The sequence below is a fragment of the Haliotis cracherodii genome, unplaced genomic scaffold (assembly GCF_022045235.1).
Source record: "Haliotis cracherodii isolate W230 unplaced genomic scaffold, xgHalCrac1.p SCAF_12, whole genome shotgun sequence".
In the NCBI taxonomy this organism is placed as follows: Eukaryota; Metazoa; Mollusca; class Gastropoda; order Lepetellida; family Haliotidae; genus Haliotis; species Haliotis cracherodii.
In genome coordinates, this window is record NW_027266267.1 from 1,716,329 (window position 1) to 1,860,507 (window position 144,179).

The 144,179-nt window shown below is 38.7% G+C and overlaps 2 protein-coding genes, 2 long non-coding RNA genes and 1 pseudogene across 4 annotated transcripts; 3 read left to right on the forward strand and 2 right to left on the reverse strand.

The window, feature by feature from the left end:
- The window catches only part of LOC139458046 (uncharacterized), an 8,016-nt pseudogene extending 5,398 nt beyond the window's left edge, over nt 1-2,618 (forward strand).
- Nucleotides 2,619-44,157: 41,539 nt separating this feature from the next.
- On the reverse strand, nt 44,158-52,153 carry LOC139458103 (serine-aspartate repeat-containing protein F-like). The gene is made up of 13 exons (XM_071239417.1): nt 51,954-52,153; nt 51,476-51,698; nt 50,743-51,348; nt 49,935-50,154; nt 49,293-49,598; nt 48,915-49,057; nt 48,173-48,203; nt 47,411-47,508; nt 47,069-47,129; nt 46,689-46,831; nt 45,911-45,932; nt 45,570-45,667; nt 44,158-45,238 (listed from the first exon to the last, which is right to left on the reverse strand). Exons 1-13 carry the CDS (start codon nt 52,151-52,153, stop codon nt 45,146-45,148), a joined length of 2,244 nt encoding a protein of 747 aa, XP_071095518.1. The 3' UTR covers nt 44,158-45,145.
- Nucleotides 52,154-54,310: 2,157 nt separating this feature from the next.
- LOC139458047 (uncharacterized) lies at nt 54,311-67,044 on the forward strand. The gene is made up of 8 exons (XM_071239361.1): nt 54,311-54,349; nt 56,732-56,972; nt 57,078-57,523; nt 64,554-64,619; nt 65,424-65,627; nt 66,078-66,200; nt 66,324-66,471; nt 66,611-67,044. Exons 1-8 carry the CDS (start codon nt 54,311-54,313, stop codon nt 67,042-67,044), a joined length of 1,701 nt encoding a protein of 566 aa, XP_071095462.1.
- A 26,432-nt stretch (nt 67,045-93,476) lies between these two features.
- LOC139458110 (uncharacterized) lies at nt 93,477-95,397 on the reverse strand. Its single transcript, XR_011652654.1, has 3 exons — nt 95,200-95,397; nt 94,667-94,725; nt 93,477-93,519 (listed from the first exon to the last, which is right to left on the reverse strand). It is a non-coding gene; the product is annotated as an uncharacterized lncRNA (long non-coding RNA).
- A 344-nt stretch (nt 95,398-95,741) lies between these two features.
- Nucleotides 95,742-101,183, forward strand: LOC139458108 (uncharacterized). Its single transcript, XR_011652652.1, has 3 exons — nt 95,742-95,791; nt 96,046-96,127; nt 100,778-101,183. It is a non-coding gene; the product is annotated as an uncharacterized lncRNA (long non-coding RNA).
- The last annotated feature ends 42,996 nt before the right edge of the window (nt 101,184-144,179 follow it).

Consider the following 144,179-nt stretch of genomic DNA (forward strand, 5'->3'; position numbering starts at 1 on the left):
TCAAGTTGAGAAACAAGTAAAACTGCCATGTGTATTTTTAGCCACATGTACATGTTTATGTATTTTCCATTTTGAAATTGTGTGACTTAACTGAACATAGCAGAACTTTTCTGCTGCTACTGCTGCTACTGCAATATTGCCAAACCATTTAAATAGTTTAAATATTTCCAAAATACCACTAAGGAATGGCCATGGCATATGAATAGGTCATTTACAGTATCAAATCTTAAGTCGATGGTATAAATGCAACCATATCAAAAGCATGCCCCCCATGAATCACCATGACATTGTGATGAAACCAGGTATTCTTGAAAAGGTGAGCGTGCCTTGGTCTCCTTTATTTCCAGTTCAGGTGGGGAAATTAGTGGAAGAGAATAGGCTATTTGATTTTATCCGATCATAGATAAAAATCTCAAACTGTATGCACAGTATGTAGTGATTACTACACGACAGATTCTGTCAGATTCCATAATTCGTGCTACGATACTCTTGATACGAATATTCTTAAAAGCGTCATGTTTGCAATAATTAGACGAACAGATCTCTCAAAATAGGAGAAAACATTTCATAGTGTAAATCTGAAACTTGCTTTGTTCACATTTCAATAACAACATTTTTTTTTTCGAGCACGCTTTTCATTTCCAGACCAGATTTATTTCCCTTGATTACATCCAGATGATTTGTGGCAAAGACCATTTGTCACTTGATTATAAAATGTATGAGGAATTCAGGGATGCATGTATCGCAGCTGAGTTTTAAATGTACGTGATCTAATAAGGGTCTTATCATAAGTGGCCTACGTGAAACGTGATTTTGTAAGCTCCATCTTCGGCGCACGTGTTTGCATATTTTCCAAAATATTCTAAAGATTCTGGGTTCATTGATATCGTTTTTGAATTATCATTGGTGATTTGGTGTAAAACAGATTCCCGGGATCACAAGTAGGCTATTTTTGAAATTCAATCATTGGGTTAAATATCCGATATTTAGATTTCTGAACCCACAGCAAATAACGCCATGAATAATGACTTAGGAATGTATCAAAAGTCGCAAGATTTATGATGTACCCAATTTTCAGAGATCACTTTCAATCATTTTGATTTGCATAAAATGACGGTTGATGTTATCCCAGAAGAGGGAAGTTCCAACAGAATTCAAAACAATTAGTGTGCGTGAAGTATTTTGAATTTTAGTCAACGTCAAAGTGAGGGTTGAAGAGGAGAGAGATATATCGTGGGGTCGTGTTTTCGGACATCATATACTTTATCGGACGGCCATGTGTATCGCGAATTATTCTCAAGCGTCCGAAAACCCATAACACGGGGATATATATATATATATGTTGCTGTGACATCCATTGAGGGTAGGGGTACACTCTAAAAACATATCTTTCAACACAGACGTAGGTCGACATTTGACTGACGCACAAGCAACTTACGATCAGGAAAGTATTCCGTCACAATCTGACCCAGGGTCATCACCATGGAGTATCACGGACTTGGAATTTGATCTCACACACGGGCTTGGACTTTGATCTCACACACATGTTTGATACCAGTTATCTCAAATAGGTTTTTCACCCACGGGTGTGTAAGCACAGTCTTTTTTTTTGTAAATTGTAGAAGAACAACTGATATATGTATTAGTTCCCACAAGTATGAATATCAAGGACACTATTCAGGTTAATCACTTTTGAAATGACTTGTTGCTTTCATAAAACAGAATGCATGTATAAAAATGAGGCTTAATATCAGGTCAAGGTTTGTCCTATCGAAATGCGTATCCATATATGATTAGTGAGATATCCTCTTGGATGTTTTCTTTGACGATCTCTATAGTATAGTATAGTGACTTCAGTTGTGTTATTTTGCCTGTACTAACAACATGTTTTGTGTTTCAGCTCTGTCCTACCACCTGGTGCTGACTCACCTGGATGAGTGTGACCCGCAGTTCAAGGACCCAGAAAACATTCCCAACCTGTACAAATCACCTCGAGTACAGGAAGCAGTGAAGCTGATGTCAGAACAAACTGGCATTCCACCATACGCCATCAGTTATGTAAAGAATTATGTCACGGAAAAAAACACACACACCAACACAAAGATGCTTCACCTGGAAGCTCTGGACAGAATCCTCACTTCTACAGCTGAACAAGTGGAGAAGATGATTGATTTAAAACTCCAGAAGAACATGTATGAGGATGCACCAGTCAGCTGGAAGATCGCAGTCTTTATATCCGCTGCCGTGATGTGTGTGTGTGTGCTGTGGTATATATGTGTACCCAGTGAATGTACACCATGCTCTGTTATGGATATGAAGATCACCCTGATACTGAGGAGACACACCCTGCATCTGAGGAGAAAAAGCCTGCGTCAATCGACTGGGCCATCCCAATGAATATCTGCTGTTGGGATACTTTTGTTGGCTGTGGTATATATGTATGCTCAGCAAATGTAAAACCATGCTCTGCTATGTATATGAAAGCCATATGTTTTGACATTAGTGAGTGAGTGAGTTAAACTTTAAAGTCCCATCGGCAGTATTTCAGCCATATGGTGACTTTCAAAGGTTATCGCCCCTGATACTGAGGAGCCACAAGCTGAAGATAATTGTCAGCTGATACAGTAAATTAAATGTAGTTATGTTATTCACCAAAGACTCAAAACTAATCACCTATCTTCTGAAATTAAATAAATAATAAATGGTACATATAAATGAAGGATAATACCAAAGGCAAAATAAATAATTATATCAATTTCATTCTCTAAAAACTGGGAGACAGTTCTGAATAAACCATTTATTGCCATATCCGTACTTAATTATGTGAACTTTCAAACATCATGCACTATGTACCATGCCTTTGAATTAACATTTAGGCCTGTTGAGAGTTGTTCAGTGGTTTAAAATCACAGTAAAAACCTCCAACTGAAACTGACCATTTGTTTTAGCAAAGGTATCACTGAACTTATAGCTATGTGATGGAATTCACAGCCAGTACACAGATTTAAGTGATGATACTATATTTGCTGTGATTCTCAGCATATTCATTAGAGCATGTTTTGGAGCAAGAGAAATAAATACAACCCACAGAGTGAAATCCAAAAATAGGGACACTACTGAACTGCGACTTTCCTTTACATATGTGTCTGACTGGTATCACTGGTGGGGCAGGATACGCTCACCTTTTCACGAACACCTGGTATCATCACTTTTTCTTAATGATTCGTAAACACATGCTTATGATATAGTCGGACTGTACCTTATACACTATACTGTTAGCAGATATTTCTAATGAATATGAAAGAGTTTGTCCTGTAATGTTTAGAATGGCAATGGTCTGAGGCATCTTATGAGTAACATTATTATGGAGTGCAGGTATTTTGAGACTGTGATTCTTAACATTTTCATCAGGTAATGTTTTTTACCAAACAAATTCAACCAAGATTGTGTATTACAAATATTGGGGACACTACTTGCTTGCTTGGTTTTTGTTTTGTTTTACGCCGCACTCTAGCTATATGACAGCTATTTGTAAATAATCGGGTCTGGAACTGACAATCCAGTGATTGACATCATGAACATCGATCCATGCAACTGGGATACGATGACATGCATCAAGTCAGCGAGCATGAACACCCGTTTGTCACCTCTTGCGACAAGCATAATCACATTTTACGGCAAGCATGGGTTGCTGAAGATCTATTCTACCCCCGAATCTTCAGGGTCTAGGGACACAACTGTTCTGTGACTTGCCTTTGCGTGTGTGTCTGACTGGAACACCTGGTTTCATAGTGAGTTCGTACAATTATACTTATGATATCGTCGGACTCGTACAATAATTATAGCAAATATTTGTTATGACTATTGGAAGTGTTTTTATTGTAATATTTAGAACTGCATAGGTTCCACAGGAGCCAGGAGTTTCATTTAATGCGAATATGTACTAATAATAATAATATATTCTGATTGTCTTGTGACATAGCGGGACGTTATTGAAATATTATCGTTTCTTAAACACTTTCCATCAAAGCGGAAAACAAATGATAATAACAAAAATTGGTGGTGAGGTTAAACGCTCCAAACGCTGAAGACCTGGGTTCGATTCCCAACATAAGTACAATGTGTGAAGCCTTTTTCTTGTGTCCCCGCCGTGATATTTCTTATATTGTGAAAGACCCGAAGATAATTCTTTACATTTTGTATGCTATTTGAGCAGTAACTTTCCTATGGAACAATGGAATACATAATTTACCCTAAAGGTGTCAATAAAACATGAACACTAGTACTGCTCCTGTATTGTGGCTGCTGACGACTCTGTACTCTTGTGAAGGGGTTATATGTTGTAGCTGGAAGCTCTGGACGAACTGGTCTTTTATTACTTTTCATAAGTGACGCACGTTGTAGACAAATATGCAGGGCTTTTTTATCTGTAAAATCAGCCTTAGAGGTTTTAGTCAACACTTGATTCATTGTGATATATATCTTTTTAGTGTAAAGTGGTAAACATGTTTTTATTCACTTAGCTGAAATATCAATTAACACATAACTCACTTGGGGTCTTTACTGATCCTTAAATTTGTCCAGACGCAATAGGTAGAAATGACTTTATAAAAAAACACCTTTCCTTAAGAAATACCTATCAAACAATATGAAAAAAAACTGATACCATAATATTCTTCTCGAATTGTTCATACCGAGTGAGTGAGTGAGTTATATATTTAAAGTCACATCGGCCATATTTCAACCATATCGTGACTTGAACAAGTTAGCATCAATAGTATTTATATAAAAAACTGTCAACAAAGGACAGTACAACAACCAGCAATATATCACAGATTAAAATTGTAAAACTAGTTTAAGAACAATAACATGATAAGATTATAACAGACGACACATTATAAAAACGGGCTGTAGATCGCCAGCAACCAAAGTTAGGCCACCATACTAGGGACCATGGGGACTTACGGTACTTCTGCTACCTACATGGTACCCCAGCATGATTAACACCATCCCTCTGGCTACTGGCGATGGTCATAAATATTAGCCAAACAGTTAAAAGCAACAATAATACTTCGATTAAAATCACACAGAAATGAAAAAAATACTTTGAATGATACTGGACTTACGTACCTTCCCAGGGGGACAATTGTTTTCCGACACTTCAACCCCCTGTGAATGGACAGCCACTAACAATCTCAGTTATGAGTTCATTCTACCAAATTAAAACTCCATTGCTTTATACTATATATATTATAATAAAAATGTATCTAATAATTCTATTTCTTTTAAAAAGCTAATTATTAAATGAGACGAAACATCATCAAAAAGATCCATTATTGATGTTGCACTGAAATATTTATCCCTAGTGATAGTAAAATCAATACAGTCAAGCAATACATGCTTGACTGTGATTCTTTCATCACAAGGGATACAGAATGGAGGATCCTCACCTTTCATATATATTCATAAGTATATCTTGAATGGCCAATACGACATCGTCGCATAATGAACTCATCAAATCTGGACTGACAGCCCAAGTAGGTATAACTGATGGTTTAATTTCATGTAATTTGTTGATACCTACTTAAGTGTCCCACTTCTTTTGCATCAGATCTCGGATGTAACATCTGAGCACTGGCTTATAATCACTGTATGGAATTTGAAGTGGTGTCATATTTGCTGAGTGCTACTTTTGCAGCAGCATCGGCCATCTTTTTACCAGTTATGCCAACATGACTGGGTAACCAACAGAAAACGATGTCGTATTGGCCAGTAGCAAGATCATTATATAATTCGACAATTTCTAATAAAAGTGGATTATGACATGCATTATTTTGAATGGCCTGAAGACATGAAATCCGAAAATATGACAAATTGTTTATATTGGGATTGTTGATAAATGTATTCAAGAGGTGTTAAAACAGCTTTATATTCTGCTGTAAAAATGGAACAAGCATCTGGTAATCTTGACGAGATTGTTTTCGATCCGATGACAGTGGCGCTAGCCACTAAACCACCATCAGTAAATATAGATCGGCAAGTATTGTAGGTACGCTTAACTGATTATATTCCTGCAGATACATTAAAAGATTAGTTTCTGATTTATTTAGTTTTGTTAATTCAAGATCTACCTGTGGTTTAACCAGTTGCCACGGGGGAGACGACAGTAATTTGGTGGGAGATATGTTAGTAAGTTTAATGTTTGCAGCAGAAACGTCTGGCTTTATCCTTATGCCAAGAGGCGGAACAAGGGATTGTTTCTTAAGATAGAGATCCTCATACAGAGGATTAAATACGCAGTGATAGGCTGGATTATACGGATTGGAAAACAGTTTAGTAATGTATTGTAAGGATAGTTTCAGGCGACGGCGTTTGAGGGATGGTTCATCGATATCAGCCTCAACATACAAACTATTGATAGAAGCTCTGAAGGCACCATGACATAGTCTCATACCTTGATGGTGGATGGTATTCAATATTTTTAAGTTACTTTTACAGGCTCCACCATAGACGATGAAGCCATAATTTAGTTTAGAGCAAACGAGTGTTCTGTTCAGTTGGAGGAGGGTTTCTTATCCTCTCCCCACTTGGAATTTAAAACGACTTTCAGCAAATAAAGGGCCTTCATACGTTTATTTTGAAATATTTTATGTGCGGTATAAACGTCAGATGATCATCAAAAATAATGCCCGAGAACTTGGCCTCTTTCACAACTTTAAGAGGAGTGTTATCTAAAACCAGTTTGGGATCGTTATGGGGTTTGTATTTTCTACAAAAATGTATACAATTTGTTTTTGATTTAGACAATTTAAAACCGTTTTCCATCGACCATTTATTTATCTTATTAAGACACAGTTGTTATTGTCTTTCGATAGTAGTTTTTACCACGACATGTTAAATTCATCCACAAAAAGTGATCCCTCAATTGAATCATTTAAAACTTTGGAAAGACTATTTATTCTTATGCTGAACAATGTAACGGATAAAATACTGCCCTGTGGGACACCCTGATAATGATCAGACAGGGCTGAACCCACACGAACTTGAAATTGTCTGTCTGATAAAAATGTGGATATAAATTGAGGCAAACGGCCCAAAGCCAAAATCATGTAAATCTTTTAAAATACCATGTTTCCATGTAGTGTCATATGCTTTTGCTAAATCGATAAAAATAGACACTGCATGTTGATTGTTAATAATGACATTCTTATCGAATGACTCTAATCTAACCAAATGGTCAACAGTACTTCGATTTTTCCGAAATACACGCTGACTATTAATGATTAAATTATTAGATTCCAAGTGAAATGTTAATTTATTGTTGACAATGCGTTCCATGATTTTGCCAACGCACCTGGTCAATGAAATAGGTCTATAATTTGAGGGATCAGCATGATCCCGTCCTGGTTTTGGTATAGGAACAACTATGGCATCATGCCATTAAGACGGAAAGTTGTCAGATGTCCATATGTCATAAAATATTAATAGAAGGGTTTCTTAGCATTTTTCTGGTAAGTGTTTCAAGAGTTGATAATTTATGTTATCAGCTCCTGTGGCAGTATCATGAGCCTGCACAAGGCCAGTATGAAGTTCATGAATAGAAAATATTTCATTATAACCTTCCCAATTATCTGACTTAAAATTGATAGTTTTCTTTTCTTGCTGTTTATCATATTTTTGAAATTGAGGTACATAGTTAGATGATGAAGAATGTTTAGCCAAAGTTTCACCAAGTTTATTTGCAATATCTGTAGTATTTGTCAAAAATTCATTCCCATTTTTGAGATGGCGAATGTTAGATTTAGAACCCTTACCGTTGATTCGTTTGATCATGTTCCATACTTTTGACATTAGCGTAGGTGAGTTTATATTTTAAACAAAATTTCGCCAAGACCGGCGTTAATTTTGTTTAAACGTTTGCCGAGATTTAGCATTCAAACTTTTACATTGATTCAAATTATGTACCAGAGGATGGCGACGGAAATAATGCTCTGCCTTTTGCCGAGCCTTCCGAGCTTGTTTGCAGGTAGAATTAAACCATGGTTTACGTTGTGTGGAATCGCAGAGGACTTAGGGATAGATGTGCCAGCTATTTTGTTTAGTTCATCAGAGAACAGTTGTACAGGATCAGGGACATAAGTAAACAGGTCAGGTTTTATTTTGTTAGATGAAAGCGTTTCAAAGAAAGTCAAGTTGGCTTTGGGGAAGTTCCATCTTGACGATGGAGGAACATCAGATAGAATAACAGTTTTGAGAATGGTTGGAAAATGGTCACTTCCACACAGGTCGTTATGGACTGACCATTCGAACTCAATGTCTGTCTGTGAGGCGGATTTGGAGATATCTGGCAGAGAAGGAACAGACTGTGTGTGATCATCAAGGATAAACTGTTCATCTACCTAAGTTATCGATGTTTGACACGATGTCGATGTCATGGTAGGCCTGGCAACAGGACCTGGAGAGGAAACTGCAGCTAAATAAATATGTGAAAGTTGAATTTGTAGGAAGAGGTACCAACTTTTTAGCTTCGAAGTACGAAATATTGGTTGTGTGTTTGATTTTTTAAATTTTTGTTTCACGAACGTATAAAGGACAGGACTTGGATGAGGCCAACTGTTCACCGATGCAGTTAGCAAGCACACTTGATGCTGTTGGAGAACTCAGAGCCCTCATAAGCTCCACCACAACGGGAACATACCGACCTGTTACGGCAAAGCTTGGCCCCATGACCAAACTTTTGACATTTGAAGCATCGGAGTTGATTTGGTACGTATACCTCCACTCCGATGTTGAAGTATCCAGCGTTAATATTCTTTTGAACTGAAGAAAGTGAAAATGCAAACAGATAAGTGTTTAGTAATGGTGCCATCATCTTTACTTTTTGTAAATCGCTTTACAGCAATTATTTCTTGATTCCAATGAGCCCTGTCTCTGACTATGCCTCTGCAGGAGTTCAGTGTCTGGTGCACTGAGACAACAACTGGTGTATTCACAAACTGTTTTAATTTCAAGAGATTGTCAGATTGTTGTCTCCGTGTATATTCCACTAACAGTAAAGCGCTTCTGAGGTGTATTACATTTTTTTACCTCTCTAGGGCGCTCAAGCCAGAAACAGTGTTCCTTTTCCCAACACACCACTTTGACCCTAACTTACCCTGATGGGTGGTAGATCGGGCCCGATTTTATTAATCGGCTGGACACGCCATGCCCGGTGCATGGATAACTGTCACATTAGATATACCATTTAAAACAATTTTTGATGATGAAATAGGATAAAGTCACTTATACAAATCTAAATATTGCCTAGAGTCCTATGCCGGAAGACGGTGGCTCATGGGCCAATTTGATGATTTTGACCTCCGAATAATACACATGTTTCCAATTTCTTGTCATGGGTGGAACCAGTCTGGCTTCGGTTGGTTGTTGGTTGGTTTGTTGTTTAACGCCGCACTCAGCAATATTCCAGCTATATGACGGCGGTCAGTAAATAATCGAGTCTGGACAAGACAATCCAGTGATTAACATCATGAGCATCGATCCACGCAATTGGGATCGATGACAGCATCAAGTCAGCGAGCCTGACCACCCGATCCCGTTAGTCGCCTTTTATGACAAGCATAGTCGCCTTCTACGGCAAGCATGGGTTGCTGAAGACCCATTCTACCCCGGAATCTTCACAGGGGTGGCATTGAGTTGGTTAGCAAATAAAGCTGTTTGTGTCATCCTCCCTGGAGTATACCATCCCTGTATCCCTGGTGTTTGCATCCTGGATATCCGGTGCAATATAACACTGTCCTTGTTGACACTCGATGGCGTTTGGGGAGCAGGGGTGCTGAATCATTTTCTTTTCATCATGGTTCAACAACAATCTGGTTCATCTCGAAATGAAAAAAAAGACTTTTCTGGAAATCTTTCTCAAAATATTGATTCCTGGGCTGGATTCTTGGTGATTGAGGCTACAGACAACTCTCCCATCAAATTAAATCCTTTTGCTATTTCTAAGGCTGTGTCTGGGATTTGCGGTGAGGTGAAGAACGTCACCCGTCTCCATAGTTGTTCGCTTCTGGTAGAGCGTGCACGGAGACAGCAATCTCTCAATCTTTTATCTATCTCTACATTTGCCAATATTGAGGTTGCTGTGTCTGTGCATAGAATATTAAATTCTTGTCGAGGAATTGTTAATGACAGGGCACGTTGTCTGTCCAACAAGTCTGTAGAAGCACGATAAAGAAATATGGTGTCATTTCAAACACAAATACGTATCTCATGACTTTAGCCCATACACCCCTTCCCCAGTCAATTAAAGCAGGTTATTTCCACATCGGAGTGGATGTGTATGTCCCCAATCTGCCCCGATGCTACAAGTGACAACATTTCGGTCATGGTTCCAAATCTTGTTGTAAGTCTGTGGTATGTCATCGTTATGGTGACAGCCATGAGAGCACTGACTGTGATCATGATTTGAAGTGTGCTAACTGTTCTGGCCCACATGTTGCTTCGTCTAAATCTTGCCCCGTGTGGCGAATGGAATCTAAAATCATGACACTAAAATGTGAAAGAAACATATCCTATCTAGATGCCAAAAAACTATTCAAAGATCAAACAACGACTCCTTCTACTATTTCCTACTCCGCTGCAGTATCCCGCTCAGTAGCAACATCATCTATTTTATGTCAGACTGAGTCAATTCAGAAAAACCTGCTGCTACTATTCAACTCAATCGACCTATTCCTGCCACTCAATCTAGTTCAGGATCTCAGACTGATATTTGGAGTGGATGTGATTCAGTCTGAGAAACAATCTCAAACGTCTGTGAAAGAACCAGTAAATCTGTCCAAAAAAAAGAGAAAAAGAAATGTATGGAAAACAACCACCAATTGTCCCTTCACCTTCCGAGGTTCCTTTACAGAACTCCTTTGGGCTTCTGGACATGGAAGTTACTCTGTCCTCACAGGACAGGCGGAGGAGTAATTCCTCCTCACATTAACGCGAGCGATCTCCAATTGAGCCACCATGACTCAATTGTCCAACATAATACAGTGGAATTGCAGAGGACTTAGGCATACTTTTAATGAGATACAATAATTAATACAGGATTTTCAACCGTCAGCATTGTGCCGTCAGGAAACATACCTGAAAACTACAGATCAGTTGACCTTACGACAGTACAATGACTATCATTCCTTTTCTCAAATTGGTCATTATATGAGATACTATGTATTGACATCATAAAACATGATCTTTTCAGGAATATTCCAGATCCGATAGAGCTGTTTTCGGACTAACTCAATAACATTGCTGACCAAACAATTCCTAAGTCCTCTGCGAATATTCGTAAACAACTGAATGCAAAATTGCCAGAAAGTGTAGGAAGAAAGCAAAAAATAATTTTGCAGACATCCTACAGTCCATAATTTAGATTAGGTTCAAATCACAAATGCCAAGGCTCGACGCGCTTTTAAAGAAAATCAGCGACCATCATAGAGGAACTATGTTTCTAAAATAAATTCCCGTACACCTATCTCCAAGGTGTGGAACATGGTTCAGAAAATAAAAGGCCAAGGTTCCAAATCTTCTATTCACCATCTAAAGGATGGTGTAAAATCATTAACTGATAAAATACACATCGCCAGTGAAACACTTGCCAAACATTCTTCATCATCTAATTATGTTACTGAGTTTAAAAAATATAAAAAACAACAGGAAAAATATTTTTTAAAAATTAAGTCTGACAATGGTGAAGACTAAAATGAAGTCTTTTCTGTACATGAACTAAAAACGCCCTTGGGCAAGCTCATGATACAGCGACAGGAACTGATAATATCCACTATGAGCTATTGAAGCATTTGCCTCAACCATGTCTCATTATACTTTTAGACATATTTGATCAAATATGGACATCGGGGTCTTTTCCACCTTCGTGGCATAATGCCATTGTAGTCCCGATACCAAAGCTTAGTCGGAATCATACAGATTCCTCTACTTACCGCCCAATATCTTTAACCAGTTGTGTCTGTAAAACCATGGAAACGAATGGTAAATAACAGATAAGTATGGTATTTGGAAACCAACAACCTTACCACAAATACTCAATGTGGTTTTCGGAAAAATAGAAGTAATATTTATCTCTTAGTACGTTTATAATCCTTTGTTAAAAATGCTGTTGTAAATAAACAACATGTGGTATCAATATTCTTTGATCTCGAGGATTTACATGATTTTGGTTTGAGAGGACGTTTGCCTCATTCTATATCACAGTTTTTAACGGACAGGCAATTTCAAGTCCGAGTGTGTACAACCCTGTCTGACCTTACAATAAGGATCAGGGTGTCCCACAAGATAGTATTTTGTCTGTCACACTATTCAGTATCAAGATCAATAGTCTTTCAAAAGTGTCTAGCGATTCAGTAGATGGCTTGCTGTTTGTTGATGATTTTAATATTTCTTGTCGGGGAAAATATGCATGCTATTGAGAGACAACTACAATTGTGTCTGAATAAGATACATAAATGGTCGCTTGCCAATGGGTTTACACCAAATGAGGAGGGGATCAGAAAACCTTCCTCCATTTGTACCGATCACTTATTCACTCAAAACTGGATTATGGTTCCATCATATATGGTGGAGCCTGTAAAAGTAATTTACAGAAATTGGATTCCATACATCATCAGGGCTTGAGGCTTTTGCAGCTTTCCGGACATCTCCCGTTCATAGTTTATACGAGGAGGCCGATGAACGTTCCCTAAAAACAACGCTGCCTTAAACTTGCATTACAATATATTACTGAATTATACTCAAATCCATCATATCCAATATATAATTGCGTTTTTCATCCCACTGATGAAGAATTGTTTCTGTCTAAATCTACACTTGCTCCTGATGTCGTATTGGCCATTCAAGATATACTAATGAATGTATATGAAAGGTGAGGATCCTCCATTCTGTATCCCTTTTGACGAAAGAATCACAGTCAAGCATGTACTGCTTGACTGTGTTGATTTTTCTATCACAAAGGATAAACATTTCAGTGCAACATCAATAACGGATCTTTTTAATCAGATACATGCTCCTTTAATCATCGTTTAAATAGAATTAATTAATAAATTTTGATGTACAAAGATATATATTTTATAAATTGGTAGTATATGATTATTAACTGAGATTGTTAGTGGCTATATCCTCAAAGGGGGTATGAAGTAGCATTACATTATTGTCCCCCTGAGAGGATATGTAAGCCCACATAAATCAAAGTAATTTTCCTAGTGTTTAAATCATTGAATATTTGTTTGTTTTAAATCGCCGGCTAAACCCTGTCAATGGTCGCCAGTGACTAAAGAGAAGGTGTAAACCCTGCTGGGGTCCATGGTCCTCAGTATGGTGACCTCACTTTGCTGGTGATATATAACCCATATTTATCTATTGTAATGTTATGAATTGTCATATTGTATGTTTATGTACTAGTTTTAAACATATATCTGTGATAATTGTTTTACTGTCCTTGGTCAACAGAATTTTAGACAGTTTACATATATATACTGAACCAAATTAAAAAATTCACAATCCTAAACTTTTAAAACATTTTGACCACTTATCATTGTGGGCCCTTATTGTGTATTTTAACAGTAATGGCCACGTTTTGTCTTCAGATAACACCCGTTTTTGTGCAGGTGAATCGATCAAAATCATGTGCACAGCACTATAGTGGCAAAAGTGGTTTTTCACGTGGAACTGGTCACGTGGCCATAATACCGCACGTGTTTTCAGCCATACTTGTTTGCAGTCATTAACAAAAAAAGAAAAACACAAGAAAACAAAAGTCTTTATGGCCATTTGTTATGCCACGCCTTTCAAATGTGCAACGTGAACATGCCAGACGGGAACGTCCGTAGCTGAAGTCGCAAGGACAATTGGTTGTAGTCGACGGACTGTTTATGATTTACAGACGCGTACCACCGCTGATCGCCCTCGGCCAGGTCGACCACGTGTGACGTCACATGCAGAGGATCGTCAGATTGTCTTACGTCACCTCCGTAACCGATTTTTGACGGCTACATCAACAAGAAGTGAACTGTTCAGGGGTAAACTGAGTGCGCAAACTGTTCGAAACCGTCTGAGAACTGCTCACCTTCAAGCACGACGGCCATACTGCGGGCCGATTCTGACTCAATTACACAGACGTCAACGTCAATTGTGGGCACAGCGACACTTACGATGGAATCAAGTCTTCTTCAGTGATGAATCCCGATTTAATCTTCGGTTTGCTGATGGTAGGGCGAGGATGTGGAGGCGCCGCCATGAACGTTACGCCCAGTGTTGTGTACAGGAAGTTGACAGATTTCGTGGCGGAAGTGTCATGGTGTGGGGTGCTTTCTGTGGCAATGCACGTTCCAGGCTTCTTGTCATCCATGGCAACCTCAACGCTGCTGCTTAAAGCGACCAGGTACTGGCACCAGAACTTCTGCCTTTTATGGCAGCACATGGACCTGGTTTGATCTTCCAACACGACAGTGCCAGACCCCACACAATTTTGACAAGGAATTTCCTTCAGAGTCAACGTCATAGACTGGCCGTCAATGCCTCCCGACCTCAATCCCATCGAACACATCTGGTATGCTCTTTGCAGAAGTCTGCGCACTCTCCAAAACCAACCACAGAATTTGCAAGATCTTGGCACTATTTTGCAGCAACAATGGCGCCGTCTTCCCAATCATGTGTTCACAAGCATCACAAGGTCCATGCGGAGGCGTTGTGTGGCAGTTGTCAACGCACATGATGGCCATACACGCTACTGAACTTGTGTGCCATATTATGCCATATGTACTGTAAAAAGGGAGGCGATATTTGAAAATAACAGATGGTTACAGACATACAAAGATGTACTTAGTGATAGTAATACAGTAAACTACAGAGTAGAGTTGCCTTTGTCCCCTTGTCTCTTTACATCACCACACGTTGAGTTGCCTTCATCATCTTGTGTGCATTGCTTATTTGACCTTTCCACATATGACTGAAAGGTAGTATGCAAACTACGGTTATAACGAACTCGGAGTGACCACTAATTTTAGTTTCGTAATAACCTTGGTTCGTTATAAGCATATTTACAACATTAATACAACAAATGGTGGGGACTAAAAAATAAGTTTGTTATATCGGTCAGTTCGTTATAAGCGTGTTCGTTGTAAACGTAGTTTACTGTATTTTGAGAAGAACAAGAAAGGGCTTGGTGTTACATGACGATCAACAGAGCCGTTTGGTGGTGTAGTGTAGGGGTGCAAACAATAACAGTAGGCGAGAGGGCTGTGTGTAAGAAAAAATGAACGGTTGAGATGAATGAAGGGTCTTGCCCCAGCAATCTGTGAATCATTCGTTTATACTTCAAGGAATGGTCCAAATCACTCTACCAGTGACATGAATGGGTCTTGTTCACTAATCTTCCAGTGTCTGGCCCAGTTCAGATATATCACTGCACTGAAGCTCGATGTGTGAATAAAGCCCAAAATAATGCAGGTCTTAATGTTTATCACTCATGTGAAACACACAACCATTGGTATGGTCCATGGTCATAGTATTCTCCGAGACGTAATGCTACACAGCAAACTCCAACACCCCAGATGACTGGTGAACATGGTAAACAACAGATAAACATGCAGATAAACATTTAGCAAAAGTTGAACAGTTCTAGGCGTAAAGAAGATCATAATAGTTTGAATGCGATTTGAACACCTTTCTCGTGTTTGAATAGCAGACTATCAATGATAACAACATTCCTGAAAGCCTAACAACTGCACCAGACACCATATACTTATTCTTTTATGATCGAAGTGAAAAGTTCAATGCACAGCTGTGGACAATTCACGTCCCTTTTGTTATCAACAATGAATCTATTTTACCAATGTTGACTGGAAAGTGTAACGTGTATTTATAGCGTATTTCAAGAGTCTGCTTGTTGCATATTATATTGTGTCTACACACAGAGGGACACTCAAGTTGGTGGATTCAACCACGTGTTTCTCACGTCCTCGTAGGTCTGAGGGTACCAAAATATGTCTGAGCTAGACTATCCATTGTCGGGCTTTCATTTTCGAAGAAGGTGGCTGTGTGTCACAGCCACCTTCTACAAGGTAGAAGGTAGAATTCATTAGGCCAGAACAGTACCAATTTACATTTAAGTCTGAGGGTACCAACATATGTCTGATCTAGACTATCCATTGTCAGGCTTTCATTTTTGTAGAAGGTGTCTGTGTGGATTACATCGCTGACTCTGTGTGTTGGCAATTAGGTGCCTCACTCTGAGATGGGACTCAGCCAAAACAAAGGAAAATAATTTGGAAACTACTAAGCAAATGTCATCCCAAACAACTTTGCACGAAGACCTTGCATAATATAACACTGATCAAACAACTTCTGTCAAAAAATATGAAATGTAGACACCAAAGGTTTGGACTGCTGTAGGCTCGACATAAAGGGGAAGTTGACTATTGTTTCCTCTCTTGTAATGCTGTCGTGTGGAGGGATTTTCTGGGAAATATAACTATGGAAGAAACCATTAATGCTCCCCTCGCCCTATCACGCACGCACGCACATACATACAAACATCCCAGATTGAATGGCGGTGTATTTCTGTCATCGCCCAAGTAGGCCCCCGGTTGTTACCTCTCTGTTACTGCAGAGATTCTCCAAACATAGTTGCATTAATGAACTTAGGTTAAACTGACCAATGTTCAGAGTTAGAGTAGACTGCTTTATGGAATTTATTGGGTGACCAGTAGATTTGGTTCTGATCGAATTGTTTTGCCCTGTGTATAAGATCTGTCTTTTTAAACACTGATTATGATGCCTTGTATCTATAACCTGAAGAACCTTCAGCCCATATCCAGAGTTTGCAATTGGAAACAGGACAGTATGTCCCTAAGTGACGCAGATTGTACGATTACAGTCACTTTGACAGATCTTTCTTAGTAAAGTACAGATTCTCGTACTTTTGGGGAGGGTTGAATCCCGTCTGGAATTAGGTGACTCACTCTGGCAGTGGAGGTTCGAATCCCGGAGGGGACTCAACCCACCAAAAAGTTACATTTGACCACTTTCTAAATGGCATTGTGAATTCATAGCTTTTTGCCATGGGAGCCATGCCACTTTACACTTGTCAAAGGGGTACACAAAGTATGTGATCTAGACGACCAGTTGTCGGACGTACATTTGTGTTTATGCGTCGGTGGCTGAGTGGAAGCTGTCCCTCGTGACTGGGACAAGGCCAGGCTTGCACAGAGGAGCTGATTTGACAAACTCCAGTGCGGAGGGCTAGTTAAACTTGGTTAAATGGTACATTCATTGCTGAAACAAGTTACAGTGTGAAGTATGTATCTACCATACAATGCACAGAGGAGCTGATGTGACAAACTCCAGTGCGGAGGGCTGGTTAACCTTGGTTAAATGGTACATTCATTGCTGAAGCAAGTTACAGCGTGAAGTATGTATTTACCATACAATACACAGATCGTTGCGAATATATAGAGTTATGTATCAATGTCTATCCTTCGTCATAACACCATACGAAAACATGTCCTGAGCTTGGGAATAGTACTGGCGTGTAGATAAATTAACATGTTTTCAGATATTTAAATAGTGTTGCTGTATTTGAAGCTCACAGAATCATGGTCCAATTACCCATGTTCCTGACAGGTGCGTCAGAGGAGAATTAGAACCCCAGTTTACAGGTGAAAATCATTATGTTTGTTTGGGCAATCTCAAGGTTACTTTGCACTTTGCAAAAACACATGTTTATCATTAATCTATGATGTTTAATTTAAGATCACCTCAATTAGTTTTCAACATATCCGAAATTCTCCTGAAGATAACTGGTTACAATTCCAAGCAGACACGTTAGAGAAATTGCCTAACTATGTCCTCGTGTTTGTGAGCAATTCAAACTCAACCAGCACAAATATGCGATAGCTCGGCAGTCTATTGTTGTGAAAATCAATTGGTGGAGCTTCTTGGAAAAAGATGTTGTACGAGGAATGTCAGAACGCAGTATCACGTGTGGTATTTTGTATTCAAGTGTGTCATTCTTCAATGTGATCTACAGGCCGTGTTATGATATCACCAAGGAGACAATCTTTTGATGCCGTTAATACCTGACAAACGACTGGATCCCACGATTTCTCCACTGAAAGTAGGTTGCCTAACTGTTACCCCTGTATTACAAGGACAGTGTGTCCTTCAGTGAGTTAAAAGCATACAATGTGTTGTTTGTTGGTTGGTTTGATTGTTGTGTAACGCCGCACTCAGCTATATTCCAGGTATATGACGGCGGTTTGTAAATAATCGAGTCTGGACCAGACAATCAAGTGACTGACACCATGAGCATCGATCAACGCAATTAGGATACGATGACATGCACCAACCAAGTCAGTGAGCTTGACCACCCGATCCCGTCACGGAAAGCATGGGTTGCTGAAGACCTATTTCAACCCGGATGTTCAAGGGTCCCTCACAACATGTAATACGTCCAACAAACTCTAAACGCCATATCTGTAAGGTTTGGTTAGGAATTCATATGCAGATTCATTATTACATAGCTTTGTAGTATCATTGACGGTAAATGCTAAATCACAATCCCGCATTAAGACACTAATTGTTTAGGGTACATTTCCGGACGCTGGGAATAATATTGGCATTTAAGATAAATGCACATATTGAAATTTTCCAAATCGCTTTTGGGGAAATGCAGTGAAATACACATATTTGAATCCGCTACCTGCTATCCTGGCAGGAATGTTATGTCATATATGCCGGAATAATAGAATCGAAAACAATTAGTAAGTGTTCTATGGTATAGGTAATGATGCAAATTTTACAATGTTCAGTTCTTAACGGAACTAACATATTATGATGTGAACTAAAAGATGTTATGTTTCATGTGGTTATTTCAATCCTTATGTCAGGTGTTCAGGTTGATTCTTACATACATTTATTTACTGCGTCAAACTTAAAACTTGAGAATCATTAATACAAAAATGTTTAACGAACTTTGACATTAACAAACACAGATTAAAACGATACTCGTCACGACAACTTCTAAAGTCAAACCTGTCAGATGTGCAACATGAACGTGCCGTCGGCATGTTGCAATTAGGAACGTACAAAGGCGATGGGTTGCATGGGCGCACAGTTAATGATCAGTGAAAGGTATCGCCCCATACCAGGGAGACTACGTGTGACGTCACAGGCACATGACTGTCACTGGTTTGTGACATATACATCGACAAGGAATGAATTTTTCAGAGGTCTGGTGTCTGCGCAAAGGATCCTGAACAGGCATCGAACCGCTCACCTTAATGCACGCCTGTCATAACTTGGATCCATTCTGAGGGTTTCAAGGATGCCGATGGACGTCACGCTCTGTGATGAGTACAGGAAGTAGCTGTTTCGGACGCACAAGTGACATATTTTGGGAAGCTTTCTGTTGGAATGGCCTTTCTTGACTGTTCATCTGTTCATGTTCCAGGCCAGATCTTTCTACACGACAATGCCACCCAATACCGCCTTCTGGGGAACGAGGGCATCAACTTCATGGTATGGCCCTCATGGTTGTTCGACCAGAATCCAATCGAGCAGCTTTGGGTTACGCCGGGATGACATCTGCATACTGTCAGGAGCTTCTCACAGACGTTGGAGGAGCGTGGTGCCGCATTGTTTTACCCATGATTATTATGTGAAATAATGGCACTGAATCTTCAAATGCAGTGTTTACACGCATCAGGCATTGCCTTTGATGGGGCACAAAAAGGCACATACCCTTATAAACATGTGATGTCATCAGACAACACTGCTTGTGGTAGCCATTTTAACTGGTGCATGTTTTCGGCGGTTTCATGGACGCCACATTTATTCCAGTTATAACGTTTGACGTCAACAAGGACACTAAGTATTCATCACCACTTTTTTTCTGTCATATTTGCAAAGTGGCTAACGGTGGAACGGTTGTGAACTTTCAGGTTTGCTTCAATATAATGAAGTATCTACATTTTCAAATAGTTATACATATGTAGCCTACATCTGTTCATTTGTTGAATCTACAATCAGATTGAATAATGCTTCATTATAAATGAGGTAAATAAAAAAGAGGTATCAATATATCGATTTGATACCTATAAATTAAACATTTTCTCACAAACAGCGCGTATAAATGCGTAGATAGCCCAAATCTCAATCCATATTTCATGGCTGTCGTCAGCCCCTCACAATTATATCGGTTCGATATCAGAATTTTATGTGACTTTCTGTGGCGACGATATTGAAGTCTTAGCCCTCAACACTAACTGGCTTGATGGTGAAATGTCAACACCTGACAAAGGCAAATTGTTTGCATATTCACTCTGACGGCCACTGACAGCAGTAAGTAGTGCCAGTGATGTAAGCAACTTGAAATGTTTGGGGTTGAGGGGCATTCTGCTTGAAGTCGTATTACTCTTACCTCAACTTATACAGAATGAGTGAGTGAGTGAGTATGGTTTAACGTGGCTTTCAGCAATATTCCAGCAATATCCCGCAGGGTTTCACACGAAATGGGCTTCACACATACCCATGTCAGGAATCGAACCCGGACGCTTTAACAAATAGGCTAACCGACGGGCCCCATTTTATACAGAAGTATTTCTTACCCACTGATACAGAAGTACAAGTGCAAAATAACTTAACTACTTTTACTAAGTAAAACATTATTGAATGAACAGTTTATTGTTTAAGATTGTGTGAAGCCAACAATCACTGTGGTGTTTAGTGTATAGGAATTTGTCAGCCAGTATTCAGCGGAAGAAGCCACCATGCTTAAAATGTCTGAGCTGGTCGAACCGGCCAAAAATTACAAATTTGATATTAAATCGCGTATGTCTAAGGAAGAAATTTTGGATGATGATCCTTTGACCTTGAAAAATGTAAAAGAGAAAAAATTAACTATGTAAAGTCGCTTAAGAGAATTAAAAACAGAGAGAGACATAGAAGAGAGATATTCCGCAAATAGAAATGGAGGGAGAAAAAGAGAGGGAATTTCGGATTAAGCAATTAGAAAATGAAGCTGTAGAAGAAAAAAAAGATAATTATATGTTAACCAAGAAATCTGTATGTAAAATAATTTATTGTGAAACCAACAAACAACCGACAAAGGGTATACCATCAACAAATATAGAACAAAATTAACTGGGTTTACAAGTCAATACAAATTATTGCACATCAATTACAAGGGCAGTACTCAATGGAGTGGTAGTACAATATTCAATGGCAGTATAAAATGTGAGAGCAGTAGGACTGACAATGATAAGAACAATAATCCCCTCGCCGAAACAGTGGTCAAGCTTCCGAGAACACCAGGGTGAAAAGAGATGTAATGTCAGTTCAAATGTGAGATTAGACGGGCAAGCGCCAACTCGACGTATATAGTCTAACTAGCTTCCATCGCTTTCCACACAATGCTAGACTAGTCCACTGTCACGAGAACATCACAGGATACACCAAATGTTTCTATAAAATTCATTCCTGCCATTCGGGTCGTTTAGAAATAATTCGAGCATCTAAATATAATAAATTACTCACCACTACTTGCATTCAATACTACTACATTCCTGAAACTAATAATTGCCCAAATACAATACGTGTCTCCTCTCTGCTGAGACGATGTGACTATACAACAGGTTGGTAATATTGCTATGTGTCGCTTCCCTAATTGAAACAATATGTTAAGCAAGAAATCTGTATGTAAAAAAATATAGTGTGGAACCAACAAACAGCCGACAATTGTATACAATCAACAAGTGTATTACAAAATTAACTGGGTTTACAAATCAATACAAATGCACATCAATTACAATGTAGATGTAGAACAATCTAATGGCAGTATAAACTGTGAGAGCAGTTGAATTGACAATGATAAGAAGAATTATCGACTCGACGAAACAGTGGTCAAGCTTCCGAGAACACCAGGGTGAAAATTGATGTTATGTCAGTTGAAATGTGAAATTATACAGGCAAAGTGCCCGCTCTACTTATATAGTCTTCCAACACTTTCCATACAGTGCTAGACCAGTCCAGTGTCACGAGAACATCACAGGATACACCGCATGTTTCTATAACGCTTAACATCCATCCATGTCATTCGAGCATCTAAATATAATAACTTCCTCACCTCTGCTTACATGCAATAGTACAACATTCCTGACAACTAATCATTGTCCAAATGCAATGCGATGAACTTCTACTGAATATCAACAGAAACAGATGTAAAACAGTTATCTCTAAATAGCCTAATGAATCTAATCAGGCATGTCTCATGATAACCCGCTTAACATTCAAAACATGGTATCATAAAAAAATGTGGTTCGACTTCATCCAAAAGTCCAACACCGAGTCGACCAAACAAGCTGGAATGAGAGAAGTGTTCAGAGAGCTTGGCACTGCCACGTCATATGTATACAATGTGACAAATTTAGTCTGCCTCAGTAAACCTTTCAAACAGTTTTATGGCAGACCAAAACAATAATGCATCATTAATATAACTGATTTCCAATGCAATTCATCTTTTTACTTGTAACGCATGTTCCCATGTTTCTTCAGGTGAACAATTGATTTGCCTTTTCATGTACTTGTGCCACTTGTGTAGACCTTTCAGAAGTATTCTTTTCTTTTCGTAGCTGTAAGCCCAGTACATATTATGTGTGAACAAAAGCTATTGTAGGTGTCATTTTATTGTTGGTGTGCACTCCATGGCAACAGGTAATCGATCATGCCTCTCGCCGGTGAGTGAGTGAGTGAGTGAGTATGGTCTTACGCTGCTTTTAAATAATGTTCACACCGTGTTGCCTTCCACGCCAAATGGAACCTGTTCCAGTGTAAAATCGAGACTGATTATTCTTTGGTGTTGCCATTCTATATGTTCAGCAACGTGAGACAGCGATATTTTGATATTTGTTAGATTAGAAAGACACATCGATCTAGACTCAAATCTATATATGTTTCGAACGTACAGGCAACATGATAATTACCAATTACAATGATAGAGATTCAAGCAATTTCAGGGGTATAGTTTATTTAGGACAACAGATTATTTGACATTTTTTATTAGGAACATCTGGATTCATACACTCGTCAGAAACAGCTGGTACTGTCTGCAAAATGTTGACTAAACGCCTCGCGTGCCCACGACGCATATCGACGTGAGCCAGAGTCTTTGGCAACCCGGTGTTATCAGAACTGACCTGGATGGCACAGGGTTGACGTCAAATGTAGTGCAGTGTATTTTCACGCTTCACGTAGCTCTCTTGTTTCGCACATTGATGGCATAGTATTTCAGTGTCTCAGCTTTAGCGTCATATGCGGGTGTCGTCACATTTTCCCACCCAGAGTGGCGTCCGAAAGCAAGACTCGAGCATGTTGCGGACAGGAAAGGAGCACAGATTTGATGAGAGTGCTTCAATTATACTGGGCGCAGACAATGTGAAGTATCCACACATATTCCATATCAAAACGTTGCCAAATGCATGACCTACTAGGTGACACGTGGTTAAACGTCCACGTCCATTTCGCGATTTGTTATTGACTGTCCTATATGATAATTTCAGACTAACAAGTTACACTTTCAAAGGCACCAGATAACAGACAACATTCTGAGATATAACATGTCAGAATGTGGTAAACACAAGACGTGAAACACCTCATCCCAAGCATGCGTCTCTTCCGGAAGTTTTCCTTGATGCGCGTCTCATTATAATTCGTCTTAGCCACTTATCTTAATGGCCCTCAAACATATACGTGACATGCTACTGTTATGCCTACAGATTGGGCGATCTGCCTCGAAATTGGGATATATACCCAAATTACAAAACTATACTGAGACTATTAATGAACGCATGTCTTTAAAGTGTCAAAATGGGCCAACTTAAGATTGACCTACAATGAACATGTCTGAACACAAGTGTGCCACTTTATCTTTCCCTAATCCTAACCCTAACCCTAACACTAACCTTAACACTAACACTAACCTTATATATTCTTCTAGCCAGGGGTTATGATTTCTTTGTAAATTCGAGACAGGGAATTTGGCAAATTGAGTAAATTGACATGGGTTTGTTATCAAGGATACTCACATAACATTATGTTTTACGCACTGTACAACATGGGCTAGTGGAGTTCCCCATGTAATTGCTGTGTTTGGGCGTCAGAATGTTATACTGGTCCCTGCAGCTACGCTCATGTATAGGAGTGGGCTGTCGATAGTTACATATGCACTATAATATACTACAATAGAAATAAGAGGTTAGCTGTGTCGAGTGAATCAAGTGTTTCACATTCTTTCCCGAGGGACAGATAATAATCAGTATCGAATGCGATTTGTTTCTGTCATATGTCACTTGTTTGTTTAAAGTAAATATGCAAAGAGACATGAACCCAGTCATTATATTGTTGCAACGTCGCCACGTACATCGCGTCATGAAGAATGGATGACTCCGTTTCCAAAAATCTGTGACTATGAGTTTGTATGAATACATCATTATGTCTATAGCCCGCTCGGAAAACATTGAAAACAACTGAACAATGTGTGTCAGTCAGCATGCTCCAACAAATACAATGCTCAATGACAATAACTAAAAAAATAATTTCTGACACATCAGTACCCTTGTTGGGTATATATGTACATGTAGGCATCCCTGAACGCTAACTGTGAGTTCGTTGATTTGCTTCCCCTGTGAATTCAAATTGCAGGGTCGACAGTTAAACTGAAACAACAGACCATGACATCATGAGATATGCTGGTTTCAATGGCTCTGTGCACAAGGGAATGTTTGCTTTGTGATATCCAGGTCGCTTATCTGCAGGCTGTACACATGCAGGCATGTCAAATACAGGTACAGACGTTTGTCTCTGTTTGAAACAGAATCCTGAGGACAATGTAGATTTGCTTCATGACAGATGTTATCATAACGATGAAATAACTATGTGTATACAATTTACAACAAACTGATAATATATCCCCAAAAGGAGATGGCATTCGCTTAAATGCAGAGATATCATATGACGATGCAGGATAATTAAAGCTTGTTTGATTTCAATGTATGAATGTATCTTAAGCGTTGAGCGTAACATGAATATTTACACACTTTTATATCTCACACCTTCATGTGCATGTTGATAAGTAGAGCAGGATATGCATAAGTATATTTGCCTCTTTTTCACAGCAAAAGCCCTGTGGTGCTTCTGGGTAAAGGTAGCTCCCTTGTGCTTTTCGTAATAGGCGACTTAATGGATCGGGTGGTCATGCTCAGTAATTTGGCTGCTCACGTTCCTCATACCAATAATTTGTTTGTCTCACACAGAATACATTTCTGGCCGGCGTCTTAAAGTTGCGACCATACACAAACAAATAAAACACATTAATAAATGCGACAAAACCCTTTCTATATTCATAAGTCACTTGAACGATTCCCACGACATCACGAGCATGTGTCTGTGAATCACTATGGAATAGTGATGATACCAGCTCTTCGCGTCAAGATGAGCGTATCCTCCCCCACCGATGACATCCATCACAAACACAAGCAATCGTCAACCCGAAAATACACGTGAACATATAATACAAATAAGCAGGGAACCGCACGGGAAACAACACCTGCCACCCGGATATGTTTCTGTAAAAGTTATCACAACTAGTAAATCAATAATAGACTGTGTAATGAGTATATGACTAGTATGTGGCAGTATGTATTGTGTGACACAGTGATGTACGTGTAATGAGTATATAACTGGTATGTGACAATATGTGTTATGTGACACCGTAATGTATGTGTAATGAGTATATAACTGGTATGTGACAATATGTGTTATGTGACACTGTGATGTATGTGTAATGAGTATATAACTGGTATGTGACAATATCCGTTATGTGACACCGTGATGTATGTGTAATGAGTGTATAACTGGTATGTGACAATATCCGTTATATGACACAGTGATCTATGTGTAATGAGTATATAACTGGTATGTGAAAATATCTGTTATGTGACACTGTGATGTATGTGTAATGAGTATATAACTGGTATGTGACAATATCCGTTATGTGACACACTGATGTATGTGTAATGAGTATATAAATGGTATATGACACTATGTGTTATGTGACACCGTGATCTATGTGTAATAAGTATATAACTGGTATGTGACAATATCCGTCATGTGACACTGTGATGTACGTGTAATGAGTATATAACTCATATGTGACAATATCCGTTATGTGTCACCGTGATCTATGTTTAATGAGTATATAACTGGTATGTGACAATATCCGTTATGTGTCACCGTGATCTATGTTTAATGAGTATATAACTGGTATGTGACAATATCCGTTATGTGTCACCGTGATCTATGTGTAATGAGTATATCACTGGTATGTGACAATATGTGTTACGTGACACTGTGATGTATGTGTAATGAGTATATCACTGGTATGTGACAATATCCGTTATGTGACACTATGATGTATGTGTAATGAGCATACAACTAGTATGTGATAATATGTGTTACGTGACACCGTGATGTATGTGTAATGAGTATATAACTTGTATGTGACAATATGTGTTACGTTACACTGTGGTGTATGTGTAATGAGTATATCACTGGTATGTGACAATATGTGTTACATGACACTGTGATGTATGTGTAATGAGTATATAACTGGTATGTGACAATATGTGTTACGTGACAACGTGATGTATGTGTAATGAGTATATAACTGGTATGTGACAATATGTGTTATGTGACACTGTGATGTATGTGTAATGAGTATATAACTGGTATGTGACAATATCCGTTATGTGACACTGTGATGTATGTGTAATGAGTATATAACTAGTATGTGATAATATGTGTTACGTGACACTGTGATGTACGTGTAAGGAGTATATCACTGGTATGTGACACTATGTGTTACGTGACACTGTGATGTATGTGTAATGAGTATATTACTGGTATGTGACAATATGTCTTACATGACACTGTGATGTATGTGTAATGAGTATATAACTGGTATGTGACAATATGTGTTACGTGACAACGTGATGTATGTGTAATGAGTATATAACTGGTATGTGACAATATGTGTTACGTGACACTGTGATGTATGTGTAATGAGTATATCACTGGTATGTGACAATATGTGTTACGTGACACTGTGATGTATGTGTAATGAGCATATCACTGGTATGTGATAATATGTGTTACGTGACACTGTGATGTATGTGTAATGAGTATATAACTCATATGTGACAATATCCGTTATGTGACACAGTGATCTATGTTTAATGAGTATATAACTGGTATGTGATAATATCCGTTATGTGTCACCGTGATCTATGTGTAATGAGTATATCACTGGTATGTGACAATATGTGTTACGTGACACTGTGATGTATGTGTAATGAGTATATAACTCATATGTGACAATATCCGTTATGTGACACAGTGATCTATGTTTAATGAGTATATAACTGGTATGTGACAATATCCGTTATGTGTCACCGTGATCTATGTGTAATGAGTATATCACTGGTATGTGACAATATCCATTATGTGACACAGTGATGTATGTGTAATGAGTATATAACTAGTATGTGATAATATGTGTTACGTGACACTGTGATGTGTGTGTAATGAGTATATCACTGGTATGTGACAATATCCGTTATGTGACACAGTAATGTATGTGTAATGAGCATATCACTGGTATGTGACAATATGTGTTACGTGACACTGTGATGTATGTGTAATGAGTATATAACTGGTATGTGACAATATGTGTTATGTGACACTGTGATGTATGTGTAATGAGTATATCACTGGTATGTGACAATATGTGTTACGTGACACAGTGATGTATGTGTAATGAGCATATCACTGGTATGTGACAATATGTGTTATGTGACACAGTGATGTATGTGTAATGAGCATATCACTGGTATGTGACAATATGTGTTATGTGACACAGTGATGTATGTGTAATGAGCATATCACTGGTATGTGACAATATCCGTTACGTGACACTGTGATGTATGTGTAATGAGTATATAACTGGTGTGTGACAATATGTGTTATGTGACACAGTGATGTATGTGTAATGAGTATATAACTAGTATGTGATAATATGTGTTACGTGACACTGTGATGTATGTGTAATGATTTATCACTGGTATGTGACAATATCCGTTATGTGACACAGTGATGTATGTGTAATGAGCGTATCACTGGTATGTGAAAATATCTCTTATGTGACACAGTGATGTATGTGTAATGAGTATATCACTGGTATGTGACAATATGTGTTACGTGACATTGTGATGTATGTGTAATGAGTATATCACTGGTATGTGACAATATGTGTTACGTGACACTGTGATGTACGTGTAATAAGTATATAACTGGTATGTGACAATATGTGTTACGTTACACTGTGATGTATGTGTAATGAGTATATCACTGGTATGTGACAATATGTGTTATGTGACACTGTGATGTATGTGTAATGAGTATATCACTGGTATGTGACAATATGTGTTACGTGACACTGTGATGTACGTGTAATAAGTATATAACTAGTATGTGACAATATCCGTTATGTGACACAGTGATGCATGTGTAATGACCATACAACTGGTATGTGACACTATGTGTTATGTGACACAGTGATGTATGTGTAATGACAATACAACTGGTATGTGATAATATGTGTTACGTGACACCGTGATGTACGTGTAATGAGTATATCACTGGTATGTGATAATATGTGTTACGTGACACTGTGATGTATGTGTAATGAGTATATCACTGGTATGTGACAATATGTGTTACGTGACACTGTGATGTACGTGTAATGAGTATATCACTGGTATGTGATAATATGTGTTACGTGACACTGTGATGTATGTGTAATGAGTATATCACTGGTATGTGACAATATCCGTTATGTGACACAGTGATGTATGTGTAATGAGTATATAACTGGTATGTGACAATATGTGTTACGTGACACAGTGATGTATGTGTAATGAGTATATCACTGGTATGTGACAATATGTGTTACGTGACACTGTGATGTATGTGTAATGAGTATATCACTGGTATGTGACAATATGTGTTACGTGACACTGTGATGTACGTGTAATGAGTATATAACTCATATGTGACAATATCCGTTATGTGACACAGTGATGTATGTGTAATGAGTATATCACTGGTATGTGATAATATGTGTTATGTGACACAGTGATGTATGTGTAATGAGTATATAACTGGTATGTGACAATATCCCTTATGTGTCACCGTGATGTATGTGTAATGAGTATATCACTGGTTTGTGACAATATGTGTTACGTGACACTGTGATGTATGTGTAATGAGTATATAACTGGTATGTGACAATATGTGTTATGTGACACTGTGATGTATGTGTAATGAGTATATCACTGGTATGTGACAATATCCGTTATGTGACACTGTGATGTATGTGTAATGAGTATATAACTGGTATGTGACAATATGTGTTATGTGACACAGTGATGTATGTGTAATGAGTATATCACTGGTATGTGACAATATGTGTTATGTGACACAGTGATGTATGTGTAATGAGTATATAACTGGTATGTGACAATATGTGTTATGTGACACAGCGATGTATGTGTAATGAGTATATAACTGGTATGTGACAATATGTGTTATGTGACAAAGTGATGTATGTGTAATGAGTATATCACTGGTATGTGACAATATGTGTTATGTGACACAGTGATGTATGTGTAATGAGTATATCACTGGTATGTGACAATATGTGTTATGTGACACAGTGATGTATGTGTAATGAGTGTATAACTGGTATGTGATAATATGTGTTACGTGACACTGTGATGTATGTGACAGTATGTATTGTGTGTCACTGTAATGTATGTTAATGTAATCTAAACTCACTCACTCACTTGTTAACTCCTGACAGAATCTTAAGATCTGGGAAGGACAGGTCTGGCTTTCTGTAACCGAAAGATTTGATTGTTTCGGATTGCGATCTGAGTTTTAGACTTCACAGGGGATGGAGGTAACTCCGAAGTTGGAACGGCGATTCGATGGGTCGGTGTGCCTCGCTGCGGTGAAGTTACCACATTGTAGGCATTTGGGGGTCAAGTGAGCATAATGTACACCTGACATTGCAAAATTCAACAATAATTTGCAGTTATATCTAACCATGCTAACATGTCTAGACCACGTGGGGTAGCCTGAAATGGTGTTACATGTTTTCGTCAGTTTTACCTGAGAAGCACTTCTGTTCACTGTGGGTAAAATTATTATTAATAGAGGTAATTACATTCCAGGTAAAGTTTCAGTTTCTTGCATATTTAATACGATGTTTGAATATCTAGAATCAGTGGAAACATTTTATTTGTTTTAGCTTGAACCGAAGACTTGAAGGAATACAATGTACAAAACAATGCGATGTAAACAAAAGGGAGAAGTAAAATCGAGTACAAGAAACAATGCCTTTTTGTTATGCCTACACTTTCATTCAGGCAACTGAGTTAGAGTATTGTACCCTCTTCATTCACAAACTAAACTTAAATCACAAAACGCCTACACTTCGGAATGACCAGGAGGTCGAGTATTAAACCGTAACAACTGCAAATGAATTATCTTTAGGAAAGAATAAAGTGAGATGGGACATTACATTCAAAAGCTACAATACAAATACAAACACTCATACTTGTTATGAACTCAAAGAAGAATTACATTTGAAAACATCATACACAACAGCAAATGTACAGCAAACGCACGGATGTAAAAACAGTTCGTTATATCCGTGAATTGGTTATAAGCGTGTTCGTTATAAACAAAGTTTACTGTACTTATCAATGTCGCGGAGCTCACATGGATTCACTTACTGTTGAGTTAGTTTCAAAGTATGCCAATGCAGTAGCGCGAATCTTTGTTTGAAGCGACCTTTGTTACTATCACGATCGTACACAGGCAGAACACACAGACAGTCTCGCTGACTTAGTCACTGAACTGATTAATCATCAGCCTACAAGACTGCACACATACTATGGAACTCAATCATATCAAATACCACCCTACCAACGCAGAGTGCAGTATAAACATGTACTTGAATAGACAACTGCGTGACATTGTACAATCTATATTATTATCATCCCAATCCGTTGGTCGCGTAGAGCTGACATGAATAATTATACTTATCCTAGTCTGATGTTTACTCAAATGTTCCGAGGGGATACGTCGTTGTGTCAAATATAGACGGGTGCATTGCTGTTGTTGAGAAGGTCTCGCACAGTGCAGTGATAAGTATCTTCCAGGCGAACTACTCAAGCATAGCCATAGCTCGGTGTGTCACGTCAGGCAGTTACAGTTCCCCTTTTTTTTCGAACCTCCGCTTCGGTACGACACGACCCTTAACAATTCAGTATTGCAGCAGATAGCAAAGTAAAACAGAATGTAGTTTCTCTACCCTGCCCTGCCCTGCCCTGCCCTGCCCTGCCCTGCCCTGCCCTGCCCTGCCCTGCCCTGCCCTACCCTACCCTACCCTACCCGACTCTTGTGTATTATTATACCCTACCCTACCCTACCCTACCCTACCCTACCCTACCCTACCCTACCCTACCCTACCCTACCCTACCCTACCCTACCCTACCCTACCCTACCCTACCCTACCCTACCCTAGTCGACTCGACTCTTGTGTATTATTATACACTACCCTACCCTACCCTACCCTACCCTACCCTACCCTACCCTACCCTACTCTTGTATATTATTATACCCTACCCTACCCTACCCTACCCTACCCTACCCTACCCTACCCTATCCTACCCTACCCTACCCTACCCTACTCTTGTGTATTATTATACACTACACTACACTACACTACACTACACTACACTACACTACACTACACTACACTACACTACACTACACTACACTACACTACACTTTAGCTTTAGCAATATCCTCTGTCATCTACAGACAGAAAACAACTTAAAAATGATACTCCCAACACTAATAACCAAGTTCACCATCACAACATACACAGTGATAATACCGTTGACGCATCCTGATTTCGATTCAGGAATTTAAATCTGAAGGATATCATATACACATAATCATTGCAAACTGATTGTTTAACAATTTTGGGATATCAACTACACTGGCAAAATATGAGAGTCGAATCCATATTCCATGAGTTTTACATGGAATACTGCACCAACATTTGAAGGACAAATGAAGGTCTCCCGCACATATATACGACATGCACACATTGAGTTTAACATAAATTGAAACAACATTATCCTCGCAGGTTAACGAGCAACCTGATATACAGTTGCTTTGTTGGGGGCTTAATAGATTCACGATATTTTTTGTCTTTCTTATGGGTATTTTGTGTCACCTGAAAGTTGACGTCAGCAAAATAACTATTTTAGTCACTTCGACCTAACTCGCGCCACTCTGGTTCCTTAGCAACAACCATAACACTGGTATCTGTGGTATGTGCTACATGGCATGAAGACCCACCTAATGCTGTATTGTATTTCCACAAATAATAAAGTTCAGTGAATGAGCTGTATATATAGTCCGCAGTGGTCCAAAACTGTTGAAACTTGATTCAAACAACGATGAGTATATTTTATTTAGGTTTGTCACTTGTGTTCGTTCAGATAGTTCGATCAGGGTAGTCAGGGGTAGTAAAATCAGGAATGTTTCACTCACTCAAACAAACACACTCCGACTTATGATAACAAATCATATAAACAAAAACAAAAACTGCCAATAAGCTGATTTCCCTTTGCTTGAAATATCAAATTATCAAAAACGACCAACATGCAATTATAAGGAGCAAATGTTTTCATCATCAAAACTATATTTCAACGGAAAAAAATCAGCTCTGTAAACAGTCATAGGCACTTGGGTGTTATACTTGAAGCCAGTGGCAAATAGTCTTGTCATATAGATACCATTATTAAAATAACTTCCAAGATGATTTACTCAATGAGAAAACTCAAACATCTACTTCACAGAAATACTATTAACAATATATATACAATGTTCATAAGACCACACTTTGAATACGCATGTGAGGTTTGGGATGGTTGCACCGAAGGACAAAGTGAGAAATTAGAATAACTACAATTAGAAGCTGAATGCACTGTAACTGGTTTACTTAAATATGCCCCAGGCATTCACTATATTACAAAACCGGTTGGGAACCCTTAGTTGAGCGTAGAAAGAAACGTAAACTTTGTCTTTTCTTCAAAATTAATCATAACATGGCCCCTTCCTATCTAACAGATATTCTACCCAAAACCGTTGCTGCAAAAAATTCATACAGTCTCAGAAACTCTGAAAACATCAGTGTTCCTCTCACAAGACTAAGACATTCGTGTGAATCATTTTACCCATCATCTATCCGATTGTGGAACTCTATTCCGTTATCAAATCGAAATTCTACGATTTCTTGTTTAAAAAAATCATTACAAAAGCACCAACCCACGTCACCTGCGTACTTTGCTTATGGAAAAATAAAAATATAATATCTTACACACAAAACTGAGATACATGTGTAGTCAATTGAATTATGATTTATATAGAATTGGTATAAAAGATCACCCGAACTGTACAAGTTCGAATACATGTGAAAATGCATATCATTATCTCATGGAATGTACATTGTTTAGTCATCAGCGTGAAATTATGTTAAACAGCCTTAAAAAAATTGTTCATAACATACCTGTTGATGTACACTTACTGTTATACGGCAATGCAGATCACGTTGGTACAGAAATTTAAGCTATATGTAAGGCAGTACAACATTATATATGTTCAACTAAAAGATTTGTGTTAAGAACTGTTCATTCAACAATGTCTCTCTCTCTCTCTCTCTCTCTCTCTCTCTCTCTCTCTCTCTCTCTCTCTCTCTCTCTCTCTCTCTCTCTCTCTCTGTCTCACTCTCTCTCTGTCTCTCTCCCTCTCTCTCTCTCTCTCTCATCAATAGTGTTGTATGCATATATATTGAATTTGAAATTGTGAAATTTTTGTAAATACCAGGGAGAGGGCATTCTAAGTTGGAAGAAATTGTCCCCCAATCCCGTTCACTCCTTGTGAATAAATATGTTTCAATCAAAATCAGGTGGAATTATCGTTTTAGTAAGAAACTCTCTGACTGATTTTTGTTATTAATATTGTTACTTTTAAACATAGTATATGTATTATTTTCTCGAAAGAAATGCTAAATGTTACTGATAATATTATGCATGTCTTTTCATGTGTACATCCTGAACGTTCCAGCTGGTATGAAAATAAGGAAAATAAGAATGGTATTGAATGACTTCAAAATGATATTTGGGAATTGTTTCGTCAATATCCAAATTTTCCAATTGTATGTTGGGAGATCTTAATGCAACAACAGGCGAAAAGGTAGATTATTTAGAAGATGCTATTATTTCCCATTCTTTTATAATAATGGGTGTTACTCATATTATTTTCCAAGGCTCTGTCAACTACGATGTTCCTGCGATAAAGTAGTTAAAATGTATGGAACAAGCCTGCTTGAGTTGTGTATATTATTAGACATTCACATAGTGAATGGTAGACTAGGTGCGGATTACCAAATAGGAGAGCACACTTATGTCAGCTCCAATGGTTGTAGTACCATAGTTAAAGTTGTATGCTCATCTGTTTTATTTTATCATATATGTGATTTTGAGGTTGTGCCTCAAAGTGACTCACTACATCAACCTGAAACTATGACGATGCCTGTTGTAAAATGTTCTGCAGAAAAGCAGTCAACAGACCGTCGTGTTCGATACACCTGGGTGGATAACAAGCAGGAACAGTTCATACATAATATGGAATCGCCCGCAATTGCAACGAATCTAGATAAAGCAAGTTTAGAAGCTCTAACTTACATATCAACATTAATGGAAGCTATACTTTCAGTGACATGTATATTCAAAAGAATTTTAACAATCATCAACATATTTGTAAAACAAGAAAATCATGACATGATGATGATTCTTTATGAAACACGAACACTGTCGTGACTTTACAAATTTAGAAAAAAAAAAAGAAAATGAAGATTTGCTGAATTATCATCAAATCACAAATGAATATAAGACTATTTGTAAAAGACACAAGGTGATTACATGAACAGCAAACGTACCACACTGGAACAAACTACGGATTCAAAGACATTCTAGAAGAATATTAAGGAAAGAATGGATGGAATACTTTGAACATTTATTTAATCAATCTACAATTGAAGAAGACAGTGATCTCTTAAACGACGAAGCTGAACAACCAATAATAAAAAGTAATGAAATCTCCCGCGATATCTTGGATAGACCAATCACTGAAGATGAAACAATTGACAGTAATAATTCTCTTAAAAACTGTAAATCACCTAATATGGACAATATCCTCCCAGAATACCTTTAATTTGCACTACCTAACATTGTCCCTATTTAATTTTCAATTGTATCCTTGAAGGGGCGGTCGGGTAGCCTAGTGGTTAAAGCGTTCGCTCGTCACGCCGAAGACCCGGGTTCGATTCCCGACATGGGTACAATGTGTGAAGCCCATTCCTGGTGTCACTTCCATGATATTGCTGGAATATTGCCAAAAGCTGCGTAAAACCATACTCTCTTGTATTGTTGAAAGTGGTGTTTTTCAATAGATCGAGACACAGGTGTTATTATCCCATGACATGAAAAAGGCTCAAGATAATTCAAAGATAACTATAGAGCTATTAGTTTATTGAGTATTTTGTCTAAAGTGTTCAAAAGCATATTACGTACTGGATTATATTTTTAGCAGAATGTCAATCTGACTTCAGACGAGGACACTCGACAATTGACAATCTATTCATTTTAAATGCTGTTATTCAACGATGTGTAGGTATGTCTGGTCGTAAGTTATACGTTGCCTTTATAGACTTTTCAAAGGTGTTTGACTCTGTTCGTCGCTTTATTTGTGGAAAGTATTTGAAAAGCACGCTGTCAGCTCTAAGATGTCCAAAATGTAAAAGACAATTTATGGTAATGTTCAATCCTGTGTCAGTAGTAACAACCTGCTGTCAAACCAGTTTCAATGTAATTTAGGTGTAAGACAAGGTTGCGTTTTAAGCCCCTACTTTTTTCAATTCTTTATAAATGAACTTGTACACACAACTGAACAGAAGCAGTTATCTGGAGTACAGATAACATCCTGATATTATGCAAGTCTTATTTTATTGCACTTTGCAGATGGTTTACTTTTAATTTCAGAATTTATTAGGGGACTACAGAAGGAATTATCTATCTTAGATAAGTATTGTGTGGAGTATGTCAGTTAATATTGATAAAACTAAAATTGGAGTTTTTCAGAAATGTGGGCGGCTGAATAAAAGTGAAAAAATGGTATCAGGACACGCATATTGCAAGGGGGACTACTCCTTCAGTCACACCAACATCATCACAGCAGTAAGGGAAAGAGGCTCACTGTCAGGACACGCATATTGCAAGGGAGACTACTCCTTCAGTTACACCAACATCATCACAGCAGTAAGGGGAAGATGCTCACAGTCAGGACACGCACAGTGCAAGGGAGACTACTCCTTCAGTCACACCGTGATATTGCTGGAATATTGCTAAAAGCGGCATAAAGCCATACTCAGTCAGTCAGTCAGTTCAGTCACACCAACATCATCACAGCAGTAAGGAGAAGAGGCTAAATGTCAGGACACGCATATTGCAAGGGAGACTACTCCTTCAGTTACACCAACATCATCACAGCAGTAAGGGGAAGCGGCTCACTGTCAGGACACGCACAGTGCAAGGGAGACTACTCCTTCAGTCACACCGTGATATTGCTGGAATATTGCTAAAAGCGGCATAAAGCCATACTCAGTCAGTCAGTCAGTTCAGTCACACCAACATCATCACAGCAGTAAGGAGAAGAGGCTAAATGTCAGGACAGGCATAGTGCAAGGGAGACTACTCCTTCAGTCACACCAACATCATCACAGCAGTGAGGTGGAAGAGGCTCACTGTCAGGATACGCACAGTGCAAGGGAGACTTATCCTTCAGTCACACTTCTTTGGGCGGTACTGTGTCATGCACAGCTACTTTCACAAGTGTTACTTTTGTTTGTTTGCTGTTGATTGCAATATTCCCAGTGAATAGGAATGTATCAGATACATTATTTTGTATATTGGCCTGAAGTCATTTGATTTTTGTTCATATATTTGTGTAAACACTTGATTTTAGAATTACAGGTATATCATATCTTATTTGAACCAAAAACCTTCGTCAGCGTAACCTTATTTTGTAAGCATCACCGAATAATTGTTTTACCAAAGAACTTTGCATGCATCAACCACATCAGCGAGCCTTACCACCCGATCCCATAAGTTGCCTCTATACTAAGAAGCATCGAAACATAATGCTACGAGCCTCTACGGAATCTCAATAATGTTATACAGCAACAAAACTGTTTAAACATAAGTTACACAGCCTTATAACAAGGTATGTTGACGATCGGATAGTGTTCAATAACAGTCCAATAGCCCAATTCTTTCCACTGATTTATCATAACAGAAATATCAGAAACCAGTGAGAGCACCTTAATATTTTGATTTTAGATCCATGAATAAAGAGTGACACAAAATAATCCAGAAGACTTTTTGGCAAGAAGAATGACTTGACACTTTGCATCAACATTTGATACATATCATCAAGGGTATTTGTTTGCAAGAGATCTAGACGAGCGGAGGACAGTTAACAAGTTGTATTTGTTATCCCTACATATTTGACACATTTGACACATTTGATCTAAAACCTTACTCTGACGCCGTCTGTGCTTAAATCTGAAACTGTCCGCTCTCTTCCAGCAGAATCGTGTAGCCCGCAATTAGTATGTGGATTAACCTCTCAATTCCCATCCCAGATAATGTGTAATACATAATCATAATGAATGCTTACTTTTCGTTTACAATTTCATTAAAGTAAGAAATCAGTTCTGGAAAACCTCATCTTTTCTTATTATCCGCAGGGATAAAATAGGGAAAGGAAGAAGGATTCATAACATTTTGAAAGCTGGAGGATTAAATTGCAAATACCAAAATGTACCTCTAATTTCCTCTTGCTCGTCGAAGATTCTGATTGCAGAACACACCCTCATTTTACAATATGATATAACGCATTTACAAGGCCAGCTGTGTGTGGATAATTCAGAAGGATGTTTGGGAGATGTATTTGTGTACTGAATATATTTAATGTTCAATTCAGAACACAATTGGGGGCCCAGTCGTCTAAGGCGCCGCGATTCGCTGTGCAGAGTTGTGTCCCATGGGCACGCCAAAAACTATGATTGTTCGCCACGATTATGTTTCTAGGTTTGTCAGCACCATACCTGTGCTCGTGGGTTTCACCGAAATAGTGAACGTCTGAGACCTGCATCACTTCGGGCTTTCCTCCCTCATTAAGCTTACACGCCAAGATATAACTGGAATACTGTTTAAAGCAGCGTTTAACCCAACTCACTCACTCAGAATACAGTTGTAGGATGGTTGGTATCAAACATTTTCTTATCATTAATTCTGAACACTACGTTGAGGAGAGTATTCAACCATATTGAGAACACATACTTCAGTTTTGTCTAGAAATAGAGATATCCATTCGCAAGATCACCGTTTAAGTGACAGGGTTATTTTATGACCTCGCTAGCTACCAAAGTTCAGCATCATCACGTTGAATGCACAACTGTGGAAGTTCAGCATCAACACACTGACTGCACAGTTGTTTGTTAGATGATGCATCATACATTAAACTCATCAAGTAACCTAATTGTCATGAGACTAAGGACCGACACTAATGCTCAATACGTTTACAGGTTCGTGGCATCAACACAAACAACAGTGCATCACAAATATCACAACACGGCATGGTTTTATCAGCGAGATTTTGGAAACATGAAAAACACAAATACTTTTGCGTTCTTCATAAAACAACAAAGTAAAACCTGCATTCATAGACATATTTTACGTAATGATTTACAAATTTCATCATTAGCTTATTTTGATATATATTAAGTTGATCCATGCCATGATAGTGAACTATGTGGTTGTGCATAAAAGGAGGAAGCATTAGCTCGTTCATTGCGAGAGGTTCTAATATCGGATCCAAAAGGAAGAACGCACAACATGTATCCGGATATATCTCTCTTTGAAGCTGATTAAGAAAGTTTTTTTCAACAACAAAACACACCCTAAACTGGGTGAATACAAGGACCTTATCCGTCATAATAAGTTCCCACTAATACAAGTAAGCAGCCCACTCCATAGAGGCTGCCCACCAATACAAGTAAGCAACCCACTCCACAGAGGCTCCCTACTAATAAAAGTAAGCAACCCACTCCACAGAGGCTCCCCTCTAATACAAGTAAGCAGCCCACTCCAAAGATGCTCCCCACTAATAAAAGTAAGCAACCCACTCCACAGAGGCTCCCCACTAATACAAGTAAGCAACCCACTCCAAAGAGGCTCCCCACTAATACAAGTAAGCAACCCACTCCACAGAGGCTCCCCACTAATACAAGTAAGCAGCCCACTCCAAGGAGGCTCCCCACTAATACAAGTAAGCAGCCCACTCCACAGAGGCTCCCCACTAATACAAGTAACAAGCCCACTCCAAGGAGGCTCCCCACTAATGCAAGTTAGAAGCCCACTCTAAAGAGGCTCCCCACTAATACAAGTAAGCAACCCACTCCAAAGAGGCTCCCCACTAATACAAGTAAGCAACCCACCCCAAAGAGGCTCCCCACTAATACAAGTAAGCAGCCCACTCCAAGGAGGCTCCCCACTAGTACAAGTAAGCAGCCCACTCCAAAGAGGCTCCCCAATAATACAAGTAAGAAGCCCACTCCAAGGAGGCTCCCAAATAATACAAGTAAGAAGCCCACTCCAAAGAGGCTTCGCACTAATACAAGTAAGCAACCCACTCCAAAGAGGCTCCCCACTAATACAAGTAAGCAACCCACTCCAAAGAGGCTCCCCACTAATACAAGTAAGCAACCCACTCCAAAGAGGCTCCCAAATAATACAAGTAAGAAGCCCACTCCAAAGAGGCTTCGCACTAATACAAGTAAGCAACCCACTCCAAAGAGGCTCCCCACTAATACAAGTAAGCAACCCACTCCAAAGAGGCTCCCAAAAATGCAAGTAAGCAGCCCACTCCAAAGAGGCTCCCCACTAATACAAGTAAGCAACCCACTCCAAAGAGGTTCCCCACTATTGCAAGTAAGCAACCCACTCCAAAGAGGTTCCCCACTAATACAAGTAAACAGCCCACTCCAAAGAGGCTCCCCACTAATACAAGTAAGCAACCCACTCGAAAGAGGCTCCCCACTAATACAAGCAAGCAGCCCACTCCAAGGAGGCTCCCCAATGATTCAAGTAAGCAGCCCACTCCAAAGAGGCTCCCCACTAATACAAGTAAGCAACCCACTCCAAAGAGGCTCCCCACTAATACAAGCAAGCAGCCCACTCCAAAGAGGCTCCCCACTAATACAAGTAAGCAACCCACTCCACAGAGGCTCCCCACTAATACAAGTAAGCAGCCCACTCCAAGGAGGCTCCCCACTAATACAAGTAAGCAGCCCACTCCACAGAGGCTCCCCACTAATACAAGTAACAAGCCCACTCCAAGGAGGCTCCCCACTAATGCAAGTTAGAAGCCCACTCTAAAGAGGCTCCCCACTAATACAAGTAAGCAACCCACTCCAAAGAGGCTCCCCACTAATACAAGTAAGCAACCCTCCCCAAAGAGGCTCCCCACTAATACAAGTAAGCAGCCCACTCCAAGGAGGCTCCCCACTAGTACAAGTAAGCAGCCCACTCCAAAGAGGCTCCCCAATAATACAAGTAAGAAGCCCACTCCAAGGAGGCTCCCAAATAATACAAGTAAGAAGCCCACTCCAAAGAGGCTTCGCACAAATACAAGTAAGCAACCCACTCCAAAGAGGCTCCCCACTAATACAAGTAAGCAACCCACTCCAAAGAGGCTCCCCACTAATACAAGTAAGCAACCCACTCCAAAGAGGCTCCCAAATAATACAAGTAAGAAGCCCACTCCAAAGAGGCTTCGCACTAATACAAGTAAGCAACCCACTCCAAAGAGGCTCCCCACTAATACAAGTAAGCAACCCACTCCAAAGAGGCTCCCAAATATGCAAGTAAGCAGCCCACTCCAAAGAGGCTCCCCACTAATACAAGTAAGCAACCCACTCCAAAGAGGTTCCCCACTATTGCAAGTAAGCAACCCACTCCAAAGAGGTTCCCCACTAATACAAGTAAACAGCCCACTCCAAAGAGGCTCCCCACTAATACAAGTAAGCAACCCACTCGAAAGAGGCTCCCCACTAATACAAGCAAGCAGCCCACTCCAAAGAGGCTCCCCAATGATTCAAGTAAGCAGCCCACTCCAAAGAGGCTCCCCACTAATACAAGTAAGCAACCCACTCCAAAGAGGCTCCCCACTAATACAAGCAAGCAGCCCACTCCAAAGAGGCTCCCCACTAATACAAGTAAGCAACCCACTCCAAAGAGGCTCCCCACTAATGCAAGTAAGCAGCCCACTCCAAAGAGGCTCCCCACTGATTGAAGTAAGCAGCCCACTCGAAAGAGGTTCCCCACTAATACAAGTAAGCAACCAACTCGAAAGAGGCTCCCCACTAATGCAAGTAAGCAACCCACTCCACAGAGGCTCCCCACTAATACAATGACGTAACCCAACAGCAGAATCAGTTTTGCCTTGTTGTATACCCGTGTCAGTCTCATTTAATAAAGACGAGAGTAAACAAGCAACACAAACGCCTCGTTAACCTTAGGTTTTCAAATTATAGAAATATTTAATTGGAAATTGGCAGAACATTCGAGCATCTAAGGTTTCTATTGATCACGTTTACGCAGATAAACTTTGCAAAACGGTGTGCGAAAGTAAGAAGTTGGAAGTGGTGTTGGTATTTCAACCATTTCATCTTTTCAACTATGTGATCTGTGAAACAAAACCAGGAAACAAAATAAAAGCATGAACTACTGATTTTGATTGATTTTGAAAAAAAACCGTTTGATACTGTATCGAAAGGTGTGAGGATGTTCGTCCTTGACAAAGATTGTCTCGGCCCAGTTCTTAGAAAATGGATCAATATGTAACTCAAACCCACGACCCATGATCCACCTCTTTCAAAATTAAAGATGGCTGACCAGGCAGGTCGACCCTCTCCTTCATATCGCTTTCCTTTAGTGGCTGACATTTTAGGGAATATGGTTATAATAAAAAAAAATAAAAAGGGGGATACATATCAACAAAACTGAAAATAAACTTGGACAATATGCTGATGATACCGAACTATTCTTAGATTGTACAGAATCAAGCCTCAAAGCTGCTTTAGATACTCTTGACTTATTTAAAGAAATATCAGACCTTAAGAATAATGTAGCTAAAACAAAACAATATGATTGGCACAATTACAAATAGCCATGTTAGACTATCAGAATATAAGCAATTAGATTGTCATAAAGGCAACTTTGACGTTCTAGGGATTACCTTGAACCCACAACTAGAGGACCTTTGAGTCATGAACACCAGATAAAACAACAACATTGAATGTGTTAAAAAAACGCGACGTAGAGGAGAAGAAACTTTACATCATTTGGTAAAATTACGTTTATAAAGACACTTGCATTGTCAACAATAGGGCATGATTTTAAATCATTGCCGAATCCGCTGGGAAGTTAAAAAAAAACACAAAATTAAAATTTCTATAACTTCAACTGGAATGACAAACCTGATAACATGAAGAGAATCATTTTAATTATGAAGAAGATATCTTAAGATAATAGATCTCAGTGCTGTTACTGATTCTTTAAAATGGTCACTTGTGACACGAGCATTTGTGATAAGATGCAGCCAACATATTATATTTTCCATTTCCACATTTGTTTAAATGAAGGAACATGTATCAGATCATATCGATTATCTATTTTAGAGAGATGTTTTAAATACTTTGGCAAAGTTCTACAGTAAACATGTAATATCTTATGTTTGTTTTGTAAATAAAAATAATTAATGACCCTCTGTGGCATACTAGTCACTTTTAAGATTGCGACTTTGTCATAAGTAGTTGGATGAAAAAGAAGACATATTAAGTTTAAAACATAGGTACCGAAAAAGGTTTAATGAGTTTCAAGATGTTTAAGGACAACTGTACATGTGATACATATTGAGGGTATGTTTTTAGATTATAACAAATTGTTGATGAACATCCTCCAAAGACAACGGTAAAAGGATCTACTCCGAAACGTCGCCTTTACAGTAAATAAAGAACTTGTTATCCATAAAGTTTAGTTACTTTGTCATCCGTCAGCTTCTAAGTAGTGCTTGTCAAACAATTCAACATTCCTCCGTCATAGAAGACAATGTTGAAACATGCCCACAATTTGAACCTCTATAATGTTGGTGTTCCATGAACATTTCTGACTCTATCATCAACATCAAATCATAGTAAAGGAAGCAGATAATTTTATAATTCCTTAATGAAAACTAGTAAAGTAATCTATGTATGCTTTAAATGGCAAAAAAATAACAGAGTCATTGGTTTGGAAGGATATATTTAATCAATAAAGAAAATATACAAGAGACATTAAATCAAAAGAATTTCACTATAAATTCATACATGGCATAATCAATACAAAAGTGCAGCCTTACGTTCATTTATATGTGATAAAAGTATATCGTAAATATATAGTAAAATTTATGTGTATTTTCTGGTTGTTGAGATAAGAAGTTGTAATCACAAGAGCACGCTTCCTATCGAGATTGTTTACTGTCCGAAGGCATACATTCAATAACTGGCTACAACATCAGTTACTTACACTGGTACCGTACTATAATATTTTATCATGGACATGAGCTGTCAATTTGTGGTCAGGCTCACTGACTTGATTGATGCATGTCATCGTATTCCAAATAAATGGATCGATGCTAATGATGTCAATCACTGGATTGTCTGTTCCAGACTTAGTTATTTATAGACCACCGTCATATAGCTGGAATATTGGTGAGTGGGGCGTTGAACAACAAACAAACAAACTTTCCAATACTTTACTTCCTGCATAAATTAAATGGGCACTAGTAACAGTTACTTTTGCAATATATTTGCACATTGTGTCTTCAATTGGAACATTTTTGTACAATGTGCAGCAATCTAGATGTTGGAAAAAAATTCTAGTTCACTCTCGTCCAGAATACAGGATTCACACTTTGCACAAAATCGTAGACAGTTTGCTGTATAAAACAATAATAGTGTTCTTATTTGTAAACAAATTGATAATTAAGTTTTAGTTGTGCTAGAATCCGTTGTACGTGGAATCGCGGATAGTGGATCATTATCCATTGGTTGTCATTTCGACTTCCTGCTTTGGGGTTATGAGACCAGTCTAGTTGAATGATAATCAGAATAAAGTGTAATAAACCAAGTATACAGTTGCTTCTTCACCCAATGCGATTGTTATCCTCAACTCATCTTCATCTATTACGCCTTATGTTAGAATATCAAGCACAGTTTGGTTAAGCATTATTTCTATTTTTTCGATTAATTTTTTTTCTCAGATACAGGATACATGTTTAGCAAGACTAATAACTTACGTACATACAGATATATACATAGACAATAGCACTATGTTCTCTAAACTCTGAAAGTTTGCGCTTATAACACATATTAGTGTTAGGTAAATACTACAAACTAAAAAAGGTACATAGATCATACTGCTATGCCTTCTCCAGACTGACTGAAATTGACCATTGCCGATTTTTTTCACGTGATAATAGAGATTCTGCATGGGTGCATTTTTTTCGCCTTAACTGCTGCAACTGTCCTGGAAAGTTGCTGATTAAGACAGTTAAGTAGTTTGTGCCAATTGTCTCAAAGTCTCAACCAATGTTCATGGAGCTCCTCTGCTGACACCTGTTTGTTCATGTAGAGGCGTCATAAAACACTTCTTCACTACCACTTCCTCAGCTAGCTCTTCCCGAAGAATCTATTCATCACCCACTTTCCAGGTCTCTTCAGAGTGTCCTTGACTTTCTTAAAGAAGCCAGCTTCTTGGCTCACCTGAAAGGATCAACAGAACAGTTCACACATGACGACGTCAAGCATTTGAAGTGTGTTATACTGTAGCCTTTCTCCCACATAGTCACCATTGCTAAGCCACAAACATTCCTCGAAAGAAGACAAACAGCTACTATCATCAATTCAGATCAGTTACATCATTGATTTTGTTGTTGATTGCCTTGTTTCTTGGAAACACAATTTGGATACATTTACACTTGGCTTGACTCAGTGCCATGGGGAAACAAACATTGCAATCATTTATCGTTGTAAGAGAGGGATACAAAGAATTATCTTACATCGTTGTATATTACTGCTCTGACATGAATAGTACCTCTAGCAGAGATGATATGATCTTATTAACGGATCCTTTATCCAGTTTCAGTCGCTCCTCTATCTTGTTGGTCACATCGTCTCCAAGCAGAAGTGGAGCTGTTGAGAATTTAAATCATAGAGAATCGAAACAGTAGTTCAATTCATTCATTCACGATGCTCACAGTCAATATTTGAGCATCATAAAAAAGCGTTTTTAATCCATTGATAATACATTTAGAGGTGTGTGAAACCTTACAGTCTCAATAAATGTTCCGTTGAAGCCCCAACCATATGCTTACGCTACAATTACGTTACTTCTGTTTTTACTTCTCTGCTGAGGAACTTCCGTTTTGGACTTACGTCGTTCCCTTATCTCTGCAGCCTGAAAAACATGAAAATGTATCTTGCAAAACGTCTCTTGAAATACATGCAGGGTCGTCGTCACGCCGACGACCCGGATTCGATTCCCGACATGTGTGAAGCCCAGTTCTGGTGTCCCCCGCTGTGATATAGCTGGAATATTGCTAAAAGCGGTGTTGAACCATACTCACTCACTCACTCACATGGAGGGTAGTAGTATTTTTGTATAGTAATATAATTCCATTTCTCTGTCCAACACACAGTCCTGGTTTCCCTTCCCAAACTTTAACTAGTAATTATATATGCACTGTTATACATGATAGACTTATCTAAAACATACACAATCTTCCTAAAAAAAGACACAAAACGCATTTCAAGAAATGAGGGCATGATTTGCTTTGACATAAACATAAACATAAACATAAATATAATGCCTATATAGCTGGCTGAACATGCATAGAATCGGCCCAATTTTAAAACAAAAAAACAGTCGTTTTAAAATTTGAAATCAATAAGACCGTTGTTGTTAATATTGCAATGGTACATTGACATTGAAGCAGTTAACCAAGTAAATAAGAAAAACTGTACTAATGATTAAGTAAATAATATAATCTGTGGAATGAAGCAGTGAGCATGTCTACAGGGATATAGAATTGATAAGCAAGAGTTAAACCTACAATGTTTCAGTGGAAGAAATATATGAGTTTGACCAGCACAATCTGAAACATATGATTGATGACAAAAAATATTATACCCTAGATCATGAGATTTCTGTTACCTCTCGTTCCTGTTCCAGATGTATCAGGATCTTATCAAGTATTCTAGGTAGTATTCCTACTGGCAACTTTAACTTGGCCTCCACCCTCAGCTGCAAATCAGTTGTCTTTGTCTTCATGTCATCCTTAATCATCCTTAATCTGTCTGAAATATCCCAGTAAGAGAGTTTTGATTTAGTGACTTATCCCCCCCAGGAACTGTACCTTCAAGATACTTATTACTGAGAACATTCAAATGCATACAACATGGTACCACTTTGTACACTTGCTTAATCTGGAAATATGTTGCCCTGGACAAGAGTGTATTGGTAGGATTAATGCAGTTTTCACTGTACAAATAAACATACACAAAGTTAGGCCATTCTTGTTCCAACAAACCTACCTATGTCATCGACATTTTGGTCGCATCCAGTTCCCGAATGTACACATGGGTTATGTCTTGACTCCTAGAAAATTGAAAACAAGCAGTGTACACATGCAACATGCAACATGCAATATAATAACAGTACGGAGTATGTATCATTAGTTACGCACATTAAGAACAGCATACAATGAAACATTCAACTTACTGACGGAGCGACGGAACAGTGTCAGAACATCTCTATAAATCTTGGCGTCTACTAAGATGTCCTGATCTCATGTCCCTTTCTACATTTGACTGTATATTAAACACAATACAAAGTTATGCACCGACAGAAAATTAGCACCCTGACGTAAATGGTACCTCCAGCAGAGCTTGTATTATCTTATTAAGGGAGCCTTTTTCCAGCACCAGTCGATCCTCTATTGTGCTGGCCATATCGTCTCCGGACAGAGGTGGAGCTGTCGAGAATTTCGATCATTATGATATCATATTCTCACGCACAAATCAAATATTACAAGTTAGTGCCTAAACGACGTATTTTTATCAACACAGAAAGATGACATAAACAAATTACACTGATTGTTGCTGCTTAACAGTTGTCCAAGGCATTCATTCACGATGCTCGTATTCTTTACTTGAACTACAAAATAGGAGCATTTAACCCTTTCGTTTGACACACTGTTTTTAAAATATCAAGACCATTAAAGGTATTGGGAAAATATGTAACACATTATAGCCTTATATTTATAATCGTAACTTTCTACATAGACTGCATTTCTCCTTGATTTTGTGATTACTTCTGCGATCAAAAACGTCCGTTTGAAACTTACAAACTACCCACATCTTTACAAAATAGAAAGGTGACATAAATATCCAAAAAACTATTGATTTTGCTCGACAGTGGGTCAATTCATTCATTCACGATGCTCATAGTCGTTATGTGAGCATGAGGAAAAACGTTTTTAGTCCACTGATATTACATTAAGAGATGTATGAAAACTCTAATTATACTGATAATGGTAACGTGTGTTAAACTTACATTCCAAGTGTTACAGTCTCATTGAATGTTTTATTTTACTACATAACTTATGTGTTTACCACAAACTTCCGATTGGAACTTACATCTTCCCCTCATCTCCGAAGTATCTGCAGTCTGAAAAAGATGATAATTTGTATCGTAAAAGTCTCTTGAAATACATGCAGGGTAGTACTATATTTTGTATAACATGTAATATAAATCCATTATTCTCCCCGACAAACAGTCTTCTTTCCTGTTCCAAAGTATGACTAATAATTGTAATATGCTCTGCAACTTGCTTTGACATAAACATAAAATAAACATTAACTCTATATAGCCTGCTATACATACATGGAATCTGCCTGATATTGATTATACAAACATTTCAAATCTATTTGGAGTCAATTGTACCGTTTAATTTTCAAGTTAACATTGAAATATATATTGAAATACTAAAACGCTCTATTTGTTTCATGATTGAGTAAACAAGAACGTCTGTGGAATGAAGCACCAAGAAGGTTGGTGATCGCCAAGTAACATCTGTTCAATTTATTTCACAGTGTCCTGTAAATAATCGAATCTGATCCAGATAAACCAGTAACTGTAAGCATACCGCCATGATTACACACAGTCGAATTCACAGAGCCTGACCATCAAATCCCTATTTAACACAGTTAGGGGGACATGCATGTGGCATGACCCAGAATGTCCAAAGGGATGCATAATTATGTGCAGTGTTAAACCCGCAGTATTTCAGAGGAAGAAATATGTAAAGCCGACATGCTTTATCTAAAAGACATCGTAGATGTGAAAGAACAATATCCTACATCACGTGATTTGTGTTACCTCCTGCCTATGGTCCAGATGTTCCATCACGTCTTCAAGTATTCTCAGTAGTTTCCCTGGTTGTAACGCGAACCTTTTCTCCACCTTCCTTTTCAAATCAGTTGTTTCTCTCTCTATTTCTTGCCGTATCGTCTGCAATCTGTCTGAAATACAGAAAGGATTGATTTAGTGATAGTTATAGACTCAGAAACTTCAGAATAATTACAAGTGACAACACTTCTATGCATACAGCGTTACGCTCTTTGTACCCATGCTTCTTTAATCTGGAAATATTTTACTCCGGACAATATCAGTGATCACTACTGCGGGATAAATGGGGCATCACTGAGATAATATAACTCATACAAGGGTACACACATGTTGCTCATAAATACTTACTAATGTCACAGAAATTGCAAATGATTCCAGTTTCGGAATTTAGATCAGAGCTGCCGTTGTCCAATTGACCTGTGGCATCACTTACAGTGAAGTGCGCTTTGCCCGCTTGGCTGTTGGCATCTTTTCTGGAAGAATAGGCGTTGTCCACTTGGATTTTTGCATCACTTCTAATAGAGTGTTTTTTACCCACTTGGCTGCCAACATCTATTCCCGTAGAGTGGCCTCTCTCCCCTTGGCTGTCAGCATCACTTCCAGTAGATTTGCCTTTGTCCACTTGACCGTCAGCATCACTTCCAGCAGATTTGACTTTGTCCACTTGACTGTCAGCATCACTTCCAGCAGATTCGCCATTGTCCACTTGACTGTCAGCATCACTTCCAGCAGATTTGCCTTTGTCCACTTGACTGTCAGCATCACTTCCAGCAGATTCGCCATTGTCCACCTGTCTGTCAGCATCACTTCCAGCAGATTCACCATTGTCCACTTGACTGTCAGCATCACTTCCAGCAGATTTGACTTTGTCCACTTGACTGTCAGCATCACTTCCAGTAGATTTGCCTTTGTACCCTTGACTGTCAGCATCACTTCCAGCAGATTCGCCATTGTCCACCTGTCTGTCAGCATCACTTCCAGCAGATTCGCCATTGTCCACTTGACTGTCAGCATCACTTCCAGTAGATTTGACTTTGTCCACTTGACTGTCAGCATCACTTCCAGCAGATTTGCCTTTGTCCACTTGACTGTCAGTATCACTTCTTGTAGATTTGCCTTTGTGCCCTTGACTGTCAGCATTTCTTCCAGCAGATTTGCCATTGTCCACTTGACTGTCAGCATCACTTCCAGCAGATTCGCCATTGTCCACCTGTCTGTCAGCATCACTTCCAGCAGATTCGCCATTGTCCACTTGACTGTCAGCATCACTTCCAGTAGATTTGCCTTTGTGCCCTTGACTGTCAGCATTTCTTCCAGCAGATTTGCCATTGTCCACTTGACTGTCAGCATCACTTCCAGCAGATTCGCCATTGTCCACCTGTCTGTCAGCATCACTTCCAGCAGATTCGCCATTGTCCACTTGACTGTCAGCATCACTTCCAGTAGATTTGCCTTTGTGCCCTTGGCTGTCAGCATCACTTCCAGCAGATTTGACTTTGTCCACTTGACTGTCAGCATCACTTCCAGCAGATTTGCCTTTGTGCCCTTGACTGTCAGCATCACTTCCAGCAGATTTGACTTTGTCCACTTGACTGTCAGCATCACTTCCAGCAGATTTGCCTTTGTCCACTTGACTGTTAGCATCACTTCCAGCAGATTCGCCATTGTCCACTTGACTGCCAGCATCACTTCTAATAGAGTGTTTTTTACCCACTTGGCTGCCAACATCTATTCCCGTAGAGTGGCCTCTCTCCCCTTGGCTGTCAGCATCACTTCCAGCAGATTTGACTTTGTCCACTTGACTGTCAGCATCACTTCCAGCAGATTTGCCTTTGTGCCCTTGACTGTCAGCATCACTTCCAGCAGATTTGCCTTTGTCCACTTGACTGTTAGCATCACTTCCAGCAGATTCGCCATTGTCCACTTGACTGCCAGCATCACTTCCAGCAGATTTGACTTTGTCCACTTGACTGTCAGCATCACTTCCAGCAGATTTGACTTTGTCCACTTGACTGTCAGCATCACTTCCAGCAGATTCGCCATTGTCCACTTGACTGTCAGCATCACTTCCAGCAGATTCGCCATTGTCCACCTGTCTGTCAGCATCACTTCCAGCAGATTCGCCATTGTCCACTTGACTGTCAGCATCACTTCCAGTAGATTTGACTTTGTCCACTTGACTGTCAGCATCACTTCCAGCAGATTCGCCATTGTCCACCTGTCTGTCAGCATCACTTCCAGCAGATTCGCCATTGTCCACTTGACTGTCAGCATCACTTCCAGCAGATTTGACTTTGTCCACTTGACTGTCAGCATCACTTCCAGCAGATTTGCCTTTGTCCACTTGGCTGTTAGCATCACTTCCAGTAGAATGGACTAGTTTTGATTGGTCATCAGTAACCTGCTAATATATTAAACAAAATAATCGTATTCAAATCTATAAATTCCTGCTTTACATTTATCCTACAAATATGTAACTAAAGTGTCATCTCTTTTGATTATGTCTCAGTTGTTTTATAACGTGTACATACCTTAAATTCATATTCGTCCACAAGGATAGCCCCAAGTCTTTCAAATGTGGACTTGTTGACTTGTGTATCAAGATGTCCGGACGTTATAAAGAGTTTGTCCGTGTACTTAAAGCGTGATACACAATCGGGAGTGAAACCCCGGCCAAATCGCTGTGACGTGGCAAAGGCAGTGAAGAGAATAATGTTCTTACAGTTAGAATTACCTGAAATGAAAAGATCAATGCTTTTTATATCTTCAGTTTAATAGATGCTTAAATTATAATTATGTTCAGATTGATATGTTCTCCAAAACAGCATCTGTAAAACTACAATTTATTAAAATATCTTATGCTGAAAACTATAGTCATAAACCCCTCTTCATTATAAAGAAGGACAAGAAAACTTTTCTTAATGACAAAATGAAACATCAAATTCTTCAACATATAGATCAATTTGCACTCTTCAATATAGCAGTCTTCACTTACAACACATCTTATACTTTCCAAAGAAAGGTTGAACCACGCCATCAAATTCATCGTTCGGCCTGCCTTGAGGCCGGAATATCACAATGATCGGTGGTGAAACAGTCGGCGACAGCTCCCTGTGTATGTCAACATGGAGTGACAGTTGGTATATGAAAGACTTCTTGAGTTTGTCATCATAAGGTGAGCAAGGCAGAACATGAAGAGCCAGTGGCATATCTGAAAAACATCATAACAAGAAAGCCCCTGATAATCTTACAAGAAAAAATACGTCCATATTTACGTATTTAAATGGCTTCTCTCTTCTCTGATTTGATCATGAGAATCTTACAAAAAATGCATTTGATTAGGTTTGATTATTGTAATTGAAGTGTCAGTACCATTCAGATGATCCTTGGATCTATCCTAAGTTTGTGAACTAACGAAACAACGAAACTAAGAAATCCTTTCATTTCAATAAAAACAGTCAGCTGTGTATATAAACAGTACTTTGAGCAGAACAAACAACAACTGTTCAATTGATAGTAGAGAGAAGCGAACGTAAAAGATTCGTTCATTTGGTTGACGATTGATTAGAACATAATCACGATGCGATGAGGCATGGTGAAATGGCGTTTAAAAAAAGAACTCATGATTGGGATTTCGAATTCAGATGTGCCTGATTGAAATGTCAGCACCATACCAGGGATCTTTAGTTAAACGAAAGTGTGTTTCCTTGATTTTAATTTCACAAACATCTGACGAAAACATAATTACTTTTGATCTCATACCAGCAAAAAGTATTTTTTATGAAAAACAATTTACGAACCCAATAATTATTTTTATATTAATATAAATAAATTCTGAACAGAACGGAGGTTTTATTTTTACAATTTGTAAAAGTTTTGCTTTATTTGCTTCATGAATGATTAGAACATTACCATAATGAGTGTTGATTATAATAGATTTAGACGACAGTTTTCCTGCGATATCAAATCTGACAATACTTATTTACTTTGTGACTTGTTGTTACTGGTGTGTCCCTGTTGAACGCGAAGTAAATCTCCTCATTACATTAAAAAAAGCATGTAATAATTTTAAACAATGTTTGAGGAGAACTAAAACGTCATTCAAAATTTCGTATGAAATAAAAGCGAACGTAAAATGTTCGTTCATCTGCTTCAACTATGATGAGAGTTTATTTTGTTTAGATGATAGATGAACTGTATTAAAGAACACAACCATTACTTCAATCTTGTTGAAAAAGCAGTAATCAGGAATCAACTATGTATTTGAAGTAAGTAATGACATCAAAGCTTTACATGAAAAGCGATAGATGTCACGTTGTTTAGTTGAGAACATCGTGTAAGCAAACGTAGACGGATTCCAGGTCACATATAGTTAGGACAGAACTGTTCATCCACTACATGTTATCAATAGCTGGTACTTAAAACAATATGGAAATATCTAACTCACCTGTACCTACTGTTGGAGCCAGGCAACTTAACATAACCTGTACGTTCGCTTGGGCCTGTCACAGCTATGTGGTTGTCAGCCTGTCAGGCTTTGCACACCACCCAGCTGGAAGGACTCGTCTTGTTTATACCGCCGCCCCGGACATCCTGGTTCAGTGAATGTGTGCACACCAAGCTGGTAGGACGTGTTATTCCTCGCAGTCGCAACGCAACGTAAGTTGACATCACATGACGTTGATAGATGTGAGACTACCCTGATACGAATATATGTTTGCAGACTTTAGCTGTTGCTCGTCTTTTTGTTTTCGTTTGTATCTATGATTGAAGCTCAATCACAGTTTTGATTTGGAGAAACATGTCAATTCTGGATCGGATAACGAATAAGAAAATGTCATTTTGATTATGAGGCGAAATAAATAATGATTTCATATGGTTATGAGGTTATGTGATATATGTTCAAACCATTGTGAACATTTAAGCTGTATATATTCTTTAGACCAAGTATATACCAACATATTAGGACATGTCATGTTTCTATGTTTGCCCTTTTCAGCGCATCAATAAAGCATGAGCTGGTTTGGTAAGTATACATTTGTTTTTAAATGAAATCGTCCTAACCCTGGCTGATTTTATACACCTACATATTTATCAACTGTAACATTCAGTACAACTTATATCGCGATTCATTCTAATTCATCAGTTGTCTTGCCGTTTACATCTGAAACATAACCCTACGAGTTGAAATCATCTTACAGGATGTGTGTTAGCTGTAGTAATGTGACAGTAATGTGATTTTGAAACATTTTAAAAATATATCATGATAATTAACACTGGTTAGTTGATTGAGACGAATACTGCTTATACGCACCAAGTTTACAAACACTCTTACTACTAGCATTTGGTTATATTTTAAAACCAACATGTGTTCACTTCATCTTACAGATTGGACTGGAAAAGAGGTAAGGAATACTGACATTTCTCTTCACGCCAATATTCTTGCAGTCAGAATCTTTTGTAAAAACAGTATTTTTAGTAGGCACAAAGTATACACAGTGGTGTAACATGTCATAGCTATAATGTATAACATTGTAGTAGCGAATGCAGTGAAAGGGAAGTGGTTGCACAATTTGTTTTAATGTATTTCTCTTTACACACAAACTTTTGAGGATTAATTCTAGGGATCGAATCAGTTTTTGAATATGGACACTGCACGTTTATGTTTATAGGACGTTTGATTAATATAAACCAAAAGAAAAGAATAACACCCCTCAGATTAATTTAATTCTTAAACTTGTTATTGTATATGTGCATTGTGACAAATGTTTGCAGTTATTTCATGCTGCAGTCGCCATTGTTTAGCTATGTCACAAACCCTTGTCAAGAGAAACAGGACACTTAGGGCCTATCCTGACTTGAAATCTCTACAAGCTTTTCAGAAACCAAATCATCTAGTTAGGAAATTATGTAAGTCATCCGCATTATTTATGTGTTTTACACATAATTAAAAAAAACCAGAATACATAGCATTAAGCCATAAGCAAGAACCTCGCAAAATATATTGAACCGCAAAAGAAACGTCACCATGGATAGATATACGAGAAACCTTGTTTGTCCAAACACTGTTAACATACTTTGAGACATATTAAAAAGATGATACTTGGCAAAACTGATCATCAAGGTTGAAATTAAAGTGTCAAATGTTCTTAAAGTGAAACACAACACTAATCTCTGAGAAAATGGCATCACAAGTCCGTATCTCGTGTGTCCGCCATGTGCACTGAGGACTGCCGTGCAACGTCGATACATGGAATGGATGAGGCGGTTGATGAAGGCCATAGGCACTTGAACCAACGCTCTGAGGAACGCCTGACGCAGTACAGCTGCAGTTGTCGGCCTTGGTCGGACGTCATTCAGCTGACTTTGAATCTCGTCCCACAGATGCTCTATGGGATTTAAATCGGGACTCTGGGCAGGCCACTGCGTGGTTCTGATGCACTTCTGCTGGAGGAAGTATCTTGTTGCTCTCGCACTATGGGCATGGGCGTTATCAGGCTGAAACTCGTGGTTGTGGCGACGTGCCAAAGGAAGTATGGCGTGTGGTCTCAAGACTTGATCAATGTACCGAGCTGCTGTGACACCATTGCCTTGCAAGACCAATTCCACCCTACACCATGATGCTCGGACCACCCCACGAGTCTCTCTCAACAACACACGCATCCGATTAACGTTCCCCACGGCGTCGACAGACTCTGCCATCTGCTGTTGAGATACAGTAACGGTTGACGTCTGAAGACTCTTCTCCACTGTTGTGGCCTGTGACAGTGGAGGTGTCTGTTCGTCAATCGTTGACGCACGGTGTCCGCACTTATGTGTCGCTGGTGTGTCCTCATGGTCTGTCGAGCAGATTCCGCAGCAGTAACTAAGTGATCTTGAAGATCTCACGATCCTGACGTTGGATGATGACCCTTCATCATCGGTCATCTGTAGTGTTTGTGGTCTGGTACCGTTGCTGGAGCTTGTATGTGGTCCTTACGTGCACTTGAAATGCATTTGCCACTTGCAGGGCGGTTTGTCTAGCTTGCAGTAATTCAAGGGCTTGGTGTCGCTGATTTCTTATCAATCTTGGCATGTTTTAGCATAATTCAATAACGAATGAATGTTATCCGATCTGGGTGTTTTTTTATAGGGCACGAAATGGGGGAATGCATGTGCATTTAAATTTGCATGGAACTCACGTGCATCAGGTTACCATGGCCGTTGCCGTGATGCGATCGGTTTAATTATCACCTGCTTTGTTTTTTTATCATCAAATTTCATTTTTTCGGACAAGGTAATGTTAAATTTTAGAAACTTGGTAAAAAATTACCGAGATATTTAAATGACATCATTTCATGCAATGTTACGTGGGGTGACGTTTCTTTTGCGGTTCAGTATATAACAATGAATGATGATAATAAAGGAAAACAACAATACAATACGTGACGATTCCAGGGTAGAATAGGCATATGCAGCATATATCTGTGCAAACTAAACTGCTGATCATGCATTCCATGTGATTCAAGTAACATGTATCAGTTTGGTCATGAATTTTGAGCCAAAAGTAAAGTTGATCAAAATTTATGAAGATTCATGATTTGAGCAAAATTGTTAATTCAACAACACACAACTTCAGTAAAATGAAGAGTACTGGGGTTATAATAGGTCAAAATCAGGGCATGATTGAATGGCATAGAACATCCCTTAGGCAACGAGTGATGTAATTGAACTTTCAATATTAGATTAATCATATGCCACCATGCTAGCTAGAATAATGGTTACTCTGGTGTATAACATTAAAACAGAGAGCGCAGAAAGATGAGGCACTGAGAGCCGAAATCAGGCGAGCGGACGATGAAAGGGAACGTGCAGAAAGGGAAAGGAAAAATGCTGATGAAGCAAAGGAAAAAGCATATATAAGTGCATCAAGAGCTGAAGATGCCGAAGAACGAGCCCAAAAGGAGAGCCAAAGAGCGAATGAGGAGAAGGAAAAGGCAGAAAGGGAAAGGAAGGTTGCTGCTCAAGCAAAGGAAGAAGCAGCTACAAGCACAATAAGAGCTGAACAAGAAAGGAAGGTTGCTGCTCAAGCAAAGGAAGAAGCAGCTACAAGCACAATAAGAGCTGAACAAGAAAGGAAGGCTGCTGCTAAAGCAAAGGAAGAAGCAGCTACAAGCACAATAAGAGCTGAACAAGAAAGGAAGGCTGCTGCTAAAGCAAAGGAAGAAGCAGCTGCAAGCACAATAAGAGCTGAACAAGAAAGGAAGGCTGCTGCTAAAGCAAAGGAAGAAGCAGCTGCAAGCACAATAAGAGCTGAACAAGAAAGGAAGGCTGCTGCTCAAGCAAAGGAAGAAGCAGTTACAAACGCAAGAAGAGCTGAACAAGCTAAAGAACAAGCTCAAACGGAAAAACGAAGAGCACTTGAGGCACATGAAATTGCAAAGGAGGAGAGAGAGAGAGCAGAAGAGGCAAGAGCACATGCAGAAGATGAAGCCAAGAAATCAGAGGAGATGAGACAAAAGAAGGAATCTGCTGAACGAGAAAAGCAACGCCTTCTGGATGAGAAAGATGAAAAGCAGAGGAGGGATGAAAGTTTCATGGTAAGTGTGAAATAATAACTATTTGTATCCTCATATGCCAACCGATAGAAATAGGGTGTGAAACAGAACCAGCAGAAACATCACACAACGTTTTTAGTCATACAGTTTGCTTTCAGATAGTCGTAGGAATAGAATTGACATTCCGTCAGGAAATTAAGGCAACACCATATTCAGCATTACTTTAGTCATTCCCAAATAAACTAAAATCACCAGAAAGTAACTTAAGTACTATGCTACTGTGTATCATCTAGATTGTGTTTTTTTAATATATATTTACAAAGATAATCTTTACTCGGTAGAATAAATGTGTAATGGAAATAAAGCTGACATGTGTAAGCCAAACTGTACATGCTTTTCCCAGTAGCTGTTTACAGATAGTGATAAAGCAACTACAGTCCAAACATGTTTTGCTTAGGTGTGAGAGAGCGTTAACCTCTTGGATGCCAGATTATACATGTCCCTCCATTTCCACCCTCACGAATAAACTTCAAAATACATCACGCACACAGATACACTTCACTGTTTAGAATAATGTGGGGAATTCCCTCCCTTGCCCCCCACCCGCCATCAAATGTCAACAAGGATGAAGTTGCAGTTGAAGCCAGCCTGCAACATCAAGGTTACAAGGATGTTATACTCCAGAAATAGAGACATGAATAGCTGTTGTTAATAGAAGGAGAAATGTCAGGCTGGTTCGGCACATGGCATTTTCTTATAAAAACACAGAATTCAGAGGTCTGTATCACCAGATTGACCCATGAGCCACTGCCTTCTGGCACAGGACAAAAATTCAATGTACATAATCAAGGTCATCAGATATCCTGATCAAAAATGGTCTGAAATGACATTTTTAAATAATCAAGCATTCCATGCACAGGGCATGGGGTGACCAGACGATTGATAGAATCGGGCCCATTCTACCACTCGTCTAGGTGAAGTTAGGGTCGAAGTGGTGTGTTGGGCAAAAGAAATACCCGTTTCTGACTTCAGTGCCCTCAACCACCAGGATCCCGTCCTCAAACGACAGATGGGCGCAACCCACGGCAAACAGGTTGCCCAATTTAATCGCCTTTTGCGACCAGCAATGGGGTGCTGAGGACACATTCTAAACCGGGTCCACACGGGGTAAGAGCTATTAGCGTTACCCAGCATTCATCACGAGGAGGTTGCTCTTCACGAGTGCCACATTCACTGAGAATTTTCCGTGAGTTATATTTACTGATAATAAATCGCGATTGAATCATTCGTGTTGTTGACATCAAAACATAATTGACGGAATTGGTCGTGATTTGTTCATACGCAGACTGTTTCAAAGATAATGTCGCGATACGAATGACAGTTTGGAATGTATATCTTAGGAAATCCCGGTAACGTCCATGTAGGTTTCAGTGACCGTTCCCGTTTATTAGTGATAAAAACAACTTCAGGGTAATTGACATCGTACATTTTCAAAGGACAAAATATGAAAGATCGTATACAGCCCTAACAATACTCAAATTGACATCGCTCACATCATTATTATTTCTTAATAGGTAACAAGATTATACTAACGTAATAATACCATCCAAGAGTAAGTATACATGTTGTTTCAATCAAAATCATTTAAACGTTTTCATGGCAGCAAATCTATTCAACAAACCTATTTTCGATCACTCGCAACTCAGGCGCCATATGTCATTGCTTCGTTTTGCAATCACACAGACCACTTAGGGTGTCATGATGTGCTGTTAGTGGATTAAATCTTATATAAAGATTGAAACGAGACGTTATTGGACAATTCTAATAATTGAATTTGAAAGTTAAGGAAGAGCAGAGTAGGCTATATTTAATACAAGGAAGCGATAACTTGCAAAGTGCAGGTGAAAGAAGGCAATGTTATTGTTTTACGGTACAGTTATAAATAATATCTATATTAAGTGAAACAGAAATTACGAAAATATGAATTACTTCGATTAAAGTAGTATTTGTGTATATAGATTTCATGTGCTCAAAATTTTGAAGAAATTTGTTTCACTATGACCACGAGAAACCTTACATCCTCGTCTCAGCTTGTATTTCAAACTTGGCTGCCATACTCTTAGACCATTGATCAAAATATATATTAGTATGGCCAGTCGATTAAAAACAACTATTTCTTCAAAAATTGTTTCATAAATACGACTTTACACCTAGGTATGTATACATGTATATTTAAGGACATACGTGATGAACATCGACCCACGCAACTGGGACTGATGACATGCAGCAACCAAGTCAGTAAACCTGACCACCCGATCCCGTTCGAGGCCTATCACGACAAGCATAGTCGCCTTTTACCGCAAGCATGGGTTTTTGAAGACCCTTTCTACCCCGGATCTTCACGGGTCGTCATAAAAATAAAAACAATATTCTTGGTATTGAACTTCGAAAGTTTAACCAGCAAAATGTTAAATGTTTTTCAGTTATTATGCCTTTCGTTTTTTGCTAAACTACATCTTGGGAGGGAAATTGGTGAAAAAAGAACCACAAGAATGCTTTGATTTTGCTGTTAGACAAATATTCATTTTTTGAAAAATCTATTTCATACTAAGGATACAAAACAAAGTAATCACTACTATGTCACTGAGTGAAGTATTTGATAATTTAGATAAAGCAAAATGAAAAAAAAACCATAAATAAAACTACATAAAACATCAAAACAAAATCACATTTACACTGAAAACAGTTTGTCTTTCCGAAATTGATTATCTATATATAGTGTGTAGATCTAATTACTTGTACTGTTGATGTTATGAATTGAACCATTCGAGATTCTAATAGGTATGAAGCAACCATATTAAAAGTGTAGGTTGTTTAATATATGATACATGTCAACATACCAAAATTGGAAAACTACGCCAAATATTGTAATAGTGTTAGTCAAATGATAGACGGTCTCATTTACTCGTCGATCGCCGCATACATTTTCCAATCGTGATGTACTAGATATACTTTCTAGTTCAATCAAGGAGAATATTGTTATTTGAAAAATGAAACCAACTGTATCCATTATACTACAACAACATTAGATCAGCTGTTTCATGTGACTGTCTGTAAGCCTATTTGAATAAAATTGCAGATTGTAACGGAAAAAAAATACTCATTGCTTACATTTCAGATAACTTATCAAATACGAGTTGAAGACTTGCAATATATTATCATACGTTCATCAATAATTTGTAAATCTAATATTAATTAGATCCATGCAGAATGTTGGAAATACGAGCTGTCGGGTTTTGATAATATATATTCAATTTTCTGAGGAGATTAGTAACGTGTATTTGATGATATATATGCATACACAATGGGTTATCAATTATCTTGTACAATCACAGCATGTACCATGTACCATGTACATTAGACTCACAGAAAAATACTATTTCAGCAAACCAATCATAGCGCTATAATCACAGTTTCAATGAAAGGAAAACAAATCGAAATCGAACTTTACAGCACATCGTATCCATAAGCGGTTAACCAGAATGCAAAAAGCTATTGTTGTCATCATTGTAGAAGTTTTGTTGATGTTTTCAGTAGTTTTATTTGTTACGAGTGGAAGTGGAACGAAGGGATACACTCCAAATCCATTCGCACAATTAAAGGAGCAATTAAGACAAATATTTATTAACAATGCATGATAGATCACCAATATAGCTAAGTTTACTAAGTTTACTATGGGAGAATTAGGCTTGGGCTACCATGTACAAATAATATCACCATCAAAGGGCTACAGCAAATTGTATACTTATATAGTCACCCCGATTTCCATGTTTGATTGTTCACTCCACTCCTTGTTCCACGAAAACACATATATTCATAATTCCACATAAGCTCACAATGCAAGTTTTCCAAGGCACACATTTGCAAATATCAGCATGATTTCTAGTTCAGTTTCACAAGCCCCGACATGGCATACAATCTCTCACACAGTGTTCTGAATTTTATCATTAAAAATGAGGAGGTTAAAATACAGGTCTGGCCAACACCCAAGAAGCAGAAAAAACTAACTATTTTTGAATCACCCCAACCTTATACTATAATGCTGATTAGCTACAAGCTTCACTTCTGACATAATTAATTAACCCGCTCAGGCAGCCAGCTACCCAGGTGTACTATTCAAGCAAAATTACACAAACCCAAGCCTTCTTGTTTCAATTCAAGTCTAAATATGTCTGATTTACTAACAAACATATAAAAGCATACACCCATACACATAACATATTATGTTTGTATCCCGTTTACCATTGACAAAAATGGAGGCCAAGCTACCACACGTGAAACCAGCCTTGACACAATATTTGTTAACAATATGGCGTCGACTCACGTTAGATGTTTTGTCTACACTGTTTCGTCAAAACGTGAAGCAGCTAGGTCAAGTCATTCACACGGCCAGGTAGTTTGAGCAATCTCACATGACTGACTCTTGGTCATTTCATATGAACAAAGTAGCAGTTTTTTGTCTAAACGGGCCAGCATGTAGGGCAACCGGTAGACAAGAAATCGCGGCTCAGATATGATGCGAACGTGCGCTGTCGATCCCTTGGACCAATCAGATTCCTCCTCTCGTATCACTTGCGTTTGCTTCACACACAAAGGTGGCGACCAGTCAGGACGATCGGATCGATAAATAAGATCTATATTGTGAAAAAACGGATTTTACATCGCGAAATGCATCAAATCACGTGAGCACCTTGATTAAAAACATGAAAGGATTTGGAAAATATCTTTTGACAACCAATTGGCGATGCACGACAGTTAACGAATCGGATGCGCGATTTTGATTGGACTATGCATAGACTCGTTAGTCTAGACAAAACGTAACTCCATAATACCAGCCTTGTTCGGCAAGGGTGGAAACTGGACTTTTATAGTCAGTTAATTCTTTTGCCTCGGGAAGATGCGTTTGTGGCAACTGGCGACATAATGCTGTGGTTGGTTTGGGGTCAGAAGCATATATTTTAAATACCTGCTCCAGGTGTATTCAGTTTTGTTTTATTTAAAGAAACTGAATATTGGCAAAACCAGAGAAAGAAGATTCACACAATCAATAATTTTGATTAAAGTGTTGATTAAAGTGTATAAGGTTTCTAACTAACATATTTAAATCTTATGAGAATTGTGTCTTGAACTTTCTCTCTTGAACGGTTACATGTCTGAACGCTGTAGACATAGTGTTCATTACCATGTCTGCCATTTCGTTTGTTTCGTGCAGCCTAAAGAGAGAGAGTGTCAGACTATTTGCCATATGTATCTTGTTAACAGTTAGTTGGCCCTGGTTTATTTTCAAAACATTTTTAAAACATTACAACCAAATGTTTCTATAACTGTTCAAATTATCATGAATAAGACAAAGCAAAAATAAAACATTCTGGTTCTGGAGAGTGCGCAGACTATTGCCAAGAGCATCCCAGACGTGTTCGATTGGATTGAGGTCGGGAGACCTTGACGGCCAGTCCATGACGTTGACTTCCGCATTCTGAAGGAAATTGCTTGTCAAAATTGCTGTGTGGGGTCTGGCATTGTCGTGTTGGAAGATCAAACCGGGTCCATGTGCTGCCATAAAAGGAAGAAATGTCTGGTGCAAGAACCTGGTCGCGGTAAGCAGCAGCGTTCAGTTTGCCATGGATGACAAGAAGCCTGGAACGTGCATTGCCACAGAAAGCACCCCACACCATGATACTTCAGTCTCGAAATCTGTCAACTTCCTGTAAAAAACACTGGGCGTAACGTTCATGACGGCGCCTCCGCACCCTCGCCCTACCATCAGCAAATCTAAGATTAAATTGGTATTCATCACAGAAGATGACTTGATTCCAATTCCTCTGAGTCCTTCGTAAGTGTCGCTGTGCCCGCAATTGACGTTGACGTCTGTGTCAGAATCGCCCCGCAGTATGGCCGTCGTGCTTGAAGGTGAGAAGTTCCCAGACGGTTTCGAACAGTTTGCGCTCTCAGTCTACCCCTAAACAGTTCATTTCAGGTTGATGTAGCCGTCAAAAATCGGTTACAGAGGTGACGTAAGACAATCTGACGATTCTCTGCATGTGACGTCACACGTGGTCGACCTAGCCGAGGGCGATCAGCGGTGGTACCCGTTTGCTGTAGACGCGTCTGTAAATCAAAAACAGTCTGTCGACTGGAACCCATCGTCCTTGCGACTTCAGCTACGTACGTTCCCGTCTGCAACATGCCGATGGCACGTTCACTAGCACATTTGAAAAGCGTGGCATGATAAATGGCTGTAAAGACTTTTGTTTTCTTGTGTTTTTCTTTTTTTGGTAATGACTGCTAACAAGTATGGCTGAAAACACGTGCGGTATTATGGCCACTTGACCAGTTCCACGTGAAAAAACTCTTCGGCCACTATAGTGCTGTGCACATGATTTTGATCGATTCACCTGCACACAAACGGGTGTTATCCGAAGACAATACGTGGCCATTACTGTTCAAATACACAAAAAGTGCCCACAATGATAACTGGTCAAAATATTAAAATTTTAGGATTGTGAAGTTTTTAATTCTGTTCAGTATATAAAGAGTACAAAGTAAATGCCATGTGCAAGGTAAGGCAGGTTGCAACAGCTTAAAGATTAGTATTAATCCTGACTAAAAGAGTAGATCCTCCAGTCGCTTTATTACCTGGAAAAGAACATGAATGATGACAATTGTATCGCCTCAGGTCATATGTATCTGTTTGTTAAAGATACGTTTTTTGAAGACATAGTCTTATGGTTTAAAATCTAGAAACTGATAATTGCCTTTCATCAAGCGTCCTTCTAGGTCCTCTGCAATCAAATTAAGCGATTGAGTTATGAGGGCTTCTTGCGTGAATTGTGAGAGCGTCCTAATTGTGACAGCTATGACAGGGTTTAGAACAATGGCCAAACTTGTGACATGTATAACATCGGAGTGGAAAGGAGACACCTTTCTGGCGCCTTGTCAAATGTATTCCCATTCACTTTTTGAAGTGTGATCATGTTTATCTATGTGCACAATATTTAATCTTGATTTTCAGAAGTTTTCATGGGGACCAAAGAAGACAAATAGAGGGACATCAAAAGGAGAGGAGCAGGCATCAATGGTGTGTTCTTCTAAGCAACAAAAGATAGAAATAAAACTCTTGCCGACAGGTGTAGCTGACATACATTCTACTCAACAGTTGCTAAGGATCACAACTTTGTTAAAATAGCCAGAGACAATATTGCATGAAAGACATGTTGATAAACAAAAGTCTGTTGTTATTTGCCACACATCAAAATGAGAGTATCTGACGAAAACTAAAACATAAAAAAATCCTGAAAACAGACTCATTGTCCAGAACATAAGAATTGTCAGTAGCGCTATGTGATCCATGTAAATCAATCACAACCTAGTACTGTCCCAATATGGTTCTGAATAGTTGCCAAGGGAAGATTGTACCTCCCTTCATTTAGAACCTTGCCAAGGTTTTGTAGAGAACGAAAGGACCTCATGGTAGGAAGATCAGTAACTCATTCCACATATGTTTGATACAGTTCAGGCATGGTGACTGGGCGGGCCACTCCATCCGGATAATGATCTTGTGCTCTAAGTAGGCATCAAAGACGCTGGCTCTATGGTGGTTACTTCTGACTCGATCGCCAAATGGCGAGGGCGATGCCCTCTTTGTTTATAAACAGTGAAAGTAGTCCCTACTTGACCTTTGATATTTGCATCTCTATCCACATATGACCCCAACGGATATCGTTTTTAACCGTTGGCTTTATCCTGCCGAGAAACCTACCCATTATATGATAAATATCTTTATTTATTATGATATCACCAAAACTGTGTCATTAGCAAACGTTGAGTATTATATATTGAATAGCTGTATCTTTATTGCTTTCTATTATTAACTATTCTGCAGGAGGTAAAACGACTCTGCGAGAAATTTTATAAACTCAACAAAGACAAGGAAGGGAAGGTTTTATGTGGGAAGATCCTGATATTTGGCCCAAGTGGTGCTGGAAAGTCCTCCTTCTGCAATGGCCTGAGATCAGCACTTATGGATTATGACACACCTGCCAACTACTATGCTGTCGGTTTGCGCGATGGGACACTGACAAAAAATGTATGTTTTCTCTGGAACAAATCTTGAATTATTCTCCTCACTGTTATTTAGATTATTATCTTTTTGTTATGCTATTTCCTGATTAAAGAAAAACTCCCCTGTCGTCATTTGTATAATGGTCTCTTATGATTCGAGTATTTTCGTCACCTCTGATAGCTTTATACTCACCAGAGATCATAAGATTAGGTCATTGATACATTCTGGTAGCCTCGTTCATCTTTGGGAAGTCTTTACCTCAATAAGAACTTTTCTTAAAACGTGTCCCGAAGTAGAATCCATACACCACCTGAGATTACATTGATGATTCTTACTTAGCTCCGTGACCATTGTTATCATGAGATATTGGAGTTGCATGTGTAAAATTGACTATGTGTCAGTTGAATCCACTACATTTCTAAACATAACCTCTGGGTTGAGCTTAATCCTACAACACAAAGCTTCATTTTACAGTTTCAGGCTGCACGATATGGACATCACTGGGTTATTGACATGCCAGGAATATTTGAATCCAGTCTTTTGAAAACGGAGAATATTGAAGCCATTGCATCCGGCAGGGTTCGCTTTGATGCCGAGGTAAGCACGGCATAGTACCACCATATATGTATATATTAGATATGGCCTAAATTTACCTTGACGCAGGTAACATAATCAGCATGCAGATTATATTGAGATTTATATCCATTTGTTTGTTTCAAGATAACAGAAACCCTTGATGTGAAAGGCAACCTGCAAGAGGCACGAAGGGATGTGTCATGTGTTGTTCTGGTTCTCCATCATGGCATCACTCTGGGTGAAGAACTGAAGCGCCAGCTAGATGTTATCATACAATTAGGTGGACGTGGTGGTAAGTTTAGACTTATGATAGAACTTCCTATTGAGAAGGTCACGCAACTTCAGGGTGTTCATTACGATATACAAAAGAGCTTTGTAGTACCGCCTGTACTGATTACATGCCTGTGGTGATCAAATGTATCGTGTTTCAGCTCTGTCCTACCACCTGGTGCTGACTCACCTGGATGAGTGTGACTCGCAGTTCAAGGATCCAGATAATCTCCCCAACCTGTACACTTCCCCTCGAGTACAGGAAGCAGTGAAGAACATGTCAGAACAAACTGGCATTCCACCATACGCCATCAGTTACGTCAAGAATTATGTGACGGAAACAGAAACAGACACCAACACTAAGCTGCTTCACCTGAGAGCTCTTGACAGAATCCTCACCTCTACAGCTGACCAAGTGGAGAAGATGATTGATAACAAACTTCAGAAGAAGATGTATGAGGATGCCCCTGATACTGAGGAGACACAAGCTGTATCTGAAGAGAAAAAGCTTACATCAACCGACTGGACCATCCAAATGTCAATATTTGCTGTTGTAATACTTTTCGTGGCTGTGGCATATATGTTTATCCAGTGAATGTAAAGTCTTTCTCTGAGTATGTAGGCAAAATGTCCTCAATAATTTGTAAGTTAGTGTCATTCACCTTCACTCAAAACTAATAACCAATGTGTATTATAAATTTACAAATATATGAATTATTTTGAACGTATTGATATTTTCAATCATGGGAAACATTTGTAAAAGAAAAACTCGATGGGTGCTCAGATTATTCAGCTAACGAATGTAAACTTGAAATATGATGCCGAGCCGATACACAGGCTGTATCTGAAGAGAAAAAGCTTGCGTCAATCGACTGGACCATCCCAATGTTAATATCTGCTGTTGGGATACTTTTGTTGGCTGTGGAATATATGTATGCCCAGCAAATGTAAAACCATGCTCTGCTTTGCATATGAAAGCCATATGTTTTGACATTAGTGAGTGAGTGAGTGAGTTAAACTTGAAAGTCACATCGTTACTTTACAGCCAGTACACAGATTGAAGTGATGATATTAGTATTTGTTTGCTGTGATTCTCAGCATATTCATTAGAGCATGTTTTCGAGCAAGAGAAATAAATACAACCCACAGAGTGAAATCCAAAAATAGGGACACTACTGAGCTGTGACTTGCCTTTGCATGTGTGTCTGACCGGTGTCACTGGCGGGGCAGGATACGCTCACCTTTTCACGAACACCTAGTATCATCACTATTTCATAGTGAATAGTAAACATATGCTTATGCTATAGTCGGACTCTTTTCTATGTTTTAGCAGATCTCTTATGAATATGGAAAGAGTTTGTGTTGTAAGTTTTGGAATGGCATTTGTCTGAGGCACCATATAAATAACATTACTATGGAGTGCAGGTATTTGGAGACTGTGATTCTTAACATTTTCATCAGGTCATGTTTTTGACCAAATAAATTCAACCAAGATTGTGTATTCCAAATATTAGAGACACTACTTGCCTGTTTGCTTGCTCGTTTTTTGTTTTACGCCGCACTGTAGCTATATGACGGCCGTCTGTAATAATTCAGGTCTAGAACTAACAATCCAGTGATGACATCATGAACATCGATTCACGCAATTAGGTTACGATGACATGCATCGCAAGAGGCGACAAGCATAGTCACATTTTACGGCAAGCATGGGTTGCTGAAGATCTATTCTACCCCGAATCTTCAGGGTCTAGGGACACAACTGTTCTGTGACTTGCCTTTGCATGTGTTTCTGACTGGACCACCTGGTTTCATAGTGAGTTTTTACACATATGCTTATGATATCGTCGGACTCGTACAATCGACTATAATTTTCGCAAATATTTCTTATGACTATGGGAAGTGTTTTTATTGTAATATTTAGAATTGCATCGGTCTGAGGCATTATTTGAATACAATTATTAAGGAGTGCAGAAACATGAATTTTGTAAGCTATTTGAGCAGTTACTTTCCTATGAAACAATGGAATACATAATGTACCATAAAGGTGTCAATAAAACATGAATATTTATGTCTACTCTTGTGATGGGGTTATATGTTATATGTTTAGTGTGAAGTGTTATACATGTTTCTATTCACTCAGCTGTAATATCCCATAACACAGAACGCTTAGCCTAGTGGTTAAAGCATTGGCTCGTCACGCTGAAGACCCGGGTTCGATTCCTGACATGGGTACAATGTGTGAAGCCCATTTCTGGTGTCCTCCGCCATGATATTACTGGAATATTGCTAAAAGCGGCGTAAAACCATACTCACTCACTCACTCACTCTTTACTGATCCTTAAATTTGTCCAGACACAATAGGTAGAAATGACTTTATAAAAATACACCCTTCCTTAAGGAATGCCTATCAAACAATATGAAATAAACTGTTACCTTAAAATTCTTCTCGAATAGTTCATACCGAGTGAGTATTATATTTAAGGTCACATCGGCCATATTTCATCCATATCGTGACTTGAACCAGTTATGCCTTAATATTATATATCTAAAAAACTGTCAACGAAGGACAGTACAACAACCAGAAATATAATTGTAAAACTAGTTTTAGAACAATAACATCATTACATTATATCAGACGACACAGCATAAAAACGGGCTGTAGATCGCCAGCAACCAAAGTTAGGCCACCATACTAGGGACCATGGGGACTTACGGTACTTCTGCTACCTACATGGTACCCCAGCAGGATTTACACCATCCCTCTGGCTACTGGCGATGGTCAGAAAGATTAGCCAAACAGTTAAAATCAACAATGATACTACGATTTAAATCACAGAAAAATGAAAAAAATACTTTGAATGATACCGGACTTACGTACCTTCCCAGGGGGACAATTGTTATACGATACTTCAACCCCCTGTGAATGGACAGCCACTAACAATCTCGGTTCTGATTTAATTCTACCAAATTAAAAATCACTTACTTTAAACTATATATATATTATAATCAAAATCTAATTATTAATTCTATTTCTTTTAAAAAGCTAATTATTAAATTAGACGAAACATTATTAAAAAGATCCATTATTGATGTTGCACTAAAATATTTATCCCTGGGAAAGAAAAATCAATACAGTCAAGCAGTACATGCTTGACTGTGATTCTTTCATCACAAGGGATACAGAATGGAGGATCCTCACCTTTCATACATATTCATTGGTATATCTTGAATGGCCAATACGACATCGTCGCATAATGAACTCATCAAAACTTGACTGACAGCCCAAGTAGGTATAACCGATATTTTGTAAAATTTCATGTAATTTATTGATACCTACTTGGGTGTCCCACTTCTTTTGCATCAGATCTCGGATGTAACATCTGAGCACTGGTTTATAATCCCTGTATGTAATTTGAAGTGGTGTCACATATTTGTTGAGTGCTACTTTTGCAGCAGCATCGGCCATCATGTTGCCAGTTTTGCCAACATGACTGGGTAACCAACAGAAAACGATGTCGTATTGGCCAGTAGCAAGATCATTATATAATTCGACACTTTCTGATAAAAGAGGATTATGACATGCATTATTTTGAATGGCCTGACGACATGAAAGAGAATCAGAAAATATGACTAACTGTTTATATTGGGATTGATGATTAATGTATTCAAGAGGTGTTAAAATAGCTTTAGATTCTACTGTAAAAATGGAACAAGCATCTGGTAATCTTGATTGTTTTCGATCCAAAGGCAGTGGCGCCAGCCACTGAACCACCGTCCTTGGATCCATCAGTAAATATAGATCGATAAGTATTGTAGGTATGCCGTAACTGATTATGTTCCTGCTGATACATTAAAAGATTAGTTTCTGATTCTCAAGGGCAGTATGAAGTTCATGAATAGAAAATATTTCATTATAATCTTCCCCATTATCTGACTTAAAATTAATAGTTTTCTTTCTTGCTGTTTTTTCATATTTTTGAAATTGCGGTACATAGTTAGAATGTTTAGCAAAAGTTTCACCAAGTTTATTTGCAATAGTAGTATTTGTAAAAAAATCATTACCATTTTTGAGATGGCGAATGTTAGATTTAGATCCCTTACCTATGATTTGTTTGATCATGTTCCATACTTTTGACATTGGTGTACATGAGTTTATTTTTTAAACAGAATTTCGCAAAGACTGGCGATTGTTTTATTTAAACGTTCGCCGAGCTTAAGTATTCAATCTTTTACATTGATTCAAATTATGTATAATAGGATGGCGGCGGAAATAATTCTCTGCCTTTTTCCGAGTCTTCCGAGCTTGTTTGCAGGTGGAATTATACCATGGAGTACGTTGTGTGGAATCGTAGATGTATCAGCTATTTTGTTTCGTTATAGCGAACAGTTGTTCAGTATCAGGGACATCAGTAAACAGGTCAGGTTTAAACTGATTATATGAAAGTGTTTCAAACAAAGTCAAGTTGGCTTTGGTGAAGTTCCATCTTGACGAGGGAGGAACATCAGTTGGAATAACAGTTTTGAGTTTCATCAAGGATAAACCGTTCATCTACCTAAGATATCGATGTTTGACACGATGCCGATGTCATGGTTGGCCTGGCAACTGGAACTGGAGAGGAAACTGCAGCTGAATATGTTAAAGTTGAATTTGTAAGAAGAGGTACCAACATTTTAGCTTCGAAGTTTCACGATGGAATAAAGGACAGGACTTGGATGAGGCCAAGTGTTCTCCGTTGCAGTTAGCACACTTGATGCTGTTGGAGAACTCAGAGCCCTCATGAGCTCCACCACAACGGGAACATACTGTTTGGTGACCATGACCAAACTTTTGACATTTGAAGCATCGGAGTGGATTTGGTACGTATACCTCTACTCCGATGTTGAAGTATCCAGCTTGTATATTCTTTGGAACTGAAGAAAGTGAAAATGTAAACAGATAAGTGTTTAGGTTTGTAATTGTGCCATCATCTTTACTTTTTATTAATTGCTTTACAGCAATTATTACTTGATTTTTCAGCTCAGCTGCAATTTCCTCCTCGCTCATGTCTGAAAGACAACGAGCCCTGTCTCTGACTATACCACTGCAGGAGTTCAGTGTCTGGTGCACTGAGACAACATCTGGTGTATTCACAAACTGTTTTAATTTCAAGAGATTGTCAGATTGTTGTCTCCATGCACATTCCACTAACAGTGAACCACTTCGGAGGTGTGTTACATTTCTTTACCTCTCAACAGACGCCTTTAATGTCCAAGGAGATAGCAACGTGGTTTTGTTTCAAAGGATTGTCATCTGCAGATGAAATCACTATGAACTTTGGCCACGAGTCAACAATATCAGACGAGCCGTCATCAGATGATAAAGACTCAACGTGTCTATGCTTATTCTTTGATGAACCAGATGTAATAGGAAGAGCGATGGTGCAAGTAAAGGATTTGACATCTCTGCTCCCCACCCGCCATGGAGTGTCAACAAGGACGATGGTGCAGTGGAAGTCCGCCTGCACCACCAGGGCTACAGGGATGTTATACCCCAGCGAATAGAAACTTGAATAGCTATGGAGTCTGAAAGAGGAAATGCCAGGCTGGTTCGCCAATGACACTTTTCTGGAGAAACACAGCATTCAGAGGTTTATAATGCCAGATTGGCCCATGAGCCACCGCCTTCTGGCATAGGACTCTAGGCAAAATTTAAATTTACATGATCAAGTTTATGATATATCCTTATCAAAATAGTTTGATATATTTCGAAATTATTCTTTAAAGTATTCCATGTATAGGGCATGGCGTGACCAGCCGATTGATAGAAACGGGCCAATCCAGGTGAAGTAAGGGTCAATCTCCAATTGAACCTCCATGACTTACTCTGCTAATTTAATACAATATTGTAGAGGACTTCGACATAATTTTAATGACCATCAGCTTTGAATTCAAGATTATAAACCACCGGCATTCTGTTTATAAGAAACGTTCCTTAAAACTACTGATAAATTTGATTTAAGACAGTACGATTCTTACCATTGCTGTTCCTCTCAAGGGGATGACAGAACTGGTCGGCTGGGCACGACATGCCCTGTGCATGGATAACTGTCACTTTAGATATACTTTTTGAAACAATTTTTGATGATGAAATAGGATAAACCAACTTATGCAAATCTAAAAATTGCCTAGAGTCCTATGCCAGAAGGCGGTGGCTCATGGGCCAAACTGGTGATTTTGACCTCCAAATAATACACGTTTCCAATTTCTTGTCATGGGCGGAACAAGTCTGGCTATGGTTGGTTGTTGGTTGGTTTGTTGTTTAACGCCGCACTCATTTCAAGCTATATGACGGTGGTCTGAAAATATACGAGTCTCAATAAGACAATCCAGTGATTAATATCATGAGCATCGGTCTCAAAATAATGATTCCTGGGGTAGATTCCTGGTGATTGAATCCTTTTGCTATTTGTAAGGCTGTGTCCGGGATTTGCGGGGAGGTCAAGAACGTCACCCATCTCCATAGTGGTTCGCTTCTGGTGGAGTGTGCACGGAGACAGCAATCTCTCAATCTTTTGTCTATCTCTATATTTGCCATTTTTGAGGTTGCTGTGTCTGTGCACAGAACATTAAATTTTTGTCGTGGCATTGTTCATGACAGGGTACGTTGTCTGTCCAGCATGTCTGAAAAAGAAACTGCTACAGAGTTGAGAGACCAGTACGTAACTGCAGTTAAACGTTTCACGATAAAGAAAAATGGTGTCATCACAAACACAAATACTTATCTCATGACGTTTGCCCGTACAACTATTCCCCAGTTAATTAAAGCAGGTTATTTCCACATCAGAGTGGATGTGTATGTCTCCAATATGCCCCGATGCTACAAGTGCCAACATTTCGGTCATGGTTCCAAGTCTTGTTGTAAGTCTGTGGTATGTCATCGTTGTGGTGACAACCATGAGAGCTCTGACTGTGATCATGATTTGAAGTGTCCTAACTGTTCTGGCCCACATGTTGCTTCGTCTAAATCTTGCCCCGTGTGGCAAATGGAATCTAAAATCATGAAACCAAAATGTGAAAGGAATATATCCTATCTGGATGCCTAAAAACTATTCAAAGATCAGACAACGACTCCATCTACTATTTCCTACTCTGCTGCAGTCTCCCGCTCTGTAGCAACATCCTTTATTTCGTGCCAAACTGACTTGACATTGGTCACGTGAGACAAACCTGTTGCTACTATTCAAGTAAATCGACCTATTCCTGCCACTCAATCTAGTTCAGGATCTCAGACTGAGATTCGGAGTGGATGTGATTCAGTCTGAGAAACAATCTCAAACGTCTGTGAAAGAACCAGTAAATCTGTCAAAAAAAGAGAAAAAGAAATTGAATAGAAACCAACCACCGATCGTCCCTTCACCTTCCGAGGTTCCTTTACAGAACTCCTTTGGGCCTCTGGACAATGAAGTTACTCTGTCCTCACAGGACAGGCGGAGGAATAATTCCTCCTCACATTCACGCGAGCGATCTCCAATTGAGCCACCATGACTCAATTGTCCAACATAATGCAGTGGAATTGCAGAGGACTTTTGCATAATTTTAATGAGATACAATTATTAATACAGGATTTGCAACCGTCAGCATTGTGGTTTAAGGACACATATCTGAAAACTACAGATCAGTTGACCTTACGACAGTACAATGACAATCATTCCTTTTCTCATCATGGACATACAGCAACTCTACCATCTTGGTGTGACAGGGGCTCATACATAGTCCTGTCCCTCTTAATACCAATCTTCAAACTGTTGCTGTTCGTCTGACTCTGACATTGCTTTCACGTTGTGCTCTTTGTATATCCCTCCTTCTTCTGATCTTCGACAGTCTGATCTTCAAAATCTGTATAACCAGCTCCAAAAGCCCTGCATCATGATGGGTGATCTGAACGAACACAACCCGCTTTGGGGAAGTGCAAATACAAGTCATAGAGGAAACATCATTGAAGAGTTTATTTCTGACAACAACCTGTGTATTTAATGATGATTCTGACACATATTTACATCTAGCCACTGGGACGTATTCTACCCTCGATCTGTCACTCACAGACTCAAACTTGTACAATGAATTTGAATGGTTGGTCCATGATGACCTCTGCTGGAGTGATCACTTCCCAACCATTTTTAAAATGGTTTACCCCACCGATGATCCACCTTCATCGAGATGGAACTTTACCAAAGCAAATTGGTCATTATATGAGATACTATGTATTGACATCATAAAACATGACCTTTTCAGGAATATTCCAGATCCAATAGAGCTGTTTTCGGACTTGTTCAATGGCATTGCTGACCAAACAATTCCCAAGTCCTCTGCGCATCCTCATATTCGTAAACCATGGTTCACAACTGAATGCAAACAGGCCATAAAGTGTAGGAAGAAAGCAGAAAAATATTTTCGCAGACATCCTACAGTCCATAATTTAGATAAGGTTGAAATCACAAATGCCAAGGCATAATAAGCGACCATCATGGAGGAACTATGTTTCCAAAATAAATTCCCCTACACCTATCTCCAAGGTGTGGAACATGGTTCAGAAAATAAAAGGCAAAGGTTCCAAATCTTCTATTCACCATCTAAAGGATGGTGTAAAATTATTAACAGATAAAATAGACATCACCAATAAACTTGGTGAAACACTTGCCAAACATTCTTCATCATCTCATTATGTTCCTGAAGTTAAAAAATATCAAAAACAACAGAAAAAATATAAAATAAAGTTGAAGTCTGACAATGGAGAAGACTATAATGAAGTCTTTTCTGTACATGTAAACCTCCAGCAGCAGCTTGTCATTGTTTATCGAGTGTATTCTTTTCTCAAGATAACCTGCTCTCTGGGTTATTCTATAGACATTCCCAGGGACATTCTGTAGAACGTCCCTCATCCCAGGGATATTCTATAGAATGAACCAGGGATATTAGATATAATTTACCGGGCATAAAAGCAATATATAAAGTAAAAAAAAAACAAGTTTCAAAATTGTATTATTCACTTAAAACACCAATCGTTACATTTACGAGATTGTAACTTTGAACATGACATGTGCCTTGTCCTTGTTCACCGACTCGGTTGTCGCCGTCTTTTCCGTTACCACGCACACGGTTGTCCCTTCGGATGCATGTTGTCGCTGTCTCCGACTGAAGTCGCTCAGGTGCATTTGACAGGATGTCAGACATGTTAGCCTTCTGTACGTCCGATGTACGTTTGTAGCTTGGCACAGCTTTGCTCTTGTGACCTTCATTGAAAAAGGAATATTCTTAAATTACAGAATTTCACAGATCAACTATCCAATCCGGGTCATTACAATTTGAATTTCACTCATGGTCAGAATGTGGTCTGTAAAGTTAGGTGCAATTTACACTTTCGTTACACAATTTTATATTTTTAAGTAATACTCGTATCACTTATGTCAACGACAAATACACAAAAATGCAACTTGCCTGTAAGGTACAAAATTGAGTACATCCACTCGGAAGATCCAAATTGCAATCCATAGCCCTTTGTCTTTTCTCCTCTTGCCATTTTTGGAAAACCGTCGCCCAGTCGCTTTTGTACCTTGTTGATTTTGAATTCTTTATCAATGTCTATGCTGTCCAGAGGATCACCAAATCTAAACTGAAACTCACGGTCACTATCATCCTTTTCCTCAATTTCAATAATGCTCGACCGAGTCACAAATATATCATCGCCGTCTCCTCTCTCCATCCTTCTTGTCGTGCACCGTACTGCTGACAGAAATGAAAAGACGTCCCACGTGTACGACTTTAATCGCGAACTTCCAGCACGTGCAAATCATGGAACGTCTGATTCCTGCGCATGTGCTTGGGTGTATTCGTTTCTGAGTTTCCCTCCTCTCTGCATTACAATTATCCAAATACAAAATACCCAAATAAAATATGTCATGAAAAAGTAAATTTTTCGTATTTTCTGTCGATTTATATGACAGATAAAACACTTCCCCTCGGGTTTGGTTGAAAATGCAAACACTTTGCCTCAGATTCCTCAAATTACCGCCCAATATCTTTAACCAGTTGTGTCTGTTAAACTATGGAATGAATGGTAAATAACAGATTAGTATGGTGTTTGGAAACCAACAATCTTATCACAAATATTCAATGTGATTTTCGGAAAAAGAGAAGTAATATTGATCTCTTAGTACGTTTAGAATCCTTTGTTAAAAAAAGGTTGTCGTAAATAAACAACATGTGGTATCGATATTCTTTGATCTCGGGAAGCATATGATACTACCTGGAAGCTGGGATTTTACAGGCTTTACATGATTTTGGTTTGAGAGGACGTTTGCCTCATTTTATATCACAGTTTTTAATCGACAGGCAATTTCAAGCCCGACTGGGTACAACCCTGTCTGACCATTACAATCGGGATTAGGGTGTCCGACAAGGCAGTAATTTGTCTGTCACACTATTCAGTAACAAGATCAATAGTCTTTCAAAAGTGTTTAGTGATTTAGTAGATGGTTCGCTATTTGTAGATGATTTTAATATTTCTTGTTGGGTAAAAAACATACAGAAATTGGATTCCATACATCATCAGGGCTTGAGGCTCTGTCTTGAAGATTTCCAGACATCTCCCGTTGATAGTTTATGCGTGGAGGCTGATGAACCTTCCCTAAAAACAACGCCGCATTAAACTTGCATTACAATATATTACTGAATTATACTCAAATCCATTAAATGCAATATGTAATTGTGTCTTTCATCCCACTGATAAAGAATTGTTTCTGTCTAAAGCTACACTTGGGATCAGAATTAAGCCACATATGATATCAGCTAACATAGATCTGGATATTGTTGCGCCAAATAAGCTGCTGTCTACACCTCCTTGGCGACTTGTCAAACCAACGGTGAACCTAACACTTGCCAATTTTAGAAAATCCAAAACATCCAATTAAGATCAAAGTATTTTTCTTACCACTCTATTTTCACTGATGGGTCCAAGGATGGTGGCAAAACTGCTAGTGCCACTGTCGTTGGATCAACAATTATCTCTTCTAGAATACCAGATAATAGCTCCATATAATTACTGCTGAAGGCAAGGTTATACACACAGCATTGAGATATATTCAGCAACAAAGACAGTGCAATCAATTTATCATATTCTCCAATTCATTGTCATGCCTACAAACACTACACAATGTAAACGCTACTCATCTTCTAAATTCTTGATATTTTAGAAGTATATAATAATCTTGCAACTGGCCAATACAACATCGTCTTTTGTTGGTTACCCAGTTATGTTGGTATCATTGGTAACGCTATGGCTGATGATGCTGCAAAGGTAGCTCTCAACAAATTTGTGACACCACTTCTTCTTCCCTACAGTGACTATAAGCCTGTTATCAGTTCTTACATCAGAGATCTAATTCAGAAGAAGTGGGACACCCAAGCGTGTATAAATAAATTACATGCAATAAAACCAAATATCAGTTAAACCTATTTGGGTTGTCATTCCAGATTTGATTTCATTATGCGACGATGTCGGATTGGCTATTCAAGATATACTAATGAATATATATGAAAGGTGAGGATCCTGCATTCTGTATCCCTTGTGATGAAAGAATCACAGTCAAGCATTACATGTGAAGTATTAAGCACATAGTTGTTATATTATTTGAATACACATATATGAGCAGTGGTTACAACTCCAGTGTCAAATTAACTCTCAGTCTCTTTTGATAAAATAATTCACAGTAACTGAAGAAGAGCTCACTGTAGTACCATAAAACTAGGGTGAGGCAAATTTCAATGAAGTTCGCATTTTGGATATAAGAAGTACATGTACCATTACAAATATTCTTATTATCATCTCATTAGGACCAAAGGCCCAAGTGAGCACAGTGTCAATGACTTTTTCTTTTTCTCAGTACAAACTGGAAGTCTGGACAGAAAATTTAAGGATATCATTATACGAGAACTGATGTTTGTTCATTAAATGCCATTAACATCTGAAAAGAACAATATATGAAATTAAACAATTGTCTTCTCCAAAAATGTTTTAGGAGGATATTTACCAATCAAGTAACACAGAATATTACAACAGCTATCAGTTATGCACAGGCTAACATTATTTACCAGGAACAAGACATGAAGAACATATGCATCCGGATACCTTCCGGAAACTGTCCTGAAACCTTCCAGATGCCTTCAGCAATCTTTGTATTTTCAAGATATTTTTTTTATGTGTTTCACACTCAAGTGAACAAAATGCACCCCAAAATTTTGACATTTTTGGGGGAAGGTATCCGGAAGGTTTCCGGAAGACGGAAACCTACACTTTTTTTGCTGTGAAGAAGTACGATGTCGTATTGGCCATTCAATGAATATATATGACAGGTGAGGATCATCCATTCTGTATCCCTTGCGATGAAAGAATCACAGTCAAGCATGTACTGCTTCCCTGTATTGATTTTTCTATCACAAAGGATAATCATTTCAGTGCAACATCAATAACGGATCTTTTTAAATCTTAATAAATTTTGATGTACAAAGATATATATTTTATAAATTGGTAGTATATGACTATTAACTGAGATTTTTAGTGGCTATATCCTCGAAGGCGGTTGAAGTAGCATTACATTATTGTCCCCCTGAGAGGATATGTAAGCCCACATAAATCAAAGTAATTTTCACAGTGTTTAAATCGTAGAATATTTGTTTGTTTTAAATCGCCGGCTAAACCCTGTCAATGGTCGCCAGTGACTAAAGAGAAGGTGTAGATCCTGCTGGGGTCCATGGTCCTCAGTATGGTGACCTCACTTTGCTGGTGATATATAACCAATATTTATCTATTGTAATGTTATGAATTGTTATTGTATGGTTATGTACTAGTTTTAAACATATATCTGTGATAGTTGTTTTACTGTCCTTGGTCAACAGAATTTTAGACAGTTTACATATATATACTGAACCAAATTAAAAACCTCACAATCTTAAACTTTTAAAACATTTTGACCAGTTATCATTGTGGGCCCTTATTGCGTACTTAAACAGTAATGGCCACATATCGTCTTCAGATAACACCCGTTTTTGTGCAGGTGAGTCGTTCAAAATCATGTGCACAGCACTATAGTAGCAAAAATGTTTTTTCACGTGCTACTGGTCACCTGGCCATAATACCGCATGTGTGTTCAGCCATACTGGTTAGCAGTCATTACCAAAAAAAGAAAAACACAAGAAAACAAAAGTCTTTACAGCCATTTGTTATGCCACGCCTTTCAAATGTGCAACGTGAACGTGCCATCGGCATGTTGCAGACGGGAAGGTCCATAGCTGAAGTCGCAAGGACGATGGGTTGTGGTCGACGGACTGTTTATGATTTACAGACGCGTCTACAGCAAACGAGTACCACCGCTAAGGCCAAGTCGACCACGTGTGACGTCACATGCAGAGGATCGTCAGATTGTCTTACGTCACCTCCGTAACCGATTTTTGATGGCTACATCAACCAGAAATGAACTGTTTAGGGGTAGACTGAGTGCGTGAACTGTTTGAAACCGTCTGAGAACTGCTCACCTGCAAGCACGACGGCCATACTGCGGGCCATTTCTGACTCAATTACACAGACGTCAACGTCAATTGTGGGCGCAGCGACACTTACGATGGACTCAGAGGAATTGGAATCAAGCAATCTTCAGTGATAAATCCCGATTTAATCTTCGATTTGCTGATGGTAGGGCGAGGATGTGGAGGCGCCGTCATGAACGTTACGCCCAGGAAGTTGGCAGATTTCGAGGCGGTAGTGTCATTGTGTGGGGTGCTTTCTGTGGCAATGCACGTTCCAGTCTTCTTGTCATCCATTGCAACCTCAACACTGCTGCTTACTGCGACCAGGTACTGGCACCAGAACTTGGACCCGGTTTGATCTTCCAACACGACAATGCCAGACCCCACACAGCAATTTTGACAACGAATGGACTGGCCGTCAAGGCCTCCCGACCTCAATCACATCGAACACGTCTGGGATGCTTGGCAGAAGTCTGCACACTCTCCAGAACCAACCACAGAATTTGTAAGATCTTGGCACCATTTTGCAGCAACAATGGCGCCGTCTTCCCAATCATGTGTTCACAAGCGTCAGAAGGTCCATGAAGGCGTTGTTTGGAAGTTGTCAACGCACATGGTGGCCATACACGCTACTGAACTTGTGTGCCATATTATGCCACAAGTACTGTCAAAAGGGGGGCGATATTTGAAAATAACAGATGGTTAAAGACATACAAAGATGTACTTAGTGATAGTAATACAGTAAACTACAGAGTAGAGTTGCCTTTGTCCTCTTGTCTCTTTGCATCACCACACGTTGAGTTGCCTTTATGATCTTGTGTGCATTGCTTGTTTGACCTTTCCTCATATGACTGAAAGGTAGTATGCAAACTACAGTTAAAACTGACTCGGAGTGACCACTAATTTTAGTTCGTAATAATCTTGGTTCGTTATAAGCATATGTACAACATTAATACAATACAACAATATAAAATAAGTTTGTTATATCGGTCAGTTCGTTATAAGCGTGTTTGTTATAAACGTAGTTTACTGTATTTTGAGAAGAACAAGAAAGGGCTTGTTGTTACATGACGATCAACAGAGCCGTTTGGTGGTGTAGTGTAGGGGTGGAAACAATAACAGTAGGCGAGAGGGCTGTGTGTAAGAAAAATGAACGCTTGAGATGAATGAAGGGTCTTGCTCCAACAATCTGTGAATCATTCGTTTATACTTCAAGGCATGGTCCAAATCACTCTACCAGTGACATGAATGGGTCTTGTTCACTCCTCTTCCAGTGTCTGGCCCAGCTCAGTTATATCACTGCACTGAGGCTCGATGTGTGAATAAAGCCCCAAATGGTACAGGTCTTAATGTTTATCACTCATGTGTTACGCACAACCATTGGTATGGTCCATGGTCATAGTATTCTCCGAGACGTAATGCTACACAGCAAACTCCAACACCCCAGATGACTGGTGAACATGGTAAACGACAGATAAACATGCAGATAAACATTTAGCAAAAGTTGAACAGTTCTTGGCGTAAAGAAGATCATAATAGTTTGAGTGCGATTTGCACACCTTTCTCGTGTTTGAATAGCAGACTATCAATGATAACAACATTCCTGAAAGCCTAACAACTGCACCAGACACCATATACTTATTCTTTTATGATCGAAGTGAAAAGTTCAATGCACAGCTGTGGACAATTCACGTCCTTTTTGTTATCAACAATGACTTTATTTTACCAATGTTGAATGTAAAGGGTAACGTGTATTTATAGCGTATTTCAAGAGTCTGCTTGTGGCAAATTATATTGTGTCTACACACAGAGGGACCCTCACGTTGGTGGATTCAACCAGGTGTTTCTCACGTCCTCGTAGGTCTGAGGGTACCAAAATATGTCTGATCTAGACTATCCATTGTCGGGCTTTCATGTTCGTAGAAGGTGACTGTGTGTCACAGCCACCTTCTACAAGGTAGAAGGTAGAATTCATTAGGCCAGGACAGTGCCAATTTACATTTAAGTCTGAGGGTACCAAAATATGTCTGATCTAGACTATCCATTGTCGGGCTTCCATTTTTGTAGAAGGTGGCTGTGTGGATTACATCGCTGACTCTGTGTGTTGGCAATTAGGTGCCTCACTCTGAGATGGGAATCAACCAAAACATAGGAAAATAATTTGGAAACTACTAAGCAAATGTCATCCCAAACAACATTGCACGAAGGCCTTGCATAATGTAACACTGATCAAACAACTTCTGTCAAAAAATATGAAATGTAGACACCAAAGGTTTGGACTGCTGTAGGCTCGACATAAAGGGGAAGTTGACTATTGTTTCTTCTCTTGTAATGCAGTCGTGTGGAGGGATTGTCTGGGAAATATAACTATGGAAGAAACCATTAATGCTCCCCTCGCCCTATCACGCACGCACGCACATACATACAAACATCCCAGATTGAATGGCGGTGTATTTGTGTCATCGCCCAAGTAGGCCCCCGGTTGTTACCTCTCTGTTACTGCAGAGATTCTCAAAACATAGTTGCATTAATGAGCTTAGGTTAAACTGACCAATGTTCAGAGTTAGAGTAGACTGCTTTATGGAATTTATTGGGTGACCAGTAGATTTGGTTCTGATCGAATTGTTTTGCCCTTTGTATAAGATCTGTCTTTTTAAACACTGATTATGATGCCTTGTATCTATAACCTGAAGAACCTTCAGCCCATATCCAGACTTTGCAATTGGAAGCAGGACAGTATGTCCCTAAGTGATACAGATTGTACGATTACAGTCGCATTGACAGATCTTTCTTAGTAAAGTACAGATTCTCGTACTTTTTGGGAGGGTTGAATCCCGTCTGGAATTAGGTGACTCACTCTGGCAGTGGAGGTTCGAATCCCGAAGGGGACTCAACCCACCAAAAAGTTACATTTGACCACTTTCTAAATGGCATTGTGAATTCATAGCTTTTTGCCATGGGAGCCATGCCAATTTACACTTGTCAGAGGGGTACACAAAGTACGTGATCTAGACGACCAGTTGTCGGACGTACATTTGTGTTTACGCGTCGGTGGCTGAGTGGAAGCTGTCCCTCGTGACTGGGACAAGGCCAGGCTTGCACAGAGGAGCTGATTTGACAAACTCCAGTGCGGAGGGCTAGTTAAACTTGGTTAAATGGTACATTCATTGCTGAAACAAGTTACAGCATGAAGTATCTATCTACCATACAATGCACAGAGGAGCTGATGTGACAAACTCCAGTGCGGAGGGCTGGTTAACCTTGGTTAAATGGTACATTCATTGCTGAAGCAAGTTACAGTGTGAAGTATGTATCTACCATACAATACACAGATTGTTGCGATTATATAGAGTTATGTATCAATGTCTATCCTTCGTCATAACACCATACGAAAAACATGTCCTGAGCTTGGGAATAGTACTGGCGTGTAGATAAATTAACATGTTTTCAGATATTTAAACAGTGTTGCTGTATTTGAAGCTCACAGAATCATGGTCCAATTACCCATGTTCCTGACAGGTGCGTTAGAGGAGAATTAGAACCCCAGTTTACAGGTGAAAATCATTATGTTTGTTTGGGCAATCTCAAGGTTACTTTGCAAAAATACATGTTTATCATTAATCTATGATGTTTAATTTAAGATCACCTCAATTAGTTTTCCACATATCCGAAATTCTGCTGAAGATGACTGGTTACAATTCCAAGCAGACACGTTAGAGAAATTGCCTAACTGTGTCCTCGTGTTTGTGAGCAATTCAAACTCAACCAGCACAAATATGCCGTAGCTCGGCAGTCTATTGTTGTGAAAATCAATTGGCGGAGCTTCATGGAAAAGAATTTGTACGAGGAATGTCAGAACGCAGTATCACGTGTGGTATTTAGTATTCAAGGGTGTCATTCTTCAGTGTGACCTATAAGCTGTGTTATGATATCACCAAGGAGACAATCTTTTGATGCCGTTAATACCTCACAAACGACTGGAGCCCACGATTTCTCCACTGAAAGTAGGTTGCCTAACTGTTACCCCTGTATTACAAGGACTGTGTGTCCTTCAGTGAGTTAACAGCATACAATGTGTTGTTTGTTGGTTGGTTTGATTCTTGTGTAACGCCGCACTCAGCTATAATCCAGCTATATGACGGCGGTTTGTAAATAATCAAGTCTGAACCAGACAATCCAGGGACTGACACCATGAGCATCGATCAACGCAATTAGGATACGATGACATGCACCAACCAAGTCAGTGAGCCTGACCACCCGATCCCGTCGCGGAAAGCATGGGTTGCTGAAGATCTATTTCAACCCGGATGTTCAAGGGTCCCTCACAACACGTAATACGTCCAACAAACTCTAAACGCCATATCTGTAAGATTTGGTTAGGAATTCATATGCAGATTCATTATTACACAACTTTGTCGCATTATTGGCGGCAAATGCTAAATGACAATCCTGCATTTAGACACTTATTGTTTAGGGTACATTTCCTGACTCTTGGAATAATATTGGCATTAAGATAAATGCACAAATTGAAATTTTCCAAATCGCTTTTTGGGAAATGCAGTGAAATACACATATTTGAATCCGCTGCCTGCTATCCTGGCAGGAATGATATGTCATATATGCCGGAATAATAGAATCGAAAACAATTAGTAAGTGTTCTATGGTATAGGTAATGATGCAAAGTTTACAATTTTCAGTTCTTAACGGGACTAACATATTATGATGTGAACTAAAAGATGTTATGTTTCACGTGGTTATTTCAATCCTTATGTCAGGTGTTCAGGTTGATTCCTACATACATTTATTTACTGCGTCAAACTTAAAACTTGAGAATCATTAATGTGAAAAAGTTCACCGAGCTCTGACATTAACAAACACAGATTAAAACGATACTCGTCACGACAACTTCTAAAGTCAAACCTGTCAAATGTGCAACATGAACGTTCCGTCGGCATGTTGCAATTAGGAACGTGCAAAGACGATTGGTTGCATAGGCGCACAGTTAATGATCTGTGAAAGGGATCGCCCCATACCAGGGAGACTACGTGTGACGTCACAGGCACATGACTGTCACTGCTTTGTGAGAGATACATCGACAAGGAATGAATTTTTCATAGGTCTGGTGTCTGCGCAAAGGATCCTGAACGGGCTTCGAACCGCTCACCTTAATGCACGGTTGTCATAACTTGGATCCATTCTGAGGGTTTCAAGGCGGCCGATGGACGTCACGCTCTGTGGTGAGTACAGGAAGTAGCTGTTTCAGACGCACAAGTGACATATTTTGGGAAGCTTTCTGTTGGAGTGGCCGTTCTTGACTCTCATCTGTTCATGTTCCAGGCCAGATCTTTCTACACGACAATGCCACCCAATAGCGCCTTCTGGGGAACGAGGGCATCAACTTCATGGTGTGGTCATCAAGGTTGTTCGACCAGAATCCAATTGAGCACCTTTGGGTTACGCCGGGATGACATCTGCAAACTGTCAGGAGCTTCCCACAGACGTTGAAGGAGCATGGTGCCGCACTGTTTTACCCATAATTATTATGTGAAATAATGGCACTGTATCTCCAAATACAGTGATGCCACGCATCAGGCAGTCAATGGCGATGTGTTACATTGCCTTTGATGGGGCACAAAAAGGCACATGCCCTTATAAACATGTGATGTCATCAGACAACAGTGCTTGTGGTTAGCCATTTTGACTGGTACGTGTTTTGGCGATTTCATGGACGCCACGTTTATTCCAGTTATAACGTCTGACGTCAACAAGGACACTATTCCTTCATCACCACGTTTTTTCTGTCATATTTGCCTACATCTGTTCATTTGTTGATTCTACTATCAGATTGAATAATGCTTCGTTATAAATGAGGTAACATTTTCTCACAAACAGCACATATAAATACGTAGATCCAATCTCAATCCATATTTGATGGCTGTCGTCAGCCCAGCACAATTCTATCGGTTCGATGTCAGAAATTTATGTGACTTTCTGTAGCGACGATATTGACGTCTAAGCCTTCAACACTAACTGGCCTGATGGTGAAGCACCTGACAAAAGCATATTGTTTGCATCTTCACTCTGACGGCCACTGACAGCCGTGAGCAGTGCCAGGGGTGTAAGCAACTTGAAATGTGTGGGGTTGAGGGGCATTCAGCTTGAAGTCGTATTACTCTTACCTCCACTTATACATAATGAGTGAGTGAGTGATTTTGGTTTAACGCGGCTTTCAGCAATATTCCAGCAATATCACACAGGGTACACACGAAATGGGCTTCAAACATATCCATGTCAGGAATCGAACCCGGACACCCATTCATGCCATTCGGGTCGTTTAGAAATAATTTGATCATCTAACCATGTTTAGGATAGTTTTATTCTTTCAGGTCACAGAATATTTCCCCAATCTGCAAAGAAGTATTCTGATGTGTCAGTCACATCTGCATTTGCATCATGCTACCTTTCATCTTTTCCTTTTACAGGCCGTGATAACAAGCAAGTAAGTGAATCTTATGACATCATATCAGTTGTTACATCCATCATGAAATCAAAGTACATAAATGATCTATTAAAGCCAAAAATACACTTAAACTACTCCATGTAACATATCTATAATTGTAGGGGGGGTCGGGTAGTTCGATTCCCGACATAGGTGCAATGTGAGAAGCCCATTTCTGGTGCCCCCGCAGCAATATTGCCTGAATATTGTTAAAAGCAGCATAAAACAATACTCACTCACTCACTATTTATAATTGTACTGAAAAAAACGTTTTCTTCCTTCCGTTAACATACCGTTTGCATCTTTACTACAGGAAAGGGAGAACGAGACACAAGACGCAGAAGGTCAGTGGCACCGTTCTATATGTACATAGACAAGTTCCACCGGACACAGAGAATAGTGAACATAGAAAAATAACTTGTTAATGAGCATATTCAAATAAAAAAGGACTACATCATTGTAATGAAGAGATACTATATCTTTCAAATAAATACACATATACTTGATGTGTATCAACCTTTCATAGTCTATTTACATTTCAGATTCAGTTGCCGAGGACGAGGTTTGTAAAACTAGTTCATCTAGAAACATTTTACTGTGAAACTTATGGTCTTGATCTTAGTCCCATTCAACAAAACAGTGACAAATTAATTATTCCTCAATTAACAAAAAGTGCGTGATTTTAACATTCACGGTTTATTCATGGGACTGTTCTACCTTACGTGTATGTTTATCCTTCCAGCAATATCGATGGGGACCTGCAGGGGACCTTATCTGGACGCGTGAGGTTTGACATTATACTTAATCCATTGTTTTCTTGCCTTTGGTTTCTCTTCTTCAATTTGAATCAACGCTTAAAATGAACCAGTATTTTGGGGAAATACTAGATTTTCAAACCACAATAACACCTCTAACTTAAACATCTGATTTGATGGTATCATCGCCAAAGAAACTAATATTTAGTTAAAAATAGTGTTGTTGTTGTTGTTTATCATTAACTGTAGACGTTTTGAAATAATCTAATATGTTAATAAAACCAGTACATGTTTGAAAACACCAGTGTCTATTTGAAACAAAAAGTCTACGAGTGATGTGTGTTGGGACAGGAATACCAAAGATTGCAAAAGGATTTTTTGGAGCCGCGGTATAACAGTGCAGGCAAGCTATTGAAGCTGAAGATCCTGCTGTTTGGACCAACTGGCATGGGTAAATCATCTCTTGGTAATGGGTTTAGGACAGCAATCCTCAACATGGAGCATCCTTCAAATTACCATGCTGTGACATCTGGTCCTGAATCTCTCACCACTGGTGTAAGTTATAGTCTTTTCTTTATCCAGAAGGGCTTACTTGGCATTTAGTCTAATAGTACATATTTCAATGTTGCTTTTACAGATACCCCATGTATGTCACGGTGATGACGTCAACAATGATCTGCCACAATCTACCCGTTAGTCAATGTGGCCAGCCAAAGGCTGCCCCTATCAAGTCAAACGTTCTATATGTATACCTAGGTTCATGCATATCATCAATACATATTTTATAAAACAATCAATTCGCCCTCACGTTTCACAGAATGGTCATATGTTTTATCATTTGACATTTTCAAAGCACTGAGCTAAATTTGATAATAAGAACATGGTTTCATCTTACAGTTCCAAGGAGCTCTCTACAAGAATCACTGGATATATGACATGCCTGGTATATTCGAGTCACCCGACATTTTATCTTCGAATATCATCAGTATTTTGTCAGGGAAAGTTCCATTTCAAGCCAAGGTATGGCAAATAAAAATTAAAGTGAAACTTATTGATACATAACTTCACAATTCTACATATTTTAGTTTGTCCTCTAAACTAATGATGAGTGAGTGAGCAAGTGAGTGAGTTGGGTTTTACGTAGCCTCGAATAGCATTCCAGGTTTATCAGCGTGTCAGCTTAATGTGGGAGGAAAGTCCTAAGTGATGCAGGTCTCAGACGTTTACCACTTCGGTGAAACCAACGATGATAGTGCTGACAAGCCTAGAAACATAATCGGGGCGAAACGGGATTCGAACCCACAATGGCAGGTTTCTCGCGTACCCAAGGGACGCAACTCTGCACAACGAATCGCGGCGCCTTATAGACGATGAAGAACCATTGTAATGATAACTTCATATCTAATATTTTGTATGCATCTCTTTGAGCCATGAAAAACATTCTATATTAAAATCTACAAATGCTATCTCTGTTTAAAATCCAGATTGGGAAGGATCTTGGAATGATGAATCAAACCTTCAACACGCCCCACGACCACCACGTCTCCTGTGTGGTTGTAGTTCTGCGACATGAACATGGGGACTTTGGAAGGGAAATCCAGAGACAGCTAGAGTGCGTCCGAAAACTGTCGCCAAAGGAGGTATGTCTCTTCTGCCTACAAGGAATGAGCGCTAACATCCACGTGTAAATTACTGAAAACATATCTGTGCTGAAACAGTGATAACTCTGACATCATCAGGACAATCATGTAGTATAACGCAAACCCACCTGTCATCCGATACCAACACTGTTGCCCCCACTGGTGACCTCTGGACTAGGTGTCATTTGTAGGTCATGCGCTATGATCACTCATGACATCCTACATTCAGGAGAGACTCGTGAAGATCCGGGGTAGAATAGGTCTTCAGTAACCAATGCTTACTGTTACAGGCGACTATGCTTGTCGTAAGAGGCGACTGACGGGATCGGGTGGTCAGGCTCGCTGATTTGGTTAATGCATATCATCGATCCCGATTGCGTGGATTGATGCTCATGATATTAATTTCTGAATTGTCTTGTCATGGCACGATTATTTACAGACCGTCGTCATATATATGGACTATTGCTGAGTAAGGTGTTAAACAACACACACAAAACAAAACATTCAGGATAAGTGGTGTTGAGCCCACCCTCAAACAGGGGTTATCGTTTAGGGAATGAATAGTGTAAGAGGATAATTGTATTTCACATCATAATGTAGAAGCTAACAAAGTACAATATGGTAGTATGTTGATTACACATCTGCCAGGCAAAGAAGCCTATGTCTTCATAATGTGAGTCAAAGTCAAGATATGCACATAGTCCTGTCCCCAAGCCATTAAATCTTTTAAAGTAAATACTGACCCAACATGTCATCTCCAAATCCATCTATTATGACCAATCTCTAAAACTTAACATAACATTAACGTATATAAGCATTCATCCTTTTCGATTTAATCATTGACAAATATGGCAAACCTTCTTGTTCCTCCCCATCAAGAAACAGCTTTGCACAAGCTAAATTGATATTAGTTCTACGTAAACGAAACATTTCTAAGACTATTTTTGTTAAACAAAATCTGAAATTGATGATGAGAATACGGATGGCTGAAGACATATTATGTACCCGGATCTTCAGGAGTCCTTGTATATCAGTTCCATTATATCAGTTCCGTCAATCAGTTCCAATTGATCAGTTCAAATTTATCAGTTCCAATTGATCAGTTCAAATATGTCAGTTCCAATATATCAGTTCAAATATACCAGTTCCAATATATCAGTTCCCATAAATCGGTTCCAATATATCAGATCAAATATATCAGTTCCACTATATATCAGTTCTAATATGTATGTGTCAATATATCAGTCATATGTATTAGTTCTAATATATCAGTCCAATATATCAGTTCCAAAAAATCAGTTCCAATATATCAGTTCCAATCAATCAGTTCTAATATATCAGTTAAAAAAAACAGCTCCAATATATCAGTTCCAAAAAATCAGTTCCAATATATCAGTTCCAATAAATCAGTTCTAATATATCAGTTCCAAAAAAACAGCTCTAATATATCAGTTCCAATAAATCAGTTCTAATAAATCAGTTCCAATATATCAATTCCAATCAATCAGTTCCATTATATCAGTTCTAATATATCAGTTCCAATCAATCAGTTCCAATAGATCAGTTCCAATAAATTAGTTCCAATATATCAGTCAAATATATCAGTTCCAATATATCTGCACAATATATCAGTTGTAATATATCAGTTATAATATATAGGTTCCAATATATCAGTCCGATATAGCAGTTCCAATAAATCAGTTCCAATAAATCAGTTCTAATAAATCAGTTCCAATATATCAATTCCAATAAATCAGTTCCAATATATCAGTTCTAATATATCAGTTCTACACAGCAAAAAAAGTGTAGGTTTCCGTCTTCCGGAAACCTTCCGGAAACCTTCCGGATACCTTCCCATTTTGGATCCGGCCCGGATACCTTCCGGAAACCTTCCAAAAAACATGTCAAAATTTGGGGGGTGCATTTTGTTCACTTAAGTGTGAAACACATAAAAAAATTAACTTGAAAATACCAAGCAATTTGAAGGTTGTTGAAGGCATCTGGAAGGTTTCCGGAAGGTTTCCGGAAGGTTTCCGGAAGGTATCCGGATGCAAATTTTCTTCATGACTTGCTTCTGGTAAATAATGTTAGCCTGTGCATTACAGATACCTGTTGTAATATTCAGTGTTATTTTAATGGTAAATATCCTCCTAAAACATTTTTGGAGAAGAAAATTGTTCAATTTCATATTTTGTCCTTTTTGGATGTTAATAGTATTTAATGAACAAACATCAGTTCTTGTATAATGATATCCTTAAATTTCATGTCCAGACTTCCAGTTTGTACTGAGAAAAAGAAAAAGTCATTGACAATGTGCTCACTTGGGCCTTTGGTCCTAGTGAGATGATAATAAGACTATTTGTAACGGTACATGTACTTGTTACATCCAAAATACTAACTTCGTTGACATTTGCCTCACCCTAGTTTTATGGTACTACAGTAAGCTCTTCCTCAGTTACTGTGAATTATTTTATTAAAAGGGATTGACAGTTAATTTGACACTGGAGTTGTAACCACTGCACATATATGTGTATTCAAATAATATAACAACGATGTGCTTAATACTTCACAAATATCTCCAGAAATAGGCATTTTAGTTATAATTGCAGAAATACTTTATGAATGACCCCTTCACTGTTGCCTTGATCTTACACTTCAACCCCTCATGAGTTATCACTTTTGAGTGTGAATTTGACCTTCAATATCAGTGATAAATATTTCAAAAACATTTCAAAGAGCTTTCCAGCACATAAACCAAATATGCAGTCCTTTGGTAGAATTCAACATATCATTGACCAAAATATGGAAGTAATGTAACCAGTATATGTATAAGAGTTACTAAGACTTCTGTAGAAAAGGCAATTTAAGGGAAAATGTAGTATATATAGATCACACACGACCTTTTTCCAACTTCGACCCCTGCCCAAAGGAAGAGTTAGACCACAAACAAACTTTTTGTCTGGTTGTGACTTTAACCTTTGACATAACAGATCAATGTGTCATCAGACGTTTTCAGAGCAAAGGAAACATGTGTTATTTATCTTGAGATGCCCAAGCAATGCATGGTTTCATAAGATAAGTGTGGCTATTAACCTGAGGCAAAATCATGAAACATCCCCAATTACACAGCTGGTAAATGAAACATAAGCAACAATCAAATTATCAATTTCTTTTATTCATATGCCTATAGTATATCGCACATTGAACAGTGTTCACATGATGGTTCCTGATGCAGTATGCAATTTCATCCTATTCTTCAATACTCATAACACAGTGTGATAACTGTTCGCTTGACAGTACCTACGGATTATGTTCACCAGTTCAGATAACTTACTTTCCCTCAATCCTCCTTTTCTTTCTATATTGACATGGATGAACAGGAACCAGGATGAGGGGATACCAGTTAGACTCTATCTCTGCTGCATTGTGTTAGTAGAATTGTGAACTTTCCATTTGGTGTTTGGGTCCACATTTAAAGACAATAAGTCCCATTTATCATTCCTTTCAAGTGTTTACAAGAATTTCCTGAATGTCCTGGAAGAATTACACTCCAGCTTGGCATTGGTTGGTCTTCTCACATTAGCCAGACCAGCCTTTGTGTGTCTCAGTACCATTTGGCATACAATTTCTCGGTCGGCCTCCATTGAAATAACAGGACCCTCATCATCGCTGTCTGCAAATCACCTCTGATATCTGAAGGGGTGCAGTTTCTGTTTAGGACTCCCTTGTCTGGTCCTTCCAGACTGTCAACCTGGAGTACTCATCCAGGGATCTCAAGCAGGACTTCAGTTTCTGCAGCATTATGTAAAAAGATTTTAGCAATCAAAAAGAATTGTTGCCACATGTACTTACAGATAGAAGGCAACAAAATCACTTAAGTTGTCATATGTGAGTCTTGTTATATGCTAAACATTTAAGATAATCACATCTCAAATCTCAACCAGACAAACCAGTGACTAATGTTATGAACTCGGTCCAGACAAACCGATGATAACTATTATGGACAATATCCAACATCACTGTGGTATGATTACATGTGATCAATGAGCCTACTCAATCACAACCTTATCTATTAATGAGGCTTGGAATGCTGGGAATCTTTTAAAGAGATGTCATTTAGTGATTGTTTCAACTCATCAACATGGAAAAATATATATTCACAATCCTTGTCATATAGCCAAACTATTGCTGGATGCAGTGTTAAATAAATGATTTGGCTTTAACACTGCTTTGAACAGTATTCCAGATATATCACCGCATGTTAGTTTGATGTGGGAAGAAAGTCCTAAGTGATGTAGGTCTTTGATGAATCCCACGAGTATGTGTATAATGCTGACAAACCTAGCAACATAATCGGGGAGAACCAGGATTTGAACCCATGACTATAGGTTTCTGCTAAGCCCAAGAGATGCAACTCTGCACAGAAAATTGTAGTGCCTTAGATAATAGGACATCCGTGCCCACAGCGATAAGGAACAAACTGAAGACATATTTGCAAAATAACCATATGAACCAAACAGAATAATTTCAAAATATTAACCACTCACTGTTGCTCTTCTATGGTCTTTCTTTACATTGATGCTGCACGGATGACTGTCTCTTTTATTCATCCGGACATTCTACGAACATAAGTAGCATTCACATCACAGAAATGTCCAAACTGTACATGTTGTACATTTGATTCAAATGAAAAAACCCCGGTTGTGATTCCGACTTAGAACTACCCTAATCATAATAATTCATGTCAAACATTCAGAGATGACATTTATCCCCATATTTAACAAATGTTAAAACAATATTTTGACAACAAAGTCAGGGTCATTCAACACATACATTACATAGGAAATAACTTGTTCGACAATGCAGAGAGATCCTCACCGAGGTGAATATCATTCCATGAATTATTGCCACATTTTCTTGAAATGCAGATTAATGCAATGCAGTATTTACTTTTATTTCTAGGCTATTTGTTTGGCTTTTCCATGGCACTGTTTTGACAGAGATCTAACCTTGATATGACACTTTGTTCAGAAATGATATAAATAAGAGAATACATTATTATTCCAGAGAAAATTTGGGTTACATAGTAAAAGCACAGAGAAACAAGTATAAGATTCATGATTTAAGTTAAATACACTCGACCCGTGAAGATTCCGGGGTAGACTAGGTCTTCAGCAACCCATGCTTGCCGTAAAAGGCCATTATGCTTGTCGTAAAAGGCGACTAACGGGATCGGGTGGTCAGACTCTCTGACTTGGTTGATGCATGTCATTGATCTAAATTCCGTGGCTCGATGCTCATGATATGAATCACTGGGTTGTCTGGTCCAGACTCGATTATTTACAGACAGCCGTCATATAGCTGAGTGCGGCGTTAAACAACAAACCAACCTAAATACACTCATACATACACACACAAACACAACATCCAAACACCAGGGTTAGAAATTGGCACTAGTCATTTTGACATTTTAAAGGTTTTGCTATATGCTATCATTTTAGGACTAGTGGACTGAAAGTGTTAGTTTCTACCGCTGCAAACACTAATCAACTAATGAATTCAGTGGTCAGACTAGGTTGTCATCATACTCTGAGGGCATGGATCTTTGCTGAAAATAACAATCACTAGATTGCCTGGTCCATGTTCAATTATTTACAGGCTGCCATCACAGAGCTGGACTATTGTGAGTGTGATGTTTCACATTACATTGAAATATACCATGATGAATACATGTAGTTTGTATTTATCACAAACAAAAATACTCACTCAATACTTGGTATCCTCCCTGAGGATGTCTGTGAACCTGCCCACAAACCCTGAACATGCTGAAACAGAAAACAACTAACTTGTCTTTATCCTTTCAATGTTTCAGTGTGAATTTGTTAAAGATTGATAAGCTGTCATTATTCATTGTAATCCATATCTCACTTTCAGGTGGTTCAGGTGGCAACACATGATTGGAATTGAATGCCACGTTTTGTTTGACATGCACTTTGCCAGATTTATACCCTTGGTAACTAACCCTCATCATCAAATCCCAGCGTTATGCTGAGAATAAGGACACGACCCTTAAAAGTCCTGCACCTGTAGCTCTTATGCAATCCCAAATAGAAATACCATGTCACAACAAACACTTGATCATAATAATAACAAAGGGTTTCCGAAAACAACAAAACTAAAAGGGCCCTTGACGTTTACAGTAGTAACATGGAGATCAGGAAAATATCTAAATCAATCCATTCCATAAGATCTCTGTATAGAAATCATGGAACATTATGTCTCGAAGCCCTGCTACGTACCTGGCATCTGCAAGCTGCTCTTCCTTCCTTCGGCTGTCAATCGAGTTTTCGAAATACTTGACGTCCTCGTTGTGGATGGCTCAGGTGGATTTCGACCGGGATTTCCGAGTTAGAGGTGATTGAGAACAATGTATCGATACACGAGGTAAGCATATCGCAATCAAGCATCACGGTGTACATCGATTACACGAGGTTTGAGTGTTTGTTTACATTTGTGTTCCAAAATGGCGCCCTCGGCCATACAGGGAAGTATGGGTAGACTTGCTTGTCCCGGAATAACACGAGTTGGTCACGAATGACGAGCGGTCATTTCTGCAGCAGTTACGGAAAGAGACGAGGTTGGCCGATTACAGTTCATACAGGCCATATTGGGAGCCGCGGAATTTCGACAGTGTGTATTAGGCAGTATACCTATGTGGTGTATGGAATATGCGTTTGCCTACCATGCCAGGCAGTGTGACAAGGGATATCCCAGCGGATGTAATATTCCTACAGCAGAAATGTTTCACAACCTCGATTGCAGGGAGCTGAAGATGTGACATATTCAGACAGAGACCATGATACATAGACTGTTATATGGTCTCTGATTCAGGTAAGGAATATGTTAATAATATTGATCACGTATTAAAGTTATTTATCTTGTGTGAGCCACTTATTCTGTTTTATATATGTTAGTAAATGTGTGATTTAATTTTTTTAGGATAAGCAATCTACCTAACTTATGTTAATCCTTGCTAATGTATATGATGTAGAAATATGTTTGCTTATTTATATGCCTTTATCTAGATACTCTATAGTGACTCATTTTTTTAGTTCATACCGTACCGACTAAACTTACTTTTGCAGGTGTGAATAATCAAGAACAAATTAAATGACAGGAGTTTTGCAACAGTGAACATTGTGAAGTGGAAGATAAGACATTTGAAAGGTATGGATATTTTCACTTGAACTTGTTGAAGAATACCGTGATGACAACTTTATCATGTTGGGAATTGTGGCGGTGGGGTAGCCTAGTGGTTGAAGTGCTGAAGACCAAGGTTCGATTCTTGTCATGGGTACAATGTGTGAAGTCTATGTCAGGTGTCCCTTGCTGTGGTATTGCTAAAAACAGCGTAAAACCATACCCACTCATTTGGGGATTCCGGGTTGGAATGGGTCCCCATCAACCTATGCTAGTTGTAAGAGAGGGTTATACTATAAAGGGAAATAGTACCTCGCCTACTATTGCCTGGTGAGAACAGCACCTTGTTATTTTTTTTACCTTGGGTCTGAATATGCCCGAATACATGAAATTAAACTTGCATGGTCACTTGTAAACACAAATAACTGAGAAATGTTCAAAAAGGTTTACATTAAAAACTAGCATCTACTTGCCGACTCTGATTTGGAGATGCAACTAAACTTATTGTGAAAATATAATATGCTTTGATTTCTTTGAAGTAAAATAAATGCAATTAAACTTGCAAACACAAATAATTGTTAAATGTTAGTCACCTAAAAATAGTTTACATTAGAAATTAGCCTCTGCTCAAATTTACTCATGATTCTGATTGGGAGGTGCAACTAAACTTATCATTGAAAGATCACATGCTTTGAAGTTTTAAGTAGCTTTACTCAGATTAGCTCAATGTCAAGCTGAACCTGAGTCTGGCGAAAATGTCAAGAAACTGGACAACAGGTATACTATATATGTCATATTTATTTTAGTAAGTAGGAAATAAATAGTACTTTTATAGAAATTTCATTTATATATATTTCGGCCAGGAATCAACATGTCTCTCCAGATAACAGACAACAATTAGTAGCCTTTTTTGCCAAATCAAGGTGCTGTTTTCGTTGGAGAAATCAGTGACATTTTGCTGAGGTGCCGTTTTAGCCTCACCCATAAGAGATAACCTAATAGATCAGGTGATCAGGCTCAGTGACCTGGTTCATGGCATCTGACAGTGACCATCTAACAGTGTGGATTGATGTTCACAATATCAATCACTGGAGTGTCTAGAATTTTGGGCCTACCTTTAGAATACAGTACCTAACTTTTCAAACAGGTCACAGTATCCTGTGATGTAATTCGTAGTATTCTGTTGCCTGGCACACTGGCAAAACAATGCATTGTGATGTCAGGGGTCATTGGATGTGCATATATATGCTCTTTTCAGTGGTCTATCGTCTCCACACACTATGTTGTTGCATGAGTTATATTATTTGTTTACTAAATATTGTTTTAAACATTTATATGTGAATTGGATGGGTAAACAAGCAAAAACTTATTTGAATACCGCTCCAGAATTAGAATACAATATGATTTGACAAAAGTACAGTCAAGGAATACGATTATATACATGTTCTTATTATAGAAACTACGTTGTCGGCGCTGTCAGGTCGCATTTTTAGTAGTAATAGTGTACTGCAATATACGGCAAGGAATAGTATTATAAATTTAAGATGCTATGTACAATCACAAAACCAAAAATTGGATAGCTGAATGTAGTCTTCTACTGATTTCAGAATTTCTAAGTTTATTTTTGACGTCCTTTCAGGATTACCTAATAGAATTGAATTTAGATCATATCCCTTAACATAATAGTACATATTCTGTCTTAAATCATTGTAATTTGGACATATGAGAAAGAAGTGAAGTGCATCTTCAGTGTGATGGCCACAGCTACATGCAGGATTATCTTATAAATATTGCCTGCGGATGCACATTTTATAACAAGTGCTGGTTTATTTTCTATATACTTTTATTTCATTTTTTACTTATTACAGTGGTAAAAATGATTATAAATATAAATTGAAACTAATAATGTGCAATAAGCGGGTTATAGCTGAAACGACACCTTAGCAAAACAGCACTGACTGGCGAAATACTCGCCGAAAACGAAAACGGCGATTATTACTTGACGAAAATGACACCTTATTTTTTTTTTTACCTTGGTAAAATAAATGAAATTAAACTAGGATTGATAACTTGCAAAGACCAATAATTGTGAAATGTTAAAACAAGTTTACAATAGAAATTAGCCTCTACTCCAACTTATCCTATACCCGATTCAATTTATTGTGATAACATGCTTTGAAGTAAAATATATGGAATTAAACACACATCGTCTCATACAAACACAAATGCATGTAGTTGTTAAACGTTGAAACAAGTTTACCTTCGAAATTAGTCCCCTACTCCAATTTACTCACCGACTCTGATTGGCAGACACAGCTCACTTGTTGTGAATGTATTTTTCACTTTAAAGTTTAAAGTACTCAATGTCAAGCTGAAACTGTATTTAAGAATCCTAACATGGTGCAATTTTTCACAATGGCCTTTCGATGTGTCATTTGAACATGTTGAAAGGTTTTACAAGGGATATTTGTAACCCAATACTTTCCGTAACGGGCGACAATGCTCGTCTAAAGAGTTGACTAACGCCATCAGGTGGTGATCAGGCTCGGTGACTTGGTTGATGCATGTCATTGATCCCAATTGTGTGGGTCGATGCTCATGATGTCAATCACTGGACTGTCTGGTCCAGACTCGATTATTTACATATAGCCGGAATATTGCTTGAGTGCGGCTTAAAACAGCAAACCAAATCATAAGTGTGGGATGAATGATTTGAAATTAGCAAGTTTAATGTGACCTTCAATCACTACAACCTGATCTGAGTCTTGAAAAGATATGACTTTGATTCAGTGAAAATTTGCATCATGATAGTTTCAACTGTAGATACAGTTAATCTGTTTTTTGTACAGTTTCTGTTTATTCAATATATATGTTGTTCAAATAAGCTTTGCCTCTTCACCAACCCTATTCCTCTTTTGGAATAAATAGTGTCTAATAATTCAAACACCATCACCATCATCCTAGTGAACACAACAAAGAAATGCACATCAAAAACGTCATTATTATTATTTCTGATCTCTGATAAATTAGAAAAAAACTGTTATCCAGCAAATTACATTTCCTTGGTCCCAAGAAGCATGTTACATAGTAAACTGACTCGATAATTGAATAGCAGTTGTAAAGGCACAACTGACTAAGCCGTCACTACTCAATTAAGTAATTAACAGACAATTGCAAGTACTAATACCCACCCGACACTAATTGCCCTGTTAATCCCTAGTCCACAATGAGTTGACATTGAGTTCATTTTGCTAATTAGCTGTTTTTAGAGTAGCAAGGTAATAAACATCAAAGGTGGGGCAGGCTTTGATCATGTGTTCTGTAGAAGAGATGATGTCACTTGTTTTATGTTTATTTAGGATTAGCTACATCCCTTGATGCTACCAAGGCAGCCCTTGAGATTATCAGACAGTTTGGCTAGACACAAACTGATGTCTCCCTTGTAGCACACTATGTGTCATACACAGACTTTGACCACTCTGTGCAGATGCATATCAATGCATAAAGAACATTGGGTAGATGATTCAACAATGCCACACAAGTCAAAGTTGGGTTTCACTGTATTTAGAAACAGACGATGGATCCAAAACTTTATAACAGTAATTATGATTAATTTAAACTTTGCCAGGCCAATATTTTGGCAGATTTGCATGTTATTGTTAATCTTCATTTAGTTCATTTTCAAAAAAGATAGGATGAATGATAAAATATGATAATGAGTCATGAATATTTGAATTCAGATCAGAACAAACAGGGAGGGTCACCCCAAAATGTGAGAGTCTCTAGGGGAGACTTTTGACAAAACGGACAATAAAATATAAAGTGCTTTGCATTTTCTTTCAGGGAGGGTTGTGTCAAAAATGAATGAGAACATACCGGTAATACATGACCGGCCCCTTTAATGTAATATACATAGTTTTTAGTTGATGGTTCAGGTTGTACTTCTCAGTTGAATTTCTTATCACTGTCTATGATGGACTACCAATTAACAGTAGATATTTAATATCCATAATAACTTAGATAAATGCTTCTACAGTCTCATCCTAATTTGTCAAAATTTGAATTTCAATATAGCTTCCATTAATGAATTAATGAATTTGGTGAGAATATCTATTGTCTGAATTCCTAATATACTTTCTTTTGTATTTGGTGTGCAAGGGTAGCCTAGTGGGTGAAACAGTCTCTGAAACCCGTGTTCAATTCACCACATGGGTACAATGTGTGAAGCCCATAGCTGGAATATTGCTAACAAGCTGCATGAAACTATACCAACTCACTCGCTCATTATGTTGTATTTTCAGATCACTTACATGACATGTGTTTTGATAATTATGAATAGTTGCATTTATGTATTTATGTATAAGAACCTATGTAACTTAGTTTTGCATAGTCTTGTTTACCCTTCCTTACATTTTGATGTAATGCAAACACTCAAGCAAAATTCAGGTGAACCTTGTGGTATTGTTTTCGAAGACCGCATACATTTTTGTATTTTCTGAACACTTTTCTGTTTGCAATGGCTTATTTACATGTTCAAAGATTGGTTAAATATCAGTTGCAAGATAAATTGTCAATACCTCACTGTTTGAGACAACAACTTTAAACATTTGTAAATTTATATGTGTGTGTTTCATAACTTTTGACTAACAAGTTTCTAAAGATGTTATGAAATTTTAGGTACCTGGATTTCACAATCTGACACCAGCTACATTTAAGAAGATCTTGCTCACACAATTCAGACAAGGGACTCGCCGGAAGATGAACAGTACTCCTGATAACAACCAACAGATTCACCTCAGAAAGTGATGATTCTGAATGAATAATGCCACTAATGTGACTGTAGGTGGTTTTATTATGACACTAATGAAGTCTGAATGAATTTATGCCAAAGCACTGTGACTATGTCCAGGTTGTGTACACCGATGCTGACCATACAAATCTGAATGACTTTTGTGGTTTACTGCAGAAACATAATTGACTTTAGATATTCTTCTTCAATAAAATTCTTCTGAGATTTGACTAATTTGTTTATTTAGAAAATGGCATTGAAGCGTCTGTTCTGTAAGGCCTTGCAAACACCACTGGTTACTTTATGCTAGTTACTCTTCTTGCTTGATCAAATTTCAATTTGTGATATGTACCAATGAAATGCCATATAATCAAAAAATAAGATTTTTTTCCAAAAACATGATTTGTTTTGCTTCATTAGCATAAAGATATATAATACTGATGAGCCATAACATAGGTGCTGAACAAATATGAAATGTACTAATGCCCTGAATGTTTTCCTACTATAAATACTTAACAAAAGTTGTAGTTCCACCATAGTAGACAAATGACATTGATATTTTTTCTGTACTTTATTTAGGTGTTTTCTATGGATGCCATTAGTCTTATGCACCAATTTGGGACAATTGTATTCTGTTTAATATTCCCATGAAACTACACTGTCCCGATATAACAAGTACTGATACCGTTCCAAACTAATCTGTTAATCTCACCAGGGCCAAATGCCAAATCACATCGCCAACGACTTTCCATTTTTTTCTGAGTGAGAATGCTGTTTTGCCACTTTTAGCAATATTGCAACAATATCATGGTGGCGGACACCAGCAATAAGCTTCACACATTGGACCCATGTCGCAAAACAACCTGTGAACAATGCATGCCCACATATCTCAGTTTGAGGAGGATATTTACCATTAAAATAACACAGAATATTACAACAGGTACCTGTAACTTTTTCTTTTTCTCAGTACAAACTGGAAGTCTGGACATGAAATTTAAGGATATCATTATACAAGAACTGATGTTTGTTCATTAAATACCATTAACATCCGAAAAGGACAAAATATGAAATTGAACAATTTTCTTCTCCAAAAATGTTTGAGGAGGATATTTACCATTAAAATAACACAGAATATTACAACAGGTACCTGTAATGCACAGGCTAACATTATTTACCAGAAGCAAGTCATGAAGAAAATTTGCATCCGGATACCTTCCGGAAACCTTCCGGAAACCTTCCGGAAACCTTCCAGATGCCTTCAACAACCTTCAAATTGCTTGGTATTTTCAAGTTAATTTTTTTATGTGTTTCACACTTAAGTGAACAAAATGCACCCCCCAAATTTTGACATTTTTTTTGGAAGGTTTCCGGAAGGTTTCCGGAAGGTATCCGGGCCGGATCCAAAATGGGAAGGTATCCGGAAGGTTTCCGGAAGGTTTCCGGAAGACGGAAACCTACACTTTTTTTGCTGTGCTAATATATCAGTTCCAATAAATCAGTTCTAATATATCAGTCATATATATTAGTTCTAATATATCAGTCCAAAATATCAGTTCCAAAAAATCAGTTCCAATATATCAGTTCCAATAAATCAGTTCTAATACATCAGTTCGCAAAAAACAGTTCTAATATATCAGTTCCAAAATATCAGTTCTAATATATCAGTCAAATATATCAGTTCCAATATATCTGTCCAATATATCTGTTCTGATCTATCAGTTCCAACATATAGGTTCCAATATATCAGTCCAATAGATCAGTTCCAATATAGCAGTTCCAATGTATACGTTCCAATATATCAATTCCAATTATCAGTTCCAATATATCAGTTCCAATATATCAGTTCTAATATATCAGTTCCAATATATCAGTTCTAATATATCAGTTCCAATATATCAGTTCCCATCAATCAGTTCCGATAGATCAGTTTCAATACATCAGTTCCAATAAATCAGTTCTAATATATCAGTCCAATATATCAGTTCTAATATATCAGTTCCAATAGATCAGTTCCAATGTATCAATCCAATAAGTCAGTCTAATAGATCAGTTCCAATCAATCAGTTCCAATATATCAGTTCCAATCAATCAGTTCTATTATATCAGTACTAATAAATCAGTCCAATATACCAGTTCCAATATATCAGTTTTAACATATCAGTCCAATATCTCAGTTCCTATATATCAGTTCCAATTAATCAGTTCTAATATATCAGTCCATTATATCAGTTCAAATAAATCAGTTCCAATCAATCAGTTGTCATATATCAGTTCCAATAGATCAGCTCTAATATATCAGTCCAATATATCATTTCTAATATATCAGTCCAATATATCTGTCCCAATATATCAGTTCAAATAAATCAGTTCCAATATATCAGTTCCAATATATCAGTTCCAATATATCAGTTCCAAAATACCAGTTCTAATATATCAGTTCCAATATATCAGTTCCAATCTATCAGTTCTAATATATCAGTTCTAATCAATCAGGTCCGATAATGAGTTCTAATATATCAGTTCCAATGTATCAGTTCCAATATATCAGTTCTAATATATCCGTTCTAATATATCAGTTCCAATAGATCAGTTCCAATGTATCAATCCAATAAGTCAGTCTAATATATCAGTTCCAATATATCAGTTCCAATCAATCAGTCTATTATATCAGTACTAATTAATCAGTCCAATATATCAGTTCCAATCAATCAGTTCCAATATATTATTTCCAATACATCAGTTCCAATGTATCAGTTCTAATATATCAGTTCCAATAGATCAGTTCCAATGTATCAATCCAATAAGTCAGTCTAATGTATCAGTTCCAATCAATCAGTTCCAATATATCAGTTCCAATCAATCAGTTCTATTATATCAGAACTAATAAGTCAGTTCCAATATATCAGTTCCAATAAATCAGTTCCAATGTATCAGTTCCAATGGATCAGTTCTAATATATCAGTTCTAATACATCAGTTCCAATATATCAGTTCAAATAGATCAGTTCCAATGTATCAGTCCAATAAATCAGTCTAATATATTAGTTCCAATGAATCAGTTCCAATAGATCAGTTCCGATAAATCAGTCTAACATATCAGTTCGAATAAATTAGTTCCAATATATCAGTTCCAATATATCAGTTCTAATATATCAATTCCAAAATATCAGTTCCAACTGGTCAGTTCCAATATATCAGTTCCAATTGGTCAGTTCCAATAAATCAGTTCTAATATATCATTCCAATATATGAGTTCTAATAAATCAGTTCCGATAAATCAGTTCTAATTGATCAGTTCGAATAAATCAGTTCTCATATATCACTCCAGTATATCAGTTCTAATATATCAGTCCAATATATCAGTTCCAATATATCAGTTCCAATATATCTGTTCCAATATATCAGTTCTAATATATCAGTTCCAATATATATCAGTTCTAATAAAATCAGTTCCAATATATCATTTCCAATAAATCAGTTGCAATAAATTGGTTCCGTAAATCAGTTCCAGTATATCAGTTCCAATATATCAGTTCTAATATATCAGTTCCAGTATATCAGTTCCAATCAATTAGTTCAAATATATCAGTTCCAATAAATCAGTTCCGATAAATCAGTTCTATTTGATCAGTTCGAATAAATCAGTTCTCATATATCACTCCAGTATATCAGTTCTAATATATCAGTCCAATATATCAGTTCCAATATATCAGTTCCAATATATCTGTTCCAATATATCAGTTCTAATATATCAGTTCCAATATATATCAGTTCTAATAAAATCAGTTCCAATAAATCAGTTGCAATAAATTGGTTCCGTAAATCAGTTCCAGTATATCAGTTCCAATATATCAGTTCTAATATATCAGTTCCAGTATATCAGTTCCAATCAATTAGTTCAAATATATCAGTTCCAATAAATCAGTTTTAATATATCAGTCCAATATATCTGTTCCAATGTATCAGTTCTAATATATCAGTTCCAACATATCAGTTCCAATGTATCAGTCCAATATATCTGTTCCAATATATCAATCCAATATATCAGTTCCAATATATCAGTTCCAATAGATCAGTTCCAATATATCACTTCAAATAAATCAGTTCTAATATATCAGTTACAGTATATCAGATCCAACATATCAGATCCAATAGATCAGTTCCAATAGATCACTTCCAATATATCAGTCCAATTGATCAGTCCAATATATCAATTGTAATATATTTCAGTCCAACATATCAGTTTCAATTGATCAGTTCCAATATATCAGTTCTAATATATCAGTCCAATATATCATTTCAAATATACCAGTTCCAATATATCAGTTCCCATAAATCAGTTCCAATATATCAGATCAAATATATCAGTTCCACTATATATCAGTTCTAATATGTATGTGTCAATATATCAGTTCTAATATACCAGTTGTAATATATCAGTTCCATCAATCAGTTCCAACATTTACCACAAACATCTTACCACATGAGATTAGGATATAAAATGATAATTTCAAACAAAAACAGTTTTGTTATGGGAAGGACATGCAACTCCAGTGCAGACAAGAATTGTACAACCTATGGTGACATTAACCTCGTTCATTATATTTGTAGTATGCATTGATTGATCTTTCCAAACCATGGAATGTACTCTCTCTAATCATTCATTTATTTTGTCATACTTCACACGTTTGAATTTTGGCATCTGTTGATAGTGACACATATACTGGGCTTGTTGTCATGTTTCAGACACATCCATCCACCTGGTCCTCACCCACCTTGTATATTGGGCTTGTTGTCATGTTTCAGACACATGCATCCACCTGGTCCTCACCCACCTTTTATATTGGGCTTGTTGTCATGTTTCAGACACATCCATCCACCTGGTCCTCACCCACCTTGTATATTGGGCTTGTTGTCATGTTTCAGATACATCCATCCACCTGGTCCTCACCCACCTTGTATATTGGGCTTGTTGACATGTTTCAGACACATCCATCCACCTTGTCCTCACCCACCTTGTATATTGGGCTTGTTGTCATGTTTCAGACACATCCATCCACCTGGTCCTCACCCACCTTGTATATTTGGCTTGTTGACATGTTTCAGACACATCCATCCACCTGGTCCTCACCCATCTTGTATATTGGGCTTGTTGACATGTTTCAGACACATTCATCCACCTGGTCCTCACCCACCTTGTATATTGGGCTTGTTGACATGTTTCAGACACATCCATCCACCTGGTCCTCACCCACCTTGTATATTGGGCTTGTTGTCATGTTTCAGACACATCCATCCACCTGGTCCTCACCCACCTTGTGTATTGGGCTTGTTGTCATGTTTCAGACACATCCATCCACCTGGTCCTCACCCACCTTGTATATTGGGCTTGTTGTCATGTTTCAGACACATCCATCCACCTGGTCCTCACCCACCTTGTATATTGGGCTTGTTGACATGTTTCGGACACATTCATCCTCCTGGTCCTCACCCACCTTGTATATTGGACTTGTTGTCATGTTTCAGACACATCCATCCACCTGGTCCTCACCCACCTTGTATATTTGGCTTGTTGACATGTTTCAGACACATGAATCCACCTGGTCCTCACCCACCTAGTATAGTGGGCATCTTGTCATGTTTCAGACACATTCATCCACCTTGTCCTCACCCACCTTGTATATTGGGCGTGTTGCCATGTTTCAGACACATCCATCCACCTGGTCCTCACCCACCTTGTATATTGGGCGTGTTGCCATGTTTCAGACACATCCATCCACCTGGTCCTAACCCACCTTGTATAGCTGGCTTATTGACATGTTTCAGACACCTCCATCCACCTGGTCCTCACCCATCTAATATATTAGGCTTGTTGACATGTTTCAGACACATCCATCCACCTGGTCCTCACCCACCTTGTATAGTGGGCATCTTGTCATGTTTCAGACACATCAATCCACCTGGTCCTCACCCACCTTGTAAATTGGACTTGTTGTCATGTTTCAGACACATCCATCCACCTGGTCCTCACCCACCTTGATGAGTGCGACCACCAGTTCCGTGACAGAGCCAATCTGCCCAACCTGTACCAGTCGAGTAAAGTACAGGAAGCTGTCAGGTTGATGTCAAAGAAGCCTGGCGTACTTCCCTCGTCTATCAGTTTCGTCAGGAACTACGTTCAGGAAACAGACGCGGATGTGATCTCTAAACTCAAGCATCTCAGGGTTCTTCATAAAATCCTGTCCAGCTGCGTGGACCAAGAAGAGAAGAAACTCAACCAAGAGCAGCAAGAAAGAATGTACAGTGAAATCAGCAAAAATGATCAGAACATACGTACTCCGGTCCTCCTACCTGGGAGTATTAAAGCAATGTTGGCCGTGTTACTTATGGCCTTAAAGGGGCACTGATCTAACGCAATTCCCCGGGACTGGTTGTTGCTTTTGTTATTGTTTTTTCCCAGTGAGTACCCGGATGTATAGCAGAAATCTAGACTAGTTCGCGACCTCTGCTGCGCAATTCGTAAGCGCATCAGTCACTTTTATGGGTAGTAATAAGGGCGTATAGTAACATTGATCAACGAAATGAAATACAGTTTTCGAGATAATAAGGAAATATAGGTATCTTTGTGGGTAGCATCGGTAATGGTGACGAAGTTTTGATAAGTCACTTGCTTGGTAGTTTTGAGATTTTCGTTTACACTATTTTGACTTGCAACACAAAGTAAATATTTCACCTCAGCATTGCTTTTTTTGTAGCGTGTATTTTTTTTACTGTCAAAATGTGTAACATTTTCAGATTTATTAAAAGTCTAAATATTCAGTTATTTTACAAAGAGACTGAAAAACATTTCCATCTGTATTATTATGATAAAGAAATTCCAAACATTTTAATGTTGAATGTCATCACTAAGAGACTGAAAATGTTACGTTGAAAAGTACATGTCTATGTTGTTTGGCTTCTAATCCTACATAATAATCTGTTGTGATGTTTGTAGAACCTTTTGATCATCTTAATCAATCTGGACAGATTTTTTAGTCAAAATGACTGAAATATTTACACATTTTATAAATTGCCTGAGAGAATCACATTTTACAAAATTAACGGTAATATATACACGCTTACAAAGGAAAATATCTGTGAAAACAGCGTCTATCGCGCATTGAAGAATTTCCCTACCACGACGTAGAGAAACAAGAACGAATCGGTTCAAATGAAGGAAAACAAATTGCAAATACCATAATTGCAACCCACCCAATTTATGTGTATACATTTTAGGAGCTTCCTTGTTCGAGGAATGTATCCGTGAATATAAGGGACAATATCCCACTCGTCTGCAGCTGTACAAAGAAACTTATTCGATGTCACGTGTCTCTGTAAAAATCATTCACTTTAAAAGATATATATCGTCTTGGGATATTATAACCCGTGTTCGTTTCGCAACTGATCACTTGGATTGTTTCAGGTGTTTCACATAGGTGTCAAGTCTCAAGGGTCGGCTGAGAAAGCCCACGTGACAACTGTTTTCATAACGTCCACAATTCCTAAAAAATCCAGTGACTGATAGATAACAAAGATCCATCAATCAACATATTATCAGTTAACCCTTTGAACAAAGTATGTTGTTTTTACATCGGCACTTCACGCCATGATATGCGTGTATTCCCTTTGTTGACATATCCACTGTGCAAGATAACAGTGATTATTCAATCAACGTATTTTCTGTTAATCCTTTGATGACTAGGAACGATCTGTTGATTTACACACAAAAAGTATATCAACTGATCATTCACCTCTTGCTGGGCTGCACGTGCATATTACATAACACACATTTCACCTCACTTCAAACCTGGATTTAGATTGAATAATTACCCCAGACACAATAAATGCCAAATAGGAACCTTTGTCAGGTAATCTAAGTGGTGCTACCACTAATTGTACCTGTAATAAATTCATTAACTGAGCATCAAGTGAATGACGACAAATACACAAGTGTAGGGTTATACGAGAAAACGTGGATGACAACAAGGGAGTAGTAATCGCATTATCGACGCAAGCCGAAATCCGAAAATGCTTTAACTGCATAGATACTTTTTTTAGTATTAAACAATAACCATCTGGGGTATTTCTAAATGACGACATCCAATGAGCTCCGCTGTTCTCTTTGTCTGTTTGTTTAGGCTGAAGAAATTAATTAACATGCGCCCTTTGTCGAAAACAAATATTGCCTCCAGCCTCCAAGTTTATTTAGCTGTCCTTGCAGACAGTAGCCCAGTCTCTGGTCACGCTCAGTTGCGTTGCGTATCATCCGGGTACTCACGGGGGAAAAACAATAACAAAGGCAACAACCAGTCCGGGGAATTGCGTTAGATCAGTGCCCCTTTAATGGTTGCAGTCATGATCAAACTTTGCAACCTTCCTCCTCCTGCATAGACATACTGAGAGGTTGTATACAGACTGATTATCTTTCAAGGTGTTGTTGTCTTTACCTAACGCAGCACGCGGCAATAGTTTAGCTGTATAGCGTTGATCTTACAGTGTACGTAAGGCAAAACGTTGAAAACATACATGTATTGATGTATATTAATGATTACGTAGCGTCATTCTTTCTTCAGTGTAATTGCAAACCGTTTCACTGTTATGACCTCGATTTGATTCAATTGTTTGATAGGAATTACTTAGAAGTTGACGGATGACAAGATAGGCACAATTCTATTGATAACAACTTCTTTAATACTGTGAAAAGCGACGTTTCGGTATCGATCCTTATAGCGTTGTCAAGCAAGCCTGGCGAAGAAGAAGAAGAAGTTGTTATCCATAAAATCTTCTCGATTTGATTGTTACAAAATGTGTCCTTCATATACAATTAGTAGTTGTTCCTTCCTTATTGAATTTGGTGCATATATATTTAAACGGTTGGTTTAACTCTTTTCACATTTAGATAATTACAATTTCCTTATTGTGAAAGTGATGATGGCATAAGTTGTATCTAATGTTTCCAGTAGGGAGAATGTTTGTGTTTATTTACTCGATTTTCTTTACTCTCAACTATGAGACAATATGCTAGAGCTGATGCCCTATAGTTGTTATCCACATGTTAACGATTCACACCTAATCAATTGGCACAGTAGTGCTTTGGTAATTAGGTGGTGGGGTAGCTTAGTAATTAAAGAGCTTACAAGAAACACCAAAAACCAAGGTTCAATTCCTCACATGGGTACAATCGGTGAAGCCCATTTCTGGTGTCCCACGATGTGATATTGCTGGAATCTTGGTAAAACCTGCACAAATCTATACTCACTCACTCACTCACTCACCCCTTGATAACTTTGTTAGAATCTACACCCCAGAAAGTCACTACTGATGTATTCAGGAAATTGTTCCATACAGTATGTCACCTCAACCCGGCTCCTGCTAGGTTCATGCTATTAGGCCTCACAAGTGATTATCAATGTGTTACAAGAGACTTCCAGTTAGATGTTATATTTGAGGGTGGGACTATTTTTGTATGTCCCAAAGTATGTGCAGGTTATCTCACCTCATGAGAAAGTAATCCTTTTAAATTGCTTTTGAACACATACATTTAATATATGTCAAACTCCTTGCCAGTACATGGATGGATGGAACTTGACAAAAATACTAGAAATTACATAGAAAATGTGTTTCATGATGCTGTTGTCGCCACATGTTCCCAGTGAATTAGAAACTAAAAGCCTTCCTGGCTCTGGCTGTCTAGAAATAATTGTCACACTGATATATCGGCTTTGATTGTCTACGCTATTTTAGCCACATCGATGCATCATCATCATATTAATATTTTGTATTTATTTCATTTTACTATTCAACGTTCAGTCTGACATATATGACAGTATTTGGGTTTTCGCTCCATGGTAAATTTAGAGACTTATAGTGAAGTGAAACAAATGCGTGTCATAACACCAAATCCTTTTTATTGTTCTTTTTGCTTACTCGCTGTGCAAGGAAAATAAAGTAGATTAACATCATTGAGGGAAAAAAAAATGTGTTTTGTTTGATGATGCTGGTTCTACGATAAATGCTTGTTCTCAGTAAATGCATGTACGGAAGAAAGTAATATCATAATCCCCTGCTGTTTTATGAAATGGTCAAGCACCTCATGCATTCACTATTATCAGGAACACAAGCAACATGTGTTGAGTATTATTTTTAAGCCGCTAGTTTCTTGGAATAACTGTAATGTGTATTTTTCACAAGGTTTCTACACCTGGGTTTAGTTGTTGGGATCTTATGATGCACATAGCACACCTGAGCCTGTTACTATGGCAACAAAATGCATCTCTTTGTTCATGTTGATATTTGTGTCATACAAATGTATATTACATCCACATTATCGCGAAATACTAAATCAGAATTTGATCGTAGCAACAACACATGCTTTTTTTTGTCAAATACATGTGTCCCTGTCATCCCCGTAATGACCGCCTCCATGGTCTAGTGGTAGAGCGTCCGCCCGGAGAGCGGAAGGACAGGGGTTCGATCCCCGATCGCGTCATGCCAAAAGACGTTGAAAGATGGTACTTCTTGTTACCCTGTCTGGCGCTAGCCATTAAGGGGCTAAAACAAGGACTGGTCAGCTCGGAGTCAGTATACTGTGTCTGAGTGGGGTATTCATGTTAAACTGCGGCATGGTATCTCAGTGAGCTAACACTACAAATCGGCATCAGTCCGGACTAGTACAAGCAGCCACACACATACATACACGTGCATGCACGTCGCCATACAAGTTCAATAGTCTTGAAAGCGACGTTAAACCCCATTTCAACTTTCACCTTACATCCCGGTAATGCTTCAGACTGGCAAGGAGAGCAGTACTGAACGACAGACAATGTTTGCTTGGATACACTTCAGGAATTTCCCTGTTGAGCTGGAGAAGATTGTGTCAATGTGTTCGCAATCAGTTGCACAATAGTGAGGAGAAATGACACGCAGTTATAGCTTTATGTACGTGTAGTGTTAGCACAACGTGTCCGTAAAGGGTGTCACAGCATAAAACACGATGAATAACGACACACCAGACACTATTGTGACCACGCATACAATGTTTATATCATACACCCTCCTTGTGCAATCACCTGTGCTTGGCAGGTTGTTTATGAGATATTACCACATACTTGAGAAGCACATTGTTGAGTATATACAGAATGTTTATGAAAGCATGTTAAATAAACCAGCCTTGTGTATTTGCTATGGTTATTCTTATTCAAATGATCCCATTCTCGACACAATCGCTGTATTCTAGTACCGTGCTTGACATTAGGAACTTTCTGTCTGTTACCATCGCCACAAAGAACACAAGAAAATGTAGACACAAAATACATTTGTCATGGCTTTCAAAGAGATATGACTAATGAATTGGTCTATGAATTGTTACTAAAACGGGAATTCCGAAATACTGAAGTTATAATCACACCATTCAATTCAAATACATTCCTACATTTTGTTTATTAACATTGTATATACCTGTATTTGCTCAAAAACGACAAAATAAAGGACGATTTCCGACCTGCTTCAAAGCATGCCTAGGTTATGACACCCTAACCCTAACCCTAACCCTAACCCTAACCCTAACCCTAACTTTAAACCCTAACCCTAATCCTAACCTTAACTCTAAGCTAAATCAGTTCATGATATTTTCAGACCCTCTTTCGTGTCTTCAGGCTATAAATATGTCATGTACACATCGACTCTCAAACTAACTTGTTGAATTATATAATGACCTAGCTACTAGCCATTTTCTGTTGTTACCCAGACATGTTGGAATCGTTAGTAACTCAGGAGCATCCCTTGATAAATATGAAACATCACTTCGGATCCCATACAGTGATTATTAGCCCCTAGATGTTACATAAGAAATCTTATGCAAAAGAAGTGGGACACTCAAGTCGATATAAATCAATTACATGAAATAGTACCAGCTATCAGTTACACCTACTTGGGCTGTTAGTCCAGATTTGAAGAGGTAATAATACGACGATGTCATACTGGTCATAGCAGCTAAACACATGAATATTTATTGAAAGGTGAGGATCATCGTGATGTGAGACTCAAAGTCAAGCATGTCCTACTTGGCTGTATTGACACTGCCACCACAAGGGATCAATATTTCAAATTATCATCTGTCACAGATCTTTTTTAATTGTTTTAGTGCCTGATTTTAAAAGGAAATTAAATGTTTGCAAATGTTTGATTAATATGTTTTGTAAACAATCTAAATATTGCATTAAAATTGGTTAATTCAATTTGCAACTGAGATTGTTAGTGGCTGTGTTATTGATATAACAGATTCAGATATCTATTTGTTTAAAATAGATATAAAATGGTTTCTTGAAACGGAAAATACTTTGGCTGATGGAAGATTGATTTTCGGTTAAGGTCGGTGACTGAGTTTATTCATTCGCACAGGCTTTGTAATACATTAAATATTGCAATGCATCACTCTATGAAGTGCATAGTTGTCTGTAGTAAAGTCACATGAATTATATCACAGTGTAATTTAGATATGAATTTCATAATTAAAAGATATTAGTCGCCACTGCCCACGGGCAGTGCTTCTATTGTCTGTCTATTGTCCATGAACAATGCTGTCAATACGGCCTATTGATCCAATGACTACCGAAAAAGGGAGTGTAGCAATCAATCATTCAAACATGCAAATATTGTGCATATGAAATAATTTCATCATGTATATCATGCACATCAACCATTTAATCATACATATCAATCATCCAATCAATCAAATAAATATTGAATAAACTATTAGTAACGTACAATTGGAGTTATACGAGGGGTGTTCATTAAAGATTTCACCTAAACCACTTAGGGTTATCATATTTGGTTGAAATTTCACATGTGTAATGGTACATGTATCTAAGGATTATGTCTGAATTTGCAGCACCGAACTATTAATCTTACCATTTTTACAGGTGTTATGATCGAGTAGGGTGTGACAATGGAGCCAGTAGAATACCGAGCAGTGATTAGGTTTTTATATTTGAAAGGTCGCACACCAAAAGAAACTTTCGAAGAAATGAAAGCAACTTATGGGGAAGATGCCCCATCATATGACGTTGGTAAACACTGGCATCGCCAGTTCAAGTGTGGTCGGACATCTGTGGAAACAGCTGCCATTCCTGGTCGCCCCCATTCAGCCATTGATGAGGACACTATCCATCAAGTGGAGACCGCCATTTTAGCAGACCGATGTATAACTGTTCGCAAGTTAGGACAAGATGTCAAGATCAGTGTAGGGTCTGTGGAAAAAAATCATCCATGACAATTTGAACATGCATAAGGTGTCTGCACGATGGATTCCCAGGTTGCTCACACCTTTCCAAAGCAGAAACGAGTCAATTGCTCAACGGATCTTATCGACATGTGCCCCCCCCCCCCCCAAACAGGCAAACGTTTTTGACAGACTTATCACACAGGATGAAACATGGGTCCATCACTATGATCCTGAGTCAAAAGTTCAGTCGATGCAATGGAAGCATGTGGAGTCGCCACCCCAAAAGGAAGCACGTGCCCAACCCTCTGCAGGCAAGGTCATGCTCACAGTGTTTTGGGACTAGCACGGAGTCGTGATTATGGATTTCTTTGCAAAGGGTACCACAATTACAGGAGCTTATTATGCTTCACTGCTGCGGAAATTGCGGAACGCTATCAAGCTTAAGAGGCGTGGCATGCTGACCAAGGGTGTCCGTCTTCTGCAAGACAATACTCCAGTACAACTCTCATGTTGCCCAGACAGAAGCGCGGTCCTGTGGCTGTGAAATCCTTCTACATCCTCCTTACTCTCCTGACCTTGCACCATCTGACTTCCACCTCTTCCAACCATGAAGTCATTTTTGAAGGGAAAACGTTCCAGAGATGATGAAACACTGATTTCTGAAGTCAAGTCCTGATTTGAGACGCAAAATGAGGGCTTTTACAAGCGAGGTCTCCATAGTTGCATAAAACGATGGGAGAAGTGTGTAACTCCTGGTTGTTCCTATGTGGAGAAAGACTAATACCTATGCCAAGTTTCATTCCACTAGGTCCATCGGAAGTGGGTCAGGGGAAATCTTTAATGAACACCCCTCGTAAGATGTTATAGATAGAAAGGTTATAAAGCCTATAGTAATGTCTTTCCGTATAAGGGATATCCACAACGTCTTCGTTCCACTGTCTCAAATGGTTTTCACAACTGTCACCATTCATATACATCTTGACAACTTCTTGTTCAATGAAAATAGCTCCAACATTTTTGTTGTTGTTATGATTTTAAAGTATTATTTTATAATTCGTTGTACATGATAAATTACAAATAAAGTAAATGAACAAAACAAAATGTCTCTCTCTGTCACCCACGTTTGTTAATACGAGGTGTGACCTTTCTATGTTCTCCGTTAATCCTATTCACGGACCTCAAATATTATTTAAATAAATATGAAATTGACGGGGGACGGGTATTGTTTGAGAATTCATGTTTAGTTTCAAGTTACACTCGTTATGCGCGGCTCCCCGATAATTACCCGTGTCGTGGCAATGATCTCTTACGGAATCCCCATTCAGGGGTTTATTACAAACAAGACAACTCGTTGACCTCTCATAGGCCCTCCAAACATCCCTCGTCATACACATGGGTTTCTTACGCGATACATTTTCCCTAATTCTTCTCTCTTCGTTTCGTAGATATTCTAGGAACTTTCCCGTTGCATAGGGACCTCTGTAAATCACGGGCGGGTTTGTTTTCCCCTCATACCTTACAACTATATATCCAAACCCAGAAGGAATATGTTCTTGAGATTTGTGCGTAAAACTACATTCAGTATTGTGTTCGGTATTTTCTATTGGTTTGATAAGTGTTTCGAAGTCAGCAAAAATTATGTACGGTACTGGCATTTGATTACAATGATGTTCAAATTTTAATATATTTTTTTCCCTCTTTAGGCATATCGATCCTGATAGCAGTCTGTCCAACACCTCTGCAGTCTTGTTTATGCGCTTCTAATAGATCTTGTCTGCTGCACCCATGCAGGCATCTTTCGGAGAAATATTTATTTCTAGCATGTTTTGTTTGATCGAATAATAGTGTGCTTAAACTCTTTATCCACGTATAATGATATTTACCATCTTTTTCGGTCAGAAATGAATTGATTCTGGGAATATGTTCTCGGGCGAGCTTATCCTGCTTATTCTTTAAGGAGAATGTCCGAAAACATTTATAGTTAAATTATTTTGCTTTTCCGCATGATCAATTTGCGAGATTGGTGTAGGTTCGTCTATACCATCAAGGTTGAGTCCGTCGTTTTGGGGATAGATCGAAGGTCTATTTGCAATTTTAGGATCTGCTGGGAACATGGCAGATCTTGTCATCATTCTCAAACAGTCATCGCCTTTATTTTTTACGTTAATTGTGTTTTTTTTCTTTTCATAATACAAAAGTAAATCTACATATGATCCACCTATAAAAGGCATATAATTTGCTATATCTAAATGTACATGTTGGGTTCTCAGGGAGGAACTACAAACGCGGGAGTAGGGAGACGAGCCTGCCACTTGACCGGCTGTTTATTCAGACTGTCGCATGTTACATAAGAGCACGTGATTGCGCTTACCTGCAACTAATCACATTACAAGAGAGGACATCTGTTGGCCTGTCATAATATAATACACTAGCTAGTTTAAAACTACTGCGTTTCAATTACAGATATTACATCCGCCCCTCCTAAATTTAAGTTACTTTGAAACAAAAATAATAATCTTTGATAAACAACATAGTCCACGGGACTTCATAAAGTATAAGTAACTTAACAATGTACACTGACCCTTGTAAAGTACTAATAACCCTGATAACTTGACAAGTTACAGTCATAATGAAAACATTGTTAAAGTAGAAAGTGAAATTCAACTAAACTTTTTTCGACACATAATACTGATAACCTGCTGAAGTATTATAGTCCTGATACAAGTAACTGTAGTTCACAGCTAAATCAAATGCCACCTTGACACTGAAAATGACAATCACAGTTCACTCAAATGTCACTTTGACACAAAGTCCCTCAGATAAGACGGTTGCTGCTTCACTCTGGTTGAACGACGAAGTATGGGTGCTACAGGCGATGTCACTACCGGCGTTTCCTCCCCCGGTTCAGACATATCTGGTACCCTTGAAACATCCCCTTGGATACTTTCCTCATGGGAATCTACCTGTGATGTGTCAGGTAAGTCTGATTCATACTCCTTCCTTCGTGAAGACTGTGATTCTAGCGGAGTGTCTGAACGTTCAATAACGTCCCTTCGGGGTGAAGATAAAGGCATCCTGCGTCTGACATGATCCACATGCCTTCTGACCAATCTTCCATCCGTTAACTTGATTATGTACGACAATTGACCAGTTACACTATCAACTTGTCCACTAATCCACTTTGGACCTGAAGCAAAGTTCTTAACCCACACCGAGTCATTCACATGGAATGCCCTACATTTCGTTAGAGCTGACTGATCCACAAGTTTTCTCTGGTTCTTTTTCACCTTTGAGGTAAGGTTTGGAAACATCAAGTCCAATCGCGAACGCAATCTGCGTCCAAGAAACAACATTGAAGGTGATACACCAGTTGTAGACTGTGGTGTAATTCTATAAGAAAATAGTAACCTTTGTAGTTGAGTAGCAACTGTGTCACCAGTTGTCTTCTTTAATCCATCTTTTATTATTTGAACCGCCCTTTCTGCTAAGCCATTCCCAGCCGGGTGATGAGGGGATGTTGTCACATGTTCAACTCCATTTCTGGACATAAATGTAGCAAATTCTTCCCCAACAAAAGCTGTAGCATTATCAGTTACAATAATTTCTGGTATGCCATAAGCTGCAAACATCCAACGCAGCTGGTTTATGGTAGCCTTTGCATTTGACGACGACATAGGTGCACATTCGATCCACTTGGAGTAGGCGTCAATCACTATAAGAAACATGCTACCCATGAATGGACCAGCATAATCCATATGCAGTCTTTGCCAAGGTTGAGAAGGATACTCCCAAGGGTGTAGGGGAGCTACACTCGGACAATTCCTGTCGTCCTGGCAGGAATCACAACTGTTTACTGTTGTTTCTATGTCAGCATCTAGATGCGGCCACCAAACATAGCTTCGGGCCAAGCCCTTCATCCTGGTGATTCCTGGGTGGGACTGATGCAACTCTGACAATATGACAGATCTGAGTTTCAATGGAATGATGACCCTCGAACCTCTCAATAAGCATCCATCCATCACACTGAGTTCAGAACGAACTCTGTAGTACGGCTCATAGTGGTCATCCAACTTGTCACGCTGCGGCCAACCTCGGATCACAAATTCTCGAACAATAGACAATGTTCGGTCCTTGCCAGTCTGGATACTTATGTCCGTAGACTTCAGAGGGCACGTGTCCAATTCCTGAAGCATTAAGACTGTCATCTCTTCCATAGGCTTCCCCGAGTCAGGCGCTGGCAACCTGCTCAATGCGTCTGCATTGGTATGCTGTGTACCTTTCCTGTGTACAATTTTATAGTCATATGCAGTCAACAACACTGACCATCTCTGAACTCTTGGAGACACCATCTGTGGCACTGGATTATTCTCATTGAATAATGACACCAACGGCTTGTGATCTGTCACGATCTGGAAATGACGTCCCTAAACATACTTATGAAACTTTCGCAGTCCAAAGATCACACTCAGTCCTTCACGATCAAGTTGAGAATAATTCTGCTCTGCCTTAGTCAGTGTCCTTGAAGCAAAACTTATAGGTCTCTCCGAACCATCAGGCAGTTGGTGAGCCAACACAACACCTACTCCGTAGGGGGATGCATCACACTGCAGTAAAAGTGGTTTGGAGCTGTCAAAATGAATCAAGACATCCGAAGACTGAAGCAAGTTCTTCGACTTCTCAAAGGCTTTTTGTTGAGATGTACTCCATGACCATTTCACTTCTTTTTGTAGCAACTTGTACAAGGGGGAGAGAGTGTCAGGCAGATTTGGTAGAAACCTATGGTAGTAGTTCAGAATACCAAGATAAGCTCTCAATTCTTTCACATTTTCAGGGACCTTAGCTTCCTGAATTGCAGCAATCTTTTTCTCCACTGGATGCAAACCTTCACTGTCAAGTCTATAACCAAGATATTCAACTTCATCAGCCATAAAGACACACTTGTTTCTTCTCAAACGTAATCCTGCTTCTGACAATCGATGAAGTACTTCATCCAGAATACGAAGATGCTCACTGTCGTCGATTCCAGAGTTTATGATATCGTCGAGATAACACGCTGAGTAATCAAGTCCCTGTAGAATACTTTCAATCATCCGTTGAAAGATAGCGGGTGCCGAAGATACTCCAAATGGCAATCTTGTCCTTTGTGGGTGTTAATCACGACATATTTTCGCGATTCTTCATCCAAGACTAACTGTTGATACGCATGACTCATGTCAAGTTTGGTGAATTTTTTACCCCCAGATAGCTTCGTGCACAAATCTTCCAACGTCGGTATTGGATATTGCTCCAATTTTGAAAACTGATTTACTGTCAGTTTAAAATCTCCACAAATCCTGACAGAAGAATCAGGTTTAATGACTGGCACAATGGGACACGTCCACTCAGAATGCTTGACTGGCTCAATAATGCCTTCACTCAGCAAGCGATCAAGTTCAACTTCTATCTTCTGACGTAATGCATACGGCACAGATCTAGATTTGAAAAACTACGGAGTTGCATCTTTATCCACGTAGATGTGAGCTTGGAATCCCTTAAGTGTTCCAAGACCTTCCTCAAAAACAGCTGAGTGTCGTTTAAGAACATCATTAAGTGACAAATCTGTAGATTTCATAAGGTTCACCGAAACATCCCTCTGGTCAAAGTTCAAAGGCTGTACCCACGTACGACCTAGAAGATTGGAACCATTACCCTTGGCTATGGAAATCGGTAAGGAGTAAGATCTCTCCTCGTAAGATACTTCCACAGTAGTATAACCGTTCAAATCTACTTCCTGTCCTGTATAACTTCGCAGGGGTACTTGTGATGTGTACAATGTCGATGACTGAAGGCCAATTCTTTGAGCCGTCTGCTCATTCACAATGGTCACTGGGCATCCCGTGTCAACCTCAAACGTCACTGGTGTGCCATTAACATCCACTGTAATGTAGTAGGGGTTTGGGTAGTTTGGATCACCTTTAGCCGAAGGCTGAGTACTAACATGAAATAGCGGGTTCTCAAACAAGTCTTCCACACTAGCACTGCTGTTACCTGGGCCACACGAGTTCACCTCACTCACTACAGCATTCACTTTCTGTCTTCCCTTGAATTTAGCCTTAGAATTCTGTTTCTGCGGAATTGATTCTTCTGACCTGCAGACTCTCACAATATGGCCACGTTTTCCACACTTATGACACTTCTCATTCTTATGAAAACACATGTGTGGAGCATGAGTTGTTTTTCCACATCTAAAACAAGGTTTGTTATTTCCAGATCCAACATGAGGCCTCTGGTCTTTGGTACATTGTGCTGATGGCTTACTGTGAAACTTGTGTACTGAATGTCCCACAGTTTTATCACCGTGAAGATCCTGTAGATTCTTGTCTGCCGCCTCAATTGCGTTAGCAATTTTCAATGCACTACTAAATGTTAGAGCAGTCTCTGACAACAACTTTTTCTGAATATTGTCATCACAAATACCACACACTAACCTGTCTCTCAACATGGCCTGTAAAGACGTTCAAAAATCACACCCGTCAGTCAAATTTCTCAATTCGGCGACATAAGCAGCTACACTCTCACCAGCCTTCCTATTCCGTGAATGAAATTTAAATCTCTGTACAATTTCCGATGGTTTAGGCGTGAAATGTTCTTTCAATAAAACCACCAGCTGGTCAAACGTTTTCTCGCTAGGTTTCAAGGGCTGAACCAATGCTCTTATCAACTGGTAAGTCTCAGTTCCACAAGACGCTAACAGTATGCTTTTCTGCTTTCGTCTGTAATTCCGTTTGCCACGAAAACATGTGTCAGTATCTCACACCATTCCTCCCATGTCGACTTCTTTGGATTAAATTCAAACAATCCACAAACTAAACCCAGGGTAGCCATAATCTCTGAGCTGAAGATAGTGACTGTTATAATGCCTCAAGAAGAGCGAAACAAAAGTCAATGTTCATCTATACCGCTTCTCCTACTTCACACTGACGGGTGAAACCAAGGTCAGCAGACCACGTGCTCTTGGCTAACACACACGTCGCAACGAACACACCTCGCCAATGTACCGTCAAACAGCCAGATAAACGTACCAAAATTCCTTTACATATACTTCATAGCTACCTTAAATCCCATCCTCGCCAAAATGTTGGGTTCTCAGGGAGGAATGACAAACGCGGGAGTAGGGAGACGAGCCTGCCACTTGACCGGCTGTTTATTCAGACTGTCGCATGTTACATAAGAGCACGTGATTGCGCTTACCTGAAACTGATCACATTACAAGAGAGGACATCTGTTGGCCTGTCATAATATAATACACTAGCTAGTTTAAAACTACTGCGTTTCAATTACAGATATTACAGTAAACTATCAATTTTATCCACATCCCAACCCGAACCTCTATTAGTCCAGCGTTCTAAAGTTTCTTGTATCCACTGAATTGATGCATCTAATGATGCGCTTATAGTATCAGATTCGGTTATAACTTCTTGGTTGATCCGGAAATAAGGTTCGGTATATGCGGCGTTATTTTTACTCAGTGACGTTTTAACCGTCAGCTGGTATTTTACACTATTTAAATCATCTAACTCCTCGTTAATCTTGCTCGATGGGCTTAACAGATCTTATTGGAATTAAGATCCATCTTCCAACCTCTTAGATACTTACCAACGCCGATGTAAAGAAGTATTTGGACCCCCATAGAAGAAGTACCCAAGGCACTTTTTCTGTACATAGTATTTGCACCCTGTTAGGGATAAATGGACCCCCCTCTTCAGGGACTAGCATATTAGCTTTGGTGGATATATAGTTGGTGGTAATAGCTACAACTAACTGCAAATACAGTCAAGCCCCCTCCCCAAACCTCACCCACACACCTCCAATCCAACAAACACACCTCTGCGAACCAAATCAAAGCCTAATGTCCCCGTGTTAGCTCATATTTCCAAATTGTTTGATCAAGTCGTTCCTCCAAATTGTGTAAACGGAGCTGAATGGCGCAGTTATGAGGGAGTTTGATTTCGGACCTGAAATTTTCGGGTTTGAATTCTGACAGGGAAATAGCCCTCCTTCCATTGCTTCCCGAGTATCCGTTTCACTATCAGGTTAAGTACTACTCTGTGGCTGGGAAGCTAGCCATGTATGACCCAAACATAAAGTCATTTCAGTTTTACATATATAGTGAGTATGATTTTTACCTTTAGTGTGTTTTTGTTTTGCATCTACGGATGATTTTACATTAGAAATCCTTTGTCTGGCAAAAATAATAATGTAATCATGTTTGTAAATAGTGTCTGATTCTATTCAAACTGATGAAATCTTGGAAAATAAATACAGAAAGACCGCCAAAAAAGATGTTTTAATCATTTTGATATTTTCAAAATGGCACGGTTTCCCTGCTTTTTAACGTGTTTTATAAACATATTTTGGTGAACATTGCCTTGTTTAAAAATTGCAGATAAAACAAATAACTAGGGATACTTAAATAACAGTGAATATTTATAAATACAGTCAATAACAAAAGCATCAAAAGCGGTAAATATGAATATCTGACATCCAATATTATTACTAGGTAACTCTAAATTCTGAAACGGGAGAAAACATTGACCCGCTGGGTTTGAAATAACCTACACTAAGAAACATATCTTTAATGTTTTGGGCCTAAAATATGCGTTTGACCCTAACAAATCAACACATTTTATAATTGGTAGTATTTTGCTCACGATGTTCACATGATTTTCCTGATTCACCAACTTCAAGCAAACAGTTCAGTTTGTGCACGACCATTACGCGCTTGTTGGTCATCAAAAACTATTCTGCTCTTTGATCACAGCCGCCAGCACGAGTTTTCCGACCCTCTTCACTTCCTCACCCTCCCTTACCTCCACCCCCACCCGTTATTGCTCAGCTATTTTTTTCCGACGTTACCCTAACCACATCCATTCCGATCAAAGTGGAACAAGAGGAATATGTCCGGATTGTTCGCTACCTGAAAGAAGTGGTACATCCCACAAAACTGAAGACTGAAAAGCGTAATTTTCGAAAGAAGTGTAAAAAGTATATGATAGTATCTGATGCACTCCACTACCAACACAAGAAATGGGATTCGCTAAGAGTCGTACAAAAGTCAGAGAAGAATGGAATCTTGACATCGCTGCACGTCCATCCAACAGGCGGTCACATGGGAGTAACCAAAACGTAAGTTTAGATATGTTTCATGATGAAAAATCAAAATAATGATGTATGCGCTGATTCATAAAACCTTAATTCTACACATATAACTTTGGTCACTGTCGATATACCATCAATGACTCCAAAGACCTCGGATGTCGTACCTTGACATATAAAGTCAAAGTCTGATGATATCTCCATACTTTATTTTGCATAACCAGCTGATAACCTTCAATAAAAACTATAGAAATACTAAACAAAAGTAAATGATTATCTTTCATTGTATACTGTGAGGACGATCTCTGCCGTAGGTCACACGTCTCAAGACAAGCAACCAATTTTAGTGGGAATCCGTCGGACGCGACCCCGCGACCTTCGAATTGTTAGCCCGACAGCTAACCAACTGAGCTACGTCCACAATGTCAAACGTAAAGGGGTGATTGGTCGTAAAGGGGATCCAAGGGCTAAGGATAGACTTCGGGTAATCTAATCGCCACTAAACGGGTACCTAACCCTAATGATCGTATAGGGGTGATTGGTCGTAAAGGGGATCCAAGGGCTAAGGATAGACTTCGGGTAATCTCATCGCCAATAAACGGGTACATAACCCTAATGATCGTAAAGGGGTGATTTATCGTAAAGGGGATCCAAGGGCTAAGGATAGAGTTCGGAGTAGCCTAGCCTAACACTTGCGGCATTTGGATGTGTGCAGCACCATGGGGAATCAATATAATATCCATAATAAACTGCATTCTTGTGCATAATAATGAAAATTAATGAACCGAAAAAATAATTTATGTATATTAGTTTTCATTTATAACTATTTTATCCACTTGAATTACGAGAAAAACGAAATAAAAAATAAATAAAAAATAAAAGTGCTTTCGTAAACTAGCACTTGGTCTAAAATGCGCCGCCGCAGGCTATTATTAGTAAACAAATTCTCAAAACTCTCAACACCTCAGGGGGTATTCAATGACATTGCGTGTAGAGATGATAGATCACTGGGAGGAGCTTATGCACACTCGATGACCCCTGACGTCACAGGGCATTGTTTCGCTGGTGTGACTGGCAACAAAATACTACAAATTACGTCATAGGGTATGATCATGTGTTTGAAAAGTTTGTGGTACTGTATTCTAAAGGTAGGCCGTTTTCTCAAATCACATTTTCAGAATATTGGGCTCCATAAATAAAATATATGTTTATCGGGCACATTTTAAAGTGAGCAGGGAGGTAGGACTTCATTTTTAGTATATATTCAGAAAACGTTGACGAGGGCGGAAGACATTTTAATATTTTTGGCCACCAATAACAAATTTGGCTTTTTTTCTTCAGAAAATGCATCTTTAATGAACAAGTGTTCAATTTATGGATAATATAGTCAACCTAAACGATGCGGGAAAATGAAACTATATTCTTTTATGGTGATTAAAATGACTAATGCGCAAGGTTTAAAGTGGCGCGTCGATGCCCGAGAAACATTTTTCTTCTTTTAATTAGCCTTGTTATTATAAGCACCGGGTAAGGGTCCGGAAAAAAAGTTTAAAACTATGTATTTCTTTGTCTTCAACTTCAAAGAATTACGAGTCTTTCCGTTTCTCTTATATGCTATTATTACCATGTTTAGTAACATTTTTTTGCTACGTTTCCATAGTAACAGGTTGGACTCGGGTTCTGGAAGAGTAGGGTTCGCCTGATTCATTAACTATTAAATATTATTCTTACCACACTTTGCATGTCTGTCAGGCGGTGCCTTAACTGATGACATTTGCTAATTAGGAATTTTAGAATTTCTTTCTACATTCCATGTCAACGTATTTTCTATAAGGGTGGATTAATTTTAGGGGCATAATTTATAAACCACTGAATATTTACTTGCCAAACTTTTTATGTGTGTCAGTCACGTTCTGAACGGGTGCCTTTTGCTGTTAGGGTACTTTTAAAAAGTTCATCATTTACGTTTCTGTAGCAAAAGGTTGGACTTGAGTTCTGTTGAAGGTGCTTTTCGTTTCCAGAGCATAACTTAAAAACAGTTCAAATGCAGAACTAGTTTATTTTGCTAATTGTTCTCCAATTTCTGTGACAAGTTGTATCTCGGTTAAAAAAACATGTAAGGTTTGCTTATATCTAATTATGTCATAAATTCTGCAACAGGGGCGCGGGATAGAGCTACGTTTGTGGCAAACCCTTGTTTTATTTATCTTTTAGTCAGAAATTTGGAAATTCAATCGTGTCTGTTGTATAATCGGTCATAATCTGGCAGTCGCTGTGTATAAACCGAAATATTGCTGAGTGAAACGTGAAACTATGTTTGGAACCTTTCGATTTCATTTGCATGGTTTGTACATGTTTATTATCAAACCATACTACAAAGAATATTCTTTCAAGTTTAAAATGTCCAACTTATTTAACATGTTTAACTGTTTCCTATGTCATTATATATGGTCGATAACTGCCTCTGGCACGGGAGGCAATTTAAACATCGTCATGACATCAGGCTATTCCGACGTCATTGAAACAAATCGGTTATCTATGTTACGAATGTCTATGAGCAAGATCATTTGAATAGCATCAGTCTAAACTACAGACTTAGTTTAGTTTCAAAATTAATGTTGCTGTTCACGAAAGGCTTTCTGTTTAGGAAAGGCTGGCAGTATCTGAAAAAGAAGCCTCTAAAATATGCCTTTTTCTATTGTTAAGTAAATATGTGCGATTAAAAAATTGAGATTAGCTAAGATAAGGATTTTTCATGGGGCTGGGGCCTCGACTACTTTAGCGTCGTGAATGAAAATATCAATTTGAACATCATTCGGTAGCAGATTTTGAATTTCAAGCAGAACAGAAAATTTATATCAAATAAATGTTAGGATATTTTTTTTTATGTGACAATAGCTTAAAATGGAAACCAAGGTAAAATAAAGCTGAAGCTTTAAATCAACAATTTGTAAGGAGGTTGCGTAAAATGTGCCATGAAGTTGTGCGCACTGTGACGTCACATTCCACATATACAACTGGATGGCGTTTTTACTTTGGAATTATGCGACGTCACAATGACAGCTATGACGTCACAACTGAGTACACGTTAGGCGAATCGCAATGGGGTGAGGGCTGTGTAATGCTACGTTATGTTATGTTGATTTATCCTTAGTCTTTTAGATTGTAGGGCGTTTTGATACAAGCCGAATTTAAAATAAGCTAGGTTAATTATACTATTTATCATTTAACCAAAGCATTTATCCATGACATAAGCTTATGACATAAAAACGTGTATGCCATACCCCAATGACATAAATATGCAAATTATATATGCAAATGAGATAACCGGAAGTGGGACTTTTTTCGTCGGTGCACGTGAGTAGGTGTTTACAAACAACATGGATACCTTTGATGTTGGAGACAATGTTTTAATAGATTAAAGGGGAAGTGCTACAGTGATATCCATGTTGACAAATGGATATGACAGGTTACAGGTTGAAGGTAACAAATTTGAATTTGACTGTGATAAAGGCAGATTATCAAAACTTCCCTGTGGCCAATGTTTCATCATCGAAACGCCATCGTCAAGCACACGAAGCAGACGACGAACACAAAGCCGAAAGATGTCCAAGGAAAATTTGTGGCTGTTGAGGACGGCATGATCGATGGTGTGATTCTAGACAATCAAAACAAAAACACAGCCAAGAAAACTTTGTACGATTTGAAACTGTTCGATAACTTTCCAAAAGTCCAAAATGAATTTCACCAAATGCACGAAATCCCCCCAAATGAAATAGATACACTTCTCTGCAGGTTTTTCATTAGTGTTCGAAAAACAAATGTGGAAAATTATGAACCAAACAGTCTCGCGGGTTTTCAGAGCAGCATTGAGAGATCACTTAAACGAAGGTGGTATGGCTATTCACTCACGTCATCTTTAGAATGTTCACGATCATGGGAAGTATTAAAGGGGAGAAAAATTGAACTAAAGAAAGAAGGGCGTGGCAACTTACCAAGGAGAGCCGACCCAATTGGTGATGAAGAGATTGAGTCCCTGTGGCAGTCCGGATCCATAAGAATCAGTAATCCAATGAGCATAATTTACTGTCTATGCCAAAGGCTCGGCAAATACTGATTAACTAAGACTCGGTTGATACTTCCCATATTAAAAAACACTCGTGATGAATCCTCTATATATCGGACTTTCCAAGTCATGAAGGTAGTATATGTATAACCCGTGATTAGTTTGAAATTTCTACATACGCACTACTCATTTCCTTTCGATAGTTTGTGTTCATATCGTTCGGTTCCAAATGAAAGTATCAGGTTTCGAATCTACGATCGAAATATTTTATTTGAAAAAAAATCAATAGGGCAATACCCTAAATGAAAGTGATATCGACTCCTTTGATCTAGTTCTTCTGCCGAAGCATCTTTGAATCCATTTCTAAATCGAGCTTAAATTTTCTAATCAAAATGAATGCCCATGAGGATGCTAGATTTCAAACTAAAATTATACCCTCTTCTTAACGAGTGCTAAGTAATATTTTATTCTCTCTACAGATAGCACAAACTCACGCAGCGTTATTACTGCATAGGCGCGTATAAGGACACTGAGCTGTTTATTTAGAGATGTGACCCATGTCAGCAACATGCTTCCCTCAGAAAGGATCAACTCCCGTTGCATTCCATTTAAGTGAAAGACACTCCATTCGTACAGATTGGCATGCATCTTGTCGACCACCTCAAAGAGACCGAAAAAGGTAAACAAATACGAAGAGTATATTCTTTGTTTTAAACAATTAAGTCTCGCATGAGTAGCCTTCACATGATTCATCAGAAGCCTAAAATCTGAAGTTAATGTGGAACAGTTCAACACATGACGAGGACAGTGTACGGTGCTACAGCATACCACCTTACTAGTACCAGTAGAATTTACAATTGCTCATGCAGGATTTCTTCTTGTAGTAAATCTGGCTACCGCGATATTATTCTTTTGAACTCCCTCAGATATAAACCCTTATGGCAGCTGCATGTTAAATCTACATTTTTATCCCCCCTGACATATAATGATGGGGTGATATAGCCATTAGTATGTCCGTCTGTCCGTCTGTCTGTCCGAAATTATTTTCTTTTCCTGGCCAGAACATGAAAACCGTTCAATATTTTTTAACGAAAATGGGGAATGTAATATTTAGATACTGAAGTGGTGCCTTTTGCTATTTTTCGATTTTCTTTTCAGTTTCAATGGAAATATACTGAGTCAAATTAAAAACTACACATCTTTAAAAGTAATCCCATATATAATATACAACGGTAAAATGTATCAGAGAAGGTAATTTTTAATCATTAATGTCCAAAGAAGGATTTTCATTAACAGTGGTAACCATAATGTGTTCCAAGCACCTACGGTATTCGGTAATAACATCAACAGTTGAAATCATAAGGCCAAAGCACGAGAATCTGATGGCACACAAGTTCAGTAGCGTGTATGGCCACTATGTGCGTTGACAACTGCCACACAACGCCTCCGCATGGACCTTGTGATGCTTGTGAACACAAAATTGGGAAGACGACGCCATTGTTGCTGCAACATGGTAACAGGATCTTGCAAATTCTGTGGTTGGTTCTTGAGAGTGCGCAGACTTCGGCCAAGAGCATCCCAGACGTGTTCGATGGGATTGAGGTCGGGAGACCTTGACGGCCAGTCCATGACGTTGACTCCCGCATTCTGAAGGAAATTCCTTGTCAAAATTGCTGTGTAGGGTCTGGCATTGTCGTGTTAGAAGATCAAACCGGGTCCGTGTGCTCCCATAAAAGGCGGTAAGCAGCAGCGTTGAGGTTGCCACGGATGACAAGAAGCCTGGAACGTGCATTGCCACAGAAAGCATCCCACACCATGACACTTCTGCGTTGAAATCTGTCAACTTACACAACACTGGGCATAACATTCATCTGTGTAATTGAGTCAGAATCGGCCCGCAGTATGGCCGTCGTGCTTGAAGGTGAGCAGTTCTCAGACGGTTTTGAACAATTTGCGCTCTCAGTCTACCCCTAAACAGTTCATCTCTGGTTGATCGACATGGCTGAGGGCGATCAGCGGTGGTACCCATTTGCTGTAGACGCGTCTGTAAATCATAAACAGTCCGTCGACTACAACCCATCGGCCTTGCGACTTCAGCTACGGACGTTCCCGTCTGCAACATGCCGATGGCACGTTCACGTTGCACATTTGAAAGGCGTGGCATGACAAATGGCCGTAAAGACTTTTGTTTTTTTAATGACTGCTAACAAGTATGGCTGAAAACAAGTGCGGTATCATGGCCAAGTAACCAGTTGCACATGAAAAACCTCTTTTGCTGCTATAGTGCTGTGCACATGATTTTGATCGATTCACCTGCACAAATACGGGTGTTATCTGTAGACAATACGTGGCCATTACTGTTTAAATACACAATAAGGGCCCACAATGATAACTGGTCAAAATGTTAATATTTTAGGGTTGTGAAGTTTTTAATTTGGTTCAGTATATGTTGGCCTAGACTTAAGAGGGGAGTGGTTTGTTTCCGGAGTGTAACTACAAACCTGTGCAATATCATTTCGCCAAACTTTGCACAGTTATCAAATAGATGGAAAACTGGTGCCTTTTGATACTTTGGAATTTTTATAATTTTTGCTTTTTTCCGTTTTTATGGAAACAAGTTGGACATACACTTTATTGGGGTGGGGTTCGTTTCCGGTGTAGAATTCAAAACGTATGTAATATTATTTCACGAAACTTTGCACAATTATCAAATAGATAAAGAACTCGTGCCTTTTACTATTTTGGAATTATTCAGATAGTTTTTTCGGTTTCCATGGAAATATGTTGGATATAGACTCAATTAGGGGTTGGGCTTGTTTGCTGAGTAAAACTAAACAAACTTGGAATGTTTCTTCACAGACCTTGGTACATTTATCAACTAGTAGGTGAACAGGTGTCTTTTGCTGTATTCATTTCTCAGATTTTATTTCTTTAGTTTCCATGGAAATAGGTTGAACTCAACTGGGGATGATTTTTGTTGTCTGAGTAGAAATTGCTAAAGATGTAGTCATTTTGATTATGAAACTTTCTACATACATGTATATCAACTAGATGGTCAGCTAGTAACTTTTGCTTTTTGGGGTTTAAGTAGACCTTTATATCTTTCTGTTTTCAAAGAAACATTTGGGGTTGGGGTTTGGTTGCTAATAACCATCGGTATTAATGGAAATTCATAAGAATAAAGTGGTTAACTGAGATCAGTCGGTTATTGGGAGTCAAATTATATGCCAGGGATACATGAAACATGGTTTTATATTTAATACTTATGAATGAAATTATGGAATTGATCAGTGACGATTGATCAAGTTAGTTATATCAGTCACTAGTGACTGATATAAACAAGGTGCCGGAACAACACACACACCGAGCCGGACCCATCTGCAGGTCAGTTGACCTGCCTCAGATGCCGACTGTATTCAGTCTCAACCGCAGGTGCATAACTTCTCTTCAACTGACCACACGAACTTTTTGACGAGTCTGATGTCTGGAAATAACATCTATGGCAATGTTGATATCACTCTTGCCCCGGACATGCTTCGCCAGACATTAGGCACAACTGGCGACAGCGAGACATACCGCCGAGGCGAGAAGCGCCCGCTTGAATTTTCCGAGAATTGAACTTTCCTACTTTAATTCATGACAGCAAGCAACAATGTTTCATTTAAAATGTTCGGGGTTCTATCAATATGTTTATGTCAGCTTTCATACTTATCTGTGAGAAAATTTGATCAAATTTGGCGGATTTTGTAAGCCTGGAGAGCGCTCAGCTGATTGTTTGACATGGTCACAGTACTAACTGTTTATGTATTCATACGCCAATAAAATAATCGCTGTTTGAAAATGATTTCTGTTTTCACTTTAAACAGGAATGTTCAATTATGACGAACAAAAATGTCCACGGAACTTAATACTCGATATGAAATAATATATTTTGCATAACATATATTAACAGGGCTAGTTCTCGTGAAGTGTGGAGAGCCTAATACTTTCACGAGTGATGCAGGACATCACGATAGACGTCAACCAAGAATGAACCATTCTTTCTAGTTTACGGTAGAAAGGCAAGGTTGCCTGTTGAGTTGGATATACCTTGTGACAGTGGATCAGAAGAAGCTGATGATGTCAGTGCATTAGAAAGCAGGATAAGCTCATGCGTTGCCTTAGCTCCACTGCAGCATACAACATATCAAAGGCTCAGAAAACCCCGAAAGAACATTATGATTCCTGGTCTCGTTAGATGTCTTACAAGAAGGGTGATAAAGTGTTCAATTCCAGGAAACATTTTAGGAAAGGCAATAAACTGAAAAATCGCTGGTCTGGTCCGTTCATTGTAGCTAATAATGAAAGCTCTCCAACTTTATTGCCTGCAAAAGCATTACCAAAGGATGTTGTTCGGATGCGAGGTGACAGAAACTGCCTTTCTCGTTTATTAAGTTTTGCAATTTTTGGAAGCCAGAGTCTTTATGGTATTTTCCGAACTTCTGTTGTACAGTTTATGGAGTCCCACGCACATCTTTTGGATGATATATCCATCACTCCTATGGAAGAGTATATAAGCAGAAGTAAAATGGATCTTGATGGTACTTTGGGAACAGAGATTGAGATTATTCCCGCAGCTGCAATGCTGAAGACGTCAATCCACGTCTATAGCAGAGTAGGAATGAAGAGTGGAGAATCGGCATTCGGATGGCTCGTATATTTTCCTCTGGGAAACACAACAAAAATGACTCAAGAAGCCATATGTCTTGAGAATACTTCCAGCCAACCAAAAGAACCGATACTACTGGAATCCATACCCTGGAAAGAAGAGTATAAAAAACATCTCCCAAGGAAGTCCTTGAAATATGTTCCCCGTGATGTTCTTGACCCCTGCTTAGTTGACAACTTCAAGGACACGCAGTTACTTGAAACTCTGTGTCCAAGGCGGAATATCGTTATCCAGAAATTCCAAGATACCTACTACGATGTTGGTGCTCTAAACGCGATTGGTGAATATGCACGCCGGGAGATGAATGCAAATCTTTTCAACATGCTGTGTGATCAGGTTTTATTTGAAGAAAACTTCAAATTGAAGTACTGGACCTTCTAGCTTAATAGCTGACTTCATTATCGGAAATGTGTCGAAGGTGTGGACAACTAACTACAGATTTCAAATTGACCGACTAGAGATGATTTGTGTGTAGCATATTTCTTTCATATACATATGCATTCAATCACAAAAATGCAAACAGTGATGTTGTTACATGGAAGTCCATTATTTCCGAGATTTGCACAGCTAAATACAGCCTTAAAACTTGACCGAGATGGCAATGGTTTATGAGCTACATGTATCGTTCTTGAATGTTAATAAAAGTATGCATTCAATAAAAAGAATGCAAACGGAGTTGTAGTTACTTGAATTGATATCCCAAGAACAATATTTCCGTGTCTTTAATTAAAACTCTATTTGTGCAAATAGCGTCACAAAGAGTTGTACATTTGTCCTTTTAAGCACAGAGCTTATCTCATTCTAGTGTTCTAACAAGGTGAAAGGGTTATTTCATCTAGCACTCTTTTACATAAAAGTGGACAGTCTTTATTTTAACAAAATCTCTGTGATGCTAGGGAACAAATGGTATTAAGCATCTTCAAAAGGAGATCCGAACCCACGATTAATGAATTTAGGCAGTACCTTTTACAAACAGAGCCATCAATCCATCATCGTCAATCGTGATAATCGTATCCGCCCAGACCCGCAGATACGAGGATGAGGGTCGGCGCGGATATGATAATATAACATGATCGTTGATGATGTCATCAAGAATCAGTGGGTCTATCGGTCTTGTTGTACATGGATACCAAGTGATAAAACATGCCATGCGACTGGGTAACTTTGCACAGATAATTAATATGCATGTAGTATATGTCTTGCACAAGCACCTGGTGTTTACATTATATATAATGGAGAATACAATGCTAAGATTGTTGAGGCTTTTTTATAATTTTTAAATTATTTGTTTTAAAAAATTAAAAAATCACTTGTTGATAAACGCAAGGTGTCTGTGATGTGCTGCCTCGGATATTCAATAACGGGCCAGAAACTAAGGGGAAATCGCATCACCACAAATAGATTCACCTGCAATCAAGTCCTTATATCAGGAGAACGAAGTAGTACACTGCTGTAATTCACAGTGTAGCATTGCACCCTACCAATGAATAATATAATACGAATACTTACCACTGACAGAGTTCCGTCGCCTTGAGATTAACTGCCGAGCGTTTTAACCACTATGCTGGGGTCCAAATACAGTGGGTTCAAATTAATATGGGGGCCCCAATGCTATGTGGATATAATTACTGTAGGAATCCAATTATTTTAGGTCATGGGGTCCAATAGCCACGGAAGAGCCATAGTACTTTGGAATGGGGGGTCCAATTGCTATATATTTTTTATCAAAGAAGTACCGGGGGGGGGGGGATGATGGGGGGGGGGGGGGGTGTCATAGTACCATGGGCTCAGGTTCAAATACTATGGGGTTCCAAATACTTCATTACAACGGATCTGTCGCCCTCATCTTCCAGACTCCCTTCCTCTGCTGACCGCCTCCGTGGTCTTTATCGTAGAGCATCCGCCCGAAGAGCGGAAGGTCCGGGTTTCGATCCCCGGACACGTCATACAAAAATACATTAAAAGGTTGTACTTGTTGTTACCCAGTATACTGTGTCTGAGTGGGTATTCATGTTAAACTGCTGCATGGTATCTCAGTGAGCTAGCACTATAAATCCGCATCCGTCCGGACTAGTACAAGCAGCTGCACACACACGTACAAGTGCATGCACGTCGCTATATAAGTGCAATAATCTTGGATATGACGTTAAACCCAATTTCACCTCACCTTCCACTGCCAACACAGGGTCGCAGCCCATGGCAAACAGGCTGCCCACTTTGGTCGCCTTTTACGAACAGCAATCGAGTGCTGAGGACACATTCTTGTTTATCTTCACCGGGTCCTGCATGGATCGGTTTAGTGGAATGTGTCCAGGTTGTTATGGAGCTTTAGTGTTACGTGAGTGCAGTCTTGTGCACGTGCACATATATTTGTCTATGAGATGTGCTTGTACATGTGTGATATTATTTTTCTCCATTAACATTTGGGAGAAGAAGAACGTAATGGATGTGTATATGTTAAAGTATTGATATTCTACTGTAACAGATGGTGCAGAGATGTGCATGAATCACATGGACATGTGTCATTCAGTCACTATCCAAGAGTGAAGATACCATGTGATCGCGAAAAGGTGGGCGTATCAAGCCCCACCGGTGACACCCGTCACAAACAATTGCCAAATTAATTCCATTTTCTACCTGAAACAACACTGGAACAATCGGTACAAGTCAATACAGGGCATCACTGATGCGTCAATGAAATATCCTCCAAATGTATACAATGAAACGGATTTTGTTAAAGCTTTATCAAACAAATGTTTCCTCACCCAGATGCTTTTCATTATGCCATATATACTCTAAAATTACAGATGGTTACAGACATACAAAGATGTACTGAATGATAGAAATACAGTAAACTACGGAGTAGAGTTGCCTTTGTCCACTTGTCATTTTACATCACCACGCCTTTATCATCTTGTGTGCATCGCTTGTTTGTCTTTTCCACATATGACTGAATGTTTTTTTGCAAACTAGGGTTATAACGAACTCGGAGTGACCACTAATTTTAGTTCGTAATAACCTTGGTTCGTTATGAGCATATGTACAGCATTTATACAACAAATGGTCGGGACTAAAAAATAAGTTCGTTATATTGTCATTTCTTTATAAGCGTGTTTGTTATAAAAGTAGTTTACTGTATTTTGAGAAGAACAAGAAAGTCATGGTGTTACATGACGATGAACAGAGCCGTTTGGTGGTGTAGTGTAGGGGTGCAAACAATAACAGTAGGCGAGAAGGCTGTGTGTAAGGAAAATGAACACTTGAGATGAATGAAGGGTTTTGCCCCAACAATTTGTGAATCATTCGCTAATACTTCAAGGCATGGTCCAAATCACTCTATCAGTGGCAAGAGTGGGTCTTGTTCACTAATCTTCCAGTGTCTGGCCCAGTTTAGATATATCACTGCACTGAAGCTCGATGTGTGAATAAAGCCCAAAATAATGCAGGTCTTAATGTTTATCACTCATGTGTAACTCACAACCATAGGTATGATCCATGGTCATAGTATTCTCGGAGACGTGACTGGTGAACATGGTTAACAACAAATAATCATGCAGATAAACATTTAGCAAAAGTTGATCAGTTCTAGGCGTAAAGAAGACCATAATAGTTTGAGTCGGATTTGCACACCTTTCTCGTGTTTGAATAGCAGACTATCAATGAAAACAACATTCCTGAAAGCCTAACAACTACACCAGACACCGATCTTTTATGATCGAAGTGAAAATCCATGTCCCTTTTGTTATGGAAAAGTGAATATTCTTATCGATAATGACTTTTTTTTACCAATGTTGAATGGAAAGAGTAACGCGTATTTATAGCGTATTTCAAGAGTCTGCTTGTGGCAAATTATATTGTGTCTATACACAGAGGGACACTCAAGTTGGCGGATTCAACCAGGTGTTTCTCACGTCCTCGTAGTGCAAATGTCAACTTTTGTTTGCTATACAGGTCAATATTTGACAAGGAACATTCAACTTCTTTTCAAATCAAATCCCTTTTAAATCGGTGATTATAAATCAATTGCTAGTAATGGTCACATTATAATTTTGGTATTGAAATGACAAGGTAATGGAGTAAACAACTATAATGAGAACTTGCACACATGTTGATATTGAAGACACTAGTGCACAGAACATTGTTGATATCGTAACACCTGCACCTGCCAACCACCTGCACAACATTTAAAGATTGTGGTGAACATGTGATAGGCTTAAGCAAGTGAATTGTGATCAACATAAAAGACCATTGTCACTCGACCAGTCATTAAAAAGGTATTGAAAAGAAAGACCTTCAAAGATTCATAAGGACGTGTGCACGTCAGTCAAGTAGACAGTAAGCGCGAGTAGCCGTGTGTGCCATGTAGCGCAGATAACCCAAGGCAAGCCCATGCTGTATATTCAGAAGCGCCACTGTATTAGTCATGTGTTTTCTTTTATCTTGAAGTGCCACTGTATTAGTCATGTGTTTTCCTTTATCTTTAGTAACTCGTAGCACAATACTAAAACATAACCTTCAGCCTGCATTCACTTATTCTTCATATGAATGTACCTTGTGTATGCGAGTGAATATGACTGAAATGAGCAGTGGGTGTTTCACCACCCGAATTGAGAGCAAGGCGATGTTAATAACTGCAATTTAGCCGCGAACAGGAAAATGAAAATCGATATAAAAACTAGGATAAAAGGCAAACAAATTCATTACGCCAGAATGGTGCAAATTTACATTTTGGTCTGAGGGTACCAAAATAGTTCTGATTTAGACTATCCATTGTCGGGCTTCCATTTTTGTAGAAGGTGGCTGTGTGGATTACATCGCTGACTTTGTGTGTTGGCAAATAGGTGCCTCACTCTGAATTGAGACTCAACCCAAATGATTTTGTAATTACTAAGCAAATGTCATCCCAAACAACTTTGCATGAAGACCTTGCATTATGTAACACTTATCAAACAACTTCTGTCCAAAATTACGAAATATAGACACCAAAGGCTGGACTACTGTAGGCTCAACATCAAGGGAAAGTTGACTATTTTTTCTCATCTTGTAATGCAGTCGTGTGGAGGTATTTTCGGGGAAATACCACTATGGAAGAAACCATTAATGCTCACCTCGCCCTAACACACACGCACGCACGCACGCACGCACACATACACACACACACACATCGGCCACTACAACCACATTAACTGCTTCCAGAACCGCAGCCTCGTCTACATATCCATTGACATCAACAGCGTCGACACGTACACAGACGTGCAGTAAGGTCTGTTATCATGGGAGATATGCGGTGTTGAATTCACAAGAAATCTGAAATGACCTCCTTTCTCAACAAATATAATACTGGTGTCATTGACAGGCGTGTGTCACGAATTGACTGAAAAAGGAATCAGCTCCGTTTCAAAGGTAGCGTTTGCATGATTGAAATATGATTCTAGGCTGACAGTCATGTTTTTATGTCATATCTTTACAATTGCACTTGAAATAGTTCGTTCTATGTGAATAGACCCTCAAATCTTTTGTATGCCCATAATCAACAGAAAGAACACAAAGAAATATTTGAGCACTCTGAGAATAAAGAAAGACGTGTATTGACAATACAATTCACTCAGAAAGACTGGCTAAGTGTATACACCTTCCCAGTTTGAATGGCGGTGTATTTGTGCCATCGCCCATGTAGCCCCCGGTTGGTACCTATTTGTTACTGCTGAGATTCTCCAAACATAGGTGTATTAATGAGTGTAGGTTAAACTGACCAATTGGACGAATTGTTTTGCCCAGTGTATAAAACTGTCTTTTTAAACACTGATTATGATGCCTTGTAACTATAATCTGAAAAACCTTCAGCCAATGTCCAGACTTTGCAACTGGAAACAGGACAGTATGTCCCCAAGTGATGCAGATTGTACGATTACAGTCGCATTGACAGATCTTTCTTTGTAAAGTACAAATTCTCGTTCTTTTTGGGAGGGTTTAATCCTGTCTGGAATTAGGTGACTCACTCAGGCAGTGTGGGTTCTAAGTATGTGATCTAGCCGACCATTTGTCGGACGTACGGGTTTGTGGATGCGTTGGTTGCTGAGTGGTTTAGATCGTTTATTTGGCAGTGTTAGTTCGAATCCCGGACAGGGCTTCAATTCCGTTTCCTCTTTTAGTTTGTGCTTTCTACCAATGACAACATCATAAGGGTGGATGCACGTGGGTGTACAAGCAGCGGTTTTCACTAATTTGGTCTTTGTCAAGACGATCGGAAGCTGTCCCTCGTGACTGGGACAAGGCCAGGCTTGCACAGAGGAGCTGATTTGACAAATTCTAGTCCTGGGTTAAATGATACATTCATTGCTGAAACAAGTTACAGCGTGAAGAATATATAGAGTTATGTATCAATTTCTATCCTTCGTCATAACACACTACGAAAAACATGTCCTGAGCTTGGGAATAGTACTGGCGTGCAGATAAATTAACATTTTTTCAGATATTTAAACAGTGTTGCTGTATTTGAAGCTCAGAGAATCATGGTCCCATTACCAATGTTCCTGACAGGTGCGTTAGAGGAGAATTAGAACCCAAGCGTACAGGTGAAAAACATGATGGTTGTTTAGGCAATCTCAAGGCTAGTTTTCACTTTGCAAAAACACATGTTTATCATTAATCTATCACGTTTAATTTAGGAACACCTCAATTAGTTTTCCACATATCCGAAATTCTCCTGAAGATAACTGGTTACAATTCCAAGCAGACACGTTAGAGAAATTGCCTAACTGTGTCCTCATGTTTGTGAGCATTTCAAACTCAACCAGCACAAATATGCCATAGCTAGGCAGTCTATTGTTGTGAAAATCAATTGGTGGAGCTTCTTGGAAAACGAATTTGTACGAGGAATGTCAGAACGCAGTATCACGTGTGGTATTTTGTATTCAAGGGAGTCATTCTTCAATGTGATCTACAGGCTGTGTTATGATATCACCAAGGAGACAATCTTTTGATGCCGTTAATACCTGACAAACGACTGGACCCCACGATTTCTCCACTGAAAGTAGGTTGCCTAACTGTTACCACTGTATTACAAGGACTGTGTGACGTTCAGTGAGTTAAAAGCATAAGTAGTATAGGTAATGGGGGTTCTGGACCACTTCAAATGGAGCCAGATTTATATACCTATACAACCACTACAGGGGGATTTTTTTATGCACAAATGATTATGCGATTCAACGATCGTCATAAGTCGTATTAACAGAATCATCAATATTGATTAATAATGAATAAACTTTACTATAGCCCACGAGGATATTGGAAAGGTAATAGGAGCAATACAAAAATTAGCCACCGCAGCTAAGGTATCTAAAGATGTGGCCAAGGATTGGTTAAAGAAACAAGTGATGTGGCAAATATATTTACCGGCACCGCGTTATATACCGAGGAAGAAGTTTGATATTTTTTATCAGGCTGACCTCTTGTTTCTTCCCCATGATAAGGTAAAACGCAAAACATATAAATATGCTTTAATCGTAGTGGATGTGGTTAGTCGATACAAAGAGGCTGAGCCATTAACCTCGAAAGATTCAACAGAAGTAGCTAATGCACTGAGACGCATATATAAACGCAAACCACTAAAATGGCCTAAGCTATTTCAAGTGGATCCTGGTCGCGAGTTTATGGGATCGTTAACTAAACTGTTAACAAAGCACGATGTCGAAACCAGGCAGCGGGAAAAAGAGGCCCACCGTAGTCAAGCTATCGTTGAAAGATTTAACCGGACATTAGCGGAACGTTTGTTTGGCTATCTGTATGGGATCGAAATGAAATCAGAACGATTGAGATCAACCGAATGGGTGACACGATTATCAGTTGTTGTATCAGCGCTGACTAATGAAGTAACGAGATTAATCGGGAAGAAACCATCCGATGCGATTAAAATGAAATATGTGACTTCCGAATCTTCATCACCAAGGAGAGGCAGAGAACAAAAACTTCCTGATAGGGTAAGTATAAGATATTTATACCAGCACGGTGAACTCGAAGGAGGCTTATGTCGCGATCCGGTTTGGTCCCTTCAGACATTAGTCGATTGGTTATGAAAGAAGGAGAGCCTATTCTTTATTTTCTTAAAGACTGACCGGGTAGGGCATTTGTACGAGAAAAGTTGCTCATAGTTCCCAACGATACAGTATTACCGCCCTAAATACCCATAAGCATAGGTAGTTAAACCATTCTTATCAATCAATCTCTTTGGATCTAAGGAGGATCATGATGTCTTGTTCATTCTTAATCTATATATCCTATGATTGATTAAAGAGTTCATCTCGTGTTTGAATGTTCTACCATTGAATAATGCTTCTTTATATTGTTCGTGTTTGATATGCTTTTTTACCACATACATCTTAACACCCTTAGCTTTTCTAATCTCTCCATTATCGGACTTCTTTATAGAATACATCTTAGGTCTTAATCTGACATACTCCGCTATAAGGGTCCCAGCACATTCATCCTTCATCTTACCTAACACCTTTTTATTTACTACGCTGTGCAGTGGATTATCTTTTGGGTAATCGCTCGTGTCGTACACATCTATTTTTTCTGCCATATCTTTATACACATCGGTTTGTATTTCCATCAACAAAGAATCTGTGTCGGTATATAACATCTCGCATCTATCGCCGTACTGCTTCTTAAGTTCGTTGTAATAAAAGTCATACATTAAGTGTTTTGACAAGTCGAGAATACTCATACCAACGTACACCGGTCTGTTGAATTTTGTATTACTCTTCTGCATATGCAACACGGCTAAGTCGTTATCGAAAATCTTGCTTTTGTTAAAAGCCGGACTGGCTATAAGTTTCCTGAGTCTTTCTTCCTCATTAGATCTGACTAATTTAACATCAACACGCTTCCGTAGATTCTCCATAGTTTTAGCAAATACTGAGTTATCCATGAGCTTATATAGATTCTTTTCAAAATTGCTGGTAGCTATCTTTCTTAAATCTGTGTTCAACCTTATATAGGGCTCCATCCAAGGGCTTTGATCAAACTTTAGAACTCTGTGTATTTTCTTTAGTTTCTTACATAACGATAGATATAACTGGATATTTCTGTAGCGAACTATATATTTTGTCCTATCTATCAATTTTGGTACGAGTTTTTCTACGTTAGCTAACCTTGTATTACCCATCAAGGAGTGTTGATATTCCGACATCCAATCTTTATTAACCGTTAATCTTTCAGGAGCTAACGGATAACTGTTATGATCTTTATGTAACCAATTTGGATATTCCAAGTCAACTTCTAGTATGTACCCTTTATTCACGTTGATATTATGGATATCATTCACATCGACCCACTCAAAACCACCCGTGGGTAAAGGTTGACTCATAGCCCATCAGTCTATGAATCTAAGTCCATTACTTTGCTTTATTCTAGATTTCCCATCCTTGTCTGTATAATGTATAGTTTTAGTCAACGAGAACGATATATATTTTTTCATATTATTAGGAATACATGTTAAGCCACCATTGGTCTTTTAGATAGCTTGCATAATGAGATGAGAATCTTATCCTCTAAGGTTATGAAACAATACGGGGATGGGTATAGTTTGAGAATTCATTTTTAGTTTCAAGTTACACTAGTTATGCGAGGCTCCCCGATAATTACGCGTGACGTGGCAATGATCTCTTACGGAATCCCCATTCAGGGGTTTATTACAAACATGACAACTCATTGACTTCTTATAGGCCCTCCAATCATCCCTCGTCATACACATGGGTTTCTTACACGATAAATTTTCCCTGATTATTCTCTCTTCATTTTGTAGATATTCTAGGAACTTTCCTGCTGCATCGGGACCTCTGTAAATCACAGGCGGATTCGTTTCCCCATCATACCTTACAACTATATATCCAAACTCACAAGGAATATGTTTTTGAGTTTTGTATGTAAAACTATTTTGATTATCTTGATTATCTTGATTATTTTCTATAGGTTTGATAAGCGCTTCGAAGTATGACGTACGGTACTTGCATTTGATTACAATAATGGTCAAATTTTAAAATATTTTCCCTCTCTTTAGGCATATTGATCCTGATAGCAGTCTGTCCAACACCTCTGCAGTCTTCTTTATGCGCTTCTAATAGACCCATGCAGGCATCTTTCGCACAAATATTTCTTTTCTTTATGGGTTGTTTGATCGTATAATAGTATGCTTACACTCTTTATCCATGTATAATGATATTTACCATCTTTTTCGATCAGAAATGAATTGATTCTGGGAACATGTTCCGCAGCGGAGCTTATTCTGTGTACAAAAATTCCTTCAGAAGAACATCCGAAAACATTTATAGCCAAACTTATTTTGCTTTTCCACCTTATCAATTTGAGAGATTGGTGTATGTTCGTCTATACCATGGAAGTTGAGTCCATCGTTTTATTATACGATCAAACAACCCATAAAGAAAAGAAATATTTCTGCGATAGATGCCTACATGGGTACAGCAGTCATGTCATGAACATGTATAGTTAAGGTTTCCCCGCATGATGTAATAAGAGTGGATGCCACAGTAAATACCAACAGAACGTCGGTTGCATTGATTGGGCTTCCCCATGAGTGTAAATCTGCACAGATTCATGGTTATGCATCTATCACATCATTTGTCTACATGCAAATCACATCTCCACTGGTGAGTCAGGGTGACATAGCTGATAAGGCTGGCCCTACCTAACTAGGTCATGGTTTATGCGTAGTTATTGTGTAGCTATAAATAGCGATGACTGATAACCCAAACATTATGAATGCCATCTCGTTGTTTTTTTGTTCCTGTAACGGTGTATAAAACTGACTTATTGTTGGTTTTTTGCATTGGGTCAAGTTATTTTCCATAAACGAGGAAGTATTCGTGCATGGCAGATTCAACATCCTTAGATGTTTGAATTGAATGTCCCAGCTTACGCAGTTCTTCATTAATAAAATCTAATCTTAATATCCTATTGCTGGTCCATTGTGACTGGGCTGCTTCGAGTTGTTCTAATACTTTATTATGTCGTTTAAGCTTGTCTTCAACTTCTTTAGCGTTTGATTCCCTCAAAGTAGAAAATAAATAATTACTCCCCGAAAAACCTAGAGCATTAACAATAGCCCCACCGACCATCATTGCAATTGTTTCCATATTTATATGAATATAATATATTCAAATGTTTAATTACTTCATTATGTCTTCTGGGATAAGCCCTTGTTTGATAAGCATATCTTTTATTGCCATAGCCAAGCCAATATCAAGAGTCATCACATCAATATCATAACCATTAAAATCTAGCTTGGACCGTGTTGCTTTAGTAATCATTTTAGCTATACGGGCATAGCCAATGGCCAAGCTGCTGACCACTGCTGAATGATACGTTGCGTTTACCAACATTTTACCGTCTGTAACTGGAGTAGTCATGCTTCTTATTATAGCATTATATGAGGGCTAACCTCTAATTGAACTTGTTGTGACATCGGGGGTGATGTTTTATCTTTTCCGGTCTTATAAAACAAACATACCACCGCTATAGCAACAACTCTTACTAGTGCCCAAGTTTTGTTCTGACGACTATGTTCAATATTTGAATAATGCATTAGTTTCGCTTTCCTCGCCAGTCCGCCCTTCCTACCGGCGGCGATTTTTTTAGGGTTCTTCATCACTCTGGCTTGTGGTATTTCCTCATTCACAATCTGTCGTGTCACTTGTTGTGATTGTGTTTCCACAATCTGTTGTACAATATGTGGTTGTGTCACTTGAGTCTCTATTATTATTAAGTGGACATGTATGTTTAAATTGAAAATACCTAGCCGTTATTAAAGCTGTGGTGATTGGAGCTAAGAACATTCCGTATCTATGATAAAACTCACAGCTTATTGAGCTTATAGCATGTTCGATGAATGGGCCTTTCTAGATAGATTCGCATAATTATGGGCGATGTTCTTCCGGGATAGGGAGAAACGTATTAGCTACGAATGTGTATAGTTGTAACATAGCCGAACCTATTGTTTTAGTCATGGTAGCTCCCAGTCTAGACTCGAAACGCCCGTACAATTTTTTTAATTTCTTCGTTGGTGATGTTATTAATTTTTTTGATGGTATAATTTTCCCCCAAA

Excerpts from the sequence above, each read along its gene's own strand:
- LOC139458103 (XM_071239417.1), bottom strand. The coding sequence starts at position 52,153 with ATGCCACTGGCTCTTCATGTTCTGCCTTGCTCACCTTATGATGACAAA. Across the intron at positions 47,130-47,410 it reads TAATACAAGCTCTGCTGGAG|TCAAGACATAACCCATGTGT; the intron begins GTACCATTTACG and ends ATTTTCTAGGAG. Across the intron at positions 45,933-46,688 it reads ATCTGGAACAGGAACGAGAG|GCTGCAGAGATAAGGGAACG; the intron begins GTAACAGAAATC and ends CATGTTTTTCAG.
- LOC139458047 (XM_071239361.1), top strand. The coding sequence starts at position 54,311 with ATGTGTTCACTTCATCTTACAGATTGGACTGGAAAAGAG. Across the intron at positions 54,350-56,731 it reads CAGATTGGACTGGAAAAGAG|AGAGCGCAGAAAGATGAGGC; the intron begins GTAAGGAATACT and ends ACATTAAAACAG. Across the intron at positions 66,201-66,323 it reads GGGTTCGCTTTGATGCCGAG|ATAACAGAAACCCTTGATGT; the intron begins GTAAGCACGGCA and ends GTTTGTTTCAAG.